We start from the raw sequence: 137,676 nt of genomic DNA on the forward strand, positions 1-137,676 counted from the left end.
CAGGGGCTGGTCCGCGACTGTGTCATTCCCACTGGGGGTGTGAGGGGGGCCGGCCTCTGGCTGCGTCATCACAGTGGAGGTGTGGCAGGGGAGGTCCCTGGCGGTGTCAGTCACATCGGAGGTGTGACAGGGCCGGCCTCTGGCTGCGTCATCACAGTGGAGGTGTGACAGGGGAGGTGCCTGGCGGTGTCAGTCACACTGGGGATGCGACAGGAGGACGTTCCTCACACAAAGGGCTGTGAGAAGAGCTGGCCTCCAGGTGTGTGGGTTACTCTGGAGGTGTGACGGGCCTGGGCTCTCGGTGTCAGTCACACTGGAGGTGTGACAGTCGCACTGGAGGTGTGACGGGGCCAGTCTGCAGCTGTGAAAGTCCCGCCGGGGGTGTGACGGGGGCCGGCCCCTGAGTGTCAGTCCAATGAGGGTGTGACAGGGGCTGATCTCTGGCAGTGTCGGTCACCGGAGGTGTGACGGGGGCCGGTCCCCGGGCGTGTCGTTCACCCGTGGGTTTGAGGGGGCTGCGCCGGGCCGCCGTTGACGCGGGCAGCGGTTGGTGGAGGGAGCTGTCCGTCAGAGTGGGACCGCCAATTGACGGCGGGAGCTGTCCGTCGGGGCGGGGCTAAGGCTGCGTCATCAGCGGGGGCGGTGTGTTTACCCCTCCCTGCAGATGGTGCCCGCACAACATGGCGGCTGCCGGCCGGCCCGGCCTGTGAGGGCCGCTGCCCTCGCCCGACGCGGGGGAAACGCGGCGGCTGCCGCTCTGCCCGCGGGGCTGGGGCCGCCGAGCACGGTGAGGGGGTGCGGGTTGAGGCGGGGGGGGCCGCTGCAGGGAGGGCCGTGCCGCGGGCAGTGTGAGCCTCCTGCCCGCCCGTCGCCCTTTTCCCCTGGGAAGAGCGAAGGGCGAGAGGGGGGACAGGCCCTGGGGAGGGTTTGGGGTGACTCGAGTGATGTACCGTGTTTCAGTCAGAGCTGCTCGCTCAGTTTCCTTTTTAATCATAAAAGAACTCACCGAGAGTGTGCGTTTTCCTGGGGCACCACTGAAAACATCCCACTTACGCTTAATCAGGTACTCCAGTAAAAATCCCTTATGCTGAATGGTTATTTGAATAGATTGTCAAATGCTTTTCTGAGCCAACCTAGTAATCCAAGAGTTGCAATAAAAACCAATGAGTACAGGTCAAGGGTATTGAGAGAACTGTTCAGCAGGTAGATTTCTCCTTTAACTTTTTAACAAGCTTGCGTATGCATTTTGTGGGCTTTCAAAACTAAGCACGTATAAGGTACACATGCAGATAACAGATACATCTCCTCTAAAACCACAGCCAGTCCTTGCAGGAAGCCATAGGGTATGGATGTTCTTGCATATGTACCCTCTGTCGTGCACCAGAAGGGTCAGGTTATTGCTTTGCAGACTCCTTTACAGTCTTGCCCGTCCAGCATTTGAATTGAGCTGTTGGAGTTGGGCTAGAGATGTTTGTGAAATCAGACAATAGTTTTGCATAGAAGTTTGCTAACAGTTTCCTTTGCCCATCAGCATGTGCAAAGGAAAATGCAAGTTTGAGAAACTAAAGCATGCCAGAAAGTTATTACTTAACTAGCCTGCTTTTTGCAGTGCTTGCTTAGTTTCTTCCTGTTAAGCGTTCCATGTTCTCTACAGCTTGACTCCAGATTTTCTAACTGTATCTGACTTTCACTGTACTTAAGACTTGGTTTCTCAACATGTTCGTTTCTTCTGAATGCCTTGTTTGCCTGGGACCCAAAGACCTAGAATATCCCGGCAAGCTTCACAGAAAAAAAGCACGTTACGATAACAGGCTGGAGCTGGCTAGAGATAGTGGAACAATTCCTTGCTCTGGGTAATTTGAGAGAGGACAGTGTCAGAGATCCTGAACCTTCTTTTAATCGCACTCTCTGTGATTACTGCTGGAGCATTGGCTGCTCGCTCTCCCTCTCTGCGGCTGTAGCATGTTGCATGTGGTGTAATCACTTGCTGTTGGGTGCTGTGATGGTGTTTGTGCAAAATTCGATATCTCTAACAGGGAACTGCTATTGCCAGTCTTTCACCAGAGTTCAGTGTGCTAAAGGGAGCCTGTCTTTCCCCTGGGGAGTTAAAACTTCAAGCTTCAGCCAAATATCAGTTAAGTCTCCTTGAATTCAGCTTGCTCTTTGAAGAAAACTTGGGTGGTTTTTTTGTTTGTTTTATGTAGAAGAGTTTGAGGCTCCCTAAGGTGTTAAATGAAATCTGAGGCTCTCTAAAGTGTTTATGGCAGTCCTAAAACAAAGCAAGATGTCGGAGGAGAAACCTATATGGCCAATAAAAATTCAAATTTGATATGATGCGATTTTAAATCCTTCATAAAATATCTTAAGCCCTCATTGTGACAGCAAGCAAGTTTGCGCTTTTTAGGGAATTTAAGGGAAACATGGGAGTGTAGAGTCTGAGCCTTTAAAACAAAAATTATTCCAAAGTAGATCTACCTGATAAATAGTAGATTGCAGAGACTCATCTGTCCTGACAGACTCTTCACATTTAAAACATATAAAAGTGAGGTAGCGTAAAGAAAAAGAAGGATTTGGGATCCATATATGTGTGCTGAGAATATAAATGAAGAAAGGGTACAAAGCACCAATAATGTCATTCTAATAGGAATCATGTATTGTAAAGAGATAGGGGTTTCACTTAATTTTTTGCCTCCTTCCCCTTGAGGATTACAGCTTATTTTTTTGTGTGCTGGGATAACTCATCAAGGTTGATGGAAAAGGGTTAGAATGCAGAATTTAATGAAATCATGTGCTCATAAACAGAACATATGAAATAGAAGGTGGAGTACGTTCTAAATACCTCAGTACTAGGATGAAAAATTAAAATTTTTGGAACTTGATAGAGCTAAGTATATTCTTCTGAAGACCTCTGAATTTTGTTTTTTATTTTAGGTTAAAAGGGAAACATTAGTAGAGTGGCCTGTTCTTCGTTACTAAAAGCAAGAGGCTCGTTTTGGGACTGTGCTCATTAATTTTATGAGTGTGTTGACACTTTTGTCAGTCTGAGTGTTGGGGCGTGTACATGCTGGTTTTATTACCTTGCCATAGAACCCCTTTTCTATCTCATCTCGGACCAACAACAGAAGACACGGTGCACTGAATAGAGTTGCCCTGGGTCCTCGATCTAACCCTTGAGACACCGTTTGGAGTGTTCTGCATTAGTTATTACTACTAAAGTATTTTCAATTAAACTGACACCTTAAATGCTAGCTTTGCCTGGCAGGTAATGAAATTCTTGTTTCTTTTCTAAGGAAGCTGACATGAAAGAAGCCAGCCATGAGAGGTCACAGGAATTTGTTCTGCCTGTCTCCACAATTACTAACAAGTAAGCACGATATGATACCATAGGATGGAGGCGGACTTGGTTTCTTTTAATGACAGTTGTCACGCAGGTGAGGAACACTCAGATGATTCCAGACAAACCTGAAAAAGGGTGGGCTGCAACGCCGACTTCCAGCTGGAGATGGAGGAAGATTACTCACCACCTTCTAGTCGTGGATACATCCTGCTAGACCTTCAGTCCGACAAGGAATCCATATAGAACTGCAACATGGAGGAGACCTTTGGAACTTAACTACCAGAAGCATAAGTCAACCAACCCACCAACTTTGACCTGAAGTGTGGAGATGAATGTTTAGAATGTTTTTCCTCTGAACACTGAGGAGCCTCAAGAAGAGATGAGGATGATGAAAGCATCATTCTTATTGCTGCTTTTCAAGGAGGAGGAGGAGGAGGACCTGGAGCCCACCTCTGGAGGTGCTTTGATCATTTCCTCCATGATCCCTGTGAGGAAGACCATTGTTTGCTGGCATTAGGCCGTTCCCTGGGAGCCGCAAGAGGAAATGCTGCCATTTTATCTGGTTGAAGTCTACAGAGACGTGCAGTTGTTGGATATGATCAGGGCTAGCTGGACTCATCTGGGCACCTACGTTTGTAAGACTGACGTGTTTAATTAGAGCTTCTGTGTGCACATGGTCTCTAAGTTACGGTGTTGCTGTCTAGATGATCACCACCCCCTGGGGCTGGTTTTCCACTGTACAGCCCACTTGGCCAGACTGGCTCATCCCTCTCTTCTCGCCGTACATCCTCTCATCTTTTAATGCATTAGTTGTAATAAACCATGATTTGGATCTTTTTAAAAATGGCTGTTTATCATCTGCACCCCGCACAGACATGCTCGGTTGGGGAGACAGTGGTGCCATATGTACTTATATATTATTGGAGTTTTCCTTAGGAGAACTGATGAACAAGGGGAGGGTTGTGTGCTTGTCTTCCATAAGGGAGGTGGAAGGCGTGCGTGATGCCGTGAGTCTTGGGTCTAGGTGGAAGAAAGCCTTTACCCTGCCCAGCTACTGCACTGCAGTAAGAAACATCTGAGAGTTTTAAATTCAGGAAAATTATAATAAAAATAATGAAAATATTCTTTTTTCCCCAGTTTGAGAGTTGGAATGATGGTTCTTTCTCTACAAGGTTTGCCATACTAAGCAGCACGTGGGTTTCCCATGGATTCAAGGACTGTCGTTAAAGGGATGTTGCCAATTTGTTTTTTTAACCGCCTAATCTGAAGAAACTGAGTTGCCACTTACTGTGCTCTCAAAAGTAGCTCGCTTTTCCCTGTGAAAGGGGTAGGTATGTTTCTATTCCTCAGCTCCCAGCAGAGTAGTTTCTGGTTTCATGTTTAATTTTAGAGAGATCTGTGAGATCAGAAAAAACCAGAACTTTGAGCATTTTTATATACCATATTTGCATGCTAGCTACGTACGCTCTTGTTCACTTTTAATTTCAGTTCTGTACTTGCTGTTAATTGTAGAAGCCTGTTTCAAAAAGTGAGAGTTTTGTTAAAAGACAGCAAGATAGCTGTCCAGTGTGCAACGCAGCTGCAGCGTTAAAAGCAGGAGCAATCTCTGCGAGATCACACGGTGATGTTGGAGAGTAGTTTCGATTGCAGGAAGCGCAGAATGGGTCAGTATGATAATGGGGGGGACACACAGAGCGCTGAGGGGATGGGGTCAGGGACCACTGGCTGTAGTTGAACAGGAGCTGTTGGGTGCTCCTGGGGGATTGGACCTTGGGTGACTCCTGTGGAACCGTTACGTTAATGATGGGAATGTGAAAATGGACGTGGAGGAATGAAATGTGCTGATGGGGAACGTGAACAGGAGGGAGGGCTGCAGAGCCACGATAAAATGAGAAATATTCCAGAAATGGTGCTAGAGAAAAGGTCAAAAGTGCTGCTCCGGATTGGTTTATCAGCTGTAAGGGATGGAGGAGAGGAGCCTGAGAACACCTATGGCCTGTGATCGTACTGTGGCTTTGAAAAAGGCAAATGGGATCCCAGGATGTGTCGGGCAGAGGACTTCCACGAGCAACGAGGAAATCGTGCCGCTGGTGAGACTTGGCTGAAGATGCTGAGTGCAGTTCTGGGCGTGTGGGGTGAAGAAATGCTCGTTCAAGGTGGAAGTGAGACACACAAGTCGGGGATGTGGACAGAGCCTTCCTTACAAGAGCAGAGCGTTTCTTCCCACCAAGCAAAGCTTGAAAGTGACTCCGACTGCCGCCAAACTTCTGCGGGAAGAGGCACGGTTATTGCGAACGGGGAGGAGAAAGGAAAAAAACCCAACAAACCAGCGGTGAATTGCAGCGGGCTGGAGTTGAGGCGAAGGGGGCTGGGGGGAGCCTTTCAGCAGGCGCGGTGGGAAGGACACCCGCTCGCTTTGACCCACCTCGATGTTTCTCCGCGCCTCCAGGTCCCGCCGGCGGTTTGAAACAGGCGCCGGAGCCGGGAGGGGCGAGGTTCCGGCCGGTGTTGGCCGGAGCGAGGGCTGGCGGGGGGAACCGGGGCTCTGTGTGTGTGTGTGTGTGCTGCCCGGGTCCCGCCCCGCTGCTGGCAGCCGCCGCCGCTGCGGGCCTCGCCGTGCCGCGCTGCGATTGCGCCGCCGCCGCCGCCGCTGCTGCCGGGGGCCTCCGCGCCGGCGCAAGGGGCTGCGCGGTGGCGGTGGGGCGGAGGGCGGCGGCGCGGCAGCCCCGCAGGTAGGGCAGGGCGGGAGCGGGGGGGACACCGGAGTGCGCGGAGCGGGACGGTGCCCTGCGCCACGGGGAAAAGTTTGGGGGTTCATCAACCCGGAGGAAAAAAAAAAAAGTATCTGTTTTTTAAAACAAAATATTTTGATTTTCTTTTATTATTTTTAAGCCTACGTCGTGATTTAAATATTCTTCTCCCAGTGGAAACCGGACGGGCTTTTGTCAGAGCGTCTTCTTAAGCCTCCCTGGAAAAGTTTTTCTTCAACAAAGGAGACGGCAGATGAGTTGCGGGCGGCGTGCTGCTGGAGGTGCTCAGCCCCTTGCAGGAGGTGAGCAATGGTCCCGCTTGGTTCTGAAATTAACGGGCACGGTCCGAGTTGAGCCATTCTGTTCCAGGCGGTGACTAATGAAGAAGACTAATTCAGGCTTGTTTTCTGCATCGCAGCAGAAGAAAGCTCAGCTTGTGTCTCAAATGAAGCTGGCCTTTCTGAGATGTGAATAAGACCTTTCACTTAATGCACATTGCTGTCATGCCTTTATTTAAACCTACTGAAACTAAATAGACAAGCTTTATGTACGCATGGAAATGCAGAAATATCTACGTTTTTACATAGACGTGTTTTTATCTATGTGCTTGTGTTCAGAGAAGTCTTCGTAACCCAGGCAAAAGCAGTTAAGAGGAAGTGAAGAAACAGTGGGAGTAAAGGGAATATGAAAAGTGGGCGTGAAGGAGAAGGTGGGGGTCGGAGGAGCAGCCAAGGTATCTGTCAGGTTGGGAAAAATGCAATTTCTGAGCTTAGCCAAGCAATTCAGTGTGAATGCAGGTTTAAACCGGGTGAGTGAAAGCTTCCTGTGGTGCTGCTGCCAACAGAAGCTGCTGGGACAAATCTAGAAAACCTCTTGCAAATCCACACTTTGTCATGGCATAAACGAAAGCATCTTCTTCACAAGAAAGTTTGTGACTCGGATGGGTATTTCTGACCGTTGCTCCTATTTTCTGCTAGTGAGGCCGGTCTGCAGAGGGAGTTTACCCAGAGAATTTGAAGTTGTTCCTGCGGCCAGCTCTGGAGGATTACCAGGTGTGCTTTGAAGCCTGGGAGGACGATTAGGAAGCTTTGTGGCCATGCCTTTCCTTGCCTATGCCTTCTTTGCATGGTTCCAACTGGTAGCGGCACAGGGACCCCAAATATCCTCAAGATAATAATGCTGGTCAGGATGGGAGGCCAAAGGCGCTCCCGAGCTCTCCAGACGCCCCTTCCGTACATTGCTTCTGGGTTTGGCTGTTTGACTGACGCGGTTTCTGGGTCTCATTGCGTTACCTAACTAGTTTCTGAAAGAAAACATCTTGTGACTGGTACTCCTAGTTTGTGTTTAGCAAGGTGAAGACAAGGATTAAGCGTGAATCCTCGGAAAAAGACCTGTGGTGGGGCAGCTGTGGTGTAGGACTTTGCCTAAAGTGTTGGCACCCCAGAGTTCTGAAGATTTCTCATCTTCAGGTGAATTTAAAATGGAAATTACTTATCAATTTATATTTGTAGTGAAGGCTGGATTATGATAGGGGATTTAACTTCATTAAATGTAGTCTGTCTGTATTTTATATGCTGAATGTCTGTTTTGTGTGTGTATAAGTAGATGATTCTGTTTCTCCTACTGCATAGCTAATAGTCTGTCCCATTCTTTTAGTCAGGAAAAAATCTTGACTGTGATAACTTTATCTTTTGTTAATATCAGAAAAATCACTGATGAAATGGGTGTTTTATTTTCAAGGGGGGGCTGTAAAGAGAGCGGAGAATGAGGTGGACTTACCATGAAAGACCCGAAGCTCCTGTTATACGCATCATCGATGAGCTGCAGATGAACACAGCTTATGCCTCAGAGGATGGATGTGAACGTGGACTGGGACACTGAGAATAACATTTGTGATACAGGTGAGAAGCGTTCAAATTATTCCAGAAAGACCACCAAGCAGGCGGGCCACACATCTAGCCTCCAGGAGGAGGTAGACATGAATTACTCGCAGACATGCAGTCCTCGTTGTAACTCTGCTGGACCTTCAGGTAAGCAGGAGCTTCCTGCAGAGTTGCAGTGTGAAGACAAAGAAACCTATGAGACTTACTACCAGAAACAAGGTGAGAGTACAGCTGGGGTATTTATCCCCTCCAGTACCAACTTTGACCTGCAGTGTGAAGATAAAGATTTAGAGGACTCTTCGTCTCAGCGGTCTAAGAAACCACGGAGAAGAGCGCGCAATGATAATGAAAATACTGTTCTCACTGATGTGTTTAAAGAGGACCTGGAGCCCATCTCTGGGGAAGCTTTGCCATATCGGTGCAAGAAGTGTGGTTCCTCTTTCCAGGGTATGAACGAGCTGCAGGAACATAAGCGAACTCACCTCGTGGAAAACTCATACCGATGTCCCGTCTGTGCCAAAGAGTTTTTCCGCGCGGCAAATTTGCGAATGCACAAGCTCATTCATTCTAGTGACAGACCACACAAGTGTCCGGAGTGTGACAAGGGTTTCATTCGCACGGCTGATGTCTGGAGGCACCTACGCAACGTGCACAAGATAGAGCGCTCCATGGTCATCTTGGGAAACGGCATGGCTAGGAACCCCTGGTCAATAGTGCACCGTAACCAACACACTGTTGAGTATACCGATCAGCCTTGTGCAGAAAACCAAAAATCTGAGGAAGACGACTATAAACCTTATGCCTGTCCAACGTGCGGCAAAGGTTTTGATAAACCTAACCTGCTTTCCAAACACAAGGTGATCCACCGGCAAGACAAGCCTTATAAGTGCCAGGAATGTGGCATGGCGTTTGTCCAGCTGCTCAGGCTGAAAAGACACCAGCAGACTCACTCTGGGGAGCGTCCCTTCTATTGCGAGGAGTGCGGAGGGACATTCACCCGGCTGGCATCGCTCCAGCGCCACCACCGCATCCATACTGGAGAGAAGCCCTACTCTTGCGATTACTGTGGTCATGCCTTCACCGAGTCAGGTACCCTACGGAGGCATGAGCGCACACACAAACTGGACAAATCGTAATTAGTTCATTCGCGATCGCGGTCTATTTGCACGCGCCCCGGTCAAGTCCAGACCTGCTTCCCAGCAGTGGCTGGTAGGGAACGCTACGTCACGGGGATCTGTGGAACTGGTAGAGGTTGCACTCGCTGGCTTTAAACTGGCTTTGTATGAAAAAAACCCAACCTAATTACTGCTGAGTAATGAAATGTGAGACTTGTGAAGGCTGAAGTCACTCACACGTGCTAGCACTGTCAATTTGCTGAACTGGTGATGTATCAGCTCGAGCTTTTTGCAGGGATGCATGGGCTATGAGACTTCTCTCTGCAGCCTTGGTCACTGGATAAATTGGCCCTGCCCTCTCGAGTGTGATGGCTCTTTGGCACTGGGTTTGGAGATCTGTTGTTGCAGGTCTTTGCTAAATCAGACCAGTCCAGAGTTGTCCTCCTATCCCTTTTCCCCTTGCATTCCATTACTTTTTTTTTTTTTTATTTGGAGGGGAAATATCATGTTGGTTATTTAAAAAAAAAATCAACCACAAAACAGTTCCTTAATAAACTCAGCAGTTACCAGCTGTATTTCATAAATGTTTCTATCTAAGGGAGTACCAATCCCTTTCGTGTGATTAGTTGAATGTCTATTAATAATGCAAAGAGAGTTTTATTTTCACTATGACAGTGCATGTTCTCGGGCTGAGGGATTTGAATACATTTATGTCTCTGATGGAACCATGCACTCTAGATCTGTCCAGCTGGGTATTACAGTAGCAAATGTTTGAGAACACAAAATTCAAAGAGCAGGTGAAAGACCAGATTCAAGCCACCTTTGCTACTCATTGCATAGGAGTCTTCTTCATTTAAATGTTTTCGCACATAACGAAGCTTCCCATAACAAAACCGTGATTGGTGTTCTGTGACGTGTCTGAGTACTGCCCAAAGTGTCTGCCAGACTCTTCGCTTTGATTGAGATTCAGATGATTAGTGAAGAAAAATTTCCTTAGAAACCAGCCCTGCAGATTCAGGCGGGTGCTGCCGAATACCCCAAGGCTGTAACTTCCAAAGAGTTATGTCTTGCCTCGGTTATGGCAGTGGGGTTTTTAGCTTCGATGACACTTACTGTGCTGTTAACCACTGTGGTAGAAGCATCCAGCTTGTCCTTAAGTTGCAGCCCTAATTTCCTCTCTGTGTCAGAAAGCTTTGCTTCCTTTCCCCTGCCAGCTGCCATAATTTCACTAATTTCTTTCTAATGCGTTCTACCTTTTCAGCAGGAAGTTGTGCAGCAGAGTGAAAGTAAAGCTTCGGGGTAATGTACCTTTGCGTTTCCTACCAGGCTATTTAATGTAAAGCACAGATTTTGCCGCATGTTTGCATATTTCATAGAGTAAAAAATGACTGTTGCATTCTCCTGGATTTCTGCACAGTTATGATGTCCGAGCTCCGTGTCTCAGAACTTGGGCTAAACGTGATGCCGTTTGTGGGTGACGGCTGCTCAGCACCTTCCACCCATGCAGCAGCTGAGCAGATAGGTGTTGTACAGTTGTGGGCACTGTAGTGTTTGATGTGAGGTCCTTGGCTCAGATCAAGCTGAACCACTGTCCTCAGCAACACGTCAGCTTGATTGTAAATGGGAGACTAATTCTCCCGGCCTCACTAATGGGTCGTTTTAATGTAATTCCTCAAAGAAGTCTCCAGATTAGGGAACCGATTGGCATCCTACTTCTCAGGGACGTGTTATGTTGTCTCTGAAATGATGTGCTTTTGTTACGCAGATGTCTCTGCCGGGATGGCTCTGGACCCTGCACTACAGCTGTGAGTGAGACTTCTCCAAACACTCCTCTGCAGGTAGTTCCAGTGCGGTTTTAGGTTTCTGAAGGGCTTTTGACAGGGCCTCTTAGCAAAGGGTCGGTTTTAGAAAGGCTAAGCAGTCCTCAGATAAGAGGAAAGGTCTTCACATGGAAAAAATCCTGTCTGAAAGGAGACAGTGGGTAAATGATCTGCAGAGAGAGGTCACCGGTGCTGTTCTGCGGGGACTGTGCTGTTCAACGCAATCTGAAATGACCTGGAGAGAGGGCAGATAGCAAGGTGACAAAGCCGTTCCAGAAGCTATCATGCATTAAGTTTCCACCCTCATCTTCTAAACCCATTTTGAAGTTGTCAGCTACAGTCTCCCCTTTTCAGCATCCTGCTTCTCCCTTGGGTATGCGGTGCTCTTGCTATGGGGGGGTTTTAATATCCAATTAAACTGCACCACTATGCGCACCTTTATGTTGTGTGACTGTTCTGCTTAGACAGTTGTGGTAATTGGGAATCATCTAGGTATTCTGCTTTTTGGTGTTAGCGGTCGGTGGAATTTGTACCTGTAAGAGCGTAATGGTGAAAGTGTTTTCAACAAAGGTCTGTTTAATGGGAAGAGTAAATGGTTGGTGAAATTAAAACTACTAGGCTTAACTAAAAGGTTATTAAAAAGATACTTGCCTGGAAGGTTGACTTGCATATAAAGTGCTCAGATGTGTGAAAGGAGTAATTAAAATGTATGATGGTTTCTGGGAAAAGTGTGTTGAACCCTCTTCAAAGAAACTTCTACTAAGTCGTGTGCAAGCTACAGGAAATCCCTTGGAGCTTAATTTAACCCAGAGATCATCACTTCTGCACTTTACATTTTTAAAATAAAGGTTTGGAAATCTCTCCCAGGCCCTGACGCTCTCACAGTGTCACTGTGAGTTGCCGATAGCCTACAACAGACACAGCCAGTCACGATATCTAGCTTAAATGGGGAGAGAGATCTACAGCACTGCTTCATTAGAGAGGTTTTGAAGTGTGTTGTTTCAGCAGAAGTGATTTGTTCAGAGTAGCCAGTCGATCTGTTAGCTCGTTTGCATCTGTAGAGGCCACGGAAGAACCCGTTCCCTTTGATGCTGTGCTGCACAGAGGACTCGCTCACTCCCTCATTGCCGGGTGTTACGGGGAGCACTTGGACACCGGCACAGCGCCGGGGCCCTGAGCTAGGCAGGGGATCCCAATTGTGTGAGTGCTTTTGATTGCTGGATGGTGTTTGTGAACAGTGGAACGTAGAAATACCCTTTGCTAATTTTCCTGTCCCCTCACTGTGTCGCTTCTGCCCAACTCATTTCCATCACAGGAAAATTGTCTCAAGACTTAAGAAGTTAGAATAGCTCCAGCGCTGCAGACTCCTGGCTCTCCCTGACCTGGAATCACCGGCCAGTCCTCGGCACCCACGGTACTATTTGCTTACTTTGTTAACAAAGGTGTTGCACGGTAAATACGCCCGTGCTTGTGGAGTGTAGATATAGCACCTTGCACAAAGGAAAAGCTACTACCATCCTCCTCCTCTTAAACTATTTGCTTTCTCCTGGCGTGGAGGAGTCTGAAGCAGGAGTCTTTGAGGTAAACAGGCAGCACTAAGCAATCCGTCATTTGTCAATTAATCTGAGCAAAGGGCATTGAAATCTCTGGGGTAGGCAGCTTTTATTTAAAGTGAGGCTTCATCATATGATGATCTGCCTGTGATCTTGTCAAGTTTCTGTTGGCATAAGGAGCCCCCACTGTGGTTTTCCTACTCCCAGCCTGAAAACGAGCAGGGGCTGAGATCTTTCCAACAGAATGGCAGATAAGTAGCATTTCACTAGGATAACAGACTGGAAGTAGAAAGGAAAACAGTGTTTTTATTTTGCTGATCCCAGCTGTGTCTGATGCTTTGAGAAGTTAAAAAATTGTGGACCTCTGCAAAATTAGAGTCATCTTGAAAGAGCAACCGGTGAGTGGGAGCCAGCCCATGAAGCAGGTAATACAGGTCTCTGCACCAGCGTGCAGCCCACCTGTAAATTCTCTGCAGGATGGCTGTGCTGCTCACCTGCCCCCTGCTACGTGGGAATGTTGTTTTCCAGAGGAGGGTGTGCTCAAATGAATGTGCTCATCCAGTTAGTGTAATGGCTTTCCTCTTGGTTATCTGCTAGAAGAAAACATCAGAGCTATCAACTCCTTGTCTCATTCAAGGTTTTATCTTAATTGTTGCTTGCATGCTTCAAATCTGAAAGCAGGAGTAGTGATTTGTTCTGAGCAGGTCCGTTTCTGTACAGGCTACTGGCACACATCTCGTTGGCTGCAAGGGACTCTTAAGGAATAGGTCCCTGGGCTCGGAGCCATGCACAGGTAACAGGAAGGTAGCCTAGCCACCAGCTTGCCATTTAACAGCCATTCTTGGTAACTACCTGGCATGTCTTAAAAAGAAACATCTTCCTCGATGCAAGGATGTTCTTTGTTGAGTGTGGTTTTACCCCAAAAGAGTCGGCATGTTTTGCTGGCCTGCTTGCCCTCTGTTTTCCTGCTTGAAAAAGGTTGTGCTGATTTTCTGCTTCCTCGATGCTTTGACTACTGTTGCTGCTCCTGAAAATACCGCTGGTGGTGTCAGCAGGGATGGTTTCGTGACTTCAGTGGGTTCTTTTGGATTGCCTGGTGGATTGACAGCAATTTAGAAAGAGGAGTTACTAAAACCTGAGGTGTCAGCAGTTGTTCAAGGAGTTGGTCTGAAGACTTTTGCTTGGTAAGTGGTGTGGGTGATGGATGACTCGTTTTCATTGTTTGGGAAAGGGAATTGGGTGAAGGTATGATACAGCATTTAATCTTCCAGACCCCAAGATTAGAGTGTGATCTAACTGACCTTTGTGGGACCTCTTAGCGAGATTGCTAGTGTGTATGTCTTAATACTTGCGTTTAAGAAGCTCTTGGACTTAGCTAGATTTCATATTTATACCTTACTTGTTTAAAAAGAAGATTGAACTCGCCTGTAGAAGTCTGTCTGCTGACCATGCAAAACAGTTTGTCCCAGGAGCCTGAAAAAAAGGCGGTGTTGACTTTTGCGTTGAGAAGAGTCTGTACTCGGTAACGTGGTTCAGTGCAACCCCAGGGAAGTATTTCTGCCATTGCAGTGTTAGATCTGCTGGGTGAAGGCTGACCTGGCCAGAAGGCACGGCTGTGGTTCTCACCTGGTGCAGCATGCTCTGGGAGATGCTTCCTTCCCAGAGAGCCGGGAGGTCGGGGGCTGCATTTCCTGAGACCAGAGAGGTGGTTAGCTGGTCTTGTCTTCACCTGCACGTCAGCTCCCGGTTACAGCACAGCAGCGTGCGAGCACGACAGAAGTGCAGCACGTGGAGAAGGCTGAGGCGTTTGTGTGGTCCTACAGCTGGAGCCCCTGCTGAGACGGCGCTGCCCGCACACCCGCTGCGAAGCCTCCCACCAGCCTTGGTGTCTCGCGGACCAAAGCTCACCCCAGGGGATACATGCAGGCTTGGGTTGAGGTACAGGAAGACATCTGTGAGTAGTTGCAAGACCTCGTGTCCTGCTTCGCTTGTGGACATGTGCAGATGCACAGTCCTAGCGTACAGTAATAGACATACAGAAATAGCTATGCATCTGTACAAATACCTGGATTTGCTCAAGACCACAGCAGCTAAAAGCACAAGAGATTTTATTTTAGACAGTTCACGGCATACATGAGTAGATACAGAGTATTTCCAGTGTATTCACTTGAGATATAACAGCAGCTTTAAAGTAGCTCCAGGACAGGGGAGTTCATGTAAACACAAAGACTATCCCCAGTTTTAGCTGCATAATTTCCTTCTCTGTTCGTGTACTATGACACAGCATCCAGTTGTTAATGATCAGACAGTAATCACTGCAAGAGTGAAAAATAAAGCTAGGCTCCCCGTGTCCTTGGCAGCGACAATCCTATTACAATACAAACACATTTATTGTAATTGCATTTATATATCATCATTTACAGATATATTTACGTGCCTTCAATAGTGCTACATGGCCAGGTGGTCTGGGACCAGGGCTCAGCTCTTCAGCAGGTTTTTACCACTGTGAAAGACAGAATAAGAAATCCAGAAGCAACACACAAGCAACATGAGATGTCCTCCCAAAGCGCAGGGGCGTAATGCTGGCAGCAATGTTGGTGTAAATGTCTGACCCCCTGAGGCAGCAAGGTAAAAGCCCTCTGCTCCTCTCCAAACTGGAAACAAGGACAGCTCTCTCTTTGGATGTGCTCCTTCGATGTGATTTCTTGCTGCCGTTGAGACAGAAGACAGCCAGTTCTGAGTGAGGGAAGTCTTGGCTTGATCTGTTCTATTCATACTCTCTAAAGGGGGAAGCAATTTTGGGGGGCTTTTAGCAATTTCCAGTGCAGAGCCTTGCTGAGTGCATTATGCACTTGCCTGTCTTTTGACCTGACTTCTTTTTTATTTCACGGTTTGCTATAATTGCTTCTTTTGCTTCTCTCATCAGGAAATGCCCTTGAGGAAGAGTTTTAAGTGGCTTTTCTGTCTCGTCTTGTAAAGGTTTTGCTGGCTGACTTTGTACAGACCTATAAAACATCACCACCACCCCTGACAGTGGAAGTGATGGAGTCAGCCTAGCATGCATCTTCCTTGTTCTTCCAGACTGGTCCCCAAACCCTTCCTGGAAGAGCTTGCATGCAGGAGATTGGACAGGCTGAAGTAGAGCAATCTGGACTTTGGAGCAGCATATACCTGCTAAGGTTCTGGGCTTCATCCCTCACCTGCTCCTGTTGTGGGCGAAGGGGATGCTCATCCTAAAACCATGCAGAGCCTTGTTCTCCATCCCTGAAGGTCAGTGCTGAACGCCAGCCCAGGGCATACTCAGCCTTGCTCTGCATGAGAGAGACTAAAATCTGGGGATAGTCTGGCTCTGGAAATGTCAGAAACTTTCCTATGCTGTTGCTGTCTCCTGCAAATGAACCTGGCATTGGGCTGGCATAGCAGGAGAGGTGGAAGGAAGGGCCAGAGATGGGTGCACTTTAGGTGATGGGCTGAAGCGTAAGCCAAGCACGGCTGCTGGAGGTAATGAGGAGGGCCAGGATGACGGGGTTGTGTCAAGAAGCGTGAGGTTCGTGTCAAGAAGTGTGAGGTTCATGTGAAGAGCATCCTGGGACTCAGATCCTGACCAGGCTGGCATCTGGTGAGCAGGCACTTAATAAATACTACTCTCTTCTTTTAGCTAATGAGAATGGTAGAAGGGGATTTCCGTTTTCTCACACATGCCAGGACCCTTGCTGCAATGAAGAGGTTGGCAGGGCATGTCTGCTGTGTCCCCTGGCCATTCCTTGTCTTTCAGGCCCACCTCTGGTCCCATGGGACACTCGGGTGGGGGGTGGACCATCCTTCCTGAGCACTGTGTTCATGGAATTGTGAAAAACAGCTGGAAGTCCCTTTCCAGAGGTGGCCAGCCGAGCTCTTGGGAGGAGCTGGCAGCGTGAGCCCTGTCTGCATGAGGATGCTCCACGGTGGGTTCCCATCCAGAGAACCACTTCCCCTGCCTGAGAGGCTCAGATGCAGCTGGTACACTGGTGTAACTGGTGGGAAAGCAAATGATGCTGGACAGTAGGAGACAGCAAGGGATGGGAACGCAGCTTCATCGTGGAGCTGCTCCCAGGCGGTTGCTGGAAAGACCTTTCAAGCAAGTGCTATAAACCAGAAAATGAAGCTCTGAGCCCTTTATGTGAATAACTTGAGCAGGGAGATCTGGCTGTCAAAATGTTGTTTGTCACCAAGCGAGGCTGGATAAACCGGGTACCGACCACTAAATATCTCTGTCGTCATTTGGAAAACCCTTGGGTTCTAGCATTTGGGGACGCAGCAATAACTAGCAATTAATTATCAAGAAGGAAGGTGTGGAGGGGGGAAGCAAGCCAAAAATGATTCTTGCCCTTTTGTTCTTTGCAACAGATGGGTGAAAACAGTGTGTTCCCAGCAGTAACTTTTAATTATTTCTCCACTCCACATCTCTCTTACACTGCAAGTTAGAAATGTCAGTTTAATTTTCTTTAATTGCCTCAGCTACCAGGTACCCGACAGAAGCCATTTTTACCAACTACTCTTGGTCTCAGAAAGCAGCTTATTGCTGTAGAAACACTAAGCGCACTTCTGCTTCGGAAAGGGGCTCTCCCGAGAGGAAAGTGAGAGGTGCAAATATTTTGCCTGTAATTACCATATCCAGCATACCCTGCGTGAAAGGGTTGTGTTTTGCAGCGCTTGTCTCATTGGCAGCACGGGAGGGTTCGCGCTTCGGTTTGGTTTTTCCTTGCCCGTTTCCACGTGGAATTTAAAACCCAGCGTCTATTTGCTTAACCCATGGGGTTGGTGGGCTTTTCACCCTCCCGTGAAACACGTGCGGTGCCTTTGCACGGCCGGGACGGGGTGCTCAGCCTTGCCGGGGGGCACAGTCAGCGGTGCTGCTGCAGCATGCCCTGGTGCGAGTAGGCTTTGCCGCAGAGCTCGGCCCCGCTGTGCATCTCCCGGTGGCTCAGCGGGTTGCTGGACTTCTTGAAGGACCCAGGGCATGAAGGCTCACCGGTAGCTTCAGGTGGTTGCTCTCCTCGGTCTCCTCCTCATCAGCATTGCCGTCATCTTCATTACCAGGCAGTGCTCCCCTCCGTGCTGCCGTGGGGGTACTCCTGGTCCGGGCACTCGGGGCGCTCCGGGCTTGCCATGCTCCTCGCCTGCATCAGGCATGGACGTCTCTAAGGCTCCTCCGCCCCTGGGGCCATTGCTGTAGGGGACCTGGATTTTGGAGCAGGAGGGGACAGGCGCGAGGAGCAGAACACAACCAGGCAGCTGTTTCTTAATGTATAACTGGTCACGTTGATTTATGCTTAGATCTCATCTGCTTTTTCCTTTTCCTAATGACTACAATGCTTATTTGAAAGCATAGTTTTTTATTTTCTGCACTTTCTTAACTATTTCTCTGCTTTTTAAAATACAGAACCACCAGGAAACAAAATGCAGATGTTATTAATTACAGAGGCCCTGATGCTCTGCCAGGTTTCAGATCCGGTGGCTGTTTCTCTTGATGGCTAAGGAGCTCACGTGTTACAACGCCAGGCGAGCAGTAGCTGCTTTTCCCATTCCTGGAGGGCACAGCAGAGAAAAGAGCTCCGTGTTAATGCAGAATCATGCAGTAGAAAAAAAAAAAAATTATCTTAATAAAGGTCACCTGGCCACACAGAGCATTTCCAGAGAAATAAAAATAGCAAGAGGGTGAGAAACCAAGGACACGTTGGAGCTGTGAAGGTGGGAAAGCTGCGGGGTTGGCTCAGCAGAGCAGATGCCCTGTGTGCTGCCAGCAGCAGATGTGGGCAAGCCAAGCTGCCTCCTGTCCCTAGGCACAGAAGGAGCAGTGCAACCGCATTTCTACTCCCCGTTTTTATGCAGAACATTTAGAGAGAATTAAAATCAGACCCTGACCATGAGCCAGATGCAGCCAGCAACCAGCGGGTTTGCTGTGTTTGTGGCTATGCAGCGCTGAGGGGAGGACGTTGGGCCTCTGACAGCTTTATTTTCACCAATTCTCTTTGCAATTTTGCAAGCAGGTCAGCGGGCTTTGCCCTGCTCCCGTGCACGCATGTATAATGGCCCGAGGAGCTCGTACTGCGTGAGGGGTCTGAAGAGGAGCGTGCATCTGCTCCCCATGCTGCTGCAAGGCTGGGGAGGTGTGGGGAGGACGGCATCTGAGCAATCACTTCTCAGGAAGGCAAAACCCGTTGCAAACCCCAGCAGAGAAAGCGAGAAGCCCCATTCTTCTCGCTGGCGAGAGGCGCAGTGAATTCCTCTTTCGATGCTGGTTTACTGGTATCCCTTCTTCAGAGGCTGCTGGATAGTTTGGAACCAGCTGGCTGAGCCTGAGCATGCCTGCTGCTGTCAGAGACGGCACGTGTGAGAGTTGGGAAATGCCAACGCTGCTTTTATCTTATTTCCTTGCTCCCCAAGGGAGAAGCTATGGACAGTGGCGTACCGGCTGGCCAGGCTGCTTGCAGCCCGCTGCTGCAGAGAGGTGGGAGAGCGTCTGCAGGAAAGCCACTCGCAGCGCCTTTCCAAAGACAAGAATCCACCCTCGGTCTGCAAGGTGATGCCAGGGGCGTTCGGAGGTCTCCTTGCCGAAGGGGACAGACCCCAGCGGCCTCTCGCCTGTGCCCTCTTTGGGATCTCCTCCCCGTGTTGCTTCCCATCACCCTCAGGCCAGCCTGTCTCCCCCCAGCTCCACCTGGCAGAGCCTTACCTTGGTGGGTGAGCGCGGGTGGGCAGCCGGCCCCGGCCGGAGCAGCCCCCTGGCCCCTGCGGAGACGAGGGGGGCTGGTGCAGAGCATCCCGTGCAAGTGTGTCCATGTCCGGCTCATCTTCTTGGGTCCAGTGGAGCAACCGCAGAGCCTCTGGAGATGGGGACTCTTTCCTCACCCCAGCCTTGCTGCCTGCATCGCAGAGAGCAGCCTGGGAAATGCCGCTGGGCTGCCCTGCCTGCGCCCTTCCCCTCTCCTCCTCCTCTCCAGCGATGGAGAGCACCAGCCGTTTGCTTGAGTTGTGCCTCCCACTACCTACCAGGAGGCTTTTGCCTGCTCCTGGCTTTTAGATGCTGTTTCCACTTCTGCTGGAGAGACCCCCAGCACCAGTCGTGCTTGCTTGGTGCTTTTCCCTCATCTTCTTCCCACGACTTCTCCGGTGCGTTTCTTCCCTGCTTTTCTTCCCCTTCAAGACATGTTTGTGACCATCTGGTTGTTCCTTGGACATGGCGTGAGGGCTTTCTCCCTCCCCACAAGTCCAGTGTGTGTGTTTCTGTCTCTTCCCTGGTGTGGGAGCTTTCCCGCAGGGATATTTCCTCCCTGCTTCCCTTGCTGCCTGTCTCGCATGCTCTGCTTAGCTTTCCCTTCCTCGCGGCGGGGATCACTGTCTCCTCTCTGGCGTCGGAATCAAACTTTTCCCTTTGTTTTGAGCTGACTCACTTCGTAGGCAATCTCAGCACCGAGGATTCTCTGCCTACAGTTGTTTTATTTGAAATTAGCAGAAATTAAATCCCCCAAAGTCCTGGCAACAGGTAATATTTCGATAAAACCGCTACAGAGCAGCCTTCGGTCCTGCACTGCTGCTCAGGGCTTTGCACGTGCAAATCCAAGAACATGATCCTGCCGTCAGGAGCCGGGGGAGCATGTGGGAAGGGGTGGTTACCCCAGCCTGCACTCGGAGCATCCTGAAGATGGTCCAGAGCACAGTACCACTCACTGGGTGGATGCGTGACAAAGCTATTTTCCTCTGGCTTTCCTCTCTTGGACAACTCGCATGCAGTAAACGAGAGCGTGTGTCTCGGAGGTGGCTCTAGATCCAATAACTCAAAGGAATTAATGTTGCGGTGCCCACAGGAAACCAGAGACACGCAAAGCCGTTTCTCTGGAGTCGGAGCCAACTGGGCCACGAGGTCGCCGCTGAGGGATGCTGTAGGCGAGCACCCCTGAGCAGGCTGCTTCAGCAGGGCACTGTTCCTCTCCTAGGGGCCAAACCCATTATTTATTGCAGGGATGCGATATAAACAAACTGGCTTCCCAAACGGTATTCTCCATACGCTAGCATCCCTGCTCCCGGTAGTCTGAAATCCTCCTCCTCCCAATAGTTTTATTCCCATGCTTCTTCTCACGTAGCCTCCTGCTGCGCTGGAGCAAACCGCGCTCTGTCAGCAAAAGGCATTCGCCGGGTCTTGGCGGCATCTCTGCAAAGCAGAGGGGTTTAGCCTGGGTTGGGGAATAGTGGTAGGACCTGAACCCGTGGGGAAGCTCTCACTGAAGGCAAGCTGGGGATGGTTTAAAAACCAGAGGGCAAGAGAAAGTCATGGGAAGAGATCGACAGAGGTTGGAGGCAGGTTCAGCTCGTTACAGCGAGACGAGCATCATCACTGGGGCCGGCTGAGGCCTGTTTGCAAGCTACAAAGAGTGCAGGGACGGGGGCTGGAGCTTCTTCTCTAACACGGGTTGCCAAAAGTAGTGCTAGGCTGGTGCGGTGCTGTGGTGATCCTGGCATTGCTGGTCCCCCTCCAGCCACCCTGCGTGTTTTGGGGTACCTGGAGGGGTCCCTCCCTACGCACAGCTCTTTTCCTGCCCAGGGCAGGGATGCTGCTATGACCAACCTGAAAGAAAAAAGAAATATTGCAGAAGAAAAAGGTAATTTTGATGAATATCGCTCTCCCCTTCAGACCCTTGAAATAGGGGATAAATGTTGTCAGGGAAAAAAATACAACAAACTGTGCTCCCTGCTCGGGTCTGTGAGTAACGTGTTCTCCCGGGCTGGTTTCTCACTTCAGCAGAGCTCTGTGCTGAAGATGCAGCCAAGAAAAAGCCATATGAGATGCCATATACTAGGAGAGCACGAAGTCATACGACCTGAGTGAGAAAATGGTGATTTAAGGAGAAAAAGATGTCACAAAATCTACAGTGCACAGGTAAGTGCATTTTATTTTTTTTTTTTAAATTTTTCTTTGTGAAGTCCTCCCTTTATCCTTGCAGTCCCTGGATTGATCTGAGATCCGCTCGGTATTTTCCCCGTTTACCAGTGTTAGGTTATGGGATAAACACCGCATTGCACGCCCGTGGAGGAGCAATTGTGGTGAGGAACCCAAATAACACCCTGCCCAAGCTGCTCCCAGGCCCATTGCAGGAGCCGTCAGAGGCAGACGGGAACCCAAATTACAGCCCCAGAGAAGGGGACACCCTGGGTTTGTCTCAGGGGACCCCCAGCCCCGTGGGCCATCAGGATGGGGCAGCTGGAGGAGCTCTCCTGAGCTCTTCTGGCACCGATGTCCTGGGTTTTTGGGGATGTCCAAGGCCAGCTGCTGGGGGTCCGTGCCACAACTGCACGGGGGCTGTGGCACGTCTGGGTGCCAGCAACTGGGAAGACTGGAATCTGGGGGCAGCTACTGGGCGGTCTGTGTGGGTGGAAAACATAGGAAATAATACTGCAGGATTTAGCAACAGCACAGCAAATCTCAGTGCCAGGCCCGATAGGAGGGGAAGGTGATTTTGCTCTGGAATTGATAACGAGGAATCGCATTCATTCACATTACAGCTTTCTCCGCCAGTTCAGGCAAGAAATAATGCCGCACGCTGTTTCCTACAGAAGTGTGCCTGTGCTTGTAAGTTCGTGCAAGAACTCATCTTGGACCCCTGCAGAGGTCACATCGTGTGATGCCTCCTGTTGACTTTCAGCCAGGCTTCGGGGATAGTCCCCACCATCGTGTAAGCAACCGGGAAGGGGAATCCACATTTCTCCTTTGTTTTTTTTTCCTGCAGTGACCTCCAGCAATGTGTTACCATGCCTCTCAAAGATCAGGGCAACTGTCAGCCTTAGTCCGTGTTGGTGACCTATAAACCCAGGCCTGCTTCTGGAAACCTCCTGTCTCAGGTGGGTGATCTCAATTATAAACTGCCCGGCCTCTTGGAAAAGAACAGCTTAAAAGCATGTAACAAGTGTAGCTGGAAACCCAGTTCCTTCTCTAAAGGTTAAACTTCTGAACTGCAGATAATTACTGCTCTTCTCCTCCCTTTGATGGCATCTTCTATCTTAAGCTGTAGAAACAATATGTAGGTGCTTCAAAGTTTAAAATAAGCGAATGTCTCTTGGTGTGGCTGTGAGTTAAAAAATACTATCTTTGTGTTTCCAGATGAAGAACCGAAGGCAGAAGGAGCTGGAGGTGCGTGTTCTTGCTCAGCAGGTGAGTCGCCAGCAGAGCCGAGGGCAGCGCTCGATGCCGGGGTCTTGCTCTGCGGCAGTTCGGGGCACCGATTTGACCCAAAGGCAGCAGGTTTTGTCCAGATCAATTTCTAAGCTATTTTGCAAGTCATTTATTGCAAACAAGCAGGCTCTAGGGTCACATCTCCTCGCTGACGGCTGTGCAGCCGCCTCAGGCTGGAGCTGCTGGCAGGTTCGGTACCCGCAGGGAGCCAGGAGTGCTGACACTGCTATCACTTGGCTTCAAAGATGTTATATTTTTGCTTTTAAGGGTAAAAAAACCTCAGCTGCTGGTTTTGAATACGCCAGGGTGCTTGAGGGAGTAGCTTACCCTTCTCCTAAAATGTGCTGGCAGATTTTTGATGAATCCTCCGATAGAGCACGTGGCGAGGCTGGGGCTTGCAAAGCCGGGCTTTTGGCAGGGGACGTGGCCCTGGGTTGGGACGCTGCTGTCCCTGTGCTGCCAGGCGGTTGCATGTTCGTTAGCCGCAAACGAGCTTACCAACCACGTACACAGTCCTCAAGTAGGGTAGACATGGAGGCGCTTGGTGGGACGGAGGCATGGCTCCCTTACCCTCTTTGCTGCCGGGCTGGAGCCGTGAGGGATCCGTGAAAGGTGGCTCGGTGCGGAGATGGTGGGGTGGGTGCTGCCCCAACACCCGTCACCCCCTGGGTGCTGGGGGGTCCCCGCAGGGATGGTGCCCTGCGCGCAGGGATGGAGGAGGGCCAGGGCTGGGTGGCAGAGGCAGGCTGGCGTGTCCTGCCGAGCAGCAGGCAGCAGATGGCAATGTCGCCCCGCGAGAGCCGCAGGCAGGCAGGGGTGCAGGCAGGCAGGGGTGCAGGCAGATGCTTGCTGCGCTGACAGCTTGGGGACAGGGGACAAAGTGACCCCCTCGGCAGTGGGTCCGGCTCCTTTTGCAGAAGCCGGAGAGTTTCAAGCAGCGTTGGGTGCCTGGTAGAGATGCAGATGCTCCTTGGCCCTGGGCTGGCTCGGCTCCCTGTGGCCACCCAGGCAGGAGAGGCAAGTGCCTGGGTGCTCTCCCGTCCCGCCTGGCAGAGGCTGCTGTGGGGCTGCCCACACCGGGCTGGTCACAGTTGGAGTAGCCCCAAGATGTAAAATAGCCCAGGCTGGCTCTTGCCAGGCCTTGGGGGGGGGCAGTTTGATTTTGACAGCTGGGGAAACTGAGGCAGGGACCGCGCCTGTGAATGGATACTGGAGACGCTGTGGAGCTGGTTGGCTGTCGTTTTTAGCAGTGGGTGGGGTGAAGCTGCTGCCACGATGGAGCCTGGTAAAGGCTTGGCGTGACCGGGACATGAGCTTCAGCGGGGTGTCATACCTCCTCTCCCCACCTCAGCCCAGTGCCAGCGGGTGTTTTCAGGGTGCAGCAGGCTGGGGGGCTCAGATAGCCACATCTCCTCCCCATGTGCAGGAACCACTCCTGTGTCCTGCAGAGCCCCAGCGGGATGGAAAGCCAGGCTGCTCCCTGCTGCCGTCGCTGCCTGGCTTGGCCGTGTCCCGGGGCCATCCCAGGGCCGTACGTCGGGGACTTTGTGCGGCCGTGCACTCTCTATCTGATGGGAGGAGAGCCAGCGGTGACAGCGTTCTCGTCTCCTTTTCTCGGCACAGCTCCGTCCCATCCTTTATCAGGCAGGGCTGCTGAGCTCAGGGAAACAGGAACTGTTTGCCTGCTTGGGGCAGGACCCCGAGGAGTGGCCGTGGGGTTTGCTGACTCCCCCAGGCTAACAACGTGCTGGTGACTGCATCAGTGGCACAGAAACCAGGGCTGGCATCAGGGCTGGCATGTCCTGCGTGCTCCCACTGCAAGTAACACCAGCAGCCAAGGCACCTCATCGCAGGCTTACGAGTGACAGGCCAGAAGATGCTAAGAAATAATTTTGAGTTGTCAAAGGTTTACTGTGGGTCCCCTTGGCCTCCCCATTGCCCGGTCGTCTTGGTTTGGGACCAAGCTATTCCCCGGGGAGCAGGGCGCTGAACCGCACTTGGTGGGGCCATCCTCTGCTCCCCAAGCAGAAATGCTTCAAACTGGCACAGGGCCACACCGGTGCTAAAAAACAAATTATTTTCTTCCAGCTGAGCGCTCCTGATTCAGCGTTTCTCCTGCCAGCACTTTACAGTGGATGTGAGATAACAAGATACTGTGCGCAGAGGGGTGGCGGTTGTCCCGGCCAGGTATCTCCTGATTAGGTGTAACACAGAGATACCGGCTGTGCGCTCTCGGTGGGGTTTGGCAAAAGGATATGCGGGTCATAGAAACAGGGATGGGTCCTTGTGGTGCCTCTGCCACCAGCCCTCAGCTGCATCCCCAGCTCCCTGCTAAAGGATGCAGGTACCTTGGAAGGCGCTGTTTTTGGGATGCTCCTTAAAAAAATTAAGTCTTTATGCCAGAAGGCATCAGGCCTGCATGGTCCGAGCCTAATTTCTTGCTCTTAGGAGAATTTGTGCGGTCCTGTTTTCTTTTTGCATTTACCTAAAGCATGGCATTGTTGTCATCTGTTAATGACCAGGCTCCGCTGTGGCAGTGCCTGCATTTTGGGGGCTGGAGGAGTGTCCTGGGCTGATACATCCATGAAACGTAGCAAATGGTGCTCATGAGAGAGAGATCAGACTGAATGAGAGGTCCTGAGAGAGGCACTGAGTTGCTGCTGTGTGTGGTTTCTTGTGCTCCTCCCCTCTGAAATGATGCTTTGATTTACAGGACAGACGTGAGTTTTCCCATTAGCCCTTAGCCCCGATGCTTGTCTCAGCTGGAGGAGCACCAAGGAGGCCGAGGCACAGTGCAGAGGCGCAGAGGTCTTCTTTGTCCAAGAGGATGGTAAGTGTGGTACGTAACAAGCGGGGAACGATGGCAGAGCGGGAGTGCGGGTACCCAGAGATGGGGGCTGGCAGTGCTAGAAAAGCCGTGGATAGAAATGAGGAGGAAGGAAACCTTGCTTTGAAATCAAGTGCAAAACTGAGCCAGATCCTTCTCCACTTGCTTTGTGTTCTGATCATCCGGAAGTCCTGGAAAAATTAATAGAGAGGGGAAAGCAAGCGAAACTTGAATGCATTGCATGTCAGTGGTGACCTTCCCCTGCAGCAGAGATAAGGAATATGCAGTCTGTGCAGTCAGGGGAAGGAGCCGATTTCAGTCGAGGACCAGGAGAGGACTATCTAGCTGGACGTTGCCTGTGCCACGTAAACCTGCCGGGGCTCTGATTGCTGCCAGCGTTATAAACCTCTATCGGTCTCCAGATGCCAATAGGCCTTATCTCTTAAAGTGAATCTCGTTAACTAGGAGTGGACTTCGCTGCCTGCATTGTGGCCTTTAAACCTCACTTGAGGTTCACCCTCAAATGAATTAGAGAGGGTTTGACAGGGTGAAGGAAAAGAAAAACAAAGTGGTTTCTTCCAGTGTAAGCCGCCCTGGGCCGTGGGTGTCCTGCTGGCCCCATAGCTGGGTGCTGCTCAGGAGCAACTCCGGGTTTGCTCCAAGTGCAGTGGTGGGGATCCAGGGTGGTCTGGGGGCTGTGCGTGCCAAGCTCTCAGCTTCCTCTGCGCTGCAGCAGCCCAGGTCCATCACACCTGCAGGGCCTCAGTAGGGCTCTGCCAACTCCAGCCACACCAGTTGGGATGCTCTTTCTGCCCAAGTCTGGAGTAGGAAACTGCCCTTGCTCTGCAGTTCCCCAGGCTGGTTCAAAGAGCTCGGCAGAGGCACTCGCACACGTAAAACTCCTCGCAGCTGCTAAGTCCGCTAGTAGCAGGCTTGCAGCTAATGATGCTGGGCTACAGCGAACCTCACCTACATTCCTGCGAGCAGGAACACTGCAAGGGATCCTTCTGGGCCTTTGATTAATTAACATCTATCTTTGTCTTCCTAGGAAGGCTTCTGTAGCAAGAGCAGTAACTCACAGAGGTCCTGGTACAGGCGATGTCTCCATTTCATACCTGATCCCTACAGTTCCTGGTAAGGCTCTTCTGCTCCCCGGGACAGTTTGGACCACCAGCCTGTCCTCCCCGCGCAGCTGCTTCCCTCCACTATTTCAAGATAAAGCAGCACATTTCTCTTGGGGAAAGGGGGCCTCTGGTCAAGGGGAAAGGGAACGTTACCATGTCCCCCATGTTGGCTCCTTGTCCCTTCATGCTCTGCCCATCTTGGCAGGCAGTCCCGCTCCCCGTTGGATGGGGAAAGAGAGCGTTGCTCAAGCCTGGTGGGTAGGACAGCGGAGGGTACTGAAGATGTCCTGGTTTCTTTAGGTAGTTAGAACCTGCGGGTGTGGAGTTGGCTGATAGGACCGACTGGGCCTCTTTTACCAGCTTGACTTCTCAAACAGCTCCTCTGAGAGCTGTGATTAATGGGGGTTTATCAGCAGAGAGCGAGGTCCTGTCTCTGCTTTGCCTGCAGAGAGCTGGCGGGGAGGCTGGAGGCTCAGCAGTTTGCAAAGCCGGCGAGCGCTGCGTGCTGCTCCTTCCTGCATCGCCCTCGGTGGCTGGATCGGCAGAGGGCACTGCATGTCCACGCTTGATCCACCTGCGAAGGGAGGGAAGGTCCTCTCCACCCCTCCAGCTCCAGGGCCAGAGGAGGCATGGACCAGTAGTGATCGTTCTGTGACTACCAGGCCTCTCCACCGGCTGCCTCCCTGATGGAAAGATTGGGGCTGATGAAGGAAATCAGGAGGCGTTCGGTGAAACGACAGGCAAATTTAGATCAAACGGCAGGAAATCCGCTCTCCGGCTGTGCAGAAGAGCCGCGCTATGGAAAGCGCTGGTCTGGCAGGAGGTCATCCAAGACAAACACAGAGCTGCCTTCTTGGGTGGACTGGCCGACCGGCAGGATGGGCGAGAGCCAGGGATCGGGGCAGGCAAAGCCATAAAAGCAGTTTGGCTTAGTGCTCCGCTGCGGTCACCGCAGGCGGTCGGGGAGGAGCTCCCACCCTGCCCGCAGTCTGCAGGGTGGTACCCCCAGCCCATGCGGGGAGCAGAAGGAGCCTTTCTCACCATGGCCTGAGGCATGGCCTGAGGCAGTCTACTGGATTTCTTTTTTTCCATCAGAAGAGGATATTTGTTATCCTGAGTGGCATCAGCATGATCCCAGCTGGGTTCGGTGCAGATTGTGTCCTCCTTAGTGAGGTGGATGGGGGCCGGTGTTTGGAGACGGGCTTTGCTCAAGCTCTTCCAGTGAGAATATTTGTGTGCAAACATAGAGCTAAATGCCCCAAAGAGGACGTTCCCATGGTGCCCATGGAAGTAGCTGCTTGCTGGAGTGAACAGGGAGCCGGATGCTTCCTCTTGCATTGCTGTAGTACTGCTGGTTTTGATGTGGTAGCAACTTTTCCCTGGTGGAGGTCTCTGTCCGAAGAGACAGCAGTAAAGATCAAAGGCTCATGGCCTTTCTCAGATGGCGTGTCCTGCTGTACTTCATGGGATAGGAAGGGAGAGTGATTGAATTGTGGAGTGTTTCCTCTCCAGTTTCTTCACTGGTTGAAATCTGGGCTTGTCTAAGAGCTCTTGCCCTTGGATAGTGATTTGACAGCACTTGGATGACCACCCCATAAACCCCTCCTATCTGGCTGGTTTCTGCAGGGCAGAAGTTACAGCTGAAACAGTGGTTAACCCCAACAGGAGAGCAGGCTTGTGCATCTCCAGACGGTACCTTTGGCTCGAGCAAGCCAAAGGCTTGACTCAAATGTAAGCTGATGTATTTCTAGCCAGTGGAGGTTATTGCTCCCTGGGAACCTGCCTTGGAGTTCATTTGTTCACTGAAACCTTTATCAAGAGAGTGAAGGTGATTTTCCAGACTTGTTGATGTCCTCAGGAGACAGCCTGCATGGAAGCTTTCCAAGACACTGCTATCTCAGCTATTGCCCTTTGACAGCAGCAAAGATAAAGATACATGAACCTCCTGCTCAAGGAAGCTCCCTCCTCCTCTTGCACCGCTTCCTTGAGATTAGTATGGGGTCTGCTGCTTCATGGCCTAAGGCTCTGTCCCCAGAAGAAGCAACTGGGGTTTCACACATAGCCCTACTCACCCGTGAAAGTACTCTCTGACTCGTCTCTCCTCACTTGGAGCAAGGGCTCCTGTGGAGGTGTTTGAGCTCCACATGAGTGTGAGAAAGCATCGAGGTGGAGCTGGCTGATCTGCTCTGACTCTGCGAGCAAGAGGGATGGATCTCCTCTTGTTTAGGTACTTAAACAAGTAGCTGTTGCTCAGGAGGAGAGATGAGAAAGCTGAGCTAAAACCATGTTCCCTGGCATGATAATGCCTGAAACAGCAGTATGTTTATGTAGGACTGCAAAGGATCCAGGAAATGCTGCCAGCCTAGCTGTGAATGTCCTGGTGAATCTCCAGGAGCCCGCAGCCACGGTCTCAGCTCGCTCCCTCTAGCAAGCATCAGACCCCAAAGAGAAAGAAGTCTGTAAGTGGGACCAGCTGGAGAGTTCGAGGCTGCACCGACCTGACATGAGAAAGGCCTGTGGCAGTGCCAGTCAGCAAAGGTGGAAGGGCAGGTGAGCTCCAATGAGCTCTGGACCATGTCCATTCTGCAGGCTCCCCACCCTCATCCCCCATGGCTCCTTCTGGGAGAGGGAGCTGGGCTCACCAGCTTGCTGTTGGGATGCAGTTTCAGGGGCTTTCCTCAGATGAAGTGTTGGGAAGAGTCCTGGACTGTTGGATTTAGAGTCCTTGGGCTGATGAATGTGGGTGAGACCTCTGCTCACCACAGGCAACCCACTGGTACAAGTGCTTCCAGACACCGATTGTGCTTTGTCTTGGAAACAGGTTGGGTTTGGCTTATTTTGTGTCCCCTTAGGAGACTGCCCTGGGGACCTTCCCTCCCAATTGTTAGGAATCTTCTACAGATTTCCAGCACAAATGCATCTGTGGCCGGCTTTTTTCTTTATTTGTTCTGGAGCCAAAGGACAGTGCTGGCACAAACAGCTCTTCTCCCTGCCTGTACTCTTCGATGTTGATTTGAAATAGTCCTTCTTTGGCCTTGGGTTTCAGAGGGATGCGTTTCAAAACCAGAAATAAATGGGCTTGAAATATTTCCCATAATTTTGCAAGATCTTGACCCTCCGATAGCAAGATTAGAAGAAAGATAACAACAAAATCAGCATTCAGGCTGGAACCACTATTGTTAAATAGACAACACTGTAAAGCCAGTACTTGTTTACAGTTGAACTCATGAATTTTTAGATATTAATGTATGAGGGATTGAGTAAACAACCATTGTGCCTCTAAGGAATGAGTCCCAGGCTGTCCTGAGCTGGAATACTTTGTACTTTCCTGATTGCCTTCCAAGAATTTCAAATTACTTTGTAACAGAAAAACAAGCCTGCTTCACAAGAAGTTTGCGAGGTTCTCGGGATGGCCTTAATTCCTCTGTGCTGTGATGTGGCTGGTTCTGGGGCAGAGCTCTGCGGCTGGGTACCGTGGGATGCTGAGCACGTAGGTGTTGGTGGAGAGGTGGGGATTACAGGTGAAGAATAAACCACTCGGGTCAGGAGCGTCAGCCTGGATGCATTAAAACCCTGCTGTGATGCGCAGGTCTGCAGGCAGCGTGTAGCCCTGTTGGTCCCCATTCCCAGTTTAATGGGCATGGGGACATTGCGGATGCTGGCCCAGCAAGGATGTGACTGCCATGGAGAAGGAGGGGTGAAGGGACTAGCGGGAAGTCACACAGCAGGTCAGGGGAGAGCCGGAAAGAAAAGGACTCTGCTTGCCTAACCTATGAGCCTTTCAGGAGCAGCTAGGATGCTCTTGGGCATGGCTCCATGGGAATAGCCCCCAAGGACCAGGTGACAAAGGGATGTGTGGGCAGGACATGGTCTTTCCAGGGCACGGGGGAACATGCCATGCTCTCTGCTGAAGCTGCAGACCATGTTATGTGCTTCTGGACTCTCCAGGCTTAACATAGTATTTCTGAGCACAGCAGCCCTGACACCACAGGCTGTGATGCATTTGCAAATTGTCCCTTATTTCTGGCTGTCTTGTGCTGAGCGAGTGCTCTTCAGGAGCAGCCAGCCTGTTGCCTAGAGTCCCTCCAACCAAAAATACCACTTGGGACTGGAGACCTGCCTGCTTAATGTCCTTGCGAGCCCTGGGCTGCCCAAGTGCCATTTGGCTAGATTTTGATCCAAGACCAAGAGCCAGAAATGGAGACATCTTTCTGCTGGTGGCTGGGGATTGCAGACAGGACAGGCAGCAAAGGCAGCTGACGGCCTGGCGGTGTTGAGATGTCCCTCCCGGGCAGTTCTGTCTTGGTCGTTATGGAGGGCACTTTGGTAAAGCAGGCAGGATGGGTCCCTCGCTACCTAGGTCATTTTTGGGTTTGGTTTCTAAGCCAGCAGCCCAGAGCTGTGGAAGGAGTCATGAATTTGAGTTACCAAACCATCTGCTGGCTGCATTTTAAAAAGCAATTAAAGCAGAATTGTTTCCAGCCCTTCTGTTTGCAAGATGTAGTCTAAAGAGAGATAGCCGAGCCAGGATTTGCCTGATCCTGCCGCAGCTCCAAGTATGAGTTAATTTGCTCTAATCCCTATGCTGTGCATGCTGGAAAGGGAGGAGTTCCCTACTCCGGGCTCAGGGAGCGTGCAGGTAAACGGGGCTGTTAGCATAGAGGTTTGTGTGATGGTGAAACCTGGGAAACTGGCATTTTAATCCTTTTTTTTTTTAATTGTTTTTAATCAGAAATTATTAAACAGAGTAAAAAAAAAAGTAGGAAGTAAGAATATTTTTGCATGGTAGAGGATGATGGTGTGTTGCTGAAGACTGATGGCTGGTAGGTCTGTGCGGTGCTGGATGGAGCTGCTAAAGCTGTGGTCTGGGGAGCTCCTCCTGGGGTACCCCACAGCGTGGGAGGACTGGTGTGGTTGGATGGGGAGGGGGGGCACGGGGCCCTCGAGAGCCGCCTCTGCTCATGCACTGGCTCCCAGTGACATGTCAAAGCGTGAAGCTTCTCTTTCTTCCTTTTCCCATGGTGAAAGGCATGCCAAGAGAGCAAATAAGGGGTAGGGATGAAAAGAGAGGGTGGGGTGACATTGTTCTTCCTTGTCCTCCATTGGCAGCTGTCACCTTGCCAAACCAGAGAATAACCTTTAGTTGGAGGGGAAGGTGAGGCCGTGCCTGGTGGTGAGGGGCATGTACTTAGAGGATTTAATATTCTTTCCTGGTTGTTTTTATGTCTGCAGGGTTTTCATTCCTGTTCTGCTGAGAGGTCGTGCCTAGGAGAGATGAGGAAATGAGTCCTCATAACCCACGCAGGGCATGTGTTTGTGGACGCCCGTACGCCTGGGGACTGCTTGACCGCCAGAGATGATGGGATCAAGATGCCTTTACGGAAAGCAGGGACGGTTTGCCATGGTGCTTCAGGCTGTGCTTGGTGGAGAGGATGCACACTCGTGCCACCGGTGCCAAACCTCTTGTGACTGCCCCAGGGTGCGAAGCAGAGAGAAATGAGGTCTGATGTTACGGAGCTCAGATTTGGGGCGAAGCATCTCTCCTTTCCAGCAGGAGAAGGTAACGTGCCCCAGTGCTGAGTATTGAAGAGGATGGGATGCGGCGGGACAATGGCAGCTCATGGCAGCCCAGCTTGGCTGTCACCCACCACCCGTGTCCCGCCATGCCAACGACCAGCTGAATGTAGCATGGTGCTGTATCAAGGGGCTGCCCAGGTCTTGCATTTATTTGTCAGGGGGGGGAACCCCAAACAGGCTGGCAAGGAGGCAGGAGAGGGGTCTTCCCCGACGAGTGGAGGGGGTAGCACAGCCGCAGGGTCCCGGAGAGGCTCCGCTGGGGCAGCTGCTTGGTTTACAAGAAAAAAGCCCCAAGCGCAGCGCCGGGCCAAGCCGGCGGCTTATGTAAAAGTTGGCAGTGGGGCCGGCGGTGCGGAAACCCAGCGGGCTGCCAGCGGGGTGCAATCGCCTTTGATTTTTCTCCTGTTTGCTCAGCAGCTTTCATGCGGCGGGGGAGCGGGGCGAGGGCACGAGATTCCTGCACACTGAACTCCTCTGTTTCTCTCGGCAGGATAAACAGGACATAAAACAAAGCCCCAAGCCAGCCCTCGCCTTCAAGGCAGCGTGCTGCCAAACCCCCCGCGGGTCAACCCATTCCCCCCCGTGTGCTTCCTGGGGAGCAGCCACCCCATCCGGGGTGCCGCAGCCTGGGATGCGGGGAGGTGATGGGAGCCCACCCAGGGGGGTTTCTGGGCACTGCAGCTGTTTTTGCAGTTGGGTGAGGGTTGCCCCCACGGCATTGGTGAGGAGCAAGCAGGAAAAAGGGGGCTAAAGCTCCCTGGCAGGGCTCAGGTGGCAAGCCCCATGGCCTCGGAGAGCCGAGGATGTGTGCTCCAGAAGTGACTCCAGGCTGGACACTGTGTGGACACCGGTCGGGCTGGGTGTCCCCTGTAAGGGTTTTGCTGTGACCCGGCTACCCCAGAAGGCGCAGTCCCAGGGCGTGGGACCATGTCCTGTCTGATGCACCACGGGATGCACTGGGGCAAGGAGGGGGTTGAACGCTGGTCCTCTCTCTGCAGTGGGCTCTGTGCGTGGGGTTTCACTGCTCCCTTTAAAGCTGGGCTGCTTTATTTATAACTTCCCCTAAGGAGTAATTTCCAGGCTTTCTTGCCCCCATTCTAGATGCCTGCCAGTGACAGAGGGTGATGGGCTGACCTCAGCCCTTTCCCAACTCAGTATTAGCTAAGCCGGCTCCCCAGAGACGCGCCAGCCCAAGCTCATGCTAGCTCCCCTGAATTTCCACAGAGCCACGATTTCACCACTGCCAGCCTGCTGCGGGGCAAGGTGAGAAGGCAGGGAGCAAACGCTCGCTGCTGGGGTTTGAAACCCAGCCATGGTGGGCGGCCAGGTCCCATCTCCTCCAAGGCGCTGCCGGTGAGTTATCCCGAGCTGCTCGTGCCGCTGCGTGCAATGGCGTTGCCGACTTCTGCTCCCGGAAGGACGAGCTTTGGCAGGGAAAAAGCCACCTGAGCAGAAAGCTGTGTTCCTGGCTGGGATCTGGGGCGGGGGCTCTGAGCTGCATACATAAAAACCCATTGGAAGTGCGGAGGTAGGAAAGGCAGCCGCTGCCTGCTGCAGCGTTGAGCCTGGAAAGCCGGGGTGGGGTGGCCTTCAGGGTCCCTTTCTTGTGCCCGGATGGAAGAAGCTGCTGGTGGCTGGAGCTGTGCGAGTGCTGGGGTCGGTGAAGGCTGGGGAGGTATGTGGGGCTGCCTCCCCGTGCAGCCGCACTGGCCTTGGGCAGGGGAGGCTTGAGGAGCAGCGTGCCCAGGTGCTTGCTCCAGCTGCCGGTTTGTGGGTGCTGAGCACCCCTGCAAGTGCTGGCGGCTGGCAGAGCTGAGCTGCGTTCCTCCGAAACCATTGAGATCTTGGCAGGGCCAGGGATGCAAACCCTGGGGCCACTTATCCAAACCTCTTGACCTGGGGTTTTGTGAGAGCCGGCTTTCTCATAGGATTCCCACTCCAGGCTTGATGGGTTGGAAATACTGCAAGAGCAGCCCTTTTTCTGTTTTGTTTTGATATTATTTTTTTTTCTTCCCCCAATGTTTGTGTCTTTCCACTTCCGTCTCTGGCCAAGGCGAGCGGTGCCAAGGCACAAGAGCCAGGCACACCCAGAGGGAGGGGGAAGCAAGGCGCCCGCAACCCGCAGGAAAACCGGGACAGAAAGCAAACACGACGGCCGGGAGCGAGGAGGAGCGTTTGCTTGCCGGCTCCAGCCGAGGGACAGCTCTCCTCGGGGAGGTCCGTGCACCCAAGGCAGGTATCGTGGCTCTGATTCAACACCCCCATCCTCTGGTCTTGCACTGATGCTGGTTTGTCACGGCAGAGACGAGGAGGGTCCGCACTCGGGGTGCACGCAGGGCTCGACACCCTCCTGCTTCCCAGCCCGCCGGTCAGCTCTCCCTGGCCCCCGCTTTGAGCCACAGTATGGGCTCAAGCCGCACAAGTTTAAAAAGGCTTAAGCTCTCGAAAAGCAGCACGGGATCAAAGCTTTCTAAACACTCAGGGCATTTGGCCCGGGAGGTTTTGTTCCGACTATTTATAGAAGTTGGGGCCAAGCGAGTTCAGAGTTGGAGGCTAACTTTTCCAAAGCTGGGGGCCATTTGGATTAGGGAGGGGGGAAAAGGAGTTCAGCCAGGCTTGTTTCCAGCAAATGTTGACTCCTTCCCTTAGGTATGTGTTGCTATCCATGACACACTAACAACAGCTCCGCACAGAAGTGCCTAGCTGGGGCTGTAAAGATTGAAACAAAAATGTGAATTGGCTGGAAAGGAAAACATGAAATAGAGCAAGTTTCCAAAGAGCAAAGCTGTAGCATTTGAAAGTGGAAAACTTTCCTTACCAGCTTGCTTTCATCTTCGGGTCAACATCCTTCAATTACAAATACACTCGTATTGTTTTCCAGGGGAAAGCTGGTGATGATTTTAGGGCAGAAAGACAAAGATATGGCTTCCTGAAGCATATGCCGTGCTTAGAAATGGAGAGGGAGGGGTCTTTTTATCTTCGAGGTGAATTTTTCTGTGCCGTCACTAAAGGACGCATCATTTTTCTGTGCTACCCCCTACAGGCAAGGCCAGGCTTAAACTCTGAGCGAGCAAACCCACCAGGACACCCTTGAAACCATGTCACGTTTGAAGCCAAAGCCCTTGCAGACCATGAAGGCAGAAGCTGGGTTTTTCCTGTCTGCCAAGTGAATTGTGCTAATGGTGGTGTTTAATCGTGAGGGGCATGAGCAGCACGCTTTGGATACACACCACAGCTTTTTGCATGCCTAGATCCACTCCCTTGATGTCAGGCACTCAGTATAGGTTATAAAAATATCTCTCTAATTACCAGTAGCTTCCCAGCACGCTGCCAAATCTCTGACGCTCTGTAGGAGCAGCATCTCTGAGCTTGCTTCTCCTTAAGGAAAGGGTGCAATTAGGTTGGCAGGTAATTATAATCAGCCTAATGAGAGGATGGCTCAAGGGAAGTAGGTTTGGCAGCTGGGTGGTGTCCAGCCCAGGTGGGCTGTTACGGTGAGCGATGTTATGTTCTTTCCCGGCGAGGGTGGTGCGGGATTTCTGTGCGCTGCTCCACACTGTAGGAGCTGGGTGCTGCGTCAACAAACGCAGCCCAAGTCTACCACGTGCGTGCCTCGGGTTGTTTTCAGAGAGGGAAATGCCGTAGCTGAAAGGTTTCCTTTCATCTCTGACATCCCCGCCAAAGCCTGTTCTTTGTTGCAGAGGATGCCTGTCCTTGGTGCAGATGGTTGGACTGCACCGGAGAAGCCAAATTGTTATCTTTTAGAGAAGGCTGCAAAGTCTACAATGGATTTTGAAGAACGAAATGATCTGTATGTGGTTGGAGAGTTGGGATGAAGGTAGGTCTGGCCTCAGTACACATCAGCTGGCCATGGCTGGTGTTGCAAGGGGAAGTGAAAGGCCTGGAGCTCCCCTGGCCTTTCTTGTTTCATATTTCTGTGAATGACCCAAAAAAAGTAGAAGAGCAACGCTGACATGTGTGGATGAGGCAGAGCTGGGGGGTGTCAGTGGTATAGTGGAGGTTATAGGTGTTTTTAAAAGAGAATTGGATGACCTGGAAGACAGGAGCAATGACAACGATATGAGGCTCAGCAGTATAAAACACAAGGTCTTTGAGCTTGAGGAGCAACAACATAAGACAGGACTTCACATTTTCTGGAGATGACAGAGAAGGGCTTAGACTATCCACTGATTTTACAGTGCCTGTGAGCCACTTGCTCCCTGAACGCTGCCATCCAAAAGGCAGATGTACTCCTAGGGGACTCAAGACAAAGCCTCTCCATTGACTTAAAAAACTTCAGGGCGAGAGCCACCAAGTCCTCCAGTGAAACAGTGGGTACAACTCTGATCATCTTTTCCTCAGAAAAAGTTAGAGTGGAGCAAGTACTAAGCAAATCCACCGTCCCGGTTGCTCCAAGGGTGAAATAGGTGTGAGGGCCAGACATGGCTGTCCTTCTCCCATCTTGGTTTTTCAGCATGGCAGAGACAGGCTCTGAGCCTGGTTTCCACCCCCTACCCAGCAGAAGAAAATGTCCTTCTCATTTTTGCCTCCTGATGATGATGACGACCATTCATGTCTTGTTTTTTATGTGTCCTTACTCTGAAAGACTGTCCCTCTGCTTGGTGCTAATGTTCCCAACTCTTGGCTTGAAAAGGATACACTGGCCAACTGGACAGTCATTCGTTTTGCTATGAGGCTGTCCTGCAATTAACAGACAAAATGCCCATCACTGTGGTTGGAAAGAGGTTTTAATTAAAATCCCTTGGTATTGGCTTTGGCCAGACTGTAGAATGAATGGGAAGAGGGCAGAAGGCCCAGGTCAGTGTCTTGGATCACCCTAGGAGAGTGTCCACCGAGCTGAGGCTGAACACAAGGACGGACCTGGTTTATAATTGCATGGGCTTTTTTTTTTGCTTTTCATTTTTTTCCCCTCGTGTGACCTGCCCAGGGGACAATTGCAAGCTGATAGGAGCACAGATACTGCCAACCAAAAGTTGGGATAGGTCCACAGGTCGTTTTGAGTCCTAATGAGGAACTGTGAATAGAAACTCACATCTCAGAAGTGAAAAACACCTCACCCTTTTCTCTAATGAGCACGGCTCTCCAAATGCTTTTGTCTTGGGCTTTGCTTGGCTTTCAGCGGTGCCCAGGGCTGCATCTTCTAGGCTGGCCTCTGAGCTGCTGTCACCTACCCCATGTTCTCTCTGATGGCCACTGGGAAGGTGCCTCACTCTGCCGGGTGGCCAAGGCGGACCTGCAGCGGCCCTGAGTGTTTATGAGGGTAGTGTGGGTAAGCAAAGTCCTTGGAGGGTGAGCTGCCCCTTTGGGGGGATGTGGCGGGCCCCAGGTGGAAGTTGTCCTCTATGTGCTTGTCTATGTGATGTGCTGGGCTCTGGAAAAGCGGGCATGTTGTTTCACGTGCGGTGTTCCCCACCAGCGCTGTAACTGCAGGTGATACTCTAATGACGAGTGTCTGGTACTGCCGATGTCAAAGACCGTTAATTAATGCAAAAGTCACATCATAAGTGCCAGGAAAGCGGAACCAGGATGGGTTGCCCTGTTGTTTGCAGGGAGCAAGTCCTGCTTGCTTCCATGGTGCCAGCCATATTCTATCCCCTTTGCTCAGGGCGGAGTGACGGACTTTCAGGTTTGCACACTAACGAGCAAGCAAAATCAAGAAATATAAAAAGCTGAACGGGTGCCAGCCCCACAACTCGTCACTTGAAGGCCAACCCGAGTGTCCTACTGGCCCGTGTTACCCCTTGACGTGGCACCAGAAGCCATGTAGATGCCCTTCAAAACGTTACTCCAAAATATCTTTTGTTTTTTCTAAGATTGTTAAGGTAACCCCTGGGGGCAAAAGTCCCCCTTGGTTTCATACACCAAGCCTTGACACCTGCACCCTTCCTTCAGTGCAGACTTTGTCCGGAGGTACCCCAGCCCCGCGAGCAGGAGGATGGAGCGGGCATCTGGCACGCTGGGAGCTGGGCAAGGATTTTACTTTTTTACTTGGGCTCCGGCATAGAGAAATCAATTGGCTTTCACGCATTTTAAGGAAGGGGGGAAAAAAAAAAAAAGAAATCTTCTCCTGCTGCCATTTAAGTTGTTGTTTCCTGCTTTCAAGTTTAATTTTGTGCTGTCAAGCTGCGTGGGAGCGCTGAGCAGCTTTGGAGTTTCTCAGCCCATGCTGGTGATGGAGGAGATGTCATCCAGGTGAACCCAGGCTCTTTGGGTGGGCGCACATGGCCGGGATGGGTGTAGGTGCCCAGGGTGCCCAGCACCCATCCTGCAGGCGGGGGGGGGCGGTTTGGGGGGCTGGGAAATGGGGAGAGCCCCACTGGTGAAGCACGGGGGTGGCTTCAGGGACCGGCCATGGGGGCCACGAGCACCCAGGGGAAACGTCCTGAGGTGTTCCCCGCTGGCATGGGTTTATTAGCCCTGCACAGGACCAGCCACCTGTGCAAACCCAGCTTTTGGGATGAAATTAGCATTTTGGGGCAGTGGCGGGGCATTTTTTTTACTGTTCCCCGAGAAAAACGCCATGTTTAATGCCTAAGCGCAGCAAACAAAAGGGTTGGCTGTGTTTTTTCCCTTCCTTTTCAATCCCCTTTCTGCATGGTGACATTTTCTACTTCCAAACCCTGTTCTTTTTTTTTTTTCTTCCCCTCCTTTTCCCCCTCCTATTTCCCCTTTCCCCCCCCTGATATTCCCTTGGGGGACCAGCCCCTTCCCTGGGGTCCCCCTGCCCTGGCAGGGTGCGGGGGAGATGCCCAGGCGTGCGGAGGGGCGATGGCAGCTCTTCCTGCTCCCTCCCCGGCAGCACAATGGGGACATTCAGCCCGGCACCGAGTAGCCCAGCACCATCCCAGAGCCAGAGGACCCCCGTCCCCCCCCCCATTGCCGTCTCCCAAATAGCAGCGTGAGACAGAAAGCAGCTGAGGCTGTGTCCCAGCGCGCCGGCGGAGGCGAACTGGAATCCAGCATCACAAAACAAGCCCTGTGCATTCTCCCCTCCCGACGCAGGCGCGTGTGTATGTGTCCCCCTCCCTCCATCCCCCCCAAAATCTCCAAGTCTGCCCAGTAACACCAAACTGGGCTCCTTTTTCCCCAACTCCCCCCCCTCCCCGGCCAATCCGCGCGTTGCCAACAGGCCAGGGCCTCCGCCGCGGAGATGCGAGGGGCAGGAGGTGGTGGAGTTGCGGGGCATAGCGTGTTTTCCTTTTCCCTGTCTTCCTCTGGAGCCGCTGGGGTTTTAATTCAGGGCCGGAGGGGAGGCGTGGGTCAGGGCTTGGAGGCAGCCCCCATCTTTTCCCAGGAACGCAGCCTGCCCCCCTCCTCCCCCCCCCCCCCAAAAAAAAAAGATAAGATTTCATTGCTGCTCAGAGAAGCCTTGTTTTTAATCGCTGGCAGCTCAGCGGGTTTTTTGGGGGTGGGACAAAGGAGAAAGGAGGAGGCAGAGCAAGGAAAGCCAGGCTTCGTCCTCCCCTGGTCCAACCAGATCTTTTCAGGCTTTCCTGCCTGTTCGGAGGGTTGTGGTTTGGGTTCCCCCCCCTGCCCCGGCCCCGCTTGCGTTGCTGTTTTCCCTCGCCCCTGGCCGTGCTTGCAGCAGCCGCTGTGTTTGCAGCGCGGGAGGCTGGGCTGGTGTAAATCCTGGGGTGCTGGGGTGCTGGGGGTGACCCACAGCGGCTGCCGGTTGGGCTCCAGCCTGCTGCCCTCCCACCCCCCCCGGGAAGCAGCTGGGGTAGGTGCAGAGATGAAACACACGGGGTTACAGGGGATTTAACTGAAGGACTTTACGATTGGACTCGATGATCTTAAAGGTCTTTTCCCAGCTAAATGATTCTGTGGTTCTGTGACTTGAGCTGCCGCTCCCTGCGCCTCCTCCGTGCATCAGGGCTTTTTTGCAGGTCCCTTGGGCTTAGCAGCCGCCCAATTACTGGGCGCAAAACAATAATTAAACACATTTTGGTCTTTTCTGGCATGTTAATGAGGCAGCACCTTATGACGAGCTTGCCAAGGTGCGCTTAAAAGCGCAGAGGTATTGGGGATGTCCGTGATCCCATGTCCATCCCTGATGTAAGGGATGGGTGTTTGGACCCGGGACAGGCAGGGCAGGCAGGATAACATGTCCCATGTTGCCTGCACGGATGCAATGCCCGATGGGAGCCAGAGGCCGCCTTACGGATGGCCGCTCTTCCCCAGACTTGCAGAAGCGTGGCCGAGTCGATGGCAGCGATGCTTTGCTGAAGCCTTGGCCCAGAAAGGTGCGTAGTGGCTTGATGCAACCAAATTCTTGTGGGAAAGAAACAAATTGAGAGCCTGAGGGTAGCGGCCTTGTTGCAAAGGGTGAAAAGCAGGAGTCAGGCAACCATGCGGCGGGGAAATTGCTGCCAGCAAAACGTGATTGTCCTGACGTCCGAACGTTTTGCAGCCACCTCCAGAGGAGTGTCACACTCTCCTGGTCATTTTGGGTGTCGTGATGGAGCATTGGCTGAAGGGAGGATGGGCCAAACATCCTCCTGGCTCCAGGGGCCCCAAATGGCTGGGGAGAAAACAGCGACTGCTGCAAACTGGTGCCCTAGGCTGCAAATGAAGAGCAGGCGAGCCAGATCCTGCAGGCACTGCGTGCAGCCGTTGGGTAAACTGCAGGAACAGAGCTTGGACTGCAGACAGCCCGGAGGACGGCAGGCGAAATTGTGCCAATCTTTGGGGGGTGGCTGGGAGAGGCTGGCGAGGGCACCGTGTCCCTGTGCGTGCTGGTGGTGCTCCACCCTGGGGAGAGGCTGAGCCCAGGGCTTCTTGCACAAACTGTTTGCATAGGGTGAGGAAAGCCGGGGCCTGGAGGCACGGAGCAGCTCGGGACGTCCCGTGGCAGCTCTCCCGCACCGGCTGCCGGAGCTGGGCAGGGACCGAGCTGCAGCTGTCTGTGGGAAACACCATGAATTATAGCTCCCGAGGGGCGAGGGCATCGCTGGGCGAGCGGGACCAGCTCAGCCGTGCGGGATCTTCCCTCCACAGGGATGGGGCAGGGAGCACCGGCGAGGGCTGTGTTATAGATAAATGGGGGTTATTTCTTGAAATTACTTTGCAGTCCTTTTCTCCTGTGCTTTGTTTCTCAGCATCCTGCCCTTCTCATTGACTCTACTGAATTATATCAGGACACACAGTATCTGGCCTGAAAAGTACACACCTTGCATGGATAACTAGCACCACCATCGATTCCTGGCTCTGCACGCAACCAGAGGAGGAACCCTGAAAGTTTCAAAGCCTGAAGCTTTCACCCTTACAGCACCCACGGACACGATCCCCGCAAGGTAGCAGAAGAGCAGCCAGGGCCCCGCCAGCGAGGACAGGTTGGAAAGCAGAGCTGGGAGGATGGCTGGGGTCAGACGGGTGAAGGACAGGTACAGTCTTCTTGGGGGGCTTGAGCGTAGGCAGGATAGAGGTTCATCAAGCAAATTCACTGCTCTCTTCACCCACGGGTGCAGAGCCAGGGACAGGGCAGGTGCTGGTTGCTCCTGGGCTGGTTATGGTATTCACTGGGCAAACTGGTCCTCCCGGGCACCTGCACACTCATCCTCAGGCTTGAGTGAGAAATAGGATGCAGGCACAATATATAGGATATCCTATATGATATTGTACTATACAGCTCACTGCAGAAAACATCAGCCAAACTAACAGCTTGGGAGCTGAATTTTGTATCGGATGTTGCGAGAGCTGCAGTGGTAGGAAATGGACTGGGTTTGTCCAAGTGCAAAGAAAAGAGGGTTTCATTCCCTCCCCAGCTCAGGCTCAGGTTAGGGATACAGGTGGATGTAGCAGTAGGACGAGGGTCCCTCCCGTGTCCGTGAGGCAGGGGCTGGCTGGGCTCGAGCTCAGCCTTTTATGCCAGGAGGATGGGAAAGGGCAGGCAGGGAGTGGGCAAGGGGACACACACCCAGCTTTACGTCAGGGTTATGGGAGGGAAAACACCTTCAGGAAGGTGTTAGCTGCAGCATGGCCCTGGGGTATTGGTAATTCCCACCACTGCCGGTGACTTGAGCCGGACCTACAGCTGGGCAGCGACTTTGCGGCAGGGCACGCCACGCTGGTCCAGAGCATCGAAAGCAACCATCCCATCAGTTTTTAAATCTCAGGGGAGATTTCCGTGGCAGAGCAGCTCTGTTTTCTTTGCAGCAAAGATAATATTCCCTTCCTCCCCCACTGCCAAATACTCTGGCATCACACCAAATAGCAAAGTCAACATGAAATACACCCTCATTTCCTGGGTCTCCTCTTCCCAGCCGTCCTCCAGCAAAGAGGAGTGATATAGCATCTGTTTTCTAGCCGCAGCCCTTTTCCAGGGCCGGGTTTTTGTGGCTTTTCAGAGGTGGTGCCAAGAGCTTTGAAATCTGTTCAAATCCAAGGCGTAAAGCAAGGCAACGGCAAGGAGCGAGCAGCAGGAGCAGTGCTGCCTGCATTGAGCCCTGCCTGCTGCCGGTAGCGCCCCGGCTGCCTGCTCGGGTTTGCTCAGGCTTTTACAGGGCATCGCTGAGGCCACGGCCATCCCATGGCATTGCACAACCTTCCCGTTCAGTGCCTGGGGGGAAAGGAGCCACTCACGTTTCTTTCCTCCCGACACAGGCACAAGGAGAAGTCGGAATAAGGATGTCGGCTCTGCCCCATTGGCCTGGAAACTGCTGTCCGCAGCTATGACATCGAGTCTAATTTATGGGCTAAGCAGGATCGGGAGAAACTGATTGGCAGAGGGGGATTCCATCGGTGTCTGCCAGACCGTTTGCCTCTGGGAACTGGAAGCAAGGTGCGTATGGTATCTGCTGCACCTTCGTTGCACCGGCTTCTCATCTCCGTCCCAGTTCTCTTGCGGAGCAAGTCAGAAGCTGGCCGAGCAGCTCTCCCCATCTCCGTCCCCGTGCCTTGCTGCAGTGACCTTCCTGGGATGCTGCTCCCTGCTCCTCCTTGGCTAACGGCGTGCGGGACCCACCAGGATGACCTTGGGACCAGCTCCCACCTATTTGCTGTGGACTGTGGAGGACACGGGGGGAGAGAGAGGGGATGGACCCACCTTCCGCACCAGAGTGTCTGGTTTGGTGGGGATGGGGAAAGTGGGGGATTTATTAAAGCCTTTGGAAGAAGGATTTAGAGACCGCAGGACATGCCTAGTCAAAAGGAAATTATTTAGTAGTAGGCTGGTATTTTTTCCAGCTTCAGTATCTCATGCTGCCCGTTCCATTGCACTTCATTAAACTGCCCTTCCATCCACACCCTTGAACTCAAATCCACCGTAGCATGAGCTATAAATCAGTGCTATCGGCTTCGTGATTCCCATGCCCTCCTGACTGCTGTCTTTTGCCCTGGACCCTCAGACATGAGCCACCCTGGGCAGGGCAGGAGGATCAGAGAGGGAAATAAGATCGACAGGAGGGTGAACTTTGGGAATGACATGTTGGACAGGACTCAGGTTGGGCCTCTGGTAATGGGGTAGGATATATCCCAGAGGTCGGATACCACGTCTGGGTGTCATAGTGGGGAGAGGTGAGAAGGTTGGCACGCGGATGTGCATGCAAACATATTTATTGCCTCTTCAGGGCTGCCTTATGTTCAAAATTCCTGGTACAGCCTCTCTTCCAGCAGTGTTTCCAGGATCCGGTGCTTGTTTCCAGGACCACAAAGATGACGCTGGTATAAACAGCATGCAGAGAGTTGCTCCCCAGCCCTTGCACCGTTCTGCCTGGGGTGAGGTTTTCCTCTGGTCTGCCCGCTCCTCCCTGCTGCTCCCATCCCTCCCGCTTGTTTTCCACATTCTGCAAAGCCGGCAACGTGCTCTAATGTTTTCTTCTGAAGGAAGTTTCCTACAGGAGTGAAAAATGGAAAATGTGGTTTGTGCTGCAACTGAGAAATGTCCGTGCCCTACGGCTCTACCCCGTGCGCTCCTCTTCCCTGGAAGCCTGCGGTACCTACGCAGGTAGGTATGGCAAAGCGCCCATGCCCTGGGCCCCGTTCATTCCCAGTTGTGCCAATGGGCAATGCCTGGGGGAGACTGGGAAGCACCCTGCAACATGGGCTTCTGCTGACAGCCTCCAGGTCGGTCTTCTGCCACTGGAGAAGCAGCTAACGCTTACCCTCCCCCTGATTCCTCACCCACATCAACTCCAAACGGATGGTCCTGTGATCCCCACCACGATGCACGCGTGAGAGCCCTGCTCTGGTCCAGGTCTTCCTTTGGAGGAAGACTCAGAGCTCCCAAATGCAATTCGGAGCACGGGCTTTCAAGCACTGGTTCTCAGGCTCACCTGCCGGTGGTTGCACACCAAGAAAGCCTGGATGCTCAGCCTCCGTAGGACAGACACCTTGCAGCTGCTGCGCGGAGCAATTCCTCATCAGGTTTGAGTCTCTGATGCAGAAATCTCAGCAAGGCAATAGTGGCCGCTGCTGGTTCCTGCCTGCTAACACTGCCAAGGGTGGGCTATAAGGAGCAGAAAGGTGAGCTATAAAGGGAGGAGGGAGTCATGGGCGGAACAGGCATCTCCTACACCCTAAATCAGGTTGCTCCGTGTCAGTGTTACGGGGCTGTGGGGTCTTGGGGTCTGTCATTCCTTCTCAGATGAAGTGTGACATCTCCTCACAGGCTGTTGAAGCTTTAGCACCAACAAAGGGACAAGCAGGGATATTAAAAGGGAGGTAGGTGACAGAGGGACAATTCCGGCTGGAAAAGAGCCTCTGCTGGAGGTGTCTCTGCTGCTTCACTCTGCCTGCGGCTACGAGCCTCCTGTTTCTTGCAGAAAAAGGAGGCTTTGAAACGGTTTGCAACCCCTTTGTCTCCCTCCTGCTGTCATCTGATCACTGGTGTAGGAATCCGTGCTCAGGCGGGTTATATAAAGGGAAGAAACAGCGTCCCAGTGTAAAACCCACGGGATGGGTGGATCGTGCCAGGGAGGCACCAGCTGAGCATTTTGTGCAGCTCCCAGGCATCTAATGAGCCTTTGACTGGTAACGTGGCAGGGCACGGTGGCTTCAGAGACAGATCGGTCTCCAGCGACCGCCAGACGCAGGCCGTGCTCCTAACGGGTACGGAGCAACGTCTGCGCCGCAACACAGGAGCTGACTCTGTGCCCAAAGGACGCATAGCAAATTCCTCATGACCCTCTCTAGGAACTGGACCGTTGCATGGCCATATGCCATCTTCACCACTGCAAAACTGTTCATCCTCCGTGTGTTTTCACATCAGTGAAGAGCTGGCTGCCGTTCCTCTTCGCCTGCTGCGCACCCAGCACGGGGCAGAGACTCCTCCTGGGGTCCCTTTGTCTCCCTGTGTGTGCTCGGCTAATCTGCTGGATTATAGTCGTTATATTTAACCGGATTAGACGACTGTTACTGCAGTTACTGTTACTGTTTTGCACAGGGCGTATTTATAGGGTGCAGTGGTCATATTTTTAGGGCTGCAGAGTCAAGTTACCACTTTAAGGTCTCCAGCCCTGGACCCTGTAGGTCGAGGTAACGCTGGATAAAATGGTGCTGGTCGCACTGAGCATCACCCATGGGTACCGGGTGCTTCCAGGGGGCCTTGGTGGCTCCTGGCTGCAGGGCAGCGTTTTGGCACCATGAATAGAACCCCCACCTCCCCGCACCTCAAGCTGTGGTTGATAGCAGTGTCCTGTACCGACATCTTCTCATTTGGGGGAGCCGGGCTGGGGCTGTCAGTCCCCGCAAGCCTAGGAAGGGGAAGAAGAAATCTTTAAACTGCCTTACAACGCCTTGGTTGCCTTTGGTTGTGGGGTTGGTGTCTGGGGATGCCATTTGGCACAGCCCGGGCTGCTCTCCCTGCTAGGAACATGCACCACTGGGCTTTCTGCTCATCCAGCAAGGTGGGCGCTCTGCGCTTTTGGCGATGCTGGGGCACTTCCCTGCCACCCCAGAGCGCATATCACAAAGAAAGCCACGTTCGAGAGCCAAGACGAGCTTTGCCACATGCCCCAGATTTGCACAAGCAGGTGCAAAAGCCCCCGTGCACAATCCCAGCACCACTGCAAGCGCAGCTCCCTGCCCTGGCACCTCTCCACCCTCCCCACCGCAGGCTCTGCCCTCCGGGGTCCTTGTCCCGTCCCCCCCGCAGCAGGCAGAAGGGGTGCCGGCTCTGTGGGAAGCAGCCGGCTGTTTAGCTGCTGTTATTATGGCAGCAGTAAACACCTTCCCGCAGCTGGCCAAAGCCCAGCGCTGGCATCACCCCCGCGGCTGTGACACAGCCCGTGTCCCGGGGCCACCCTGCCAACACCGCGTGCCAGCCCTTCTGCCCGTGGAGGGAACAAGGCAACCCCGCCGCTCATCCAGCCCCAGCCTGGCAGTATTTGTGTGGGACCGGAGAATAATTCCTCCCCCCCGCACCCCCGACGCTGGTTCAGCCACAGCGAGCAGCGCCGGGTACGGACCAACACCCAGCTAAATGTCACCCTCCGCTTTGCACAGGTCTTGCTTGTCAAGACGCCATCATCGTCGCTTCCATCTTCTGTGGGTCGGGAGGATGTCTCTGAGGGTGCACACACAAACCTCCTCGTTAGCCAGACTCAAGGAGGATGACTATAGAAATGTGTTAAGAAATTGAGCCTGTCTGCCATGATCTCTTTAACTGCAGGTGATCTCAGCCGTGCAACCATGCTGTGTGTTCGGATGAGCTAAAATTAACTGTGCTCCCATGCAAAGGCTGTGGCAGAGCTGTGCTTGGGGCAACGCGCCGTTATGAACTGCTGCTGCTTCTTGTTATGCGTTAGTGCGTGGTCAGAGCTGTTTCTGTGCTGGGCAGCCCCCAGCCCAAAGATGAACCTTTTCCAAACAAACCTGCCTGGAGGCAAGGGTGGGCAAACCGAAGCGCCTGAAGGCTCAGGCTGGGCAATGGCCAAGGCAAAGACCCTGGTCACACAAGCACGTGGAGCTTCTCTCCATCTCCTTTGGCTTTTGGGTGCTCACCTCCTTGCAATGCCATGTTCCTGTGTCCAGCCCGTGCACCGTGGCACCAGCCTGAGCCGGTGCTTGCTGCTGCAGGGGAGAAAAACCCATGAGTCCATCAGCAGCCATCCCATCCCCATTCCCATCCCATCCCCATTCCCATCCCACCCCAACTTCCCGATGAACAAGCGGGAGGATTGAAACACCAGAGCTGTGGCTGCTCCCTGAGTGCCGGGGAGGGACGTGGTCTGGCAGAGCCAAAAGCTGGCTCTGGGATGACGCTGGGGACTTTTGCTATGGGCAATGCAAAGGAAAAAACCAGCGCTTTCCTCGGTGTCTGGCTGCTTATGAATGGCAGTCGGAAGAGCAAAGGCACCTCCGTTGCTCAGAGACCCTGGGCACCCTCCAGCCCCGCTGCACAGCGCACGGTAGGGACCAGCCCGCCCTGCAAGGCCGTGACCGACCCTCCAGCACGGGGACAGGGAGTCCCAAATAAGCTTTTCGGAAGTAATGAGGAACTCCAGTGTATGCACTAAAAATAAGGAAACAGCAGGCAAAAAATAAATCACTTGCAGGAGCCCCCGGGCAGGAGGCTGAGCCGGGAGGCTCCCACGCGCCCGGGCTGACTGAGCCCTGATTTGTGGTCAGACCTTGGCCACACTCGTTGAACTCCTCAGGCCCCGGCTCGCCTGGCTGGAAAACCGAGTAGAATAAAAAGCAGGATGTCAAGGCTGAGCTTAGCTTTTCCTTCTGCAGATAAATCCCTGGGAGATGAGGAAATTGGCTGCGAGCGTTTGCCAACAGCTCGCTTTCGGCACGCCAAGCCTGCCTGAACGGGGTGGCTGTGCTGGGCGGGTTGCACGGCTGGGGTGGGAGGATGAGCAAACCCCCTGCGCTGTCCTTGTCCCAGTGGGAAGATGATGGAGAGTTTGCCCAAAGAGCCAGTCCGCAGCAGTGCCGTGGTACCCGGGGAGAGGGAGAGAGGTATGAACCAGAGATGTGCTAAGGTAAGAGTGGAGGCACCCTCTGCCTTCTGCTCGTGCAATATTTGCACTGTGTCCTCGGCGCCCGGGTTGCACCAACACTCTCCGTCACCGCACAATTACTGAGGGAACTACATAAAAAAACCTAAAAAGAAAAAAAATACAAGTTTTTTTTCTGCAAGCATTTTCCAATCGCTGGTGCAAGAATTGTTGGGTTAATTTTCCTTTCCATACAAGAAAGCCTTTAGTCCGTGCTCTGGCACGTTGTGCCATCCCGGACCACGTTTTGGGGGGAATGTGGTTGGTGTCTGACTAAGGCTGTTTGGGGTATAGTGCTCTGTGTAAAGGCAAATGCAATTTGCTTTCCCTTCTCCAGCTGATGACAGGTCAGGAATGGTGATATATCCTAGCTGGTGAAGTAAATCAGCTAGAGAAGCGGGCTGAGCTCACGGCTGTTCAGATCATAGCAAATGTCTCTGTTTTCCACAAGAAAAGAGTTTATCTAGAGGCGCTTTTGCCATTTGGCACCTGCTAGGCTTGATTTGGGGTATCTCAGTTATTAAGTGCTTAACAGAGAAAGCTGGAGGGGACGGAGTAATAACTGCACCCTACTCGTCCCCATTTTTCTTGTGGCTCCCGGCAGCGGGAGCAGAGTTTACTGTAGCTTCTGTTCCCATCTATTCTGGAGCTGAAGCCGTAAAAACAAACGAAGGCTGATTACACCACGCACTTGCAAGCACCGAGGAATGGTGCGAATGCGAGCAGCAGAAGAAAAACTTGCTCATTTAGTGTTTTTCTGACTGCCTGCCAGAGCTGCATCTGCTCTTCAGCCGACGCAGTGCAAGGCCGCTAGCTGGCTATTAGATGAGAAGAATTTGAGTAATTTTTGTCACATGGAGGAAGAGGGAGCAGAGACCCACCCTGACGGCCTTTCCATCGACTGCTATGCAAAAGATACAAATGTATGGATTTTTTTTTAATTTTTTTTTTTTTTTTTTTAGAAAAATGCTTTCTAAAACTTTCATAAATTGAGAAGTTAACCAGCATGGCCACACCAAGCAAGCACCAAGGCAGGCAGCTGTTGTCATGAGCTCTTGTCCTTGATCTCATTCTTCTTCACTGAACCTCCGCAAACACGACCAGTTTGGTTTTTTTACGGACAAAACTTCCACAGACCAAACAGTCTGTTGCCAAATGTTCGGACAGGCAGGAAAACACACACAACCCCCCCCACACACACACACTATTTAACCCCTACTCCAGGCAGGAATGTGTATGGCTTTGCATTGTAGTTTCCCGACAGGTTCTTCACTGTTGAAAGCAAAGCTCTAAAGGACTCTGGGGCTGTGCACGAGACACCCTCAAAAATCTTTTAGAAGCCTGCAAGCCTGTATTGAGCAGATCCTAAAATCCCACTCCAGGTGCCCCGCAGTGAGAGTATGAATCAAATCCCCCCACTTCTCTCTTGCTTACGTACCCCGAGTGCCCTTATCCCCTGCTTTTATACCATCCACGGAGATCTGCGTACGGATCGAGCATCCTCCCAAATGAATTATTCTGTGTACCGGGCCACATAAAAGGCAAAACTATCCAGTAAAACCAGACCTGGTAAAACCAAATAAAGCAAGAAAGCTACAGGTGGAACAACTACAGCACGGCTGCCGTTACTGGTGCCAGAAGGGTGTTTGCAAAAGAAGCAGCGAGAGCTGGTGGAGAGGTTTTGCCCAGTCCCACCTCCCCGACCTCAGCAGACCCTCGTGCTGGTGGTCTGTAGCGGAGGTGGGAAGGAGGGAAGAGCATGAGCGGACGTGGTCCCTTGCAGCATCTTGGAGGCACCTGGGTTCATGGTGAAGCTGCTCAGGAGGCCCTCAGGACCTTCCAAACACTGGGCTGGGAGAGCTCTCTGCTGCCCTTTCCCTCTCCTTCCTTCCCATCGCTCAGCACCACCTCTTCACAGAGCTGGGACCAGTTTAAACCCATTTATTTGAAGCCAAGGAGGGAGGAAGGAGGAGAAATACGATTACAAGGTCAGAGATTTATCTCCTGCGAGGTGCCTGGCACGCAGCGTGTCTGCTGAAACAAAAATCCTCATTCGTCTAGCCCTGGTAATTTCATAAACAGCTCCTGATCCAGGGGTGAGAAACGGCCGCTCCCAAAGAGGTGCCTGCGTAGTGACGGCTGCCGCAGATGGCTGTTCTGGCTGGGATGAGCGGGGCTTTGCTCTGCCCAAGCCCAGCGCTGCGGGACAGACCCCAGGAGCTTAAAATGCCCCCCAGAATGGGTCCTTTCATTATACCCATCCCCGGTGATGGTGCTGAGGGGGGTTCAATGTGATCCCTCAGGCTTGCCACTCAGTCACTAACCCCAAGGGACACGCTGGGTGTGCTGGAGGCTGGGATGCAGAAGGATGTGGGTCTCTGTGTCTTTATGTCATGTGTTTTAAATTGCATTAAAAAATGCGATTAAAAAAAAAAAAAAAGGCAGCATTTAATTAGGAGGATCGCAAGGCCTGCTGTGCTCTGGTTTGGCCTGGGGTAGGGAAGGGAGCTGGGAGCTCTAAGAGGGATATAACAAGCAGTAAAACATAATCCTGGGATTACAGGCAGCAATTAGCATGGTGGGTATGTTGGTGTCACCCCGTGCTCCCCACCTGCGGGCTCCGGGATGCCATACAGGGACCGGAGCGTGTCTCCTCCCCAAGCTCACCCCATGCCGCAGTCCCTGGGTTTGGACGAAGGCAGGATTAGTCCCACGAGCTTGCACCACGCTGCGGTGCCTGCAACGTGCTGCCGTCACAGTTTCTTAGGGAAATGAGCACCGGCAGAGCCTGGAGCGCTCCAAGGAGCGCTGGCCTGGACCCGTGAGCGGGGGAGAGCCGGCGGCGGCAGGAGGTGGGGGAGAGATGCTCGGGGAGGGGGGGCAGGATGGAAACAGGAGCTGCAGCCAAGGCTGCGCTGGGCAAGGACGAGCTCCTCGAGCGCCGGCGTGTGCCAGGCGCCCTGTGCCCACCTGCACGGCTCAGCCCATGCTGGGTGGGAGCAGGCACATCCCAGGCTGCTTTCCACACCTGTGGATTACAGCTGCAGCGGGTGCCTCCTCCCCACAGCAAGCTGCACCCACCCAGGTTTGCAAAATACATCTCCCCCCGCCCCGAGCGCGACCGAGAGGCCGGGGGCTGCAGCGCTGGGTTCGCAGGCACCAGGCATTGCCGCAGCCTCGTCCCGCTTTGCACCGGCCGTCCCCTCCGAGATGGAGAGCGCGGCTGGGAGTTTACGACACGGCAGACTGTGGCCATTTGTTCCTGGTCCGGAAAATGGTACCTGTGAAAAATAAAGGAAATTCAAGGAGCCACTGGTGCTTTCTTGCCAAAGAGGCATCAGGATGCACAAAGCGACGTGCCTTTCCCTGTCCCGGCTGTGCTTCCCGTTAGTGATCCCAGCCCAAACGTTCATGGCCACCTCAGTAATCACAGCACATGGATTTAAAGCCGACTCAGGCACCCCGTTTGCTTTATTTATAGGCAGCACCAGCAGTCACCAAAAAATAAATGAAACGGCAGGCAAAACCAGCCGTAGAGCCTTAGTGTGGTGGGACAGCAGTCACCTTCCTGTGGCTCCCCGCACCGCTGTGCCAGCAGCACTGCCCCCCCCGCCGGGCAGCAGGGGTGGAAAACACCCCCGGTCCGAATCTGGGGGTATGAAAGCAGGCATCGAACACGAACGCATGACTGCTGCAGGAAAGCGAGGGTTGTCACCAGCTCAGTGCCACTGCCGCACCAGAGGGGTTACGCCGATTCGGTCGGTCCCATCCGGCCCCCGTGGCCGTGTCCCACAGCCGCGGGACCTCATCCCCACCGTGGTCCCCACCAAGCCGCTCGTGGGGCTGCTCCGTGTGCCCCGCTCTGCCTCCGGGCTGCCCGGTGCTTCAGTCCCGCTTTGCAGGCGGCAATCCTCCATTTCCTTCTTGCTTTTCCAAGGAGCGCAGCTCACGTCCTAAAGCCACTCCGAGATGCCACCAGCCTCCCCAGCCCAACAGGCTTGTGTGAGCTGCACCCCTCCAACAGCTAATGCCGCCTTTCTTGGGGGGATATTTCAAAATTCAGGAAATTTCCCAAAGGGGGCCGGCTGCCAGCGAGCCGGTGTCCAGGAGAGGGCAGGGTTAGCCGCCACGCACTGCACCACAGCACCGACATTTCGGGTCACGACCAGTCGACCACTGCCATTATTTCCAGCCCAGAGAGAGCTTTGCCTTCTCCACAGCTCTTTTTTTTTTTTTTTTTTTTTTTTTTTGAGTTTAAACCCTTACAGCTGTGCAGTTTGTGCCTTTTCTGGCCCCTTCCAGCCCCAGGCAGGCTCTGCCCTGTCGGGAGGATGCTGGAGGGGTACCAAGGGCTGGGGGGGGGGGTGCAGCAGAGCACCCCGAGAGGTTTAGCACCCATCCCAGCAGCGTCTCCTCGGCCAGGTCAGCCTTAGGCGGTGCGTGGAATACCCTGCCCACGGAGCAACGCGCTGAGCAGCTCAACAAGCCCCTGCTCAACCAGAACGGGAGATGGAGAAAGCAGGTGGGGAGCCGAGGAGGATGATGGAGGAAGGCTTTCCGTGAGCAGGGGTGGAGGAGCAGCCAGATGGGAGAGAGTCACCGAGCAGCGTGGAGGAGGACACGTCTTAGCATGACTTTCTCCAGAAATAATATCCTTCCCCAAGTCACTCCTGAGCCTCTTCTGGCCTTGCCCTGGCCCCAGCCTGTTACTGTTTAACCCACCGGCCAGGGACAGCGTGTCGGAGGCAGCAGCGTCAGCGTGCAGGGACGGCAGCGGGCGGCTGGGCACACGTGAGGTCACCTCCCCGCGCCGGTGGGACCTGCATCGCCCGCTGCCATCAGCAGCACCCGGCTCCCACGCTGCTCCCGTAAGCCCCGGGACTTAGTCGGGGTGAAGCGGCTTTGCCGGAGGTAACGGCAGTTCATTTGGAAAAGGGCCTGCCGGGGCTGTGTGACCTGGGATACCTCGGTACCGGCTTCAGGGGACCAGCCAAAGGGCGAAAGAGGGGGGATGCTGGCTTCAGCCCCCCCCGCCCCAAGCGTAAAGCCCGGCAGGCAGAGCCATGGGGCGATGCACGGCGTGTGTGCACACATAAAGCCCCTTTTCGGAGCCCAGGCAGGCCCAGGGCTTCCAGGGGAGGTTGGTGCCATGTTTCAGGGTGAGCTCTGGTTTGTCTAATGAGGCAAAAAAAATACGGTTTCCTTGTAAGCACACAAAGCTTGACTTTATTGCCTTTAAAGTGCAACTAGCACAAACAGTGGTAACAGGGCAAACACTGATAATGCTCGGAACATTGTGAGCTGTGCAAACAAGCTGGAGGTGGAGGGGTGTGTTGAAATGAAGGGGTGAGGAGTTCCAGGGGGAGGAGAGCTCCCGGTCCCGCAGCCCCCCCGAGCTGCCCGAGGCAGCGATGCTGAGTCCGGCTTGAGGGTGGAGGAGCCCCCCGCCTTAGCGAGCGGGGCTGACCCGGAGCCCTGCAGAGCACAAAACCCCCACCGAAGTGGGATGCAGATGTCATTACGACATTTTTAGCCCCAGCCTGAGGCTATGCCCTACCCTGGCAGCAGGAAGAGGTACAGTGCAGAGGTGCCCGGGGGAGGCAGAGCTGTGCATCCCTCACCCGGTCACTGCCCACCCAGCACCCCGCCGGTGTCTCAGGTGCCATGCGGCAGGCAGCGCGCTGCCCCTGCCTTGCTTTTTTCCCCTTCTTCCCCTACCCCACCTCCTTTTCCTAGGCAGGCGGACGCATTGCACATGCCTCGTGCTCCTCCTGCGCCTTGTTCAGCATTTTCTGTCCCATCCCGCTCTCCAAAGCCTGCTCCGGGTGATGATCCGTAGGCGGCTGCTGTATATCCCAGCCCTGCCCCACTGGCTCCTTACCTGGTGACCACAAAACCCTGTTCCCCACCGCCCCCCCCACCCCTCAGGGCACATTTTGCCCTGGACAGGCGCGAGTGATGCACGGGAGGCTCAGTCCTTGCAGATGTAAGACAGCTCACAGGGAGCCAGAGCACCAGCGCCGTAGGTAGGGATTAAAGTCCAGCTCCTCCAGAGACGGGCAGGCAGCTGCCGCCTCTTACTTAGGATTACCAAGCAGGTTGGGAAAAGCCGGCCACTGCAAACTGCGTCAGAAGAAGAAACCCGAGATTGCGGGTGGATCACTGGAGAATCAGGCAGGCTGCAAGGACCTCAGCCTTCATCTTGTCTCCATCCCTCCAGATCCCGGTGCATCAGAGGGGCTCTCCAGGCTGTTCCTGCTGCCAGGCTGGGATGGGAAGAGATGCCCGGAGTCAGGGTAGCCCCATCCCGCACGCACCCCCGGCCTCTCAGCACAGCCCTCCTCACCCCGGCACCAAGGAATTACCAAGTTTTGCATCTGGCTGACGAACTCTTCCCTAAGCCAGCCTTGGGGGTGTGCAGGGGGGGAGCTTTTCTTATTAAATCCATTGCCCGCCCCCGTCCTGCCCGGGGCATCCTGGATCGCTCCCCTTCCCCTCCAGGCTGCCACATGCCGACTCGGACACCTCCCCGGCTGCCCGATGCTCCAGCTGATGGGGTCACTACCAGCCAGGAATTTTCGGGAAAACAGGGACCCAACGAGCCTCTCTCTCTTTGTAATCAGCCCAGCCCCCAGCACTGGTGCCTGTTTTCCTGCAGCCAGAAAGACCTGAATATTGGGGAGAAGTTAATGTCTTTTTGCCAGATCTACCCAAAATCAGCCGGTTCAGCATGTTAGTGAGGGAAGGGACAGGCAAACAGGATGACGACACATGCACTTTTGTAAGGCTTGAGAAAACAGGCTGAAGTACAGTACATAAAATAACAAAAAAAATTACACATACTGGGGTAAGTTCAGTTGCTTTGGGACAAAAAGTGATTTATTTTTTTTTTATTCTTTTTAAAGCCAAAGCTTCCTTTACTTTTGCTCCTAATTCTGCCAAGCCTCTTCGGAGTGAGGATTTTGGGGATTTTTTTTTTTTTCCCCAGCTGGACTCTGTTTTCTGGTAGGAGGGGCCAGGGCAGGAGCCCAGACTCTGAGCAGAGAGGCGATGCACATCGGACGTGACACCTGGGGTGGTTTTGGCCCAGTGTGGCTTGCTGATAAAACCAAGGCTGGAGGCCAAAGGCAATAAGGGATGAGAGTAAAACGGCTCGGGCAAGGAAGCAAGGGGGTTGTCTCAGCAATGTCTTTGCTGGGTGATGTGGGTGATGCTCCTGCGAGAGCCGCAGCGCCGGAGTGCACCCGGGTGTGCGGACGTACAGCATCAGAGCCCGGGACACGCGTGCATCGCGGACACACTGTCCCATGGTGGTACCCACGACGTTCAAGGAAGAAGCCAAACAAAACGGGTGCTTGATGCTGTTGGGTTTTCGGAGCAAGCTGTTATTCCCAAACGGGCTCTTCCCCCCGCTGCTGCTCACCCCAAACACTCGCTTTCCTTCCAAAAAAAAAATCACAACGAGCATCATTTGAGTTAGTGAGCCCCACAAGCCCCATTTCCCCCCAGCCCTGCCCCACGGGGAGCTCCTCTGTGATGAGCAGCTGTACCTCACCCACGGGGCACTGGAAGCTGTCAGGCCTAAAAATTCACAGCTCCCTGGGGAGCAGGAAAGCTATTTTGGAGGCTTCAAAACTGCAGCACTGAAATTATTTCCTGAAGCTTACATTAAGTTATTCAGGCATCTGGCTGTGCAGGTATAAAGCAGCTCGTTCATAAAAATGCTAGTTCTTGATAATTTTCTTGAGTTTTCCCACAGTCACGGTTTTTCTCTGTGCTACCAGGATGTGGGGAAATAACCTTCTTCTAGGGAGCTTGTTCAGGATGGGATGAGAGGATTTTTTTTGTGTGTGTGTGTGTGCATGCGCGCAGTCCTATAAGAGATAAAATTTAGCCAGGTGTGGTTAGTAGGACAGATGCGTTTGAGGAGAACCCTGGAAAGCAAAGCCACCATGTCTCTGGCGCGCTCAGCCCATCACAAGCACGCTTGGGTTTCCTCGGCAGGGCCCCAGGGAGGAGAAGCCGGGTCGGTGCCCTCCCCACCGCGCAGCCCGTGTCCCAGCCTTACACCAGGGTCAGGCGCCCGCATCACGCGCCGAAGCATCGCCACCGACTGGCACTTCACAGCTGCTTTGAGGTGCTGCCAGGGACTGTAGGTCTCGACTGCCAACAAATCAGAGCCATTGTGCTCCATCGCTCCCCCTCCTTTCTCCCCGTTAATAGCCCCTTTCTGTACCCAGGGAACGTGATTCTGCATCATCCCATCCCGCTGCGAACCCCAGCTCCGCTCCAGGCTGGCTGCCTGCGCCCACCACAGCCGATATCCCGGCTGGCCCCACAAGAGGTGGGTGCACCTTCATCCCTGCAGCCCTCCCCGCAAAAAACCACTTTGATTTTGTACCAGGGTTATTTGTATTGGATCGGTGCATTCAGAAAAATCTCTGCCACCGCCGTATCCATAAGCCCTCCCACCAAAAATAGGTCTCATTCTCCAGTCATTGCAAAAGCATCTCCTCCATTCACCCCATGGCCGATGGTTGGTACCCGGAGCAGCCGTGCACAACAGCGGGCGCCCCAACGGGAGGGCTCGAGCAGGTGGGGTGTTTGGAGACTCCCCGGGAACACGAGCCACCTAGCCAAGCTGTTGGTCTCTTTTGTTATTCAGTGTTAAGGCAATCATCTGCACCGTTCTCCCCATCCCAGAGGATAATTGATGCTAACGTCATTTCAGTTTGGTCCAGCTGCTGTGCTCAGGAACAGATGTTTTATTGTTCGAACTGAACACACAAATTCAAAAAAAAAAAAACCCCAACCCAAAAAGCAACAAAAAACAACTAATTTGTGTTCGCGGTGAGGTTAGCCGCAGCTTCCTCTCCCCAGAAATGCGAGGAGACAGAGCAGCAGCCCCAGGGAAGACCCAGGCCTCCGGGAAAGCCAAGATTTCTACATCCAGCTATGTGTCAACTTCCAACATACGATGTGACACACACCCCCAAAAGCCTGCCATGTCCAACAGGCAGGGACTTCCAGCACAGTCCCATTTCCCCTGATACTGAGCTGTCACCTCCCGATGGGATGCACCGAAACGTCCTCCCAGGAGCAGAGATCCACCCTGGTATTTGCAAGGAAGAGAGCAGCACTTGCTTAAGAGCAAGGATACGTGTCTCCTCCAAGGAGGAGACAAAAATAGGTGCAAGAACGTGCCAGTGACACGTGTGTCTCCTGTGCACAGTCAAATGAGCTCGCCCTCTTTTCCAGCTCATCGAAAGCAGCCTGTGCAGCTGATGCTTCAGCGCAAGAGCGCTGTGGTTCGCAGCCGTAGGGGAGTGCTGGGCACCGCACACATACGCACGCATTTCTTCAAAAGCGTGGGGTGGAGGGAGGAGGTCCGTCATTTGCTCTGCAGCAGGTGAACAACAACATCTGGAAGTCATGGGCTGGTCCAGCCAAGCACTCCACTGCATCCTTAAGTGTTCCCGTGAAGCTGCCACAAGGCAAGCTGTGGAGCAAGTGGAGAAATGCTTCCCTGGCTGCAAAAAGAGACCTGTTTTTTTTTTTTTAAAAAAAAAAGCTTGCTAAAAAGCCAAAAAAGAGCACCCAGATGTTTAATATTCATTTTCTCTGTAGCACTAATAACTCTATAGCTAAGCATGGCACTTCTCCCATGCAGAACTGGGAAACACTGGTATCTCTTATACAAACTGGGGAGGAGCTACCAGGAGAAGGGCAGAGCTGTTCTCCTTGCCTGACCTGCAGAGGCACTTCTGCTGTAGGTGAGACCTGACCCTAGAAACAAAAAGGGCTCTGAAATGCCCACAGCAAATTGCTTGGGTAACTTTCCCTACATGGCCAACGCAGAAGGCACAGAGCTGCCTGTGAGGCCAGCGTGAGCATCTTTTGACACCTCCTGGTGTGTGCCACATGCTTGGCATCACTTCTGGCAGCATACTGTGTTCGCTCCCTGTTGCACAAGAGGGAGGTGATAGGGATCCAATCCTAAGGGATCCGATTCTATATGCAGCAGCATGAAATGCACTGGTCCCCCTCAGGAGACCGTGCTGGGCCTGGGAACCATCATATGGTTTGAAAAGCCTCAGCAGAATGACCACAGCATCTGCTCTTAGCAAACCAACAGTGGGGGGAAAGCCAGCAACTTTTTGTGGTTGCAAATAAAACAGACCTCGACCACGAAGAGCCCTAGGCTCTGCAGTCCCTGCATTGTAAATCCGTCTGCTGAGACCTGTCGTGGATCGGCACCAGATGTGACTATCCCCTTGAGAAGAGTGCTGTCAGGGGAAGGACTCTCTAGGGGAACAAGACAGCAAGAGAGTAGGAGGCTGGAGGTGGAAAATAGCTGGGATCATCCACCCCTTCTCATTCAGCTGGGAGCAGCAAGGATAGGGAGTCAATAAGTGTCCCCTCCTTTGCCTGGTGACAAGTTGCTCCCACTTCAAAACCACCTCCCTGCTTCCCACCTCTGGCCCAGGGATGCTTCACACCGCTCTAAGGCTGCTGCCTCCAGCATCCCAGCTGGCTTGGCTTCAGCCCATAACCACAAGCGTGTTTTAGCTGCGAGCGGGTGAGGGGAGGTGTTGGAGAAACCATCACAGCAAGCCAGCAGGATTTGGTGTCTACAAGGAGCAGCATTGGCCCCTGAGCCACCTTCTTTGCCAGCAGAGTCCCTGGAGGGGGGGGTCCAGAGAGGTCACTGAAACCTTCAGGCAGTGACATCATATGGGGACGCGTAGGGAAGCAAGGAGAGGGCAGGATCCAGCCCCCTGCCCCGTACCAGCGTGGCTCAGGCAAGCCGGCTGCAAACCCGGAGCTGGGTCAGCTATAGGTACAGAGCCCGAAAGGAGATGGCGGAAGGAGATGTCATGGAAAATATTTACTCTGTGAGGTCAGTGCACCCTTGGCTTCTCTTTGGAGGGGACTTTGAACACAGGAGGGCAGACGTTTCCCGCATGCTTCTGCAGGCGAGAGGCTGGGGAAAGCAGGCGCTTCCCTCGGCTGGGAAGACAAAAAACACAAGTGGAAAGTTTCGTGCATAAGGGAAAGCAAGTGAGCCTTCAGCTGCTGGTGGCTGGGCCCTTGCTGGTAGGGGAAACAGCTTGCTTTGCAAAAGAGGAGGAGGAGGAATCTCTGAGAAGAAGGTCTGGGGAAAAAAAAACCAAGAAAAAACAGAGGGGATGCCCCAGAGCAGAGCCATGGACTGGCAATACGCAGGCATGCACTGGGTTGTGTATTAGAGGGAAGAAATCACCCCAAAACTGTGGTGCATTGGAGGCACGGTGTGGGCACAGGGTGGAGGGAGCCCTTGCTCTCAGCAGGGACAGGCAGAAGGGGCTCAGCATGCCCATGGGGCATCCCCTACCCACCCTCCTGCCCAGCAGAGCCAGGCCACCCTCTCCCCAAAACATCATCCTGTGCCACCACACCAGGGAAGGACATCTCAGTAAAGAGTCCCCAAGGCTGAGACCAAAGGGCAGGCTAATGAAACGACAGGCCGTGCGTAACGGGGCACGTTATTCCCTGATGCAAGCCCACAAAGTGCCACGCAGTAGCCCTGGCAGCCGAAGGCTAACAACAGTGCGTCTCATCTCCTTCTCCTGGGGTTCAGCACCCTCAAACAGGGCTCTTCATCACTAGATTTTAGGGTAAAGCCATGATTTGAATGTTGGTCCCACTGACTCCCATCAGTATATGTATCTCTGGATGAAAGCAACTGCCCCCCCTGCCATGTGTGATCACTGCTGGGTGCTTGGGCCACCTGAACACAGTGATCCCAGGTATTTGGGTAGCTCAAGCAGGAAAAAACATCTCCTAGAAGATCATCAGAAAAAGCAGAGGAAGATGCTTCACGCCTTGCAAGGAGCAGCTCTCAAACAACAAGTCTCAGCACCTCTTGTCCTAATTGCTAGGCAAACTTCAAGCGAGGATCCGACACTTTCTGCTCTTCCTAGGAACATCTCTTACTACACTTTCCGGTGGGGTCAGCATCCCAGGGGACAGTTTCTCTCTTTATTTCAGGCTTAGCTCATGCGGTGACAATTTTCCCATGCAATCACCCCACGGGGGCTGTGACTCCATCACCCCTCGCGAGTGAAAGCGGGCAGGGGGAGCTCCCGGCGCCGAGGCTGCGTCCGGCGGCGCTGCCAGCAGTGATTCAAGAGGTGGGACTCCCGTCTGCCTGACTCACTTGCCGTCAAGCCCAAGCCCTGGCGGGATGCTTCACTTGCATCACTCGTTGCTGGAGATGATGAAGAAGAAACCCGAGTTGTGCTCTCGAGATGTGCTGTGCCATTTTAAGCCCTTACACATTCCCGTTTGCTAGATTGTTTTTTTTCTCCATCCTCAGCTTTTGATTCACCATGTTGTCAACTCATGACTCCATTGAGCAAGCGTGGTACACCCCGGCCTCTTCCTCAGCGTATTCGAGCTCCCCGCCCCTCCCCAGTTTGTCCCAGTCTCGTCTCGGCATCCCCACACCCCCAGCTCCCCCGGGGCGAGGCACCCACCATCCTACCAAATGAATGCTCCGCCGAGATAACTTGCAATGGAGAACCCTCGAGCACCCCGTGCCACCCCAGGACGGGGTCTCCAGCGCGGCACGGCCAGACCCTCCCTCCCAGAGAGGCTCTTCTAGGTGTGATAACAGCAGGAGGGTTGCCCTCTGCCCGCCACCTTGCTGGTCCCCAGCTCTTCCTCCCCCCCAGAGCCCCGGCACCCGCTCGCCCAGCTGCCCCTCGGCTCGGGGCCGGGCACCACCGCAGCCGGGACACTTGAGCCCCGGCTCAGCTGTTGACTCCAGCCCGTCCCCAAAGAGAGGGATGGGGACGAGGAGCTGCTCCGGGCTCCAGGGTGGAATTTTACTCACTTCGGTGACCTCGTGCCTGCGGCACGCTCTAAAAATACAAATAAACCGGCGGGCGGCACAAAACCCGCCCCGTTTCCCGCAGAGGGCTGCTCAGCCAGGCCTTGCCTCCCCTGGCCACTGCCTCCTTTGTGAAAGATATTAACCTGAGGGCTAAAAAAAAAAAAAAAAAAAAGCAGCCAGATCCTGTTCTTCCCCTGTCTCAACTGAAGAATATATTTAGAAATTGACTGGGGCCAATGTGCTGAAGACCTGGGCATGGGGTCAAGAGCAGGCAGGCTCCGTGTCCCTCTCACACTCCCCACCTTGCTAAGCCAGACCAGCCAAGCTCTTCCTATCTCCCCTGGGCAATCCCATCCCTCTGACCACCCCTCTCACCCAAAGCTGACTGCTGCCAGGCTGGGCGCAGGGGACACAGCGGTCCCCCGTGCCGTGGGGAGCCCCTCTCCATCCACCCACCGAGAGCATCTCACCCTCACGGTGTCCTTGCCCCGAAGCGGCAGCAGGAGCTTTTCTTCCCCATGCTCCCCTGCGCGGCTTTATGCTCTGTATTCACTAATTTCACCCCCATTCCTACCTCACCAGGTCTCACGCTCGGGCTCATCAATACTCAGCCCCCCTGCCCCGCACGGAGGTCGTTAGCAGAACCCATCCGTAAGCTGGACACCGGTCTAATTAATATAAGTTCTTGCGATTGCAAAATCCCCTTCCCACCCCCATCCTCCCGCATCCGGGGTCACAGCGAAATCAGGACCCAGGCGCCCTGCCCTGCTTTCGCCCCCGCGCAGCGGCGGGTGTCCCCTCGCGTGTCCCCAGCCGGCACGCCAGCATCGGGGACGGGGAGCCGAGGGGGACGACAGGCAGTGGAGGTCAGGGTTTCCCTACACCCAGCAATAAACAAGCTCTCTGGAGAGGAGGGAGGGGGGCAAAAAGCCCAAGGAAGATATATTTTTGTGAGCAGGCAGATTAGGAGCAGCTCGAGGCGTGCCGGCAGCCGGCGCAGGAGAGCGGGTGTTATCTGTGAATGGGTGCGGGCTGTTACCCGCGGCTCCCGCCGCCGCCAGGACGGGGAGGTGGGGAAGGGGAGGTCTGGAGAGATATTTGCTCCTCAGCCAAGTGGCTATTTCTGACTTTGGGAGCCTGCGGCTGAGGCTGGAGAGGGTTTGAAAGCAGCAGCTGGACCCAGGCTGCACCAGAGGAAAATCCACCCTCCCTGGGCTACAGAAGCTGCCCAGACCCTCAGTGCAAGCTCCCCTCCCCACTTCCCATCACTCCTGACTCCCCGCCGGCAATACCCTGTGCCCTGGGACACGCCGTCCCGTGCCCTGACACCCCGAGAAGCCATCGGGCTAGCGAGGTGCCCGGGCAGGGAGCGGCTAACGCAGGGAGCCGATTGAGTTACAGGCCAGCGGTTGTATCATGTTTACCAGCTCCCTGCCGCATATCCTGTGCTGGGAGGGTTCCTGGAAGCAGGAGCTGATTTCGCACCCGCTCCCCGTGCCGCACAAACACGCAGGCTATGCCGAAAGCAGATCTCCGCACGTGACCGCCGCCAGTATTACCCAAATGGCTGGCCGGGAGCAGCCACCCCCTTCCTCACTCTCCTCCTCCTCCTCCACTGGCCGTATGCCTCCCGTCTCCAGCACAGGGCTGGCTCCATCTGGGTTTTTTTTATTCTTCTTCCCCTCCTCTTAACTCTGTATAACTTTTCCCAGCTCTTATTTTTAAAACGGAGGTGGTAGCCCTGCTGGAGATGCTGGAGGTCTCCAAACCTTTGATGGGATGGTTACATCCCTGGTTTCCTCCGCCCTGTGCCATCAGGTTGCTGAGGTGACACCAGAGCCTCAGCCTGCCACGCTGGGATGAATTAAGTCCTGGACTCCAGGTTCTCTAAGTGGTATATGAACCCTTTACCCGTGCAGAGAAACACAGTGTGAGTCAGTCGCAAACCCTGAGCATCACTTGCAAACCCGGGCGCAGTGTCCAGACCCGGGGCACTGGGCTTTGTACGGCAGAGGATGCTGCAAGACCATCTGGCAGACAGGGATGGAGGAAGAGGTAGAGCAGGAAGATTTTCACCCCTCCCCTGGGCCGTGCACGGACACGCCGCACACACCGACACCGCACTCCGCTACCCAGAAACTCAGCCTAGAAATCTTCCTTGCACAGCACCTGAAGGCGTCCTCTCGGATGGAGGAGAGGCTGTTTCTGCAGCCCTACCAACACACCTTCTCCCTGCCAGCACATTTTGGGGTGGCTGTTGCTGAGTCAGTAGTTCCCATCTCTGTTTTTCTTTCATATCTGGGCCAGCCGACTCAGCGAGATGGTGGGGTGCCCCGGGGCTACCGCCTGCCTCTTGGCGATAACACTTCGCTGGGGACCATCTGATCGGTGACATGCGGCTGCAGCAGGATGGGTCGCTGGGCAGAAGGGCTGGGACTGGGCAGATACATCACCGCTGGGGAGCCTGGGAAAAGCAGCTGCTTGGATTTCTCCTCTCCTGCATCCCCGTTAACATCCCAGCAACGCCCCTGAGAAATGACAAAGGTTGGCCCAGCCGGGAACGGCGTCTCTGTTTTGAGATGCACCCCATTCAGCCTCAGCGCTGACGGGCACGCAGGGGACACGGCTCCTCCCGCTCGCACTGCTCCCCTCCTGAGCCCCTCGGTGCCTCCGATCCCAGCGGTGCGGGGCAGAGGGAGATGAGTGCTTGCAGATGCTGGTTCAAAGCGCTCCTCAGCCCGTACACCCTGTTTGCAGATGTGAGCTGCTCTGGACGGGGATCCCGTAACCAGCATCGAGCAACAAGCGGCTCCACGGTCAGGAGCTTTACGGCCCGGTATAAATCATTTACGCTCCCTCCCTTTTTGGAACAGCACCACCCATAGTTAGGCTTTACCTGGTACCTCACATGAATTGCCTTCATTTGCACATCTTCCCTTCACATGTCCAGCATCTCCATAGGATTTTTCTTGCTCACCGATTTTCTTTAAATACATCCCTTCTTAAGACAGATTGTTTACATCTTTCAGATGCTTTTGTGTGTCTAAATCTTTCTATTTTTTATTCAAGATTTCTTTTTTGAGACAGACTGGAAACTATCCTGAGTTGCCACCGGGGCAAAGGTTTCTCTTGGATATATTTACACATTCAGGAAGACAAACTACAAGAGCTAATCTTGCAAAGGCTCACGCATGGGTTTGACTTGAGACACCTGCATCATTCCTTCACGGCAAGTCAAATGGCTTCAAGCTGAAAGTTAACCTACACCTACCGTTTTGTTTTTTTTCTGGTGTGCATTTTTCCCTCGTAAACAAAGAGGCAAACAAAGCACCTCTGCTACCCAGCGGAAAATTCAATTTGGGGAAAAAAAAAAAAACTTTGGAAATAAATTATTAGATTTGCAAAACATCCACCCTAATTGGGTGGGCTCTGGGAACACGGGTGATGTGTACTGCTGCATAAAAATAAGGGGAAAAGAGAAAGGGAAAGGAAGGATGTAAAAAGGAAGAGCAGAGAGCCTCTGAAGGACTGCAGGGAAATGCCATGAGCACCCCCAAATTTAAGGTGACCTCTCCCAATGCTCAGCACTGTTGCCACATGGGGATGGATCAGCTCTGACACTGTGCGGGGTCTGGATCCCCATCCCACACACGGGAACACCCTGTCCCCAGCCTCCCTGGCACACCGATGACTTGGATATGAGTAATCTCGACGCTGACTTTTAATGTAAGCATCTTTTCCTGTGACGTCCTCGGAGAGCCCCGGCTCCTCTGCAAGCTCCGTCTCTCCTATCCCATCACACCCCTTCCTCCACCAAACCCGACTCCCACCTTCCTTTCATTACAAATATCATGTAAGCCCAGGCAAAATCCCAATCAGCAGCCAGGCTGCTGTCAGCACCCATTATCTCCATGCGTTAGCTGTGTCCTTAGCGAGCCACTTAAAAACGAAGGCAGAAGGACGCTGCCCATGGGCAGGAATTTTCCACCGGGGACGTATGGCCAAACCGGGTCAGGCGATGCGGTGCCCTGGCTTGCATCGCCCGCCGGCACCGTGAGAGGCAGCTGTGCCCACAGGCAGCCCCTTCCTGCGCTGTCTGAATCCCTCTGCCCGGGGCATTGCCCAAAAAAAGGCATCTTTCATGGACCGCTTGAACCTGAAACACCCCTGACCTCATCCCAGAGGGACAGGCTCCAATCTCCAAATTCATCCCGCAGGGCTCCTAGCTCGGCATCACCCTGGCACGAGGCTTTACGTTGACCCCTGTCCATGAGATGTGAGGACTGAGGGGTCTTTGAAGAGGAGAAGATGGGGGACCAAGCGCTGTTCGAGGATGAAGACATCCTCACCTTCACTGGAGGGACACTTCCTCGCTGCAGCGCAACTCAAGCTGTTGCAAACCAGCTGAATAGCTGGCAGGGCAGCCCAAACCGCTTCCCCAGACACAAGCAGTGAGATCCAGTGGGTTTCCAGAGGAAAACTCCGCCGCCCGCTCCCCAGCCCTCCTCCCAGCCGACGACAGGCTGCCTCCGGCTCCCTGCCACTCCACATCTGGAAGGGAAGCATCAGGAGGCGGCACGCTGGGCACTTCCCTCCTGCACATCTGGGAAATGAGAGCTCTGCTTCATTGTGCTGGGGCAGGGAGGGTTTTGCTGGTGTTATTATTCCAAGCTGGTCTGGAGTCAAGGGAAAACAAAAGCTTCTTCCTTGCCAAAGGGAGGGCTGGCTAGAGGCAGCCACTGGAGACAAGGGCTGGGCTTCTAAATGCTACATTTTGGTGTTTAAATTTAGCCCTAGATTGAAGTTTTGCAGACACGAGCCCTTCTGGTGAGCCAGCAGCGTGGCCAGCGTCAACGCCAGCTTTTGCCACACAGCACAACCGAGCGAGCACCCTTCCTTCCCCGTGGGCTCAGCCTCCGAGCCGCCAGCCCCAGCAGCGACGTGGTGTGTGGGGCAGACCCCTGGCTGCCCATCAGCAAAGAAACCACACAGACACGCTCTGCAGAGCAGCGATGGCTGGACAGGGCAGTCTGGTTGAAAATAACAAGGCTTTTTGGCCATCCAGTCTACATTGAGACAAAAGGAGATGCAATTTTTTTCTCTTCTCTTTGGGCAGATGACCAGCCTGACCAAAGAGGACTTTCCAGAAGCAATGGAGATGTCAGGTGTTGAGAGCTCTAGCCATGCCCTGCATCCCTTGCTTTTTTCCTGGGGCATAGAAAGTCATTATGGCTTTTGGTCTCTTGTACTCCAGCCCTCAAGCTTTAGGATGCCAGTCCTTGCCTGGGAAGGAAGCCAAGCCCCACGCTTCTATTTTATCACCATTATTGCTATCCATTTTCCCCACCTTACTCCAGACCACGGTAAATGGCTTCAAGGAAAAAAGCCTTGTTCACAGCAGGTCTCCCCTCTATGTTTGGACCCCTAGATGTGAGAGGCACTCTTTCTTTTATTTTTTTTTTTTCTTTCCTTTTTTCCCTCCCAAATACAGAATTTAAAGGCTCCAGCCAGAAGTTGTTTCCATAGCGCCTGGTCGCACCACCTGGGAAGCTGGGCACAGTCCAATACTTGCCAAAGGCTGTCACCCCCCCCCCGCCGCTGCCAAGCTCTGTGGCCCCTGCTTGAGTTGGCCATTGGAATTAAAGCAGGCAAATAAGGACTCAGGAGGAATGTTGTTTATTTGTTAGAGTTCTGCAAACAATTAATATGGCCTTGTCCTTTGGATGAACCTGGTTTGATAAGGATCCTATTCATATTCCAATGAATCCTTAAGAACAGAAAGTTGAATGCAAGTGAGCAATCCAGCTCTCGGCTGCTCAGTGCCTGCAAGGGAAATGTGCCTGCAGGCTCAGACCCCTGGGAAAAAGAGAGATGCTCCAAGCTTTCACGGCTTTTCTGCACGAATCCAGTGGCGCAGGAGAAGCACCCTATAAATGAGGTAGAAGGGACAGGGAATGGTGGGGAATGGCTCCTATATAATGTGACACAAGGTCATCTCATACAGCAGCCCTCCTGCAACTGCTTGCCCCCCAAAGCTATGCAGCCCCAAAGCCAGACCTCTGGGTTTGTTCAGAGCTGCTGTCTGATGAGCACTGGAGTAGGATGCGGCTGAAGAGACAGCCTTACTTTCAAAGGACATCTAAGACTAGAAATATCACGACAGATCTTTAAGATGAATGGACTAAAACGTGCAATTTTTTTTTTTTTTTATACACAAATTAGAGTACTAGAATAATGGAAACAGCCGGATACCCTATTTCACGGCTTATTAAAATCCAGGGGAAGCTGATCCTCTCTACACACAGCTCCCTAGGGATGAACTGCTTTTCACTGCTCTGCGGCAGGGTTCAAATGCTGCGGGGATACACAGAAAGCTTTTGAGCACAGCAAGTCTCCAGAAAACACAAAGGTAGCTTTGTCTGGAGTATATCGACCTTCTTTTTCTTTAAATACTAATTCTGACTCGAAGATAAATGTATAACAGGCACAGAAAGATGTTCTCCTCTCTAGGAAAGGAACTGTAAACACAGGCTGCCGTGCACAAGCTAGGGAGAGCAGAAACGCAGCCAGCTTCGCGTTGAAAAAAACCCTTTCCCTGTGACAAAGGGAACCCGGTGCCAGCGTAAGGAGAATTAAGTTGATTCAGTGAACTGCTGAGCATATGCTTTGCTAACCTTGCGGCTCACCGAGGAGGAACGATCTAAGGAAGATGCTGCCTGCTCAAGAGAACCGTCACACGGATGTAGTCAAAGTTAGTTGCTCTGCTGAAGCTTTGGGTGATCCTGACGATCTGGGGAATACAGGTTAGCTCTACTTAAGTCAACTCAGTTGCTCCTACAATCCCCATCTTTTTCCTTAGCGAGCACTTTTGCTTTTAACCAATTTTGTTGCTTTCTTTCCCCAGCGACTCGCCGCTGTGGCAGATTCGGCACTGTCAGAAGTGCTCACGTCTTCAGATTAAAATGCAGTTCTGCTCCAAAAAGTGGCTGTGGAAGTGTTGCAGGTGATTCGATCTCAATGACCTGCAGAAACTGGCCCAGGGCTGCATCAGCTCTGCAGGGCTACCAAGGAGTAAAAGGGGATGGTGTCACCAAAGCAAGCAGTTGTTGCTCAGAAAACCCCCAGGGAGCAGATCCAAATTTCATTGGGTCTTTTCCCCGCAGAGACTGCGGGATCTCTCTCCAGGATGGGCTGCGCTTGGAGATGAACTTGATGGTTGAACCACACTAATAAATCCAAAAGGAGAATTAGCAAGCTATAGGCATAACGAGAACGTTTTGCAGTCTTTATTGCCCAAAGTCCCATCTTTGGACGGCTTTTGGATGGCAGGAATCCTGATATTTTTGCAAAGGCTTATTTGACCTTGGTAAAAGCAAAGTATTGCTGGACTCAGGCTCCCTTAGGCCAAACTCTGTTCTGTAGCTGCCAAGTGCCACCCCCGCTCACTTCTACGTGGTTATACAAATATATATAACAACTCTCTGGGTTTTTACTACCCAATCAATTTCTAGGCAGGTTTTCATGAGACCAGTCCTTCCTGGGTGCCATCTGATTTCACAAATGCCAAGAACTTTTTAAACAACTCATAGAAACCAGGGAAAACGCACTCGAAACGAGCAAAAGCAATCAGCTGGAAAAAAAAAAAAAACCAAACCAAAAAAACCCCACCACTGCGTGCCTCGAGCTCATCCCATGGACGAGGGGCAGGGGAGGCAGAAAGCCAACACCGGCCTCGACACCGGCTGCGTCCCAGCGGCGAGGATGCTGGTTGGGAGGGCAGCCCAGCACAGCCCGCCGCCTCCAATCACGCCACCGGCAGCTCGCGTTGCTATGGCCCTCAGGTCTGAACCTTTGGAAATTAGGTAAAAGGTCTGAACATGAAGCTATTTTCTTTTTTTTTTTTTTTTTTTTCTCCTCCCCCTACGCAGTGGTGCCCCTTGCCTAGCACAATCCCTCTTCCTGCTGAGCTCTAGGAGGAAAGCAGCTGGGATGAAGAATTAACTCTCGCAGTCCCAGGGGCTTTCCAAAACGGGAGCAACAACCTGCGACAGAAACGGCATCGTGCGGAAGGGGGGGATGAACAAGTTGGTCTTGCTTCCCACTGCCCTGCGGCAATGATACGGAGAAAAACCATGTGTGTAGGGATCAATGCGTCCTCTCCTACCCCCAAAATTTTAAATGTGTTTCATGCTGGTGGAACAAGCTGCTTGGAGATGCCAGGACATGGGATTTTCCATCCCCTGGGTAGAATTTGGCATTTCTAAGGGTGCATCCGAGACCTGGAGGGTCTCACCACCTCCTCTTCCAGAGCACGTGGGTCCCCGAGCTTTCCCTCCAGCCCGGCGAGGGGGGGGTGGTGGCGGTTGGCTGGGCACAGGCTGGAGCGAGGGCATCTCCAGCCGAGGTCAGAGCAACGGCGATTAGAGGCAGCGCTGCGCTGGCAACGCACCCGCTCGCCGCATACCCACGCGCCGACGTTCGCTCCGTTCCCGGAGGCAGCTCTGCCTGCACCCACTCGCTCTGTGCTGCATGGGCATGCCTGCACCCTCCTGCCCGCCGGGACCACCCCGGGCATTGCACGGATGTCCCTCGAGAGGCCACCCATCCCGCTATCAGCACCTCTGATGCATCGAGGAGGGCTGGGGGGGAAGGTGCGGGTTGGCAGCCTCAGGGGTTACCCCATCCGAGCCACATTACGCTGCTGCCGGGAGGGAGGCTGCATCTCCAGGTGAGAAAGCAGCTACCACCAAATTTCAGCTCTGGGAAGCTCTTGGCTGCTCAGCCAGCCTCCCCCAAACCTCTCGTCTCGGTAGCAAGCCAGGCACCTCGCTGGTGCAGGGCCAGGCAGCTCTGCAGGGGCAGGGGAACCGCCACAAAGGCGTCTTTGTTTCTCCTGCTTCACCCCAGCCCTGGTGTGACACCTATGAGGTGGAGTCACCTTTCCACAAAAAGCCTCCAGCAGCGTTTCCCAGATGCTGCGTTGCCGCAGCAGGATCCGGTTCATCCCCCACCCCCCACCCCGCTTTCCCCAGACACCAAGGCAGGAGCGGAGCAGGGGAGCCAGGAGCGATCAAGGCAGGATTCAGCCAGTATCTGCTCAACCGGGGGTTTGCATTAATCCTTCCTGGAGCAGACTCCCGTCCCCATCTCCGCCTGTCTCCCCAAGAGCCAGGCTAACCTCCCCCCCGGTACGCCCCTTCCCCAGCACCGTGGGGTGAGAAGCTATGAAAAGCACCGTATGCTTTTTAATCTTCTCTCTTTCAGCCTTGCTTACAGAGGAAGGTTAAGATGGATAAACTACGGGTGTCAAGTCCTTAAGGTTTGTAGGGAAAGCAATTATCTTCTAGCAAGACAGCTAAGAAAACTCCAAAGAGATGCTGGCCCAAATCCATCTTAGGTCTGAGATGGAGCAAGAAATCTTCAAACCAAGGAACGTACCTAGCTCGAAGCTGGCCACGTCTCTGCTTACACATTTCTTGTTTTATTTCCCTTGTCCCAGTGGGTTGCCTGTTTTTCTTCCAGCAATCCAGTGCATCTAACAGAAGTATTACCTCTCCTGACAAACACTGCTCTGCCCATCACCTGAAACCAGCCCAGCTGCCACAACAACACTACTACTGCTTGGAAAGCATGATCCGTCTTCCTGTGGATGATTTCATCGAGAAATAAATCTGTTTGGCACAACGGCTAGATTTAGCTACAGCAAAATACGACCACTTTTAGAATATCATTGTGTTCTTTGTTCACCCTCTCAACTTCCTGCTTCGAAAAAGCCCACCCTGGGGAAAAAAAAATGCCCTTGGATATTAAACATCTGCAGCTCCTGTAAAACATCAGCCGGGGGCATTGAAAAGGGAAGTAGATGCCCGTCAGTAGAGGACTTTGCTAACCAAGTCTTGCTTGGCCGCGCTCAGCACTGTCAGGCGGTGCGGAAGCTGTGAGCTGGGCTAGGATGGAAGCTCCTGCCTCCCCACCAGAACGAGCTCCCGCAGCAGCCCAGCTCCTCGCCATCCCCTTCCCTGTGCCATGCCCAGCAGGAGCCAAGCTGGGACCCAGAGGGATCGTGTACTGTGTGACTGTTCAGATCCCAGGCTGCGCTGGCACTCTGGGAGGTAGCGATAACCATCGGCGTCCTTAGGACGTGCCTTTGATCTCAATACATTTGGGATGCTAAAAACACACGTCCTATGCATCGCTTTTGCTTTTAAATACAGAGCTGCTTTGCAGAGCAGTGTTCTGCTATACCACCTGCAAAATAGCACCGGACTCAAAAAAAAAAAAAAAAAAACCACCCAAAAAAACCTGAAAGGGCATGGCCTTGCTAGGGCACAATTTATGTTGCAGAGGCTGATTTTGGGAACTGCAACGGGAAGCAGGGGAATGCCTGGGGCTCAGCCTGTCACACACAACTGGGCATGAGGAGGCAAGGGTTGCTGCCCTTGGAGATGCGTGGTTAGGAGTCGTCAAGGCAAGGCTTGAACGCTGTGTGCCTGCGTGGGTTAAAACTACAGCATGCAGCCGGCTGCTCACAAGTGCTTACTCCAGCAGTGGGCGAGACGCTTCTTCCAGGCAGCCACGCTTCCCTGACCTCCCCACCGAGTTAATCATTTCATGGCTTCGGCTGACGACAGGCTGCAGAAGCGAGCTCACCCTTTGCCTGGCCTTGTTACTCAGCAGTTCCAGGTCCTCCTCTTCTAGGAACCTCCCTGCGCCCAGCCACCCCAGTGGGGACATCAGCCGCCTGGGGCGGGCACCAGGCTGGCCCCTGCACAAGCATCCTGCAAGCCACGGGACCAAGGCAGGCAGGAGGTTGAAGGCTGGTTAGATCGGTGCGGTGGCCCTGCCCTAGCAAAACAGGAGCCACAGTTCACTGTGACCGGCACCGGGGACTCGGCTCGCTCAGGGCAGTAATCCAGGCAGCACGGAGGAACGCATCTTGCCCAAATCCCACTCCAATCGGAGCAGCAGCCTTGACAGGCTAGGTGGCAATTCAGGGCGCACCATCCTGCCTGAAGTGCCATGCAGTGACAGCCAAGCGCAGCATCCTTTAGCCCCTGACTTCACCAGCCGTGCTATGTGGTGGTAGGCGATTAAATAGCATCTCGTCTCCCCCTAGGGCAAGCAAAACAATATTCCTCCCTGTCTCTGCAAGAGAAAAGAGATGGGAAGGATGCAGGGTGGAGTAAAAATTAATGAGGTGTCTTCCCCTCCTTCAATTCTCTCTTGCCACATAGGGTTTAATGGTTGGAAAGCAATCTGAGATCAGCAGATGTCAACAGCACTGAAAAAGTGCACCCATGCAAATGAGCCACGAGCCCAGCACACCCAACCGAACCAGGAGATGGAGCAGAGATGCGCAATGCAATAAACCCTGCGCAGCTCCTAGCAAAGAGAAACCAAGTCAGGCAGAAAAAGCCATCCATGGGCATGATTTATTCAGTGCTTTCCTCTCACCCCCACTGCTCCTGTCACTGCTATTTCCACTTACTGCTGTGTTGAGGGCACATCCACGCTGCTCTGGAGGAGCAACCTCGGTCCCCGAGGACACGGCAAGCTGGAACCTGCCAGCGCAGGTACTGGGACTGGCACAGCTGGGACAGAGGCATTTGTTTGTTCAGCGAGGGGTAGAGGGAGGTGCAAAGCAGAGGAGAAGCTCTGATAGTAGCAGGATGATGGACGCGGTGCCTCTGACAGTAAAGGTCCTCTCAGATCCTCAGGACTAAGAACCAAATCTCTGAATATAACAGAGAAGGGCTCTGACAAGGAGATGGGTGCAGACAGAAGGGAAGAGAAAAAAGCAACAACAAAAATCACAAATGAACACCCAAAACCCACCTCTCATCTGAGCATGCTCCTTCCCCTCCAACTCCTCCCAGCCTTCTCCAGTCCCCCACGTCCTTCTCAGCCCACTTCCACGCCGAGCTACCCCTTAGCAGCCGGACAGAGCAGAGGGACAGGAGAGCTGAGCGTCGAGAGGACACGCTATTTTAGTGAATCCAGCACACGGAGCAGCTCTGCTGCCCGAGACCTTCTGTGCAAAGGTTGGGGGTCTGGCTGAGAGCACGGGGCAGTGCTGGTACAGGGGTGGGGTGTCCAAGCATCCCAGGGGTCAGCAGCACAGGGGCGGATGCCTGCGGGCAGCAGCGTCAGAGGAACGACTCCTGCCCGTGCCAGGGAGATGGGCAGCGGTGCCCACAGGCACATCTGCTCCCACTTTCTCTGCTTTCTGTGCCACCGATGTTCAAAACAAGCTGTTCCCGAGCCCAGAGCAAGGGCTGGCGCCTGTCCCGTGGTACCTGGCACAGCTTATCCTGCAGGACAAGCACATGGTGCTGCGGACGCTTCCCAGAAGGGCTGGATGTTTTGGCAGGGCTGGTGCTCTGGTCTTGCAACACGCACGGGCAGAGTGTAGCAATACACACATACACAGCTCCAGGTGCCCCGGACACAGAGGAGGTTTTGTTTGGGTTTTTTTTTTTTTTTTATTGTTTGGTGGGTTTTTTCATGCTTCAGAAGAGGACTATGCAACAGCAAGTGCTCGGAGACCTCCCCACACAACCAAAATCACTGCCTGACTGTGCAGCCAAGCTCCTCATCCTCCTGCTCCAGCAGACACCACTAACATCATGCCGGAGTATTTCACCTCTACAAAAAGCACTTCTCCTTCCCCAAAAATCCCAGGAGCCCAGTTCAAACTTGGTATAAAGCAGCTCAGCGCGGAGGTCAAACAGAATTACACCGGTTTCCACCAGCCATAGATCTGGCCCAATTTTGCTAAGAACACTTGATCTCCTCCCAGAGCGCTGCCAGCTGGTTGAAATACAGCTGCTGCTTCAATAGCGCACAGAAAAAAAAGGCTTGACGTTATTCACGACAGAAAGACAACTATTGCAGTGTTTGCTTTAGATTTCATGTGAGCAGTTTGCACTGGCTGGATAGGAGAGGGGAGATGAGCAGGGGGAGATGCTGGGTGGCAGAGGTCTCCGGGCTAAGCTGTCACTAGCTCCCACCCAAGATGTCCCACGACACCAGGGTGGCACGCTGTCTGCTCAGGCACCCTGGGAGTGATCCAGTTCAGCTACAGCCCGTTAGAAACCCATTCACCCTTGTCTTGCGGGTGCTCTGCGGAACCCACATAGCATCGCCGCCTTTCCCCCACCTCAGTCTTTGCACAGAGACTTCTACTTTAGTGAGTCCAGATCTTCCAGCAGAAGCTCCCATCTTACAAGCTTCAGGACCTTCTCCAGCGCAAGCTCTCCCAGCAAGCCCAGGCTGCCTCTTTGCAAGACACAACAAAAGGGCTGGCTTTTGTTTCGAGAGGAACCATGTAGACTTGTGCCTACCCACGTGCAGGCTCAAATTGTGTGGCCAACTCCTTCCCAGGTGCTTTGGAGTCACCATGGGTGGTTCACGGGAGTGACTCAGAGCACTGGGCCAAAGCCAAGCTCCCTGTACACAGGGGTGTTGCAGTGCATCATTCAGGCTGTATTCAACCCCTTCTGCTCTCTGTTGCCCGTATAAGCCAGGCAGACACCTTCTGTAGGATCCTGCCCTTTATCCCTCGACGTTTCTGAGCTATATTCTACCCTGTGCAGAGAAGCTGGTGTGAGCAGGGTTTGCCGTGCATGAGCTCTACAACTCACACTTTGAGAGTGAGATAGCACTGTTGCCAACTCTCTTTTCCCTCCTCATGAAAAAAAAGACCCAATGACCCAGCTGAAACTCCTCATTCTGACCAGGACATTTCCATGGCACAGACTGCTAGCATGACTCAGATCTTTAGGATGCACTTTGGTCCCAAACCACCATCTATGGAGTGTCCCTGGCTCCTGTTCTGGTGTACAGGGCACATCCCTACAGAGAAGAGCCCTACCAGAGACCACCTCCTTCCCCAGCCAGCTTCACGAGCAGCTTTCTTCATCCTAGAGAGATCACAGATAAAAAACTTCCACGCCAAAGCCATCTCTTCTCTTAATGAAATGCTTCCTCGTAGGTCTACAGCCCACGGTGACAGTGTCACCCCGCTGATCACTGGCGCGGTTATTTGCCAGAAGGGAAGGCATCCATATTACAGAGAAAGCATTTTGAAGAGCGGATGGAGATTTTGCCAGGAGAGTCAGCCACAAGGAGAGGTGGAAAAAATGGAGCCAGTTAATCACCCTGCATGTGTTATCTGTCTGGATGGAAAATAGTCTGAAAATATCTTGTATTTCAGAGCAAGCGCATAGTTTTCGGTGATTCAGCCAGCTGAAGACCTAGCATCCAAGTTTCAGAGGCAGGCTAAGCCCATCTCTAAGCCCAGCTGTTCCCAGGCAGCTTCCTAAATGGAAACGGCATCCGGACAACATAGCCCTGGGCACAGCTATTCCCACCTCAAATTTGGTGGCTTGCTCAGGATGCCCTAAACACAGAGAGGCATTGAGCAGATTGCTTTTTGGGGTTGAAGCAAATGTTTATCCTACCATTTTACCAAATGCCTGCTGCTCAGAATCCGACAGGTTCAGCTCAGTAAGGGAGGAGGATCTTATTCACTTGCTTTCCCAGTATTTTAGGCATTTTGGCCAAGCTCCGGCTCAGGACAGAAGCAGCTGGGCAATGCAGCCAGCTGCTCAGCATCTCCATGAGCCATACGGATGGGCTTGGGCCACCCGGCTTTGTGATGAGAAAAAGAGGCCCAAACCTGTATCCGATTAATAATTCCCATTTTAACAGCATATTTGGCACTGGGAAAAGCTGCCAGCAAAAACTGTGGTGCCTAGTGCCTCGTCCACCCACGAGAACATGAAAACACACAGCAAGGCATTGCTGCCATCAGCTTCACCTAAAACCCAAGTGGAGGAAGAGGACCTTTCCTTCTGAACCTGCCTGGCCCATGCCCATGCCCAGCCAAATGAGATCCTGAAGATCATCAGACCCGAGCACAGGGGCTGAAGGCAGCTTGCTCAGGCTGCTGGGGAGCCAACAAACACCCTGCCAAGCACCCGTTGCTGTCCTGCACCCTGGACCCAGCCAGACTGGTGCCACAGGAGCCCTGGGTGCAGGATCTTCAGGGCTCCCCCAGATCCTTGGTGGGACAAGGGCTGTGTCCTGCAGATCTGGCACCTTGGGAGGGCAGTCAGTGGTGGGACAGACGGAGAAGCTGTTGGCACCGACGTGGTCTTCATCATCCTCTGCAGCCTACCTGCTTTCCATGCCAGCCTGACAACCCACCTTTACCACTGTTTTTTGGGCTAGAATTGCAGAAGTCTCCACTTCCATTTTTCTCCCCCCCCAGCCTTTCTGAGCGAGTGCAACCTAAGCCACGGAGCATGGAGAGTTCAACAAACAAGGGGAGGAGAGGAAGGTCCCGAGATGTGGTGTGCATGCCTGGGAGAACCCTCCTAGCAGCCAAGGAAAGGGCTTGCTAAGAGAAGTCATGGGCACAACCTGTTGACAAAAGGAAAGCAGGGCTCCCGCACAAACGAGCTGTCTCCACCTGGGGCAGGGGATTAGAAACCTCGGCTCGGCCCTCCGATTCCTCCCAGCAAACCAACTGTGGCTGGAGGCAGGGATTAAACCCAGCGGCAGAAGAATGCGGCTCCTTCCCGCTGCGGAGTCCAAGTTGGCACGGCATCCCCACTCAAGACGCGGCTTACATAATGCAGCTTATGAAAGCAAAATAGCCCGGCCGTGCCAGCCTGTGGGCAGGCCGGGATGGAGAAAGAAAAAAGAGAAAAAAAGAAAAAAAAAAAAGAATTTTTTTGGCTGAGGTGAAGCCTGAGCTGTCCCCCTGCACTGCTACCCCAGCACATGCAGCAGCCTTGTGCCATCTCACCGGGGAAGGGAAGAAGGGAGCAGCAAAGGAGAAGGCTTAGGAGAAGCAAAGAACCTAGGCCTCCTACAAGACAGTGAAGAGCTGCAGCCCTGGTGCTCATTCTGGAGTCACAGAACATGAATTTTCCCTCCAAATTCCCCTTCCACCCCTGGGTTTCTCCTCATCCAGACAGGTTCCTATTGAGGTCAACCCACGCACGCTCCGCGTGCAAGGCCACTGCAGGTTTTGGAAGCTAACCCGCAGAAGCACCCAGCCCCAGTTCTCATTCCTTCCAAACACAGGCCAGACATCTCCAGGAGCAGCTGGGAAAGGCTCTGATCCACACCACCTCCCACCAGGGATGGAGACCCTGGAGACACTTCAGTGAGGAGAACAGCAGGGCTGGGGCATGTTTTCATCCAAGGTCATTGCACAAGAGAGGAGGACAGTCCCAAAAGACCCGGCACTGGCTCAGAGGAGAGTCACAAGGAGCAAACTGAGATCATCATTTCATCAACCAAGTGACACCTTTGGGCATCCAGATGGGTCATTACTCAGTGACCATAATCTACATCACCTCAGGAAAAGCTGTTCATCTCTCCACCCTGCAAATCCTGCAGATGGACTGGCCACTTTATCAGCAAGCAAAAAAGAGTCAGGACTCAATTTAAAAGCTGCAAGAACCAGCATGGTGAAACCAGGCAACACACATAGGTGGTCAGTCCCAGCTGAAGAGCCAGGAGAACCCACTCACAAGCCACCCCAGGTCTGACCCTACATCCAGCTGGCCAGGGAAGCCAGGCAAACCTAAGGAGATCTCCCCTTTCAAGAGTTCCCACTTGTTTCCTAAGAGGCTGTCCTCAGTTTAATCAGTAACCAAACAAGTGGGATGAAATCCCAGCTCAGCTAAGGCTGAATTACTGACATCTGTGACGGCAGGATTCCCCTCCCAGCTCCACCAGCTTTCTCATCTGGGTCACACAAGAAACTACCAACCAGCCACACTTGACCCGTTCCCAGTAGACTGGGCTCCAGCACCTTTCCAGAGCACGGCCTGGCCTCCTTCAAGAGGGCAAAGGACCTCCAGCCCCTCTCCTATGGCTCTGCTCCAGCTCACAATGCAGCTGATGAACAGCAAGTGTAGATCTCAGCCAGGACATCTCTGAACACCACACTGGAGGAGCTGCTGGACCTCCAGGAGGCATTTCAAGAGAGCAAAGCAGGGCTGCTCTGATAACAATGAGGTTCAAGCACACACAGAGGCTCTTGCAGAGCTCTGCAAACCACCCCCTCAGTAGCCTGCATCCACCTGCCTTCCTAGGACCATCCCTTCCCATCCTCCACGAGCAGAAAGAGATGCAGGACAGTCCCACAGGCCAATATCAACATTCCAGGAAAAGGGAAAAACACAGACTCAGAGAAATAAAAACAATTTTGCCTGACACCAAGAAGAAATGCCACTCCCCCCCAGGTAAGGGCATCCAAAAGACAGCTCAGCAAAACCTTACCCACCTAAGACTGGCTGATTTCTCCTCCAGAAGCTGCATTCAGGAAAGGAGAGGTGGTCCCAGCCAGGGCTGGAGGCTGCATAAGGATGCAAAGGCTGACCTATCAAAAAAGGGGCATCTAGGAAGATCAAATAGCAACACGCACACACAACAAACAAAAAACCCCTACAAACAAACAAAAAAAAAAAAAAAAAAAGAGAGAAGTGGTACGTGAACACTGGAGCAGCATCAGGGTGCTGTGAAATTGTGATAGGGTCAAAGAAACCCAAGCAGCCACACCTGATTCATCAGACTTTTTAGGAAGAGAAAAGCCCTCCCCACCTCACTGCAACTGGGCTGGCACAGCCGAGTGTTAAAAGCCACTCCAAATGCGATCCTGATTAGCTCATCTGCTGCAGGCTGCATTTGAAGGGAGCTGTGGCTAATCTTATTTTGATTGCCTTGAAATTCAGTTATGGGGAAAAGCCTGGCATGTGAGCAGATATATTAATCATTTTGGAGCAGCCTTGTCTCCTAAGCTGATGTTTGATTAAAAGGGAGCACGACCAACAGGCACTTCAAAAAGCTGGTGCTATTTTTGACCGCCTCATTCAGAGCAGTTCCTGACGCTCCAATATGCCCACCAAACCCTTTGGGACCTATCCTTGCATTTTTCTTGTATATTGTGAATATTTCTTTATCATTGTTCACATCTTAAGGGTGCGTGAGTAAACAGAGAAAAGGGATTCACTTCCTCATGAGGGGCTAAGATTAAAAGTCAAAATGTTTTATATAAATACATAAGCGGTAAATTCAGCTTCTGAAGGTTTCGGGCTCAATTTCCAAGAGCTCCACAGCCTTAAGGGCATCTCTACCCTATATAGTTGGGAAACGGTGTTTAGGTAACTGCAAAGCAGACTCAGCAAGGCAGCTTTAGGCAAAAATTCAGAAAACATTGTCTAGAGGAAAGGAGGGATTTTTTTCCTTCTAATTCATTATAATCTTTTTTTTGCATATATTTTTAATAATCATCTGAAAAGCCATTTTGCAGCACAATGGTTTTCACTTGGGTAATTGTGAAGTGAGTGGATAAATGCTTTCTGAGCTGAGAACAAGAGGAACCATTAAACATCAAGCTCCTGTCCTAAATTTACATTTAAGGCAGCTGGAGAAGCAAAGGACCAAAGTCTGCTCCCATTATCACCCAGATGGCCAGCCTGGAGATGGCATCCTCTGCAGGGGGACACAAATGGTAGTCCATGTCTCTGCATCAACGAGGCTCTGTGAGGACAAAACCTGGCTGCTGGTCACGTCTGGTGGCCAAAACTAAGCTGTGCCCCCTTTTCCCAATTCCTTCGTGCCCCTGGAGAAAAGGGTCTCTGGAGGGACAGAGCTCCAGCCTTGAGGTTGTACGCTGTTTGAAGGTACAGGAATCTCAAAAAAACCATAACCACATCTTGTCCATCCTTCTGTGCAAATGCCCTTACAGAAGTTTCCTTAATTTAGGTGTAACCCATTTTTTCCTCTGTAACATTTTCTTGGAATGCAGAAAGAACAATAGCTACCCCCAAATCAGCAGAAAACCCCAGAGTTTCCGGGCTCATGAGTTACTCCAGAGCAGCGTGGGTTTCTTCTGCCTGCAGCATCCCTGCTCAAGCCCAGAGCCCCAAGTCCTCATGGTCACGTCGCAATCGGAGGAAAGGAGGTGGTGTCCACTTCGTTTCTGCTCCGGTGACGCTCCACCCCATACAGGCAGAGAGAGACAGGGTAATTTTGGGACCATGATGAGGAAGGTGCTGCCTTGAATGTTCCCCAGAGCAAGATGCAAAAAGATTACTACTTGGTCCACAAAAACGTGGTGGCAGGAACAGCCTTATCAGCCCAGCAGCATGCTTGTGTGTAGTTAATCCCTGTTTAAAGATGGGAATGGTTAAAGCATCCACCCCTGAAGATGGCAGGTCTCTGGGAGCTGGGAAATAGCACCTCAGGCTAAATAAAGGACTGTGGGAGCAACGGGACACATCTTACTACCTTGCTTACTTTTCTAAATAGCTGGTTTTATACCAAAGATGGGTGAGCAGCATTTCCTCCCCACAGGGAGAGTGGGAAAGGATTCTCTTCCACAAAGCCCCTTTCCCCCACCCCCCCAAGAAGCTTCCTAGAATTTTTTCTGTGGGATTTCTGCATCCCATAGAATTTCTGTGGAGGAAGCTGAGGAGATGCACAAACACCTGTGCTTACCCCATAACCCTCCCTGTGGACACACAGTCCCTTTCCCATACCAAAAGAACCCCAACCCCAGTCACAGCTAGACCATCACTCACTGGAGAATCAACAGCCACCTACAAAACCACATTTTCTGGAGAGCACACATGGATTGTAAGACCTCCGCCCCCCAAAAAAACCCAACCCACTATCAGGGTCAAATTCCCTCCAAATGGGGAAAGCAACACACATACAAGAAGCAGCTGCCAGGATGAATCACAGAAAGGAGACAGAAGTCAGCATTAAGGTTTTGGGTTTTTTTTCTTTTTTTATTATAAAAAAACCCACTATTCGGAAGAAGTCCAAATGCAACAGAATATAACTGGCACCATCTAAGATACCCAAGTGTAAAATCCTGGAACGTTTGAACCCCCCAGCATGAGCTGGGAGGTGCCAGGGCTGGCCGGGAGGGATGGGTGGCCTCTCCCTTCTCCTAGCCCCCATCACAGCTGCATGGTGGGCAGCCCGAGAGCCAGGACACAACAGCGACATCAACGGTCTCTGTAAAACCATTCAGTTTTAGAAACTAAGAACATTATGAAAAAAAAAAAATCACCTAAAACATTTTTTTTTTCCTTTATCAAAAGCCCTGCTTTAGTGACATGCTAGCCCTGCTGGAAAGGTAAAACACCACCCACAGCTCTGTCCAGAACGCAGTTAAGTTGACCGGTCAACTCCTAGCTCAGGACAGGTTCCTCCTGGTGATCTACACGCTCGTGAGCACGTCGCAGCTGCTCGAGTTACAGCGATAAATGTTTCTGCGGGTTTCCCAGGTCTGAGAACCGCCTCCTGCAAACTCCACACTGAAACAAATCTCATCCGAGTCTCCTCCATCAAGCCCTCCAAGCTCACCCTCAGTCCCACCTGGAGGCCCTTCAACAGCATCCTCAGGAGCTCTGCCTGCTCTAGCTGGGTGAGTCATTGGAACGTCATCTCTTTTTAAAAAAAAAAAAAAAAAAAAACCACTTTCATATATTTTTTTGTCGTTTTTATATTTAAATAGAAAAATACTACTTCACTCTGTGTTATGAGCCAGAGACCAGTTGACTTCTAGTGACAGAACCGAGAGTTCTCCTCAACGCTCCTACGCTGAGCTCAATGCCAGAAGATTCCCAGAAACCTCAGAGTGGCTAGAGGGTGAAGTTCTCCCCATCACACGATACAGGCAGGAGCACGTGGGGCTCCATCACAACTCCCATCTTCCCTTCTCCGCAGAAGGGCACCAACCTTAGAGAACCATTAGCCTACAGAGAGCCAGCGGTGGGGCTCACACCCCCCAAATTTGACTCTTGGGGGAGTCAGCTATAATTTTCAGCTTTCCACTCACTTTTTGTGTGTGCAGTCTGTCCCTGGAAGTCACTGGATCCCATCAGATGTACACATGAATTAGACAAAAAATAAAACAGTGGTTAAAAGTTCTCTAACCCCTCTCCTCCTCTTGTCTTCTGAAGAGTCAATGACAAACAGACACTGATAAAACTAAATTTGCCCTCCTCCCCACCTCAAGACAACAAGAGTTACTGAGACACAAAACGTGTTATCTTGTACCCTTGGGATTACATCTAGAAGGGAAGTTTAGGGGTGCGGGAAGTGTGGGGGGAAGGCAGTGTTTGTGGGCGCAGTCTGCTTAGTTCTTGTACTCAAAAGGCTCGTCTCCAGTTTCGTTGAGGAGACACGTGCGGACGAGGGCCTCTGTCACAGCGTAAGGATCACAGTTGGCGGAGGGCCGGCGGTCCTCGAAGTAGCCCTTCTTCTCATGGCCCACATTCCTGGGGATGCGGATGCTGGCACCGCGGTTGGCCACGCCAGCGGAGAACTCGTGGATGTTGGATGTCTCGTGGAAACCTGTCAGGCGCCTGGCATTGTCCAGCCCCCCTTTGGGGTCGTAGGCACGGATGTGGTACTGGTGACGCTTGCTCAGCTTCTCGATGGCCTCTTCAATGTGCCTGCAAAGGGAGCAAGGAAGAGGGGAAGACACAGTCAGTGTCTGATGGACGGTACAAGCTGAGCCACTCTTGACTGTTGCATCCAAGCTACAGCAGGTTCCTCGCTGTCCCCAAGACACTTCATCATGAAGCCTACGCCCTACACCCCATTTTTCTGACCATCTCAACACAGGGCTTCTCTCGTCTCCTACTTCTGACCCAGGCTGGTTCTTGCGAAAGGATCTCCATAGCCTGAGAAGGTCCCTCAGGAGTGCTGCGTGTGGGACACCACCAGTCTGACCCATGGCCAAATCCCACAGACACATTGCCCTGAGGAACCTGGGGTTGGTTCATTATCTCGGGGCATCACTAAGATTAAGGCAAGAAAATGCAGCTGCCAGGAGGAATCCCTTCCTAGAGCTCCACTGCAACCCAGTGCTGTAAGGTCCCTTCCTGAACTCTGCACATCAGTCCCACAAGGGAAGGAGTGTTTTACATTTCTAGGATCTTGTTTAAGAAAACATGGCGTTAGCTTCCACGGCCTGGTCTACACAGAAGCAAATGGTCTTTCTCTTTCATCATGGTTATAAAAAAAAAAAAAACAAACCAAAAAACCCACAGGCTGGACAGCCCATTAAGAATAGCTGCATCTTGGCCACCCATGCTTCCATCAACACTGATGGAGCTGTACTGCTGGCTGAATTCGCCACCTAACACCAAGATGAGAGTATATCATTATACAAAATACCAAAAAAAAAAAAAAAATCCAGAAGAAAGGCTCAAACATAACACCAAGCTCCAGAGTGACATCTCCCACAGGGGCAAAAGCTCTGCAGAAAGCTCACGGCTACCAAGTCCAGCCTGCTGCCTAGCAAAAGGATGCTGTAGCCCATCTCAAAAAAACTTACTTGAGACCTCCATCTTCCCTCATGTTCTTGGTACTGAAGTTGGTGTGACAGCCAGCACCGTTCCAGTTCCCAGGGATGGGTTTGGGATCGAAGGACACAATGACACCGAAGTCTTCGCACACCCGATGGAGGATGAAGCGTGCAATCCAGAGGTGATCGCCCATCTCAATCCCTTCGCATGGTCCCACCTGGAACTCCCACTACAAGAAGGAGGAGACGCTGGCTCAGTGGTGCAGAGACACTCGCAGTGAGACACTTCCCACCCGTTTATGCTCTGATTGTTGATAAAACTACATGGCTCAGAGCCAAAAAGCTCCCGCTGCCTGGGATTTTTCTGTACCATCTCATTCCACGAGGCACCTAAAACAATTTACCTGGGCTGGCATCACTTCTGCATTGGTTCCTCCAATTTTCACGCCAGCATAGAGGCACGCTCGGTAGTGGGCCTCCACAATGTCTCTGCCATAGGCTTTGTCTGCCCCTACGCCGCAGTAGTACGGACCTGCAACAGCACAGGTGAACAGCAAGGGGAACATGAGTTTCCAGAAAGCAAAAAAGGCTCAAACTCAGTGAAGACAGAGCACAAAGAAGGAAGAACTCTCCAAAGGCACGTGATGTGTGGAAAAAGCCCCAAAATCCATTTTTCACAGAAGCATTAGCAAAGCAGATGGACAGCAAGTTCCTCTGATAGTCTGGGCTTGCAATCTGTCACGCTGGGCAAGAGTTTAAGTCACCTGCAGACTAATAAACCAAGCAGCAAATTTGGGTGCAGCCAATCACCATCTTAACCTTTCTGTAACGACCTTAATTTCATGGGATAGTTTTTGCCAATATCCTGCTTGCTACTGTCCACCTTCGGTTCTAGGAACACCTCAAATCTTTCGGCTCGCCTGAAGCACTTAAGCTGCGTCACACGGATTACAGTTCAAACGCTCCTGAGTTGGTCCAGTGCAGACTCCCAAAAGATTACCTTGGGGTCCAGGGAAGCCGTTGGAAGGCCAGCCAAATGGATGTCCATCCGTCCCCAGAAGAGTGTACTCTTGCTCCATCCCAAACCAAGGGTGCTGGTTGGACACCATATCCATAATCCGCCTGCAGGTGTGTCGGAGGTTTGTCTCTAGAACAGAAAAGCAACATGAGACTTATTAGCATCTCCACCTCCATTCCCCATTTCCACTTTATTTACAGTTTGAGTCCCAGCAGCATTGGTGAAGAATCCCAGGACCAGCCCCTTCTTCCCCACCAGCACTTTATTTGCCTTTTACTTTCGGGGCAGGGATTATTTTTGTGTCGTGCACGATGCTAAGGGCATGAACAGCATTTGGATAGGTCTCCCTCTCCCTTCCCCAGAAACACCACCTCCACCAGGAGAAGGTCCATTCACCTGCAGACTGGCGGTTGTATTTGAAGACCTCGCAGAGAACTAGTTTATTGGGATCCTTGCGAAAAGGGTCCCGAAACATGGCAGCAGGTCGCAGGTACATGTCGCTGTTGGAGCCTTCGGCCTGGAAGGTGCTGGAGCCGTCGAAGTTCCACTCAGGGAGATCTGGAGAGGAGAGAGGAACAAGCCACAGTGACCCAGGGTCCCTGGTCACCAGGAAAATGGGCTCCCTGCCACCCTCCAGTATTACAGAGGTGAAGATGCTTATAGAGAACAGGCCTACAATACATTTGATCCCAGCTCAGCTGATTTTGTTCTAAATGGGGGAAGCAAAAAAACAAAAAAACAAAACCCAAAAAAAACCCCCTAACCACCACAAGAAACCAAAACAACCACCACCAAAACAAGCAAAAAACAGGGGAGTGCAACTCCCCAGCCACCCTGGGAAACACAAGGACCTGGGCTGCTGGCCAAACTCAAGTGAGCCCAGCAGCACTGAGGATGTTTCCCACGTCGCAACAACCACGGGGACGAGCTGAGCAGCCGGTCTCCCTGCAGAGGTGGCTGGGCAAGCTGGGAGAGGGCAGCCCACGGAACACCTTCAAGCTGTAGGAACGAAGGGAGCCACGAAATACCCTTATCCGCATTGCGTGGCCTGGAGAAGGTGGGAAAGTAAATCACGTCTAGGTGGAGTCTCATAAGGAGGAGGAACATGGCCGGCTTGGCCCCCTCGCCCACCCCTCCTGGCTGCCCTCAAGGCACAGCGGGAGCAGCGGGAACTCCACCCGGGCAATGTTATCTCCTCCATATCCTGGGGGAGAAGTGGGAGGATAGGAAGCACAAAGATTTCAAAGGAGCTGTGCCAACCACTCCCTTAGAGGGGAAAAGGGGAAAGGAAAGAAAAAAAAAAAAAGAAAAAAAAAAGAAGAAAAAAAGAGAATTCTGCTCAGTCACACACAGTATTTTCATTTCATAACTGTCTCCAGCCAGCACCATGGCAACCTGGGGAAAATCCTAATGCTATTATTGTGTAAGCTGGGACTGTTTGTTCTGAGGGACACAAGCTCTTAATTACACCGGATAGCTCCATTCTTTCCCCTCTACTTTCTTCTGCCAAACTACTTCCGGCCAAAACGAGTACTTGAGAGTCAATGGGCCACCGAACCCCTGCCAACAGCCCCCAGCCCCCTCTGCAGTGGGGCCGGTGCCAGGGACCAGCTCCCAACCCCAGGCATCTCACCGAAACTCCACATCTGGAGAACTGGAAACATTCCCCTGGGGTATCTGGGGCAAGAGGTAACAGCAAGGGGGGATGGAGCAACATCTCCCCTAAATACCATCCTTCTGCCATGAAAAGAGAGAAATGGCATCCTGTCTCCGGAGCAGCCAAACACAGATGTTTTCTCCACCCAGCAAAGGGCTGCAAATCCTGCACCTGCCCTCTCACCTTCCAGGCTCTTGGGCTCATGGTCCAGCGTGCGGGTTTTGCAACGGAGGTGCTCTCCCGTCCCATCGATCCAGATGTACATGGCTTGGACCTTCTCCCCCTGCGGCAGCTTCATGTACATGTGCTTGATGGCTTTGCTCAGGTGGGAGCTCGCCGAGGTGGCCATGGCTGCAGACCGGACGAGGGGGTTCCTGCAGGGAGGATACAAAAAACCAACCCCAACCGTGAGCCCTTCCCTGCGCTCCCAGATTTTTCACTCCCCAGCCAGGGAAGGAGCACGAGACAGCTTGGCCACAGGGCTGGCTGCCATCCCCAGCAGTCCCATGCTGTTCTGCAGGCAGAAAACACAGCAGCTCAGGCAGACGCAAGCAGCTAGGAAAGCCCTGCTCCAGGAGCGATGCCTTCAAAGTATCCCGTTAATACCCAAACTCCTGCCCATGTCCTGTCAACAACCTAGGTCATATCCACCAAGTGACAGCCTTCAAAAGTTCTCCTCAGCCCTCTGAACTTTTCACCTCCACACTCACCACCACTCTGGAGCAAGGCTAACGCACAAGGGAAGCTTAGCTGGGGCTTTCTTAATATATTTGCTTCAGCAAGGAGTGCTTGCCAGCCCCAGCTGCCTTCTCAGATCAGCTGAAGTTACATACAGGCCTTGCCCAGGGCGGGAGCCAGCAGAAAGCAACAGGCAGTGCGAGCAAGCCCTGGGTGACCCCGGCAGCGGGCTCCAGGCAGCGATGGGGAGGCCAGAGGGGCTCCGGTCCCAGGCGGTGAGAGCTGCAGCATCCCCACCAAGCCCAGCACTGCCCGGAGCTGGGCTCCCAGGGACAGCCAGCCCACGTGTGCCAGGATCACGGCAGCCAGGACCCACGCGTGTTCGCAGGAGCTCAGAAACGCAAATTATTTGAAAATGTGAAGTGACTGGGAAAGACAGTCCAACACCCTGCCCCTCTGCAGGGAGGCTCGGGCTGCCCGGATCATCCCCCCCGCAGCCCAGCCTGCTATGGCGGGGCTCCTCTGCGCTGGCCGGGGGGCTCCGCTCGCCCCGGGGGACTCCCCATCGGCCCCGCTCCACTGCGAGAAGCGTCACCCACGCGTGAATCTCCTGGCAGGGTGGAAGGCACCCGTATTTATTTAAGCAAGCAGAAACAACTAAAGAGCCTTGCAAAGGAAAAAAAAAAAACCGCGAAGACCATCTGTTTTCAAGAGAAAACTCGAACTGCTCCCCCCCCCCCCCCAAAAAAAAAAAAAAGAAAAAGAAAAAAAAGCTAAAAAGCGAAGCAGGAATTTTCCCCTAGAAGGTCTGTGCGCCGGCTGCCAAACAGCCTCCGGGGAGCCCCAGTCCCGGCACAAGGCGGAGCTGCCCCCGCCCCGAGGGGCTGCTGTGGGGAAGGCACGGGTGGGGGCCGGGCACCCCCCTCCCCACGGGGCCGTTACCTGGTCTCGGCGGCGGCTGCGGGCACGGAACTCCCACGCTCGGCTCCCAGGGCCGCGCCCGCCGCCGCTTTATGGCGCCGCAGCGCCGGCCCCGCCGCACTGATTGGGCAGCGACGGCGGCCGGGCCGGGGGCAGGACGGGGCCGGGGGCAGGACGGGGGGGACCGGGGGGCCACGGCCCCGCCTCCTCCTCCTCCTCCTCCTTCCCCGGCGGCAGCACGGCGGCCGGGCTACCCCTGCCCCCGGGAAGGGAGGGGGGGACACCCCCCCACCCCCCCTCGCCCCTCACCGGGGGGGGGGGGGGCAGAAAGTAGAGGGGGGTGTGGGTCCTTTTTGCAGTCCTCCCGGCTCGAAAAAATAACCCCTCATCTCGCATAGTTCTGTGAAAGCGGCGGCGGGAGCAGATCCAGGGCTTTCCGCGGCGTTTACATTAGCGGCCGCCTTTGCATAACTCACAGGGATGGAAATCAGCCGCCCTGGGTAAACAGGGCAGCGGGGAACGAGAGGGAGGAACTGGAGCCCCCCCCAAGCCCTGGGCCCAGGCTCGGGCAGTGCCTGCTCCATGCCCAGCTTTGCCCCTTGCAGCAGGTAACAGGCTCCAGCACCTGGATTTGCAGCCAAGACCCTCGCTCCAGGGCACAGGATCATGTGAAGGACGAGAAATCCCCCAGCCCCACCATGGGTGCGGGAGCACCCACTTCAGAGGCACCCGGGTGGCAAGGGGCACCCAACAAACTGCAGGCACTGCTCAGTATTTTTCCACCCCAGCAGCTCGCTCGCTGTCCCATCCCCGCTCCTGCTCAGCCCTCCGCACCTCCCAGCCCGGACCCAAGGCGCAGGAGAGCGATGCCAGCGCTACCAGAAGGAGCTGCCGCTGCGTGCACACGCCTGCATGCACACGCAGGTACCAGGCCAAGCACACGCTACCCACATGCCTGCTTCAGAGTGACAGGATATTGGGTTGCCCCATGTCAGCCCCAAGGCGGGGGTGGGGGGGGTGGGGGGGTGGCAGCACCAAAATTGCTGTGCCTCCAGAAGCTGGACGCTCCGGACCATCACAGCCACCCTACTGAAGACACAGCCTCTCTACAGCCAAAGTCTGGGGGAAAAGTGGCTGGGGAGAGCTGGATCCTCAGCCAGGAGGAGGTGAAAGTGCTGGCTAAGGCCTCACCTTGATTTATTGCCCATCTCAAGAGCCACATCCCCACCCTCCCTTCGGGGACAACCCAGCTCATTCTTTACCACCACCTTGCAGCAACCACAAGTGTGCGTTCATCCCCCGAGGCTATCCAGGAAAAGGTGAAATTCAGGTGCTTTTCACCTCCTCGAATTGCTTGGGCAAGGCAAAGTCACCAAGTGTTACAACAGAAACTGCCTTCCCCCACTCCCCCAGTTCCTGCACCTCCTATGTATAGAGCAAAGGCTTCAGCACAGAAACAAATGCTGTGTTTTACCCACAGAAATTAGCTCAGGATCTCATATTCAGACCAAGTTCAGTTGTGGTCACCTGAATCTTGGCGCAGCTGAAGCAAAAGGAGGCAGGAGGTGATGCTGAGACCCCGTCGAGCCAGGAGAGACCCAAAATAGCTCCCATAAAGGGGAGCTGTCATGCCAGAGGCAACGTAAAGCCATGCCCAACCCTTTTCCCTAGGTTTGCTGAGAGGGTTTGTTTAATCGGGACACTGACAGCTCCGATAGCTCCAAATTCTTGGAAATGCGCTTGCTACCTGCAAATTTCCCAGAAACTTTGGCCACCTGAGGTGGCTGCAAACAAGCCCAGGGTGTTTACGAGTGGAAGTCCCTGCGGCGTGGGGTGACTCTCGTGCCATCTGAGCCTCGGGGCCGAGCAGCTCCTCTTTTCACCCGCTGAGCTCCAAGCCACTCCGAAGGGAAGCGGAGAGGGAGCAAAAGCAGCTTGCAACGTAAACATCTCCTCTCCATCTGATAAATGCATGCCGGCTAGCAAACCCCTGCCTGGGAGACACCTCCAGCGTGGGCAAGGGTTTCATGGCTGGGGTGGGAGGATGTCGCTCCCTGCCCCGGGTGGTGGTGGGGGTTGGTGGCGCTCCCACACCCGTGCCCTCTCCCTGCACAACATGTTTACGAGCCAGCGGAGAAGCGCCGGGCGCTGCAGCTGCGGGGCCAGCGCCCTCTCCCGGGAAGCCGGCGGTGGGAGAAACGTCCCCTTGCCGGGCGTAGGGCAGCTTGTTTACCGCCTGCCTTCCCCTTCGCCCCTTGCAGCCTGCCGGGTTTCTTGGTTTGGGGTTCCCCCCCCCCCTTTTCTTTTGGGAACCACTGCTCAGCCTGTGCCTTCGCCCAGCTGCGTGCTCCAGTGACCCTTATTGTCAGCAGCGTTCAACGAGACAAAACCCTCATCGGGGAGCTGGGGAAGGCACGATGCCAACAGGTGACACCTCCCAGGAGCGGATTTAAATCAGCCTTCAAAGGGCCCCGCTCTAAATGCGCAGCCAGCCTGCCAGAGACAACGCGCCGCTCCAGGGGCAAGTCCCAACTGGCACATGTTTTTCTTTCTTCCTCCTATTAATTCGTGGGAACACCTTTATTCGCCTGCCCCGGCACTTCCCTCCGGCAGCGGTTTATATCCTGCGAGAACTGCCAGGGTTGGAAAGCGCCTGGTGAGCTGGGAGGGGTGGTCAGGGCTGGACTCTGAAGCCTTCTGCCTGCAAGGCAGCAATGCAAACCCAGCAGGGACAGCAGAAAGCAACATCCTCGGTCTCTCTGCGAGAGGTCTGGGGACCAGGATGGTCGAGTCTCTCACAGTTAGCATGAGATGTCCCCTCTCTTATGTGTGCCCATCGCGATACCACCTTGGCACCTCTTTTTCCAACCCCAGCCGGGAGCCAGCAATGAGGGGCCATGGCTTCCATCCCCACCATGCCTTGCTGGGGCTGCTGTGACCCATCCCTGTCCACATGTACCACCCATCTCTCCTCCTGTCCCCCTCTAGCTGTCCCAGGCAATTTGCTCTCTGCACAGAGGTCTTGCACCCCAGCCTGGCTGCAGGGACCTCCTGAAAGTGCAGCTGCATAAATTTGGGAATGCCTTAAAATGCAGAAGTGTCACACCATGAGGAGGAGGGGAAAGAGGGGGCAATTCAAGGGTTAAAAAGGCAGGATATGAAACTTCCCTGCAGCTCAGGCCCTGGGGCAGGTGGCCACTGGCTTTGCTCCTGCACTGCTGGACTGTTTCCCAGCACCTTGGGGCCATCTCAAAGGGTAGCCCCTCACTGCAGACCCTGCAGCTGGAGAGCTGGCCCACCCACGGGATCTCAACCCCGACAGACAGCAGACCTGGTCCACTAAGCCCGGATACCCATTTGCCTTTCATCAGCACTAAAAAAGAAAAAATAAAATACTTAAATAGAAATCAACGATTTCTTTTTTAAACAGAGCTATCACACAGAGAGGAGGAATGGTCCATTTTGTTGTGACCGTTAGATCCTAGAAGGAGGCCTGACGCACCCAAAATGCCCCAGCCTCTAGCGATGGCACAGCTGGGAGGGAGGAGGGATGAGCACAGAATCACAGAATATTTTGTATTGTAAGGGACCTTTAAAGGTCATCTAGTCCAAGCTGCCTGCAATGAGCTAGGACATCTTCAGCATCTCTCCTCTTCCTGTGCCCAACAGCTAAGACATTCCCAAATTCAGATATACCATTTTCAGACACATCCAGGACAGTGCTTTGGGCTGCGAGGTCCCACATAGGTGACTGAAGCACACCCAAGCGAGACCAGGCATGGGCTGGATGTCCTGATGGTGCATCGCCTCCATCTCTGCCCACCGCTGGGCACAGCTACCTCTGCTTGGACCCACCACGGCTTGCCCACCGCTGCTGGGACCTGGGCTCTGGAAGGGCTCACAGGGATGGAGGAACTGGAGATGCAGCCCCTTTTACCCATCATTAGCAAGGGCTGGGCAAATGAACCTAACGCCTTAGCGGGATGAGCAAGTGCTTAATTAACAAGTTGCCCCGATAAGACTCAAACAGCAGTCACGGGCTGAGGACAGGGAGCTTGCCGTAGGGTGGGGGAAACATCGATGCCGGGGGACTGACCTTGTGCAAGCAGCGGTGGCTGACCGGTCTCCCCTGGAGCGCTGCGGGAGGCTGACGAAACCCCCCAAGGCAGGGAGGCGGTAGCTGCTCGCCCGATAAGCGAGCAAACATTGCACGCTCCGCAGCAGGCCCATGCTGCCTTTGAAGATGCTGCCAGGGTCAAGGGTAGCCGAGGGCTGGCGACCAGAGGGCTTTTGGAGGCAGAGCAGATTTACCTGGGCTGCACAGAAGGGCAATTTAGGAAAGCAAATTAATAAATTAAAAAAAAAAAAACAAACCAAAAAAAACAAACCATGCAGAGGCACACGCAAAGAAAAAAAAGCTCCCTTCACACACAGCTCAGCTGCAATACCCCCCCCCCGTGACGCATTTAGGGGAAAAGAGGGGCCTTGGGAACACAGCAGCCAGAAAAGCCTTGTGCAACCCCCCCGCAGTTGCTCGCACCTCCCTCTCCACCCCCTTCTCAGCCACCTCGGTGCCAGTCGCCGTGCCCGATGCCCACCTCGCCACCCCTCGCAGGAGACCATGGCATTGCAGCAGCCCCCTTCCCCAGCTCCCCCCCGGGGAGGGCTCTTTGCCCAGCTCCAGGCCGGTCGGGCAGCAGCCCTGGCAGGCAGCACCTACCTCTCGCCGGCTCTGCCCCGCGCGCACGCAGACCTTGCGCAGAGGCCGAGCGTCTTCAGTGAGCAGGGGCCGCCGCTGAGAAGCACGTGCTCGCCTTCAAAAGCGACCAGGGGAAGCTGGAAGATGAGAACATCAGGGGCAGGCGGGATTTGAGACCTAGAAATTGCTTGGCTCGGTTTGCTCTGTACAAGGGTGGAGAATATCCCAGGGAACGCTCAGCGCATGCCTTTCCCTGCAGTTGGAAATTGGTCACAGTGTGCATTGGCAGGGTTGGTTTTGTTGTTTGGTTTGGATTTTTGGTTGGGTTTGGAGGGTTTTTTTTTTTGTCTTTTTTATTAGCGCTGCTCATGCTGCTAAATGCACTCCCAGCTAGGTCAGGGCCGTGTTAGCTGTGGTTGGCAGATTAATTTCAGCCTAATACCACTTTGCAGCTCCGTAAGCTAGGGTGCAGAAATCCTCAAAGCACTGCCCAAGCGGATTCAACGGCAAGGATCCAGGCCTGACATCGTAAATTATAAAAGGTAACTAGCAGAAGCGCCGTTTCCCGTGTCCCTTCCTTACGGCTGAATTAGGTCCCTGTCCCGCTGCACCATGTGCTTAACCTGGACTGGTGAAGTCGACAGACCCAGCGACGCGTGTAAGGTTACGCGAGCGATTTCACGTGAGCTGGAGAAGAGGCAAGCAAACGCAGAGCTTGCTGCAGGGGGGGCTCTCAGGTGTAATGGGTCAGAGCCCAGCTTTCGCCATAAATCCCAGGCAAGGAAACTACAGACAGATGGCAATAGGCTCAAAAATACTCCTGATTAATGTTAGGAAATACCAGAGATGTCCTCGCTGAGCAAACAAGTGTTACGCATCCATGAGACCAAGCATGAAAGATCACATTAAAAAAATAAAATCCTAATATATTCAAGAACGGAATGAATATTTAAAGCTGAACTGCCATACCTGAGACCTCAGACAATTCCAGTTGTAAGGTGCTATGGGCCCAAAAGGATCAAACCCATTGCTGACAGTCTTTGAGGTGTCCTACACTATTTATATGAGAACAGGCTGGTGCTGTATGGGGGGGTAAAAACCCCCCAGCCTTGCCCCAAAAGCTCACTCTGGGCGTATGATACTTGTGCTAGAGGGAGAGCAGGTTTGTGCAGCAAGGTGCTTGCACCGCTCCCTCGTGCTGGAGTTTCCCAGCTTGCAGTGGCTGTAGACCATCTCCTGAGACCAAAAGCAACGCAGGGGTGTGTGGGGCTACCACGGGTTGGTGGGTACTGACTGCAGCTGGGGGGGGGTGGGGGAAACACCCCCCGCCCTCCCCATGGCACCAAAAGGGGCAGGTTGGGCTGCCTGGGGAGGCTGCGAGCGGCCAGCGACCGCAGGCAGCGCGGGTGACCCCACGGTCGGGCAGCCTTGGACTTTGCCGCCACGGCGAGCCGTGCCAGTTTATGTTGGGCAAGGAAAAGAAACCCAGCCCTGTCCCCTCTGCCACCCCAGGAGCACCAGGCTCTGCCGCTGGCAGAGGTGACCTGAGGTCTGCCAAGAGTGGGCTGTGCCCCGTGCCAGAGGGATGGAGGACGTGAGTAATTTGGGCTCGGACAGAGGGGGAGCGAAGCCCTTCTGACGTGTTTGGTGTTGCAACCCTGCCCTTATCTTTGTACAAAGAGTCCAGCCACTCTGCGCTCCTCTCCGCACCCCTTTCTAAATCTGGGCTGTGCTCATGCGTCCACCTCTTTTTTTAAGCCTTTTTTTTTTTTTAAGGTTTTTTTTTCCATTGGTTTAATAGCCACACAGCTCACCTGAGCTCCTTTTGCAAGGAGTCGTTGCAGCATGAGGAACAAGGCAGACGTACCCATGCACGCACCAAGCAAAGCCCGGGAAAATGCAGCCAGGCTCCATCCTGCCAGACCTCTTGGGGTCTTCTCTTGGGGAGAGACTCCATGGAAATGGCCCCTTGCATTCCCACAGTGACTGCGTTGGCCTGTTCCTTGCTCACAACTTTGGTCCTTTCCCAGCAGAAACCGGCACAGTTCGGCTGAGGTCAACCCAAAGCTGGATGGGCACCAGTGGAACTACACCAGCCTCTGAGCCAGTGAGAACTGGGCATCTGCTCAGTTGCCAACTGGAAAATATATTTTTTTTTTTGATAGTTGCAACCTTTCCCTGAGGACTTTTGAGTCTTTCGAGTGTGAGACATCCACCATGCCAGCTCATCCCTAACCTCTCCTCTCATCTCTTGGGCTTAGCAGCACAAATCCTTATGAATTTGTCATCGGAGCTACTCCTCCCCAGGGTCTCCCATAACTCCTTCCCGCAGCTCTGCCTGGCACCACTAGGACAAACAGATGGTTTGTGCCTCACAGCTGCCCCTTCCCCAGGCCAGTTTGGGTTTTGGCGTAGTGACCAGCCGATGTGCCCAGGCTGTGACGGAAGGAAGGTGATTGTTCCTCTCCAGGGGGCTGTGCTCGGCCCCATCCCAAAGCCATCCCTGTGGCAGCCGACGCAAGGCAGGCACTGCCAAGCCATCCTGCAGCAAGGCACAAGTTAGTCCTCACCTCCGCCTCCCAAAAGCAAAGCATCACCCAAAGGACAACACCCCTTCGTTGTCATCACGAGGATGCGCCTCCCACGTGCTCCACGAGGACACGTACACCACCCACCACTGTTAAACCCAACAGCTTCAACCATTTGAACTAATGCAGCACGGCCTTGCAGTGTGGCAGGACGTGACGTCCCCAGGGCACACGTGTGTGCACAGACAGTTCAGGCGTGATCTCTAACACGCTTTCACAAGTCTCTGTCCCGTCCCTCCTGGCCTGGTGTAGCACCAGTTCCCCTCCTTGCACAGGGCAGCACAGCGGTGCACAAAGAAACGAGCTCACTTGCTCGGGGCAACGGAGCGAGCTGGTGCCAGCAGCCCACGTCTGTCACCCTGGGGTCCCCATCGCCAACCCCACAATTAATTAGGAGTCGTCCCTGTACTAATTGCGGCCATGGAGTCACAAGCGCATCGCTGAGATGCGGAGCCCTGTTGCTGCTGGGGACAGCTTCACATTCCTGATTTGACAGCGCCACCTCGTGAGGTGGCCCCGCTCCTGGGGACCCGTGGGGTGCAGGCAGCCGTCCTGCCCCGCCGCTGCCCACACCCTCTGCTGCCTGCACCCCCGTGGCTCCGGGGAGGCTTGCACACCCTTAGGTGTGTTTTAACCTGCCTGTGCCCACACGGGTGACAGTAACAGGGACTGCAGCCACAGCGACAGAAGGAGACATGACACTCAACATAATGCGAGTGAGTTTTGTTAATGGCCAGACCGAGAAAGCTTAAGGCTTGTCAGAAACCTGAGGTTGGCAGAGTCTATCCTGCAGCCACCCTTAGGCAAGCACAGAAGAGATGTCCAGTGCAGGAGAGGCCACAAAACCCTTCCCCATGCCCACCGACAGCACGGAGCCACAGACAAGCAGACCCACAAGGCACATCAGAGACCCCAGGCATGATGGTGCCCAGAACCTGGAGGGCACTAGCAGCCCTGCCAGGTCTGACACCATGACATTACGGACTAGGGGATCAAATACCCACCTTGGGAGCAGATTCCTCCTCCTGCCACAGAAACAAGTCACTGCTACTGCAAGAGAGTTGTGCTTCCTTCTTTATTTCTCCTCTTCCTACTGGACAGTCTCCAAGGCTAGGTCTCAGTCCCAAATCTGATGAAGCAGGACAGCTAATAAGGCATCTGGGGTTGCTCTGTCCAGGGCAGACGTAGCAGGATTTCCTGTGAAATTTCCATCACCACCTGAGCAGATGTGCTGACAGCAACCATATTTGGTACCGAGGTGCTAGTAAGAACCTGGTTTGAAGGCAAGAAGTTTGTCCAAGCGGGGAGAGAGGAAGGGTCTCATTTCAGGACCTCCCAAGTGCGTTTGCAGGGCTGGTGACTAGAAAAGTGATATTTCCCTGAAGGACAGCAAAGAGGGAGGTGCTTACAGTCCTGCAGCCCCCGAGGACCTGCCGGACACGTGTCACAAGTAGCGTGGCACTCCAGAACACATCCCTGGAACACAGCAGCATGATGGCCACTGGTGAGTTACCTTTGCTGGAGGCTTCAGCCCCTCTGAGCACACCCCAAAGGGGACAGCGGGGAAAAAAAAGCAATGTTAGGCTCCTGAAATGTGGGTCCTCCCTATGACACAGCTGTGCCTTCACACAAGTGGACATCTCTAAGGGCATCCACCCATCAGTAGGCTGATGCCAGCCCACCCCCTTGCATCCAGATCTTTCAAACACAAATAAAACTTCACAGGATAGTGGGAGGTGTTGGGCACTACTGGCACGCTACCTAGATGTCCTGGGTGGATGGGGTGGGGGTCTGCAGCAACTGTCACTCTACCCAGAGCCACAACCTGCTCCCTGCCTGATGGTGCCTGCAAATTTGGGGAAATTTGCTACCAGAACCTGAGCAAGAGGACTCAGAGGGCACCAAGGCGGTGGGGCTGGAGCAGCAGCACCAGAGCACTGCACACAGTTCCTCTCCGTCATGGCAGGATTATGCCTGCTGGCTGGGTAAGGTGGAGGAGCACAGCACCTCCTTTCTCCTGCCCCAGTGATGCCACCACAAACCACGTCCCTTTGCCATTTAGGAAGCTGCCATTCAAACTTTCCAGCTCCTGTGTGCAGCTGAACCTGATGCTTTCCAAACACCCTGTGCCACCCTGCCCAGAGCACATGGGTGCACTGGGACCCAAATTTCATGGACTGTCCCAGGTCCAAATCCTCCCGTGTGTGCACAGAACAAGCCCATACTGCACATCCCCTAGAGCTGTCCCTCTCAAAACTCATCCTTCTGTTCACATTCCTTTCACACTTGGCAACACAAAGCCCGGGTAACTTTCTCTTCTCCCCCTTGTAGCAACCATAGCCTCCACAGACTTGGGGCTTCTGCTGAGAGATGATGTTTTTGTCGACTTCTTCAACACATTTCTGAATCTTCCTGTAAGTCCACTCTGTACCATAAAGCCCGGGACCTTTCTGAACTCTTCTCGGGTGAACTTTCAGGTTCTGTGGTGTTAGAGGCCCCAGGAAAATTGGGGATACACCATGCTCAGGCTGGAAAGTGAGGGAAACCTGAGGACCTCAGCTTGGAGACACAGGTCTGAAAGGGAAGACGATGCCCTTCTCTGTAGCGAGGACTAACTAGAAGAGCTGGGCTTTGGGCTCTCCTGCCACCCTTCATCTCTTTCAGCTCTCCCCTTTCCTTTCGGTACAGGTTTTTGGCCAGACACCCATCTACATCAGCAGCACGGGGCAGTGGGACCTCTGGCCAGAGCTGCCGAGCAGCCTGGTGAGAAAACGCCCCTCGTGAGGAGGGAGGGGGGTGAGGAGGAGGGAGGAAGGGCACAGGGCAGGGGAGGGAAGGAGCTAGTTTCTCATTGCCAAGGCCACTCTCTGGCTCTCCTGTTCGTGCAGCCAGGGGATTATTTCAAATCCAGGTGTCATTTTGCTTTTAAGCCCTGGGAGGAGCACAAGCCATTTAAAGTCCTGGTGCAGCTTATGGGGTCCCTCCAGCCCTCAGTAAACATTGATAGCTGGAGTTAAGGAGAGCACGCGTGGTGGCAGAGAAGGAGGACACGAACATCAGCCCCTCGTGTCCTGCATTCCTCCTGAATGAAGTCCTGTTGATCCTCCAAACTGGCTCAGCCCTCCCCACGGACGTCTCCCGTCCCCACAGCCACGAGCGCCACTTGCGGTGCTCAGATCCCGTAGCAAAAGGGAACCTGCTCCTCTGGTGCTGCCAGAAAGCTGCTGTGCCTTCCTGCCCGGGCTCCGGGAAAGCAGGCAGGCTGCGAGGAGAGGCAGCCACGCAGTGCCTGGGTCTCCCAGGTTTGCAAGCAGAGCTCAAGGGGATGCAGGCAGGGGCTATAGCTTGAGTATCCCCCTTCGCTCCCAGCACGGGGATGGCTTGCATCACAGTCTAGCAACAGGGTGCTTTCCCCTGCCTCCTTCCCCCCATAGCAGGGCCCCGTTACTCACCCAAATCCCCAGGCAAGAGACGGCTCCTCGCTCACAGCCTAATCCTCTCCTTGGGCGCGGGGGTTGCAACGCAGGATCCCAGCCCCCCAGCTTTACTGGCTTGGCTGAAAAAGCACCGCCTGCCTCACTTCTGCAAATCCAGCCTGTGCCTCCACCTCGTCCTCTGCCAGAAGCTCCTGGGTTTCATTCGGTCGGGGGAAGCAGGTGAGTCATTGCAGCACAGAGGAAATCGGAGCAGCTTTGCCGCCGCAGCAGGGCTTCCTCTGGCCGGGGCTGTCACCGTTTGGTGCCTGCCCAGTGGGTCGTGCCTCTGCTCTGGGTTAAAAAGGCATTGCACGTCCCATTTTTAGGGATGTGGCAGATCCCAGGGTTTCCACGGGATGAGCAGGGCTTTACCCCACTGCCCTGTTGGTACAGGTCTGCTGCCTCCGTGGAGCTGAGCTGAAATAGCTGCTTAGCAGGGTTTACCATGTGGATCATGGGTGGAGCAGGGCTGGAGAGCATCCTCGGACCTGGGAAATGGGGTTCCTGGCATTTCAGGTTTGCTGCTACGCAGGGTGCCCAGAGCTCTTGCACTGTATTGCAATAAGCTGCTCGTATGATGCATCCTATGCTGGGAAAATAGGCCTATGCCGTGGTCTATCCTATCAGCAGGAAGTCTGAATTGTGCTCAGTTTACCCCTAAAATGAGCCACCTCAGCCCAGCCAACTGCTTTGTCAGCCTGCGCGTCCATGCAAGAGGCGGCCACTGGAAAGAAAGCTGTGGCAGCTGGGATGCAGATTTTCATTTCAGAAAAATAAGCGATTCGTTGAGGTGTGCTCCATTTCTGAATACATTGCTGCTTCTTCTCCAGCTGGGTTGAACCTCAAGCTGAAGGAAGTTGAGAGTGAGCCCCAAACTCAAGCAAAACAGATGGATGTTTGCAAGGGGAAGAGGCACGATAGCTGGGCAGACTATCACCGACATGAGCGGGTTGTCCTTGCAAACGCCACATGTGCATCCCACAACCTGTCTGAAACTTCCATTTCGGTGTGATTTGCTGGTCTCCTGGCTCACAGCACCACTGCCCTCTGTCCGGGAGGCTGGGGGGATGCTGGGGGGGTCCAGAGGGCTTTCTTGGGGACCACTCCTGCACACCCCCCCCACCCGATGCCATGCTGTGTGCTCTCTCTGTCTCTGACAGCAAAACTGCTGAACTGGCAAAGTGCTGACCAGTGGCTGCTGGAGAAGTGCATCAGCGGGAGCCAGGGCATGTGCCACTTTCGGGCCTTCGTCCAAGGAATGGCAGGTGGGCACGGGGCGCTCCACAACCTCTTCTCAGCCAGCCACCTGCAAGCTGCCCGGTGGGACACCAGCACAGAGCTGGGGGCACGGGTGAGCACCGGTGGGAAAGGAGACACTGTGATCCCAGATAGAGCTTTGGAAGATGAGCCCATAGCAGAGCCCCAGCATGGGTGCTGCACGCTGGGGGGGTGCATAACCCTGGCTCTTCTCTACACTGGTCTGTTGGTTCATCCAGGGGATCTTTCCTTCTTTCTCTTTTTTAAAAAAAGACTGCTTTGCTCATCAGCAGGGCTTCCAGGGACTCCTTCCAATTCCCATCCTTTGTCTGATCCACAGGGGAGGAACTGACCAACTTCTGGCTCACCACCGAAAGGCTCCTGGGGCTAGACGAGTCAGACACAAGGCAGAGGGACCTCTACCTGTCCTTGCTCTGCAGGCTGAAAGCCACTCACCTGCGCGAAGGCTCCAGCATCATCACTCTCTGCAGGACCATCGCTGGTAAGAAACACGGGAGCTGGGGACGAGCAGTACCCTTCCAGAGAGGTGGTCTTTCCTGGATGCTCCCAGAGAGACAGGATACCATCACCAGCTTTGCTTGGCTGGGGAACGGTCTGCATGGAGCCATTTCCTCATCATAATCCCCTGCATCCATTTCAGGGTCACTGCCAAAACCCAGCCACGTTCAGCCCATCAGCACCAGGCGGGAGATCCTAAGCAAGATGCAGGAACAGGCTCTTTTTATGATTCAGAGTTATTGGCTCCCTAAGTTCTTCATCCACTGCAAGATGGGCATGGAGGAAGAAAAATCATGCCAGCCTCTGCTGCAGGAATATCGGGAGCGTTTATTACAGGCCAACTTGCAGGAGCCCTCAGACTTTTCGGAGAATGTCTTCATGATGCATATTAAAAGAAGCCAGGGTTTATTGGGGCCCTACTGCAGCAAGAAGGCCAAAGCAGAGATCTGGACTCTGGTCAATGAGGGAAGAGACACCCAAGAAATGAAGATGCCCAGTTTTCAGGTGCAACCAGGAAGGCAGCTGGGGCCAGCTGGGAGCACAAAAGATTCACATCTGGATAAGGATGCTTTGGGACTGATTCCTTGGCAGTCAGAGCATCCTGCAAACACTGCCTTTGGAGGCAAAGGAGGAGCAACCTCTCCCAAAAGACCTAGACCCAGTGCAGAGCAGGTCCTTCATCCGGAATACCTCTCTGAAGAGAAAGTCCTCTCTAACCTGCGTTCCTCTGCACCCCTTGTCCAGCTGCCGTCCCTGAGAAAGCCAGTCAAGACCTTGAGTTTCCTTCCCTGGGCCCTTAGCGCTGATTGCTGTGCAGGACGGCCCTTCAGGGACTTCTTGAACTGCCGGGACCGGTCTGCGGAGACTCTTCTCCTGGACCTGTGGCATGACCTGGAGGAATTTCTGCCCGTGGTGTTGGACCCCAGCACAGAAAACAGTTTCTTCTTGCGTCGTTTGATCGGGGAAAAGATATGCAAGACCTATCTGGAGGAGGGCACCATTCAGCAGCTTCCCCTGGAGACCAGGACTCTCAGGAGCTTGCGGGATCATCTGATGTCTGGAGAATTCTCCCCCTGGATATTCAGAGCCCAGAAAGAGATTTGCAAGGTACAGAGCAGTGCTGGCAGTGGTCAGGCTGGGAGGCACATCTGGCATTGGCACCCCTAGGCTGATGTGAGGGCTGTGGGCCTGTTTAAGAGAAAAGTATTTGGAAAATGAAGATGAAAAGAGATTAGGAAGAGAAAAAAACCCAAACCTTATAGTGGCAAACCACCTTGCACTGGAACCAGTGACCAAGATGTGCCAGGCCAGCGGAGGGGAGCATCCTCACTGGTTTGCTGGGCAGTGGAGCAGAGGCGAGCAGTTATTTAGCAGCTGGTGACCTCAGTTGTTAGATGCGCATGCCAAGGACCAGGGGACGGCAGGGCACTGGTTGTCCTTTTGCATCCGAGTTGCCAGTTCCAGCACAAGTAAAACGCATTTACAACCCAAGCACTTCTGGGCAGCCTCCGAGCAGCCCAATGGACCAGCCTGGGCATACAGCTCCTGGCAGAGCTGTCCTGGGCATCTCAGCGAGGTATAACCTGCCCACGGCGTCACCGCTGCGACCTCAGGGTACTGCAGGGCTGGGGGGTGCCGGTTGCTGCTGGAGCACTGACTGAGGACAACCCACCTTTGCTCCTCCTCAGGTGCTCTGCTGCTTCTACGAGGAATTTCTGGCTGACGATGACAGGACATTCCTCCAGTTTATGGTAAAGGGGATGCACAGGGCACACGGGCATGCTCGTGGGGCACACAGGTAACAGCAGGGATGTGAAAAGTTGGAGAGAAGGAGGGAGGGGAAGCCCAGCAGTGGTCCAGCATCCCAGTGTTTTCCCGGCCAGTGCTGCTGCAGGGCGCTACGGCGGTGCTTGCCCTGCTCCAGCTGCCGGGAGCAACGATCCTCAGCTCCTCCACCGCAGCATCCCGTAAGTCAGCAGCGCTGCGGGCACGCCCTGCGAGAGCTCCCCTAAGACAGGCCACGACCCATCCCAAAACCAAGGAGACTTAAAAGCTGTTTTCCAGGGTAGGCAGGGGTGAGACCAGGAGCAGGCAGTGCACTGGGTAACTGCCTCATAGGCAAAACACTGCTGGGAATTAATTCTCACCCCTTTTTTCCTTGCCCACAGCAAATACTACTATTGCTGTGACTCACGTGCAAACACACGTGTATGTCCCTGTCCCAGCACGAGCGCCTGGCCAACGCGCTGGGGGAAGAGGGCATGAAGCCTTTTAGCCTATGATTCAACCGTGCTCAAGTTTTCCACGTATTTTTTTTTCCACTGTGTAAAGGGATGATTTAAGGAAGCCGAGTCACACAAGCACTCATCTTCCCGGACTATTACCCCTCCCGGCAGTGGAAATCCCACTAATACCTCATGTTTATTAACACCCTAAATGCTAGCCTTACACCCGGGAACCTCCTCGCAGACAGAAACCCCCGAGCATCCCACGTGCTTGGGGCCCTGCACAACCTACGCAGGCAATTTTGCTCACTGCAGACAACGTTCTCCAAGCCAACCGTTAGGCTTTTTCCCCAACTGCAATGTAAAAATCAGCACTGGAAGTGGTAAGGAGAGGCTGTCAGGGCTAGTGCCCCCAAAGACCTGGCTCACAGAGATGCCAGCATCTCAGTCAGCGAGAGCTGAGCAGCTTGGAAAAGTCAGCTGGCAGCTCCTGACCCTGATTCATTCAATGCTCTTGGTTGTAAGTTAATTAGCTGCCCAGGTTTTTAAGCATCTCTTGTCAAGGAAATTACCCCTCAGATCACAGCCCTGGTCTGGGAGTGCAATTAGCACTTCAGCAGGCATCGAGGCCACGCTCTCGGCAGGCACCGTTCCCTAAGCCAAACTCCTCCCGGGTCTCGCTGTGCTGATGTCAGGGGAACTGCTCGGGGGCTTAGCAGGGTTATTTTTGGTGCTCGCGCTCAGCAGCGTGTATCTCGGTCAGAAACCAGCCGCTCTGACCCTGCTGCGTGGCGAGTCGTGCAAACTGCTCGCCGCTGGGGAGGGACAAAACCTGCAGGAGGGTCTCAGCGGGGGCACTCCCAGGGCACCGGCCAGAGCCCGTCCCAGGGACGGCAGCCAACCGAAGAGGCGCACGAGGTTACCTGTCTGCCGGGGACACCTTCAGGGTTGTTTTCAGTCCTCCTGGGTGGATGTTGACATCTTCAGGAAAGCCGCTGCCTTTGCTGGCAAGCCGTTGTCTGGGCTACCTGAGGGACCTGCTGCGTGTCCCCGGGACGTCCCAGCTGCAGGCAGATGTGAGACAGCTTCCAGCAGCTGCACGGGTAGGTTTAAGGTCTATGCTGAGCTTCGTGTTCACCTAGATTTCTTCCAGATGGTTTGAGGCTAAAGCAAAGATCTATCTTGGGTAGGTTTGTACTCTAAGGCACCTCAAAACATGCAGCTAGCCCGTCGGGCACAGCACAGGAGCAGCTCATCAGACGGGGTACGTGCTCTGTGCAATCACCCTCTGCTCTTCTCGCCATAGTCTCTGCAGAGCGATGTCCCAATGCCCGAGATGCAAGGCCACGCTGTTGGGAAAAATGAATGTTTCCTCCTGTCCGAGCGGATAAACGCGTCCTTGAAGCTGAGCCAGGCCTTGCACAGCACGAGGAACTTGGAAGGTCTCTCCTCTGAGCACTGGCGATTAATTGGCACTCGGGACCTCCGGAAAGGGGGCTCCATCCAGGCAGAGGTGGAACCTCTCCTGTACAGGACTGGTAAGAGGAGGCTCTGAATTTCTGCCAGGGCTCATGTTGGCTCAGGATGGTAAAGTGCATTTTGTGCACCCGTGGTGACCAGTGCCCCTAACGCACAGGCTTCGGTGCATCGCTGTATTGCCGGCAGCACGTGGACATCATGGACTGGGTATCTAGGAGCCATCACCTGTAATCCAAGCTTTGGCAGTGACCTGTGGGCCAAATTCCCTCCTGCCAGTACCAGAGGCACCAAATGCCACCTCCCTGCACCAGCCTGGGTCACCACATCAAATGAAGGCTGCAAAGTGACTGAAATCCAAAGCCAGCAACAGCCACTGTCACCCCACTTCCACACCTTCTCCTGTGGATGCTGGGACTGGCCACAAAGGTGTAACACCTAAGCTTTGTCTTCTCACATCATCTTTTGAGAATGATGTCAAGTTTCTGGGCACCTGCCGGGTCACTGAGAGTGACAGCAGTCACCTGTAGCAACCCTTAGGTAGCTTGTGGGGCCTCGGTCATGCCTCAGAAATGCAGTGTCACAGGTAGATCACGGGAACAGGACAGGGAATGGGAAAGGAATGACAAGTAGCGATCACAATACAGCACTCGGAGCAAGTGGAGGAATGAACATTGGATCTCTTCCCCTCTTCTCTATCTGACGCAGACTCCCAGAAGATGATATCAAATAAGCTGGCTGTGGGTAGCCCAAGCAAGGAAAATGAGCTGCTGTTTCTCAGAAGCCCATCACTTGGTGAGTCCAGTCTGAGCAGGCTAGAAGCAGGGTGGGCTCCCAACCATCATGCCCTTGGAAGTGCTCCAGCGTACCCTTAGGGGACTGGACAAGCAGCAGTCTTCCCTGCTTGCATCCTGTAGAACATCTCCAGAAGGAGAGAGGTTTAGCCACCCTTGAAAGGCACATGTTTTGGGGTGTTAATCCAGCCAGAGGGGGTGGAAGTGGGAGGGTTTCTCTGAAGCAGATACCAGGGTGGTCAAACCACGCAGAAGCAAAGAGTTCTCCATCATCTTGTGAGCTGGGCTCACCATGCAGACATCAGCATGGTGGCTCTGGAGAAGCCTGGGCTTCTTTGGGGTCCTCTGCTCTGCGGACAGCTGTGAGCGGGCTCTGGCTGTCACCTGAGGAATGGACCAACCATGTTCTGTCCCCACAGCCGCTGAACCCGAGAACAGAAAGAAAAGGACTCATCCCATGAGAAAAAACAAATCAAGCACAATGAAGTCCACCACTGCTGCAGTAGAGAAGCCGTCTAGAAGACCCAGGTCTGGCACCTTGCAGCACAGGGCTTTGCTGAAAGAGTGGAAATAGCCAAAAGCAAAAGGCAGATTTTTCCCAGTGCTTTCCCATAGTGCCACTGCTCCTTGCTTCATCATTGGCCCCTCTCAAATGTAGGCATGAGTACCCCATGAGTCCAAACTGTGGAGTTACTGGGGAAAGGAGAAAAATGTTTTAACCCACCCACAATCCCATAGTTCAGATTTACTCCTCACATCTTGTGCATCTCATGTACTTCATCCTCAATCACTCCCTGGCACGCCACTTGTACTACAGCCGGGCAGGTCTCAGATTTGCCCAGAAAATCACTTAAAAATACCCTGTGACCACACATAAATCTCTGTCCTCGCTGACTGCGTGAATGTCCATGTGGCTGATGTCTCACATCCTGGGAATATTCCAGATGAGTCCTCACAGCTCCACACTGGGATATAAGTGGTATCCAGGACACAAGTCAGTCTTGGGAGCCACACTTAGACAAAGTATCTGACCCAGTCCATTGATCTTCAATTAAGGGTTTGCTAATCTCATAAATGACCCAAAATCCCAGTCCACTCCCAACTCTGGTCTTCCAAAACTCTGCTGAATCTTTACAATGTGGCTGTCCTCTGGCTTTACATCTATCAATAATCTCCTGATCTACCAATTGCAAGGGTTTTCCACCCCAGAACCAAACCCATGAAGTTCTCTGCCATCCAGTGGCAAATTATTGCTCATTCTCAGCAAGTGCCAGAGGGGAGCACAACCTCCTCCTCCCACCAGTCTTTCCAGGTCCCCCATCCTTACCTGCTTCCCTCCCCTCGTCTCTGCGGGGGCTGCCCTGCTGCATTTGCAGGTTCTGAGGTCTCCAGCGCAGACCCAAAGTCCTGCCTCCTCCTTGAGTCCCTGGGCAAAGCCTCCTCTTCAGGCTGAGACCGGTTCCTTTGGACCACGGCAGCAAAGCTGTTGGCCAGGTGCACCTATGGCAGAAAAGAAAGAGCTTGTCAGGAAAATCCCCCTCCAGATTCCCAACAGCTCGGTGGATGGGCAAGACAGACAAGGGAGGCTGTGCTCCACCAGCACCTTTACTGGCCCATCTGCTTTACAGATCCCCAGGCATCACTCATCCATGTGTTTCTAGCTCTTCTTCAGGTGTCTCTTGTTTGAGAAGCAAGCACAGAGGTCCTGGCTATTTTCCAGGTCACTGGCAGCACAGAGATCACATCTCCTGGTGTCTCCTCCTCTACAGGCACTTTGTGAAAGTACTGCACAACCCTGCCCACCTGCAGTTCTTCAAGCAGTTCCTCGAGGAGCGCAACGCAGATGAACCACTGCGCTTCTGGATGGCTGTGGAGAAGCTAGTCTCAGAGACCAACCCCAAGACGAAGAGCTTACTCATTAACAACATTGTCAGAAATTATTTCCATGCTGAAATCCCAGCTGGTAGGCACCCTCTCACCCTGCAGTTTACTCCATTCATGATGGAAGCCTCTTTTCCCTGAGCTGGATGCTGGCTGCAGATTTTACATTACCTTGCAGGGACCTGCCAATTCTCCTGTCCAGTGGAGCATCTATTTGCTGAGGCCTTCCACTCCCACTTATATTTCTAGGAAGGGAGCCTACTTCTTTGGCAGGATCTACTGACCAAGACCTGCAACATGCAATTCCTGCAGTGGCAGAAATAGCTCTTCCCTGGATTCCTTTAGGTGCTCTTGGAGTCACAGCTTCACTCCCAAAGTATGCAATTAACATAGTATAGAAAGGAAAAGAGATGAGGCAACCAAATTCAGCAATCAGGGCAGGCACAGATGGGACAGGGTGCTACTTGCAGATGTGAGGGTAAGAAGAGATGTCATGGCGGCTTGGGGGTGGCTGGCAGGGGTAGACAGTGATGCATTTCTCTTCCAGAGGAGCTGCTGGACTGCCACACTTCAATCATCAAAGAGATAAATGAGGCCAAAGTAGTCAGCCCCTTCATGTTGATGACAGCACAGGTCTTTGTCCAGAAAGCAATGGAAAAACGATGGTGAGGACCTGGGCCGAGCTGGTTCCTAAGCCCAGTGGTTACACAAACACATCCTTCCCATGGGAACCCCAAGGGGACAGACAGCAACTGCTACAAACGTATTTCCCTATGAACCATCGCACTGAAATCCCAACCAGACCCTCACCCCAGAAAAACGGCTGTTGCAGGTGCTGATGTATTTATGTGTGCAAGGCTGGCAGGGCTTGTCCCATAGGTACCAAAGCACTGCTGGGCTTGCAGGGTGCTGGGCTGGAGGAGGACGTACACTACAGATAAGCAGAACGGACACTCCCAAACCTGTCCCAAACTCCAGCCCCCTGTCCCTTTCTCCAACCTCCTCCATGAACAGAAGTCCAGTGGGACGCCAGCCCCAGGACTATCCCTGTCAGCTGCTCCCCCCACTTAGCCACCCTCCCACCAAAACACCACCCTCCTCGTGCATCTGGCTGCCCTTGATGCTCTCCCTCTGATCTTGCATCCGGCAGGTTTAAAGAGTACCAGGACCTGTTCCCTCCAGGCGATATGCATAAGTCTAACCTTTGCTTGCAGCATGGGATGAGGAACTTCACGACAGACAAGCTGGTAAGGAAAGACCCTGCTGGCAGGCTGGGGATGTTGTCCAGGCAAGAAAGAGAGGAGATGCTGCAAGTGAAGCAGTGCTCTTGTAAATGGGAGTTGCAAAAAGGCAGCTGGTAGGTAAAGCCTCACTCCTACAGGCTCTGGAGTCCTGCTCCATGCAGACTCCACCAGATTTGGTCAGGACTGGCCAAGTGATTCACACTATCACCTACAGCCACCAGCAAAATCAAGAAATACAAGAAAGCAAAGATGATGGCTGGCTCATAAATCTCACTGTGAAGGCTGGGCTCTGGTGGTCCAGCTTGCAGTGGTGGGTCCAAACGGGCGGGTTCTGACCCTACTGCTGCAGCCAGGGGCTGGCTCCCCAGGGCCGTGTCGCTGGCTGACAGGAGCTGTGCCGTGTCTCCGCAGCGGTGGGGCTGGTACGCCATTCACAACATCGTCAGGAGCATCTGCAAGTTCCGGAAGGAGATGGACAATGACAAACGCCGTGTGGAGTTTGAGGACTTTCTCCGGCAGGAACTAGGAAATGAGGAGGAAAGTATGGCTAGACTCCTGCCACCCCCTCTCCTCCTTCCCCAAGACAGTCCTGGGTTTAGGCAGAGAAGTAAATGGAGGAAACCTGCGGCTCCTCTCCCATCCCCATATGCTGACTTAGTTTTCTCAGTTGGAGGCATATAAAGAGCCAGAAGAGCAGGAGTTTTGGGATGCCAGGTATTGCTGTGCACAAATCTACACTTGGGTGCTGGGGTCGGGAGATGAGGTCCAGAATTTTGCACAGGCAACGTGTATGCATACACGTTCATGCAATATCTGTTCTTCTGATGCGGGTGCCCCATGACACTGTTGCATCTCTCTCAAGTAGTAATTTATATGCAAGTTTGCATCCCTTCCACAAAAAACCAGAAGGCACTAAATGAAGCTAAGGTGGCACAAGCCAAAGAGTAAACAAAAGGAAATTGTTTCTATGCAACAAGGAGCTGACCTCCAGAGTGCTTTGCCAAAGGATGTAGATCCTGAAAGTTTACACACAGGTGTAAGAGCAGGCTGGAAAAGCTGTTAGAAAAGAAATCCACTGAAATTGCTAAATACACAGAAACCCCATCTAGATATCAAGAAGTCCCTGGAAATTAAAATGTTTGGAAGCTGGAGAATATTGATATGGGGGAAACAACACAGATGTTTTACCTTTCCTTCTCCCTAGTTATCTGCTTGTGGCCCCTGTCAGAGACAGGAAAATGGTTAGACAGACAGGTAGACTTTTGATCTACCTGTGGCCATCCCCTATGAAAACATAAGCACTCCACGGGTGCAAAGAGGAGGAGGGATGGAGAAACCAAGCTAGGGGGAAGCCTGCACTCTGGATGGGTCTGAATTCCCTGGAGAGCCTGACTGCAGGAAGGCTGTAGTCCACCTAGGTAGAAAGACTCTCAGCAAATGACTTGCATGCAGGTAAAGCAAGCACAGGTGAGGTGAAGGAGCAGGGTATAGCTCAGCATCAGATGCCCAGCTGGCCTCAAACCCAGTGCTGGGAGAAGCAGGACACAACAGCTCTTCCTCTCTCTCAGACTTGCCCATCAGCTCGATGCAGAGCAGCAGCACCACGAGCACGTTCCGCTCCCACATGGCCTCTGCCAGCACCCCACCGGACAAGGAAGTGGTACTAGTGAAACGCTACCTGTTTAACAACCAGCTCATCACCGTCAACTTCCTCGTCGACGACCTCCGCTTTTATCTGGAGATCAACAAGTAAGTTCCCTTTCCACCGGGTGCTCAGGTACCACCAGTCTCCCTTGGCTCTGGCCCAAACTTATCCTGCAGGTAGTGCCCATCTCTCAGCAGCAGATAAAGCCTGGTCCATGGATTCATCAGCACACGCTAAGGTCTGTGCCGCCACCCCTAAACTCCTTTCAACATCTTTATGCAAAGCTGGTACCTGGACATCATATGACACAACCCAAGTCTCACCCCATAGCTGTCTACATCTAATCTCCTCATGGTTACCTGCCCCTGGAGCCCCCAAAAGCCTCCATTTCAACCAGACGAAGTCCCCTGGCTCAGGGTTCCTGTTTGGGTACCCTAGAAGCACTTTTGGTTTGATAGTCCCAAGCAAACTAACGTTTTGCCTACGCCTGTCTTGACATGCCAGTTTTGGCATTTCCCCGTTGACTTTGTCCAGTTCCCTGACAAACCTGTAAGAGCAAGCCACGGCCAACGCACAACAGCCCTGCAGTCAGCACACCCCCACATGCACAAGACCAGGTTTCAATTCTCCTCTTTTCCTGAAGAAGGACAAAGATCACATCCCCCAGGTGAACGCTGTGACCACGAGGGCGGTAGAAGGAGGAAGTGGCTTTTCACACCTCCTGTTTCACTGCTCCACACCTTGTGGATTGCTTTTTCTGGCCCAATAAATACAAAGCACAGCAAGAACACGACTGTCTAGCCTAGCAGTCAAGAGCACTTGTCTCAGAGCAAGACCCCACATGCCTTTGCAGGTTTTCCAGGCTGGCTGATTCAGTTGAAGCTCTGGCAGCTCGCAACATGCAGTCAGAAAAGGAAGTTGCTTTTCTCAAGAGGAAAGTTGCCATCATCAGCAAACTCTTCCTGAACTCTGACATTCCCCCCAAGTTGCGGGTAAGATGCTGGGACCTGCCCAGGAAGGCTGAAGGCTGCTGTCTGCTCATTGCTCAAGACAATTGCATCGCAGCTGTGAGCTGTTGTGGGGAAAGGGGAACCAGGCAGAGGGTTGGATCTGCTCCAGCCAAGCATGCTGTGAAGCTTCAGAGCATGGTCTGGAGCTTGGGACCTCCACTTGGGCTCCATGGTATGGGAACCGATCCATCACCAGACCCATGCTACCACTTGACTCACACTGATTGAGAACAAGTGCATAGACAAGGAGATGGTGAAATCCCCTACCTGCTGGAGAAATGCCAGGGCTGAAGCACCAGGATGGGTGCTGCACTCCACCAGTTCAGTCCTTTCAGTCTCCAGAGGTCAATGTCACCATCATCCCCTCCCCACCTCTTCTCCTATAGTAGCCACAGCTCTGCCTATCTTCCCTTCGGAAAGCACAGCCCAGTGCTTTCTAACAGAAATCCAGGGGAAATCCCACCCTCGTACCTGGGACAGTCGGCCAGGACATAACTAGCATCTCTTCTTAGAGACTGCTGAAATGCAAGGTGGGGTCAGGGGGAGGAACCTGCCTCTAGGGCCCACCAGGAGTGTCACAAACTGCTTTGGCTAACCTCACTTCTGTGGTCAGGTAAACATCTCTGAAGAGGAGAGAGATTTCATCTGGAGTTTATCTTCCAAAGGGCTACTGAACCGTATCCTCTACCACAGGGCCAAAGTCATCATCTTCCCCATCCTGATGCACTTCTGGAGAAGGTACCTATCCCCTCTCTCCCAAGGTGGGGGAGGCTCTGTGGATGCCAGCCTCTTTCTCCAACCACCTGTTCCTCTGACATGATGAAAATGCAGATGAGACACTCCCCAGGAGCTTAGCTGTAGATGTCTGCTTGGAGGTTTGCTGTCTTCAGTATTTCTCACACAGGTTCTGCATCTGGAAGGTGATGAGGAGCTTTCGAGTCTCTGCAAAGGACAGGGAGCCAATCTCTTCGCCCAGTTCCAAAGCCTCCTCTGAATCATCTGAAATCTACAGTCCAAGTAAGCTGAGTGCCTGTCCTCCTGCTCCACATTTGCCCTCAGGCTTGTTCTTCCAATACAGAGATGTCCAGACCTGGGTTTCAGGGCTCCACGGGGTTCTCCTTAAAAAGAGCCAAACTCCTTCCTTCACACAGCTTTGAGGACATAAGTGGTGCAGACCTGTTGGAAAATGGAGCATTTTTGAAACCTTCCCATCAAATTCAGTCAAAATTGCCCAGTGGGTTTTTAGAAATTTCTTTGGGGAATAGGGAAGTGGGTGTAGAGACTTCACGAGCAAAGAGCTGTTGCATAACTCTTGTTTACTTCAAAAAACAAGTTAAAAATATTCTCACACACACCCTAAAACAGAAATAAAGCAACTAATCTTCTGGGTTGCAAGTCAGATGGGAGCAGGAAAAGAACTATACAGCCAAGCACCAGGCTCAGTGACATTACATGGAGGATGCTTTGAACATCTGGAACGGAGAAAAAGCTTCATCAGGATTTGATGTGACAGTCAGTAGGACATCTCTGGGGAAAGGGATTTTTTTTTCCCCCCTTCCTCATCCGCTTGTTTAGTTTCAATACACTGAATAACACTGAACTGAAAAACACAAAGAAAGCGGTGCTAAGCGCTGTCAGTCTGCCTGACAACCTGGCTCCCTGGCTGAATATTCATTTGGCAATTGTCTAATTGATTTTTGATTAAAGGGGAAACCAAAATAGGCACGTACTAATCTTGCTTTGACGATCGAGTGGGTGTCAGCAAGCCGGTGATCTGCTCCCTGTCATTTATCACTGTCAAGTTCTGGATAAAAAAAAAAAATAAAAAAATCAGCAGAGCGAGAAGATTTTGATACCTACAGGCAGGAGCTTGAGCTACTGCTCTGCAGCTGAGCTGGGGTAACAGCCCCCCCCGTGCTGGTGTGCTCCAGCACCTCTATTAGCTCAAACACCTTGGGTATTCCCCTGGACAGCATGCAATGTTCAGCTCCGCTTTATTACCAAGCCTCACTGCACTTCTAGGGCTTTTTCAGCCATAACTGCTGTAGCGCAAAACCTTATTGCCACCCAAAAAAAAAAAGCAGACAAAAAACTAACCCAGCACACGGGTATTCCCAGCTAGCGACAAGCCAGAAACGTCGTGTTACACGGCAGCTACCTGCTCTGCTGTCTGGGGCAAAGGCACTTGTTTGCCAAGGTCTTCAGGAAACCGATGGGGAGAGACAGACATTTAATCAGTGCCGACTGTCGTTAAGGGTCAGGACAGTCCCACCGCTGGCCAAGCGCTGCAGCCTGCAGTTAGATACTGAGAGCAAGCACACGGAGATACTGCTCTGGAGAAACAGCTGGGGATCTGTAGAAAAGTCTTATCTTCCTCGGATATTAATCCTGCAGCAAATGTCCCTGCAACAACTCTTGTCCCCAGGCCACAGTTCCTCGTAGCACCTCGCAGGGACGAATAACCAGAGCCAGGCAGATAAAAATCCCCCAGCTCCGGTGGCGCATTGTGGGCAGAGATGCGTGACCTGCCTCGTTTCTCCTGCCCTAGCCCGCGTGGCTGGCACGTTCAGCCCGGCGGCAAAGGAAGGGCGGATGCCATCGCGCCTTGGTAGGGCAGAGCGGTACCCGCGGGGTGCGGCGCAGGCTGGCTCCCGCTCTGCATCGCCGGCCAACTCGCAGGCAGCCCCGGCTGCAGCACCCTGACTGTCAGGGAGGAGTAAACTACATCAACATGCAACCCAAAAATATGGGTTCCTGTTTGTGACTGCGCTAATGCCCATGCCATCTTTTGCTCGGGATACTTTCCTTGCACCTTATCACGCTTTCACTTTTGTCTAAGGGTCTTGCTTTTCTGGCCTTTAGATAAAAAGCTTGCTTTTCAGCTGGGAAAAATTGGTTGTGCTGTCTTTAAAAGGCACTAAAATTGCTAGGGAAAATACCTGTAATTCCAGAGAAAACCTCCTGTCGCCCACATCTTGCTTTTGTCTTATTCTGAGGGCTGCTGCTTTGCGCAGACGCGGCGCGTGCACGGCTGGGAAGGTGCCAGACACGAATCCATCTGCCATCACCAGGCGTCACTGTGGCTCCGTCTGTGCCTTTGCGCAGGGGCCTGTCCTGCTGAGACTGGGCGTACTGCCTGCACCCCGCTTCACGGGCATGAGCACAGAGCTCCTCTTGGGAGGAGCCACCCATGCAGGCACAGAGCTGAGAGCACATCTGTGCGTGGGGACAGCTGTGCACACACATCCCCTCGTCTCTCCAAATGCCATTTCCTCGCAAGCCTCCCGTCTGCCACCCAGGACCCCCCAACCCTGCAGCAGAGCCAGGGTGGGACACATCACCCCTGCCCTGCAGCCCCCAAACAGCTTTGCAGTCAAGGAGACGTGGGTAACTCGTGTCCTGGCTCAACCACCCTTCCTTGACCTCTGTACAAGCCCCGTGGGATTCAAAGGGGACAACGCATCCCGCCATCCTCCCTCGTTTGCCACCAGAGCACTTGCCGCACAGTACTGCTTCATCTCTTCTCCCTCACCAGACAGTCACACCACCATTGTCTTCACGCTCCTGAAAGGGGTTCAGGTCCTGCTGCCGCAGCCCCAGAGGACAATGGAGCTATTGGAGGAGCAAGGAGGTGAGCCAGGGCTGAAAGGAGTGCTCCTGCTCCCCAGGGGAGCTCTGGCTGCCGGGATGGGAGCTGGGCTTTAGGGCTCCCTGCGTCGGTCCATGATAGGACATTTGTGCATGTTGTTTTTCTCAGATTCAGATAAAAGTCTTGAGAAGAGGCTCTCATTCAGCAAGTCTGCCTCCTGTCCTGCAGAGCAGGTAGGTGGTTGCAGAGGCAGTCTACCTCCCCCAAACCACACCAGCACGTGCAACAGCAGACCAATGACTCCCCTTAAAACCTAAAGACCAGCTGGGTGGGTCTGTGCAGGATGCTGGTCACCCCCACCATCTCCAGTAACCTTCACAGAAAATCCCCAGTTGCTGCACCTCTCCATGCCCCGAACACCCCCCGGGGAGCACACAGCCGTGCTGTTCATCCCTGATCACCCACACCCTGCCTCCAGCAGCAGCAGCCACTGAGACAACATCTCTCCCTTCCCTGCAGGCACCGAGGGAAGGGCAGACCCCCGAGGAAGAACAGACCTCCCAACCTACCATCCATGCTGAGCAGGATATGGACGTGCTCCAAGAAAGCTGAGCAGTCGGGACACACTGCAAAGTTTGCACTTAATCAGCAACAAGACCTAAAAATAAAGCAACTCACAGCATCCTCCAGCCTGCCTGGTAACACAGCACAGCAGTTTGCACCTCTGTGACCACAGTAGGGATGTGCCACAACACATTTCCACCCAAGGAGATACCCTTGTCCACACAACAGTCTCTTTCTTCACATGTATCTGTAGAAGACCACATTGCCAATAGCTGGGACCCAGTAACAACATAAATAAATCACACTGGGCACACAGCACACCACCACCTTTGAAGTCCTCTTACAAGACATTTGGAAGGTGCTCAAAGCCAGAAAACAGTCACAATAAATACTTTGCCTGAGGATGGGGGTCCTCAAAGACCACCGGTCCCCAGAGCCCCGCTACACAAGGAGCCATGCTTCTCACCAAGGACCAGGCTTGCTTGCCTTCCTCTGCCCAGAACATCTTACAACCTTGCCCCAACTCCTCACCCCTCCATGCTTTCCACACAAATTAAATACCTCCCATGGGTGGCAAGGCTAAGAGATCCCACCTGGTTTTACTACTCAGCTGTCCCTGGGTGGTGAGATGGTGCCCGTCTTGCCAGAGCCTTTCTGATTTTCCAGTCAAAATCAGCTCATGCCTGACTCGGGGCCTTGGCGTGATGGTTTTTTTAAAGCCAGTATGCTCACAAAGCACTAACCAAATCATATCAAAGACCTTCATTTTCCCCAGGTGAAAGTGAGTCAGAGCGGCTTTGCCAAGTCACCGCAGAAATCCCAAATGTTCTGTGGACCTCTTGAAGAACAGACCATGACCTATATCACACCTTGCCTCTGACAGCTCCCGCCAAGCTCTCAGCTTTGTAACCTTTGGGCTATTTTCAGCTATTTTTTAACCCTCAGATCCCAGAAGACTGCATGCTGGGAATAACACAGGTGCATTTAAGGCAGAGGACGACATGTTTCATATTTGTCAGTTATGATTATCAACGCTTTGCTTCTGGAGGATCAAAAAACCAAACGAACCCAAAGTCCAACAACATTTCAATAAATGAGGCGCATAGGAGCAGCATCAGCTTCCTACAACCTGACTCTGACCAGCTTCTCAAAGCTGCCCTTGTGCTCTAACTTGATTTTTGCCCCACAAGCTTTCAGCCCCAAAAGCTAGCTGCATTTCTGTGTGCTTTGCACTAACACTTCAGGCTCCGCAGCCTGAGCCCAGCTGAGCCTGGTCCCTAGAAGGCTTCAGGGATCTGCCTGAAGCTCATCACAGCAAAACCGCAGCTAAAAGCAATCTTCACTCCGCTGCTGCTGTGGATTTATTTTATATTTTTTTTTTTCCCCAGTGCAGCAGCTGAGACACATTGACCTGGGGCCATCCCCGCGCACACAAGCATGTCCTCAGCACGCAAGTGACAGGATGGGGAGCACCTGATCCCATCGCATCAGGTTGAGCCAGCTGCCCCTGGGGTCGCCCAGCGGGAGCAGGGGAAAAAGGCAGAGGCGCAGCGAACGCACAACACAGAGGCACGACAGCGGGGGAACGAAGCGCGCAGGGACAAATCGGCTCGCCCTTGGGCACTGTGCGTGGTGTGCAAGCCCGCCTGTACGAGGCAAAGGCAGGCAGCACCTCCCAGATGGGCACTGATGCTGGGAGCCATCAGCACACCAAGCAGCGCTAACTCCGGCAGCTGGCTCTGCCCCCAGCGTCCCAGGACACCTTTACCCTGGGGTCGCGACATCAGGCACTGCCGTACCGCTCAGCTGCGATACTATCCAGCTGTCCTTGCCGCGGGTTTTCCATCCTGCCTGGCCTCTCGCTGAGCACTCGCCCATCCTCTCTGACCCTGCGAGGAGGAGAGGCAGCCTGGTGTTTTCCCCAGCCTTGGTTCCAGTACTGCTTTTCCCCCTCCTCCGCTCTACGAGCAACAAGCTTGGCAGATGTGGTGCACAGATCAAGTTTCTCCTCCGACACCAGCCTGCCGGCACCTCTGGCTTCTCGGAAAGCAGGTCACAGCCCTGCAGAGCACACGAGCCTTCCCTGGAAATTCTTCCCAGCAGCCTGATTGCCCCAGAGAGTCAAGCCACAGCCTCCACGGGTTTAATCATTGCTCTGGTTTGGACATCCTTGAATGCTCTCCGCTTTCAGGAAGGCCCTTCCACAGCCTTTTAAGGCTGCCAAGTCACAGTCCTTTAGCAAAACAGCAGAGTGATGCAAGAAGACGCAAAGGTCAAAGCAAGCTGGAAACATGACGTTTATACAAGAGGCTGAAGGAGCCCAGCCCACAGCCTCACCTCTCCTCATGCAAGAGCAGCAATGTGCTCCTGCAGCACAGAGCCACCATGCTCCCCACAGCACCCCTGCTTCCCACGCTGCCGGGACCCAGACACGCATCTCCTCCTGCTTTCTGGGCATGAGAAAGAGAACAAAAACCCCAAACGCAGCAGGGAGGAAAGGAAAAAAAAAAAAATACAAGCATTGACACTAGAGGCATCAACATTCTCCTGGTTGCATTTTCTCTAAGGGCACCTCATCAACAGTTGCACAGTCAAGCTTTCTTGTGGCTACGTTTATGTATTTCAAAAGGTTCCCAAGACCATCAGAAGGACTTTGCTCTGAGGCAGGACCACTGATGCAGGCTGGCACACGAACCTCCCGAGCCGTGAGCACATGCGTGGCAGTCTGTAACCCATCTCCCACAGAGCAATGCCTGCTGGTTTGCAGGTACGTGCACCCACAAGCGCTCACAGCTAAGCGGGTGCACAGGGCTCAGCGAGGCCATTCATTTGTAGAGGAGATGGGTCAAACACATCCACTCCCGGAGTTTTACGTGTACGCAAACGCACGCATGCAAGCGTTGATGCTCACCTTCGCAACTCAACTCATCCACAAAAATCAGTGCAAAACCCCCGCCATTCAGCCCGTTATTTCACAAGAGACAGCTTGCTTCTGAGCACAGGAAGCCTTTGGTACTTCCTAACATCTCTTCCCATCAGATACTCACATGGGCCAGAAGCAATTCATCTGAGCAGTGACAAAATCGTCCACCACTTTACCTAAACAACCAAGAGGTATCTCCCCGGGGAGGCCAAAAATCCCAGCCTTTTGGGTATTTTATAGCGCTGCAGATTCTTTCTGTGCAGAGAAGATGGGGGACCTCATTCATAAACGAGCGTAGTACGAGTCAGTTTTCCAGGCAAGTTTATTCCAAGTTTGGTTCTCCATAGGCTAACTGAAAGAATAACAATCTCAGTCTGAAAAAAAGATTAAAAATCCTTTCAACAGCTGAAAAATATTTCCGTAAGCAACATATAATCATTGTGCAAAACAGAGCGTTAGCCGAGAAGCAAGCAAGCCCCTGGACAATCAGACACACGTTGCATGCCGCAGGATTTCAGACATGGGTTTGTGCCACCTGGCCTCCACTATCAAAGCTCTGAGCTGGCTGCATGCTACGGCTGTATGGGCACCAGCTCTGAGCAAGGGAGCCGAGTCTGGCAGGAGAAGAGCGACACACCACCAGCAGCACCATTTTGGAGACGCAGGGAGTGCTCGTGCACGTCCTGCCTTGCAGTCGCGGCCTGCCACGGAGCTTGTCCTTTCCAGGAGGAACGGGTCCCTGCAGGCCCTTTGACATCAGCGACCTTTTCCAAGCGAGTCAGGACTACTCACAGTAGCAGAATTTAGTGAGATCATGTTCCTCATGTCCGTTCCTCGTGGAAACACCTCCTGCATCCCCCAAAAGAAGTCGTTCAGGTCCCAGCAGGCTGGGCTCAGCGTGCCTCTACCAGATCAGAGGGGTAACGGGCCAAGGGTGATGGCAGCCAGACCACTGCCTGGGCATCTCATTTTCTGGCTGCTGCGTTTCAGAAAGACTGAAAAGAGAGACTCCGTGCCTTTCTAGGGGTAGATGAGCGGCTCATCAGTGCAAGCTGTAGGGAATGCTGGCCCTAGCAAGGAGCTCAAACGCCTTTTCCTTTATCAGAGAAATCCCATGTTGTCTGGCAATGCCTGAGCTCTTCTCCTGCCTCCCAGATGCGTTGGGTATACGGGGGCTGTCCCACATCTCCCTGCTCTCCGTAAGGATCACGGCCTTGATCTCCACCTCAGAGAGACAGATAAACCCAGAGGGACAGAGGTAGTCAAGGGGGACCTGGGCTAGCACTCAACTTGGTTCCTCTCCAAAGCTCATGGCTGTGACATCAAACACTTCTGAAGCGTCTTTCATTTCTCAGTCTAAGTCCTCCATGCCCTGTCCCTGCACGTGCTCGCTCTCATCTCCTTACCCACTTTTTTCCAACTCTTTTGCAGATGAAGAAATAGGCAATAAAAAGAGGCAGCGATGGTGGGATCAGACATGGTATATGAGGCAACGACATCCTACAGAGAAGGGTCCTGAATGTCTGCAAAGTGACTGCATTTGGGATTCTGGCGTAAACTGTTGTAGACATAAATGGTAAGTGCTGGAAAAATCTTCAAGAAATACTTGGCGTGGTCTCCTATGATTTCGCTGATCCTGAAAGAGAACAAAACCAAAGTGGATTTTTAAAGCTTGCCCAAGGAGCCAAGTGTCCAGGATGCCCTGGTTCTTTCCTGGCAGAGGAAAACCCATTCCAGAGGCTTTCTGATAACACAGGAAGGTTTCCTAGAAATCCTTGAGCTGCAACTTTTCTATACCTTCCCTAAGCTCCTCAATCCATTTTTTTTGCTATTCCTCCAGCACCTTCATCTGCCTAATACCACCTGCATCTTCACTGAAGAGCAGTGCTGGCCACCAGTGTCAGTGAAACCATCGCTAGGAGTTAACACCACCTCTAACCTCACGTGTAAGCACCCATGATTATAGAGGGTCGGAGACTCTGGCAGCTCTTTAGGAGTCAAGACCTCCTAACAGGATCTTCTAACAGGACCCCGTGGTTCCTGATCCATATCTCGAAGCACTTCAGCACAGTAAAGGCCAGCATTTTGGAAATATTAGCAAGGTAGATAAGGAGGCTTTTCAAAGGTATAAAGGATGATACGAATATTTAAGAGCGATCTAAAAACCTTCCTGGAGTTATAGCAAAAAACCACCAGCCTGCAGCAAAAGCAACAGCCCAGAGGGACGCATTCACGGTGTCCCCTGCTGTAGAGCCATGACCTGCCCTCGCTGTCACAGAGACACCTCTCCACCCCACCGGCTGCTCTGCAAAGGCAAGGGTACAGAGGGAGCTGCCACCACTTCTCTGGAGCTGCTGCCATCCCCTCTGGAGCAGAAGGCTCTGGTTGAGGACGTTCTGGGAGTGATGTGGGAGACGACCTGGGAGTCAGATTTTGAAGCAAAATCTGAGCTCTAATCCTGTGAGCTAACTTCCTTTTCTTACCCTCAGGAAGGTGATTTTGAAGGCTGACTCCAGACTGCTTGCTGCAAAATCTTTCACACACTATTGTGCTGCCAGAGGAGATAATCCATTAAAGCTCATCTCATCAGAGCGGCTATCTCCCACATCCTGGCAGTGTTCAGCCTTCTGGAAAACCATCTGAAGAAGACTTTGCTCTCAAACTCACTGACGCTTGCGGATACCCAGATGCTCCCTGCAATACAACTGTGGCAGGGGCAAGGATGCCAACGCGTACCTGGTATCTGGGTGTTCATCCAGGTTTCTGATGAACCTCAGTAGGTCGGTGACATCATTGCTATATCTGAATGGTCTTCCTTTCTTAGGATTGCTCATGATATTCAAAACTTCTCTGTCAATCTGAAAAAAACAACATAGATTATTCTCTACCTTCCACACACCATGAAAGTGGCACATCTACCTCCACTCACCACAGCCGCTGCCTTTCTGCAGGGACATCACCTTGCATGGATAAATCTTGTGACCCTTAAAAGCATATTTCCCCACCATTAGCAGAAGAGTTCGCTCTGCAGGGCAGGCCTTCTGGTTCTGCTAAGTGTTCCCTCTCCTGCTTTGCTAAGGCACGACACTCTTATTAGGACTGTCAACATGGCACAGGAGATTTTCGTGCTCGCCTGGAAGGCAGGAGGGACTCAAGAGTCTTGATTTAACTGTGTCACTGTCGAGAGGGCCGCACGGACTGCCCTACTGAACTGAGACTGTCAGATCTCAAACGATGCAGCATCTCTTTCCAGGAAGCTACCTGCAAAAGCAGGCCTGGTCTCACCGCTTCTGAGCCCATCTAACAAAATACTTTTGCCAGAAATTTGCTGGCGACAAGGGCCAGAGGTCCTTGTCTTAAGGGAGTCACCAATAAACACCTTTGAAGATTTGCCAGCTAATTCTAGAACCACCATCCCCTACTACCACCCCAGTCACCAGAAGCTCCCTTTAGCATCAACGTCTTTAGTCTGGTGTATTTTGACTACGTGGCTTAGATGTAATTGTTTCCCCAGTTATCTGTATTTGCGCGGGGCTACTTTTCCCAGTCACGGCTCTAAATGGGGCCTGTGAAATACTCAGGAAAAGCTTCTGCCTGAAAGTCGACCTCAAACCTCATTTCCATCCAAAGAGCAGGGGATTACCTCCTTGGTCCACGACGGGTAAGGAAAAATTACAGTAGCGTTAGGAGGTTGAAAGACAGCTTTTCGCTCGCAGAGATCTTTGATTTTATTCCATACACCCTTCAGGAAGTTGAACCTGCTACGGAAGGATGAGCTTCGTTAGCTGCAACGGGACATCGCCGTTCCCAGCACTACAGGCACATCCCGTACCAAAAGCTTTTCCTTCTACTCCCAGCACTTACGTCTGTTTGCTCCAGAAATAGGGATGTTTGCTCAAACCTTCCAAGCCTCGTTCATCGTGAGAGACCAGGCTACTTACAAGGTCCAGAGCCTCCTCGTAATCTGGGGAATCAGCAGCCAAATCCTCGGTACTGACTTGCTGAAGGGGTTTCTTACCGCCCGTTAAAACATACAGCACGAGCCTGCTGAGGGCCTGCAAAGAAACACATCGCTGCTCACGTGCCAGGCGCACGAAGCCTCCTACCAAACGGAAGAGGACTAGCGTTCCTAAACGAGCAAACTGTACTGCGAACACCCGCACGCGCCTACGTGTACAAACACAAACACTGGGGCTGCGTGCGCGACGACAGAGGAGACAGGCGCTCTCATCACGCTCACGGGTAGCTGTGGGTACCCCAGCACCAGCCACAGCCTCGCATCCTAATCGTTCTCATTCTTACGCAGTGTCTATTGCTCTATGGGCTTTCCCCAAAATCAAGGTGTTTTCTAGCCGAGGATGCAGAAAGGCTTCCCCTAGGATTCACGGCAACAGAAGATATCAGAGAACGCCTGAAATTTCAAACCATACATCGATTCACAGGGAAGTTACCTCTAAATCTGAGTTGACAAGTTCTCTTTTGCCTTCAATCAACTTTCTTTTGTTATCGAAGTCCGCCAAGTAAATTTTGCCAATTAAATCTGAGGAAATAAGAGAAATTGTTAACAAATAATGGTGGAAAGCCTTCACACAGTCTGTCACTGACTTCCGGACGGCCCCTTCTTTGGAAAACAAATCTCAAAGAGATCTGCTGTGGGTTGATCTGTCTGCAAAGCCCTGGAAAGGAGAGCAGATCTAATGAGACACGGAAAGCTGTGCTGTCCACCCCTCTGTGGCTCTCTGTGAACATATCTATACTTATTCAAAGAGCAGAGCTAATGCCACAGGCACCTCATTCTGCATAAAGACATCTGCACTCGTGTTTCATATCTGGATTTTTACAGATGGCTATGAAGCATCTTCTCTAAATATGGGTAACAGGAAAGCAAAATGAAAACATCGAGAAAGCAAAAGATAACCTATGAAAAAGTTGCTGGGACGCAGATCCTGGTGAGCAAATCCGAGGGAGTGCAGCTCTCTCACTGCCTGGAAGATCATCCTCAGAGCATCTTTGTAATCCATTTGGTCTTCTCGTTCCTGCAGACGTTCTTCAAGGTTTTTCTCCCAGAGAGGGAAGCACAAATACACGTAGCCTTTGGCCTTCTCAGACTGGAAGAGCTTCAGCAGATGTTCACAGTTACCACATTGTTTGAAGAACTCTGTCTCTTTGTCACCCGCCGTACTGCGGCATACTCTTACCGCTACCTCTGTCTCACCGTGGAGCCCCAGGTAGATGCCACCCTGGGAAGTGTTCTGAATTCTTTGCTGGATGTATTGAAATGTCTTCAGTTTGTGAATCATAGGGCGATATATTTTATACAGATTTTTCAGCTGGTCCCTCCAGCGTCTGCTGTTTGGCTCCCAGTCTCCAAGGGTTTCTGGAACAAACCTGGCATTATGCTGGCGAAGAAGCTCTGCCATGCTATGAGCACGGTTCCTATTTGCAACAGCAATAAGGTTCCCAACATCAGTCCTTGCTCCTTTTCTACACAACGACTCTGCTATCTCGTAATAATTTTTCTCTACAGCCACCATCAGCGCTGTCTTGCCCTCCTCATCTGCATCATCAATATCTATTTCACCCTTCTCCAATAAAGCTTCCACCAACTCCTGGCTCCGCATTTCAACAGCTAGGATGAGGGCACTTTTCCCACATTCATCTTTGCTGTTCACATCAATACCCTGGTCCAGCAGGAAAAGGCCTATGGAGACGGCCGACTCGTATCTCTCCTTGGCATAGCCCTCCTTGAGGGCATAGATCAAGGCATTCCTATCTTTGTTGTCACAAATGTTCACGTCAGCCCCCATCTCTTGGACAAGAGTTTTTACAACCGAGAAGTGACCCCTCCTACAAGCATCTATCAGTGCTGTCGCACCTCCTTTATGCAGTTTCGCTTTCTCCTCGTTAACTACCCTCCTCAAATTCACATCTGCTCCTTTGCTATACAGGAATTCCAAGGCTTTCTCGTTCCCATACCATGCAGCCTCCATGAAAGCTGTGAAGCCGTTGTCGTCACAGTCATTAATATTTAACCCGTGATCAAGGAGGAGCTCCAGTATACTCACGTTTCCCACTATCGCTGCCTCAGTAAATGCGGTGCCACCATTGTCCTTCCTGGCATGTGGACAAGCACCCTTGTCCAGCAGAAGCCGGACCAGGTCCTCATTGTTATCTTGCACAGCGCTCTGCAGTGGTGTCCAGCCAAACGCTGCTTTGGAGTTCACATCCGCCCCTTTCTCCAGCAGCTCCAGCACACGTTCTTGCTTTTTGTTCCTCACAGCAGCATTTAAACAGGAGGCAAGGTCTTCTGCTGTCTCCGTGCTGGAAGGGGTAGCTGCCTGCTGTTGGCTGTGAGCTGTGGGCTCCATGATGGTCAGGGGGAGGGCTCCGTACCTCTGACGTTCCTCACCTGAGCCCAGGGATCCCACTGAAGGGTGGGAGAGGTGCAATGCTCAGTGCCTTCGTTGTGGGGGATGCTCTGGGTTTGGCTGATGATACGCGCTAGGTAGGACAGGCTGCTATTTTAAGGGCTTCGTGGTCTTCACCTAATTAACAAACAGAAAATCTTGTTTTATTAGACTGGGAAACCTCGCCATTTACATTCGATATCCTGCAGGTCTGTGCGAGAGGCACCTAAGGACAGCAATGCCGGTGCCAGCCCAGAGCTAAGGCCTGGCGAGAAGCACGACTTTATCACTCACCCACACGCACATCCCATCGCGTTCGCTCACCCGGTCTCAGCACTAATCGCAGCCCAGGCAGACGTTCCCTGGGGGCTGGGCTGTCTGGCTGAGGGGATGGAGGAGAACCCAGGAAGTTCTTGCTATAAATGTTATCTCAGATCTACTACAGTTTAGCTAGTAAAGCGGCCCCCGGTGATGTTTTCAGGTGGAGAACGCAGCAGAGATGGGCATTCTTCTTCAGTTTTGGATGGCAGCCACACACAGAGTCCTGGAAAGTCCCCGATCCGATACCTGGAAAGTCCCCGATCCGATACCTGGAATAGACAGAGAGCCAGCCTGAATCCCTCCAACCTCCACAGGCAATTAGGAGACTCTACCTGACCAGAAGCCCTTCCTAAGCTTTTCACAACATGAACAGGTTAATCATGTAGGACCAGATCTATCTATATTTATCTAGTATCTAGGAAAGCTAGAGCCCCAACGCCCCTTTTCCTGACTGCAAAGGCTGGTCAAAGTGACCAGCACTTTCAGGAGTCACCGTCTGACAAGCTGAACTGTGAATAAATTACCTAAGCAAATCAGAAAAGAGACAGAGAAGTCTTAAAGTATAAAGCCAAAGCATAAATTTACGTGAATTTACCCTCAGGAAAGCCAAAGACCACTTTAGGATGGTTTCTTCCCCCCTCCCAAGCATAGAATCATCATAGAATGGTTTGGGTTGGAAGGGACCTCAAAGATCATCTAGTTCCACCCCACCACCACCATAAGCAGGGACACCCTCCACTAGACCAGGTTGCTCAAAGCCCCAACCTGGCCTTGAACACCCTCACAGGGAAGAGTTTCTTCCTAATATCTAAGCTAAATCTCCCCTCTTTTAGTTTAAACCCATTCCCCTTGTCCTGTCACTCCCTGCCCTTGTCACCAATCCCTCTCCAGCTTTCCTGGAGCCCCTTTAGGTACCAGAAGGTGCTTTAAGGTCTCCCTGGAGCCTTCTCTTCCCCAGGCTGAACAACCCCACCGCTCTCAGCCTGTCTCCATAGCAGAGGTGGTCCAGCCTCTCCATGTCCTTCTTGTCCTGGGGACCCCAGGGCTGGACGCAGCACTGCAGGGGGGGTCTCGCTAGAGCAGAGCGGAGGGGCAGAATCCCCTCCCTCGACCTGCTGGTCATGCCGCTGGGGATGCAGCCCAGGACACGGTTGGGGTTCTGGGCTGCAAGCGGCACGTTGCCGGGTCATGTCGAGCTTCTCACCCACTAACACCCCCGAGTCCTTCTCCTCAGGGCTGCTCTCCATCCATTCTCTGCCCAGCCTGTAGTTGTGCTTGGGATTGCCTTGACCCATGTGCACGACCTTGCACTTGTTCCTGCTGAACTTCATGAGGTTCGCACGGGCCCACCTCTCCAGCCTGTCCAGGTCCGTCTGGATGGCATCCCTTCCCTCCAGCGTGTCAACTGCACCACACAGCTTGGTGTGGCCAGCAAACTTGCTGAGGGTGCACTCGATCCCACTGGCCGTGCTGCTGACAAAGATGTTGAACAGCGCTGGTCCCAGTACCGACCCCTGAGGAACGCCACTTGCCACTGGTCTCCACTTGGACACCGCAACTCTGAGTGCGACCATGAATACCCTATTTCATTGATTTAGATGGACTGCATTTCTTTGTAGTAAATTCTATGCCTTTTGTCACGTACCAAAAAAAAAAAAAATTGAAACGTTACCTTCCTGGCTGGAAAAGCAGCACAGCATCCCCTGGGCACGGTGGGGCTCAAATTCCTCGCCCCCGTTGGGAAGGCAGAATCCGGGGAGGGGGAAAGCAGGGGCTGCGCACCTTCCTCCTCCTCTGCCGAACAGCAGAGCTGCAAGTGCCCTACCCTAGAAAATATTTCAACATTTCTGTCCCATCCCACTGGTTGCGCGGCTGCGCATTGCGGGTGCCAGCTGATGTGCAAAGTCCCGCAACCCCGTCCGGTGTCACCCGCCTCCCCCTGCCACAGGAAGATAAGGAAGGGGTCCCTCTGCCCGGCCAGGAACCCAGACGCTGCTTAAAACACCTTCAAAGCCAGGGAGCAGCTTTTCTCAGCTCTTCACTGCTGCTTCCCAGCAAGCATCCCCAGACAGTATTTGCTTCCCAGCAAAGTCTGCAAGTAAATGCTCTCCCCCCCCCAGGAAGGAGCAGCCCCAGGAGCATTTTATCCACTTTGCAGGGGGGTGCTGGGTTGGGTTTTTGTGTTTGATTTTTTTTGGGGGGGGGGGTGTTTGTTTGTTTGGGGGGGGCTTTGGTGGTGATTTTTTTTTTCCCCAGCACACAGCAGAGAGGTCGTGAGCAAAGTGCTGGCCCCATGCAGTGTCCCCCCCCCCGCAGACCCTGTTTATAAATCTGCTCTCAGCGGTGGTTCAGGAGCTGAAGGCAGAGACACGTTAAATGCTGGGGTTTGGGGGGGGGGGGGCTGGGGCTTGGGGGTTTTTTTAGAGGGTGGGAGTTTGAGTTGGATTTTATTTTATTATTATTTTAAGCTTTTCCTCACCTTTTGGTAAATCCATCCACACCAGGAAACCAGCCACGCTGCTAAACGTCACCCAGGGAACCGCTGAGCTCCAGCTCCCTTTATGCCATAGCCGGGGTGTTCCTGCCTGCACCCAGGCAGGCGAGCAGGCAGCTGCCTGCCCCCGGCCACCAGCCCGCTTGCAGGGCGGCCCCGCTCCGTGCGGACACAGCCCTCCAGCCCTTCCTACCCGCCGGCACAGCACACACAGGAAACACGTGGGGGCACACAGGCTGTGACGTTCCACTGTTTCCCCCGCTGCCGTGTAACGTCAGATGACCTCACTAGCCCACGGAGGCCGCGCGAGGAGCCGTGCGGGGCTGAAATCGGGGCGCTGAATTCACACGTGGCTTTCCACGGCGTGCGGAGACACGCGCAAACCGGGCGTCCGCGTCCGTACACGGAGCCGCGCCTGGATGCAAACGTGAGGGCGCAAATGCAGAAGAGCACACGCGAAAGGGTGCGTGGCTGCAGTCCCACGCGTGTTTTACGTGCGGATCCAAATCCTTGTGTAGCCGGCATTGCTTGCTCGCGTCTGCATGCCAACATTCACAAATGCTCTGAAAAGCTCTGCCGATGCCGGAGTCGCATCTTTGTACCTAACTGTTATATTGAGCATCCTGCTTCCCACAGCACGCAGCACACCCGCAAACTCTGGGAATGTCCCGCAAACTCTGGGAATGTCCCGCAAACTCTGGGAACGACCCGCAAACTCTGCAATGGAGTTTCACAGAGTTCCTGTTGCTTGCCGCAGGACACCTTGGCACAGTGCCGCAGGGACAAAGGCTGTGAAAACTCAAGGAACAATCTGGAATCACTGTCAAGATCCCATTTTAATTCACAGAATTCTGCCAAACTCAGTAGCATCTCTCTGGGTTTGACCAGAGCTGGGGCTGGAAAAAGAGACAAACAAGCAGAGCCAGGGGCACATTATAGGCTCAGAGCCAACTGTAAAGACATTAAAAACAAAAAAAAGTTAACGTTAAAATACGTAACAGTATCACACCACCCAAACGTACAAGTACAAAAGCCCTGTTCGGCTTGCTGATTTAATTAAAGTATTTCATTATCTTACGGTGGGAAGATGAAAACCCCTGGGATGGTAGGAACCCAAACCCTAGGGTGCTAGGAGCAAGGTGTTTGCAGCCGGCAGGGCTGTGGCAGAAGTATCCTGTGCCCGCATGCCAGCAAAGGAGGATTTGCTGGTAATGCTTTCCCTGCCTCATCCCTGATCCAAATTGCTTTCCATAGTCACGCACAACAGCCTAAGTTCTAACGCTCAGACCCTGTGACAGGCAGCTTATGGGGAACAGAAGGCCCTCAAAGTTTTTCTGAACGTGGGAGTCACAGAGCTCCTCTCCACAGCTATTCCTGTAGCCTCGGGGCTATGTAGTTCCTGCTGTATTTGCATTTCTGCAGAGCCCTTATATGCCCCCAGGAACACAGGGACTCAGGAGATGAGCCGAGGAGACAGAGTCAGATGGGAAATCAAGAGCACAGTTATCCAGATCTTCCTTTTCCTCCATCCTGATGTACCTACACCCATTTTGCACCCCTTCCCCCAAGATAACATCTCCAAGCATCCATGCCCTGGCCACGAGCCACAAATAAACACGAGCTAAAACATGGCAACAAAAACTGCCTGCCAAAGTCAAAATAATTTTTAAAGTAGCTATGAATAGTAGGATGGCTTTTTTTCTTCATGTTTCCTGTACTTGCTTCCTTATTATATTTCCAAATGGGAATGTCCCAGGGTTTATATGCTTGGCCACACTGATGTGATTTTCACTGCTGGAACATAGCCCTAGAAAACAGTCCACAGAAGGATGCAATTCAAACGCTGACAGGTGATGCTATCCATGCAGGAGTATTGACCACATTTTGCTTTGCTGTGGAGTACTTTTACGTTCTTTTTACATTTTTAATCTGTATTTCCTAGCCTTTAAAGCTGCTGCTCAATCCTCATTACCACACAAAAAAAAAACCAAACCAAAAAAACAAAAACCAAAACCAAACCAAAACCCCAAAAACCAGCACATCTGCCAGCAGGAGCAAGCTGGAAAGAAGAGGTGAGGGCAACAGCAAGGCAGGCAGGGACCTCACCGAGCAGGGAACCGTGTCCCAGTCCCTGGGCAAGGAGAGCAGAGCAGGTCCATCAAAAGCATCCCAGATCAGGCAAACCAAGTCAATCAAGAAACCAGGCTGAGGACCTGAGCTTCAACGCATTTCCCAAGCGGCGGAGGTGGTTCCCCAGCAGCGTTTCTCCCAGCTGTTTCCCATCCCCAGCTTCTCCCCGCAGGCTGAGCCCAGGTTGCAGCCGCACTGTGTCAGAGCTGCCCCCCAGCACAGGCAGCCGAGCCCCGGGGAGGCAGGAGGGCTGCAGAGCCTGGCGCTGCCCTCAGCGCCCCAGCACTGCCAGAAAGCATCAATATTGTCATTAATCTTTCCTTGGTTCCAGAAGCACCCTGGGGGTAAGAATTCCTGCACGCAGCTGGACTGGGTTGGCAACCTTGGCATTTAGCAGCACGTGTACTGAGAGGGATGGTGAGCCGCGTGGAAACGCATCGCACGTGATTTCTGGCACTTTATTCGGGCTAAGGCCTTGAAGTGAAAGCTGCAGAGCAGGAAGCAGGATGATACAGCTGCTCCCTCCCCGTCGGCTGGCACAGGGGCTGGCAGAGTGCTGCAAAATGCTGGGCAAGGTGTTTGCAGTATTTGAAATGGCTCAGCGCATCCCCTTTGCTGGTGAGCTCCCTTCAAAAACATGTTTAAACAACGTTTCATAGCATCGATTTGCAGTCTGTCTTTAAAAAAAAAAAATAAATCATGGATGTGCACACATGCACATGCAAACACATAGGACTTTGCATATGTGTGGTGTTGTGCGTGTGTATCCCTTGCGGTGCGTGCAACAGAAAGCTCAGCATCCATACCCCTATACACACGCATCCACCTGCCCAAATACGCGTCTTCGTGGGGCCACTTGTGCACGTACGTACATGCCCTAAGGCCACCCTGAAGGCTGCTTGGTCCTGCTGGAGCAGAGACCCCTGGCTGCAGGAGGAGACGGGATGGCTGAGTGACAATGCCACCCCACCGAGCCGCAGCTGGGAACACACCGGGTCCCAGGACAGAGGGAAACGGGTGGGGTTTTTTTTCCACCAAATAAATCCAGCCCCCATCCTGGCTCATGGAAACCTGGCCGTGGAGCAAGTATGTGTCACACCCGGGGTGGGGGGGCAAGCGCCAGCCCCCACATTTGCTCCCCGGAGCTCAAATCTTCTCTGCTGCTTCCAAATTTGCAGCCTCTGCCCTGGGAAACTTTGGTCGTGGTTTATTGGAAGCAACCGCAGCCGGCCGTGCCCAAAGGCAGTCGCGGGAAGCTTTGGCTCCTCTTTCTCAACGCGGTTTTGTGGGTTGGGTTTTTTTTTTTTTATCGTCCCAAGACTTTAAAAGTTTTGTTATATTACCACTGGGTTTTGCCAGCAATCACGGAGGACACTCTGGATGCAAGCATGGTTTTATTGACTGAGATTTCTTTTTGGGAAGCATCTCAGATTTGTCAAGATGAAACTATGCTGCAAATGGGATACTCCAGTATCAGCTGTGAAGTCTAAGCGCTACTGCCAAGGCTGAGACTCAGCCTGGGCCATCCATTCCCACGCATGGCGCATCAAGAACGGACGTAACCCCAAATTTCCTCCTAAAGAAAACTCAAAAATATTTTAATTCTAATTTTTTCTTACTTTTTTGTTGATGAATTTAAAAAAAAATCAGTTTTAAATTAACTTCAAGGTGTGCAAGACAAAAATATTAATTTTTTTCAGTTAGAAGCTGCAGTTGGAAAAAAAAAAAAAATTTCGCTTCTAGCTGCTTCCATACTGTTTTGCTGCTCTAAGTCTCTCTTGCTGGATAATTTAAATGCTTCCCAGACACGTTTTAGCTGATTTCTTCCTTCTCCCATGCACTAAGATCAGGTATACGAGCAGACCGCTGCAATTCCCAACTGCCTGTCTTGTAAGATAAGGCCACGTTTAATGAAATATCGAATAAAAGATAAGAGGAAGTTCAAACTGCCTTCCTCCAGTCAGGTGGACGACAACTGTAGGGAACAGGGATGGAGTAGAGTCGGTGTATTTTACAACACAGGATGATCCTTGGCCTCCGCACGGCCGCGTTAGGGGAGACATGAGGCGTTGTTATTGACGCATGTGCTTGTAAAAGGCTTTTTTAACGGCGGGGGCTGGCCGATGCCACCAGTAATACCTCGGGACCTAAGTGCTCCTGACTTACAGTCGCCTGCGATGCCAGCTCCTCCTCGGCACTCCACTCACACTCTCCTCCGCTGACGCAGGCCAGTTAATTTTGGCTTCCAAAACACCCAATAAATAGAAAGAAGACAACTTAAAAAACATGTTTTGTTTGGGTTTTTTTTTTTTTTATTCGGAGCATTAGCATCTCAGAGCTACGCTTGGCTGCTCCCCTCCCCGCATCGCTCGTGCCGCAGGCAGCCCTCCACTTCTCCCGCGGTCCCTGGAGGTGCGCGCACCCCGAAACCCCCCTGCTCCCCCAAAGCATCCCCTAGGGACACAGGGGACTGCTCAGACCTCGCGGACAGCACACATTGCAACACAAGTGGGGTGTTCTCTAATATCCCCTCGTCAGCCAGAGACTTCCCTCCCCCCTTGTAAATGAATTCGATCATCGGTTATGATAAAAAGCCAAATATTATTTATGACAGCGACCCAAAAGCAGTTTTTGCAAACAGCAGCCCTCACTTGAATCCCCTCATGCTTTTAAGACGATGGTGTCTTACTGGTATTAAATAGGTGTGGGGAACTGCAGTCCTGCAAAGCGCTCAGAAAATGGCAATACAAACAATGCCAAACACCCTGGCAATTAATATATTTAAAACGTAACTTGTGTTTTCATTCTTGCTTTGAACTGTTCAGTTCTCTTCAATAAGCCAAATACCACGAAGAAGCTTTACTCTTCACAAGTCTTCCCCTTCCTTTCCTATTCCTGACACTGGAACTTTTAAAGCGACTGTAAATGCCCCCCGAGCCACCCAACACAAGCAGCTTTCTTTAGTATGCTTTGCATACTTCATCCAAAATTAGAACGTAAAAATTAATTGAAAGACCACAACCAAAAAAAACCCCCATGTTGTCACAGTATTTTCCTCTTTGCATTTTATTTTATAATGACAATATTGTGTTCATAATGAAAACGGACCATTGTGCGTCATTCACTTCAGTAACATAACGAAGGTGGTTCCAGTTGTAAAAATAAATAATAAATAAGAAAGCAGCTAAAATCTCCCTGTAAACACAGCCGGGACCCACCGGGGCTCAGAGGTAGAACCAAGATGGGGAAAGTGGAAGAGGACTCAGAACAACGTCCCCAAACTGGTCCTCGGTCCCTTGCTCTGCTCAAACCGCCGTGAAAACCCCGAGCGACCCAGTGCTCCGGCTGATGCTGGGGAGGGCAAAGGATGGTTCCCTGGGCAAGGGGCGAGTACCAGCGGGATAAGGACCTCCAGGTTGGGTCTTTAGGGATCAGCGGAGGCACACGTGGCAGCCCTAGGCTGTCTCAGTAGGAAATGGTGCTGGTGGCACGTCCCCCACGGCCCAGCGCAGGACACCCGCGGGCTCCCCATCGCCCACCCACGCGGCTGCTGGCACCGGTGCCGCCGAACGGGCTCCGCAGCTCTTCCTTCCGAAGAGCTCGCCCCACAGGTCTGAGCTGACGAAACGTCCTGCCGACCCCCGAGACGCCGAATTCACGGCACGCGTCGCTGTTCTGTTCGGCTCCCCGGGTTTCTGCTAAAGTGCTGTGGCTGCAGACTGGTTTCACCAGCCAGGGGAACACCAAGCCCAATTTTAAACCAGGGGAAAGCCTCAGGTTTCCTCTCCCACGCGTAAAAAATAACATTTTCAAAAGATCACTCGCCAAAGCACCTGTTTTACACCGCTATTCTCTGTCTAGAACAAAAACGCGAGTCTACGTGCCGAGACGCCGTCCACAAAGCTGTATTTAAGGGGAGAAAGGAAACAGCACGGACTGCAAAGCATCCTTTCACCGCCAGCAACGGTCCTCCGAGCTCACGGGAAACCTCTTGCCTTAGACCCCCCCAGCAGCCCTCGCTCGCTGCTATTCACGTACCTTGCTCCACGGTCGTGTTACGGACCCGCCTGGTCGACTCTCTCAGGTTATTATACAGAAAGGGTGGGAGGCATGCTAAGTGCTACAATATCTAAAATAATTTAATTTACAAGCTCCTTGGAGCAAGGGATGTGCGTATGCTTTCAGCAGTGCTCTTCTAATAAATATATATAATAATAATAATAATGATAATGATAAAATAAATAACAATAATAGTAATTAAAAGTTATGCACGTGACCTAAGATTAGGCACAATCTAAAGGGCACGCAGCTTAAGCGAGGGATAAAAACGTCGCTGCTAGGGATACGCTGTACTGGAAGAAGGTGTAAAGCTTCGATGCAGAGCATGCGCAGGAAACGGCAGAAGAAGAATCTCAGGATGAGGACAAGGCAGGCGCAGGGTCCCTCCGGCTGACAATGCCACGTAGTCTCCGGACTTTTATTCTGGATGTTCCCTCCTAGGAAAAGCCCTGCGGGCAGGTCGGAGCTGCAGGCTCCCGTGCTGGCTCTGCAGCCGGCGGCCGATGCTGCGGGTCGGAGGCAGGGTCCTGAGAGCAGGTGGGAGCTCTCCGGTCACGGATGCTGTGGGGAACCCGGTCTCTTTTTCCCAGGCTCGCAACCGAAATCCGGTTTCTTTCTGTCCCCGTGGTGGTACAGGTCTCCAGCCATGCTGCAAGGGGAGGCATCGGGTTCCCACCCGCTCCGCTCCTCTGGAGAGGGAGGACCTCTCTTCCCAGCAGCTCCGTGGGAAGTGGGGAGCACTTGAGGTCCTGGGGATCCTGCTAAAATGCCAGGACTTCAGCCGAAACCCCACCGCGTGGACCTCAGCCCTCGCAAACCGTCCCTCAACCTCTGCCTGGTCCCCCGGCTCATCCCCCCATGGTGGATTCGGGCTCGGGTCAGGTATGCGACCGCTTGCTGATGCCGCGGCTGGTGGCCTGCTTGGTCATGTCCTGGTAGGAGGCGGACTTCAGGAACCGGGGGTAGGAGTCCTTCTCCATCAAGGTGCGGGTCTTGGCCTGAGCTTCATTGAAGCAAGCGGAGGTGGCACCCGAGAGGTTCTTCCGGGTGATCTCCCTGGTTTCGTGGTCAATATTCACCTGCAAGGAAGCAGCATCCACACACATTAACTTGGTGTTAAATCCCCCTCCCATGGCGGGGAGGAAAACTGTTTTCTTCATCTTCAGATGAGGGTGAAGATACCCGCAAGCCTTTATATCCCTTCGTGTTGGTAGACCATGTGAGGTTAGAAATGAAAGCTCCCACGAACAAGAGCACATCTTCCCACTTTAATACAACCCACCAGGATATTTTATTCCTTTCCCACCCTATTTGATGCCACAGGACAGAGGGAGAGAAAATGCTCTCACCTCCCTGGGAGCCTCACTTTGGACAAATTCCTCGAAGATCCTGTTGGCCTTGGAGGCCAGCTTGGTTTTTGAACGGGTTTTTTTGAAGTCCTCGCACGCCAGCCAGAAGTCAAGGTTCTCCTCGCTGAACTCCGTCTTCAGGAAGGTGTGGAAGGCCGTCACCCCACCTGGGCAGGGGACAGAAAAACAGTTAATGGGGCTGAAGGCGGGGGGAGGAAGAGGAGGATGGCTGCCAGGCACAGCGCTGCAGGCAAGCATCGCCCTGGGAGCTCAGACCATGACATCTACAGATTTCCTTTCCCTCCGGGCAAATTCCACCCTCTGAGACACTGCTAATTGGCCTCTAGACTCCAATAAAATCCTTTCCCACAGACGAGTAATCCTCTGGTTTTATTTATCTGACCTTTCTGTAATGAGGCTTCAGAGTATTTTCTTTACAGCTTCGGAAAAGAGCTAATTCTACCTAAGGAGAAATCCACCGAGCTATCAGTACGCCTGCAGAAACCGAGTGGCGATGGCTTTATTTTTGTTTCTCAGCTGAGATCTAGGGGAAACAAGATGCTGAGGCACATGGGAGAAGAACTGCAGCAAGGATTTCAGAGCCAGGCCAGGGGATGTATTAAGTTCCAAAGCCAGAGATGCTTGTTAGCCATCACAGCACGCAAGGAAGGCTGGGGAAAAAAAAATAAATACGCCTAGCCCCAAACTAGCACGATGGAAGGACTTTCTCTTGCTGTGGAATAGCTTTTAAGGTAGACAACTCCTTTTGTATTAAAATTTGGTACTTCTACCATTGTGTACCTGCTGTAAGGAAGGGATTGTGTGTGGGACTCAAAAAAAAAAAGGTCCTCTCTCTGGGTCCAGAGGTACTGTCTGCACGGGGAGAGGGAGACAGCACCTTATGGGAACCCTGTGCATCACCATACAGAGAGCAAATATCAGAGGGGAAAATAGCTATGCATAACCCAGTGAAGCAGCTGAATTCCTTCTCCCTACGGAAGAGCCATCCCTGGAGGCACAGGACAGGCAGATGGCAGCAACGCAGTTTTCTGAGCAACAAAAGCCTGTGGGGAGGTGGCTGCATTGCTGTGCAAAGGACACCGAGCGCAGGCACGCTGCCTTCCCCCGAGTGCAGGGAAAGGGACGGTCGGGCATGGCATGACGCTCCCCATGACGGACTGCCGCACGCGGGATGCCCACGACGATGCTCCTGTCCCAAGGCAGCAGCGAGGCATTGCGAGACAGAACCTGTGCCCCCCCCCCCCAAAAAAAAAGTATCCAGCCAGAAGAAAAGGGTACAGCTTCGCAAGCCAGGCAATAAGCCCCACGCACCAGCTCTGTCAGGGCAGAAAAGGGGCCTCTCTCTAATTCCTAAACTCATTTGAGGAGGAGACAAGATGTCCTTCGACACTGGCTGCAGGCGTACAGTCACCCCCTCGCTCGCTGGGAGCGTGTTTGTCCTACGCGCTCTCAGCAAGGGAAAAAACCCCAAGATCCTACTCACTTTTACTCTTCAGGAGCTGGTCGAAGGACTCCCTCCATTCGAGTACCTCTCGTGAGGAGTCTCTGGAAAAGACAAAAGGATGTAAGGCTCGCTGTCCCACTGACGACACTTCTGCCCCGCAGCAAAGGGTGGGAGCACTTCAGTCAAGCAGCCCCATCAATGCAAGAAGGGAGGCAGCGGCATCCGGCAGGAAACCAAAGCAAGACCCAGTATCCATTACCTGTGGGCTCTCTTTCCTTTCTCCCTTTCTTTTACCTTCCCTGATGGCTCGCCAGACCTCAGCTCCATAGTGCAGCTTTGGTCAGGTAGCTTCTCTAGGGGATACTCAGAGGAGCCCTTTTCCGCTGGTACAAGCCCAGCAGAGCTTCCTCTGCAAGAAGACGCCTTGCCTTCAGCAGCAGTATTTAGTATTTTCTTTTTTCTGCTGCCTGCATTCCCTGGGGGTCCCAGAACTGGTCCGAGACACCAGGAACTGCAGAAGCCCTCTGGGTTTCTTGCCTATTGCTAAGGCCCTGCTCTCTTGTGCCTAATGCCAGAGCATCAGTTCCCCAGTCTGATTTTATAACTGGTGGAGCTGGGAAGTGATCCGCCTTCCCTGCCTGCCGGGGTGGGACCGTGGGGAGGGCGAGCTGTGCTCTGCCCTCTCTGCTGCGCAGATGGGCAGGAGCATCCCCCAGGACAGCCTGGTCCATGGGGACCTGTCCCGGGCTGAACGCGGGACGCGGCGCTGCTTGGCTTACCTCCGCCTGGAGCCCAGCTGCAGCTTGCTGGAGGTCCCCATCCTGTGTCCCAGCTCTGGTTTATGAAGCAGGATGCCTAAGCGTGTCTTCAGATCCTTGGCTCTGGAAGGGAGGAAGGGGAGAGGTGGGATCGCGGGACCACCGGACTGCTACCACCACCCCCCTGCCTCGCAGGGGCTGTGCCCCACGGACCCGACGCAGCTTGGAGGGGCAGCCCTCACTCCTCAGCTTCAGTTGCTGCTTTGTTTTCCAAAGCACAAAATAAACGCTCCCCCAATTGCTTTTTCTGCTCCCTGGCAACCACACTCAGCACCGCATTAAGCCCAGGGCACTGTTTCCTCCTGCTCGCTTCCCAGGTAGCGCCGCATGCGTTTATAAAGCCCAGCAAGCTTTTTCCTCTGGGGCAGGTAGCAGAGCAGCTGCTGGGTGCCCAGCTGGAGCCCCCACCACCCCCTATCCCCCCCCCCCGCCAGCTCCCTGGAGCTAACCTGGCTCTTTTTCTCACTCCCCTCTCCCGGCAGCGCTACACCGCTCTCAAAACACTGGAAAAAAACAGCGATCGCTTTCTGCTCGGCAGAGCGGGAGCATCTCCCTGCTGCGAGGCTGCTGCAGTAGAGCTGATGCTCCCCTGCTTTTTTTTTTTTTTTCGGGGGGGGGGGGGTGCCCCTGAGTCACCAGGAGCCTGCCACCACACCATGGAGATGTCTGTGCTCCCTGGTGGCACCATCCACCTACCCCATGCCTTCGAGACCCGGCGAGCCCGGTTGGCAGCACGATGCTCCTGTGCCAGAGCCCCCTCTGCGAGAGCCTGGGACGCGGCTGCCCGTCACCGCGTCTCTGCGGCGGTGGCACCTCCCTGCCGGGAGGTCTCTGCTGCAATACGGCAGGAGCTGCTGCTAAATCGGCTCCTATCCCCGGGGTCCAACCCCCCCCCCCCCCCCTCCCGAGGCAGCCCGCAGCCCCGCTGCTATTTGTGTGCTGCAGCTCATTCAGGCATCCCAAGGCGCTCATATAAAAATAAGTGTTTAAATGTCAAGCCAGCAGTGTGGGGCTTTGTAGCCGTGTTTGGCAGGAGGAGCAACATGTCACTTAACATTTTGACCGTGTTGACAAAAATAGTCCCGCTGC

General features: G+C 53.1%; 6 protein-coding genes across 36 annotated transcripts in view; 2 read left to right on the top strand and 4 right to left on the bottom strand.

Annotated features, from left to right (window-relative positions):
* The first annotated feature begins 204 nt into the window (after nt 1–204).
* Nucleotides 205–44,615, top strand: LOC129209705 (zinc finger protein 3 homolog). 13 transcript variants are annotated; one of them, XR_008578157.1, is made up of 19 exons: nt 670–787; nt 3,291–3,364; nt 6,230–6,389; nt 7,828–7,988; nt 10,851–10,923; nt 12,221–12,319; nt 15,540–15,728; nt 21,238–21,375; nt 22,223–22,334; nt 22,594–22,644; nt 24,754–24,852; nt 25,379–25,495; nt 26,541–26,626; nt 31,849–32,176; nt 33,418–34,429; nt 35,237–36,031; nt 41,313–43,929; nt 44,038–44,158; nt 44,271–44,615. XR_008578157.1 is itself a non-coding variant. In XM_054834512.1 (6 exons), exons 5-6 carry the CDS (start codon nt 7,928–7,930, stop codon nt 10,892–10,894), a joined length of 1,176 nt encoding a protein of 391 aa, XP_054690487.1. In that variant the 5' UTR covers nt 670–787; nt 1,000–1,063; nt 3,291–4,668; nt 6,230–6,389; nt 7,828–7,927; the 3' UTR covers nt 10,895–11,659. The 13 variants fall into 13 exon arrangements, 2 of the variants coding, with proteins under 2 accessions (XP_054690488.1, XP_054690487.1); XR_008578156.1 differs by lacking the exons at nt 44,038–44,158; nt 44,271–44,615 and having other exon boundaries at nt 649–787; nt 7,828–10,384; nt 41,313–43,610; XR_008578152.1 differs by lacking the exons at nt 10,851–10,923; nt 12,221–12,319; nt 15,540–15,728; nt 44,038–44,158; nt 44,271–44,615 and adding exons at nt 1,000–1,063; nt 18,885–19,020 and having other exon boundaries at nt 7,828–9,059; nt 41,313–43,610.
* On the bottom strand, nt 43,913–73,391 carry LOC129209706 (uncharacterized). 11 transcript variants are annotated; one of them, XM_054834515.1, is made up of 6 exons: nt 72,868–73,391; nt 72,521–72,788; nt 47,155–47,223; nt 45,822–45,905; nt 44,487–44,659; nt 43,920–44,045 (listed from the first exon to the last, which is right to left on the bottom strand). In XM_054834515.1, exons 1-5 carry the CDS (start codon nt 72,872–72,874, stop codon nt 44,602–44,604), a joined length of 486 nt encoding a protein of 161 aa, XP_054690490.1. In that variant the 5' UTR covers nt 72,875–73,391; the 3' UTR covers nt 43,920–44,045; nt 44,487–44,601. The 11 variants fall into 11 exon arrangements, 2 of the variants coding, with proteins under 2 accessions (XP_054690490.1, XP_054690489.1); XR_008578166.1 differs by lacking the exon at nt 72,521–72,788 and having other exon boundaries at nt 47,026–47,223; XR_008578160.1 differs by having other exon boundaries at nt 47,026–47,223; nt 72,521–73,391.
* Nucleotides 73,392–80,819: 7,428 nt separating this feature from the next.
* Nucleotides 80,820–96,067, bottom strand: GLUL (glutamate-ammonia ligase). 2 transcript variants are annotated; one of them, XM_054833475.1, is made up of 8 exons: nt 95,946–96,067; nt 91,751–91,970; nt 86,239–86,429; nt 84,795–84,956; nt 84,381–84,527; nt 83,785–83,912; nt 83,411–83,610; nt 80,820–82,523 (listed from the first exon to the last, which is right to left on the bottom strand). In XM_054833475.1, exons 2-8 carry the CDS (start codon nt 91,882–91,884, stop codon nt 82,205–82,207), a joined length of 1,281 nt encoding a protein of 426 aa, XP_054689450.1. In that variant the 5' UTR covers nt 91,885–91,970; nt 95,946–96,067; the 3' UTR covers nt 80,820–82,204. The 2 variants fall into 2 exon arrangements, with proteins under 2 accessions (XP_054689450.1, XP_054689451.1); XM_054833476.1 differs by lacking the exons at nt 91,751–91,970; nt 95,946–96,067 and adding an exon at nt 87,676–87,815.
* A 1,195-nt stretch (nt 96,068–97,262) lies between these two features.
* RGSL1 (regulator of G protein signaling like 1) lies at nt 97,263–115,401 on the top strand (the record flags this gene model as incomplete). The annotated part of the gene is made up of 21 exons (XM_054833477.1): nt 97,263–97,355; nt 97,630–97,704; nt 98,468–98,597; nt 99,578–99,682; nt 100,015–100,176; nt 100,336–101,300; nt 101,882–101,944; nt 103,725–103,956; nt 104,603–104,689; nt 105,108–105,216; nt 106,458–106,651; nt 107,117–107,234; nt 107,720–107,816; nt 108,225–108,354; nt 109,382–109,562; nt 110,312–110,450; nt 111,082–111,206; nt 111,373–111,489; nt 114,008–114,099; nt 114,226–114,290; nt 114,577–115,401. Coding segments are annotated over 21 exons (3,372 nt in total), but the record flags the coding sequence as incomplete, so codon positions are not given.
* A 2,447-nt stretch (nt 115,402–117,848) lies between these two features.
* Nucleotides 117,849–126,969, bottom strand: RNASEL (ribonuclease L). Of its 6 annotated transcripts, none has more exons than XM_054833470.1 (9): nt 126,752–126,969; nt 125,945–126,098; nt 124,276–124,541; nt 122,463–124,089; nt 121,996–122,084; nt 121,409–121,599; nt 121,188–121,305; nt 120,281–120,402; nt 117,849–119,180 (listed from the first exon to the last, which is right to left on the bottom strand). In XM_054833470.1, the coding sequence occupies exons 4-9, from the start codon at nt 123,910–123,912 to the stop codon at nt 119,045–119,047; spliced, it is 2,106 nt and encodes a 701-aa protein (XP_054689445.1). In that variant the 5' UTR covers nt 123,913–124,089; nt 124,276–124,541; nt 125,945–126,098; nt 126,752–126,969; the 3' UTR covers nt 117,849–119,044. The 6 variants fall into 6 exon arrangements, 5 of the variants coding, with proteins under 5 accessions (XP_054689445.1, XP_054689444.1, XP_054689446.1 ...); XM_054833469.1 differs by having other exon boundaries at nt 124,246–124,541; XM_054833471.1 differs by having other exon boundaries at nt 122,463–124,518.
* A 6,045-nt stretch (nt 126,970–133,014) lies between these two features.
* The window catches only part of RGS16 (regulator of G protein signaling 16), a 5,128-nt gene continuing 466 nt past the window's right edge, over nt 133,015–137,676 (bottom strand). Inside the window, exons 1-5 of one of the 3 annotated variants that reach the window (XM_054834318.1) lie at nt 137,284–137,444; nt 136,549–136,650; nt 135,809–135,870; nt 134,305–134,471; nt 133,015–134,034 (exon numbers count right to left, since the gene is read on the bottom strand). In XM_054834318.1, the coding sequence (XP_054690293.1) occupies nt 133,834–134,034; nt 134,305–134,471; nt 135,809–135,870; nt 136,549–136,650; nt 137,284–137,288 (537 nt within the window). In that variant the 5' untranslated portion in view covers nt 137,289–137,444 and the 3' untranslated portion in view covers nt 133,015–133,833. Of the gene's footprint in view, nt 134,035–134,304; nt 134,472–135,808; nt 135,871–136,548; nt 136,651–137,036; nt 137,085–137,283; nt 137,445–137,676 lie in introns of those variants that run through there. The other 2 variants (XM_054834319.1, XM_054834317.1) reach the window with 2 other exon arrangements.

The sequence above is a fragment of the Grus americana genome, chromosome 8, assembly GCF_028858705.1.
Source record: "Grus americana isolate bGruAme1 chromosome 8, bGruAme1.mat, whole genome shotgun sequence".
Classification (NCBI taxonomy): domain Eukaryota; kingdom Metazoa; phylum Chordata; class Aves; order Gruiformes; family Gruidae; genus Grus; species Grus americana.

Excerpts from the sequence above, each read along its gene's own strand:
- LOC129209705 (XM_054834513.1), top strand. The coding sequence starts at position 7,928 with ATGCCTCAGAGGATGGATGTGAACGTGGACTGGGACACTGAGAATAAC.
- LOC129209706 (XM_054834514.1), bottom strand. Across the intron at positions 47,224-72,520 it reads GATGTGCCCTCAACACAGCA|CAGCAAGCACCGGCTCAGGC; the intron begins GTAAGTGGAAAT and ends TCTCCCCTGCAG. Across the intron at positions 45,525-45,821 it reads GCTATCAACCACAGCTTGAG|CAGATTAGCCGAGCACACAC; the intron begins GTGCGGGGAGGT and ends ACTATAATCCAG.
- GLUL (XM_054833475.1), bottom strand. The coding sequence starts at position 91,884 with ATGGGCCTGCTGCGGAGCGTGCAATGTTTGCTCGCTTATCGGGCGAGC. Across the intron at positions 86,430-91,750 it reads GCCACCGCTGCTTGCACAAG|GAACCCCCTCGTCCGGTCTG; the intron begins GTCAGTCCCCCG and ends TCCTCCCTGCAG. Across the intron at positions 84,528-84,794 it reads ATACAACCGCCAGTCTGCAG|AGACAAACCTCCGACACACC; the intron begins GTGAATGGACCT and ends TTTCTGTTCTAG.
- RNASEL (XM_054833471.1), bottom strand. The coding sequence starts at position 123,912 with ATGGAGCCCACAGCTCACAGCCAACAGCAGGCAGCTACCCCTTCCAGC. Across the intron at positions 122,085-122,462 it reads TCCCAGCAACTTTTTCATAG|ATTTAATTGGCAAAATTTAC; the intron begins GTTATCTTTTGC and ends TTATTTCCTCAG. Across the intron at positions 119,181-120,280 it reads GATGAACACCCAGATACCAG|GATCAGCGAAATCATAGGAG; the intron begins GTACGCGTTGGC and ends GTTCTCTTTCAG.